The sequence below is a fragment of the Pocillopora damicornis genome, chromosome 1 (genome assembly GCF_964200805.1).
Source record: "Pocillopora damicornis chromosome 1, jaPocDami1.2, whole genome shotgun sequence".
In the NCBI taxonomy this organism is placed as follows: domain Eukaryota; kingdom Metazoa; phylum Cnidaria; class Anthozoa; order Scleractinia; family Pocilloporidae; genus Pocillopora; species Pocillopora damicornis.
Genome location: NC_142670.1, coordinates 37,588,283 through 37,726,743, shown reverse-complemented (window position 1 = coordinate 37,726,743; position 138,461 = coordinate 37,588,283). Strand labels below are relative to the sequence as shown.

Here is a 138,461-nt window from a genome sequence, read left to right as displayed (position 1 = left end):
CTGACCGACTAACTGACTGAATAACTGAATGGCTCACCCGTTGACTGCTCGGCTGACCGACTGATCAACCTACTAGCTAACTGACTGACTGACTGGCTACCTGACTGACTTGCTGACTGACTGGCTGACTGACTGACTGACCACCTACCTGGCTGACCGACTGACTGACTGACCAATTGACTGACTGACCAACTCATCAACTGACCACCCGACTGACTGCCGACTGACTTATTAATAACTGACTGACTGACTGACTGACTGACTGCCAAACTGATTGACCGACTGACCGAATGATCGACTGACTGACCATCAAACTGATTTCAAATCGATTGCAACGAAATTTGAGCTTGTAAAAATGAACAATAGGTCAATCCTTTACTTCGCTTACTTGAGATTCCTGCGGGCCCTGAACATCTATATTACTGCTCCTGATGGCTGCTATCGCGAGAATGATCTCAATGATGGAACATATGATGATCAGGAAAGAAACAGCCACCATGGATTTTTGCTTTTCAGTGAATTTTGTATCCTCGTCTTTACCCAGGAAATAGCGATTTGTATTGCTGAGAAAGTAACCTTCCGAATTCAAAGCTATCAATTTGGACCAAGCGAACATGTAGTGGTACACGGTTATCGCTGATATTGTAGCACAGGTTACGCTCACAGACTGCAAGAAATTCATCTGCAAAGAGCCAAGGAAAAGAAAAATCATATAAAATTAAAAAGGCGTCACAAAAAGTTGCTAATTCCTCCATAGGCGGCCCAAGCTCACGTCTCGAGAAAAAGCCAACGATGAATTCATGAACGCGTCACGCGTTGTGTGACTCGGTGTTAAGTTACGGGAGGAACCGTTGAAAATTTGAACACGTTATAAGGCATAGTATGGGGAACGAAATATGGTCGATTTACAACGATAAATATTTCGAAATCTGAATATTTTACATGTAAAATCAATAAAAACTTACTCATGCCCTGTGTATCCGTCGAAGTTTCTAGCGATTTCTGCTGTTTTAAGCTTGCTTTACCATATCACTGTTATCGTCTTTTGACATGGATAACAGTGATGGTAAAGCAAGCTTAAAACAGCAGAAATCGCTAGAAACTACGACGGATACACAGGGCATGAGTAAGTTTTTATTGATTTTACGTGTAAAATATCCAGATTTCGAAATATTTATCGTTGTAAATCGACCATATTTCGTTCCCCATACTATGCCTTATAACGTGTTCAAATTTTCAACGGTTCCTCCCGTAACTTAACACCGAGTCACACAACGCGTGACGCGTTCATGAATTCATCGTTGGCTTTTTCTCGAGACGTGAGCTTGGGCCGCCTGTGATTCCTCTAAAATGTATTTTGTAGCTATTTTGCAGCGCAAGTTGATCATGGTATCAAGATAAATATATCTGGTCTATCTACCGTAAATAATTTAACATTTACATTCAACGTGGTGGAGAATGAATGAATGCCTCATGAAGCACAATTACACTAGTTTACGTTTCTTACCAGAGTCAAGGAAGGTCTATACATGCTGCTTAGAACCAAGCCCATCAAACCAGCGTTAAACACCTAAAATAAAAAATAGAAAGGTATGAAAAGAAATGTCATTGGAAATGCTATATTGTTCGTGTTGGTCACAAAAAAAACATTGCAGGCGCGCGCCCTGATTGAACAAACATCTTGTAAATCGATAAGACATTTTTATTTTGTCAAACAGATAGATTTCATGCATGTTTCCGATTTCTGAACTGACATTGGCGGAGAACACGTTAATTTACTGAGAAGTAGTGCGAAGCTTGATAATTCGCGACATCCTGTTTAAAATTAAAGACAAGTTCTTGCAGGGCAGCGGCCGAACCAGTGAGCCATAACACGAAATAAACACGACAAAGAGAGACAAAGATAATTTGTCTATTATTAACAAGTAATCACATGATTTGCTCCCGTAAAATTTTGGATAAATCAGAACTCGTGAATGTTTCAAAGACTAGAACTTGCACCCGCCCGACGGGTAGTTCTTTAAGGCTTGTTGAGCCTTTGAAAAATCTCTGATCTATCCCAAATGTTACTCGAAATAATTTGATTACCTACACAACGGAGGAATTAATAAATCTCCTCGGTTGCTTGCCTAATGAAGTGAGTCGGTGTGCAAAGTTTTGTTTTGTTGATAACTGGAAAATACCGAAAAAGAAGCTTCCCTGGACTCGTAATGTATAGGATTTTCTTCCGTAATGTCGAGACAAGAAATGGTTAAATTTTCATTTAAGGCACGAGTTTGTAAACTTGATGTATACTTACAAGGGTCGCTAACCAGCATGGTGTGTAAGTCAAGCTGGAATACACGAATCGCACAGCTAATCCATCCACAAGGCCCAAAATGAGAAACACCAAAGAAAGGATGAGCTGGGTGATCGAGATCACCTTCAAGTCGCGTCTGTTCATAGCCATTTGGAGTCAGTTCAGTCGCAGTGCTTAAAACACGTGCTGTTCGACCCAGACGCTCAGGCAACACTTGTATTCAAATTAGGCATCGAATTAAGTCATGCGATCACAAACTGGTTTCAACTGGTTTCAACTAGTTTCAACTGAGGGATTGGATGAGAGAATGAACTAGTGTTGAGAGCCCTGTCTCACTTTCATGACAACACGTGATGCGAAAACCAGAATAAACGGTTTTTTTTTTTTTTTTTAATATTTTGTAAGACAAATTTAAGTAGGACCACTCATTATAGTCGTGTAGAAGAGGCATAGGAAATACGGGAGTTCGAGTAACTGTGTTCATGACCACATCCAACTCATCGTCTAAAGCCTGAAGTTCATCAAGAGAAATTCCGTGACTCGTTAAATATAAACGAGACGCAAAAGTTAGAGTTTTGGTGTTCACATTTCCATGCAGGTGACTGCATTTAGCTCATTGACGTCAAACTGAGATCTGGAGTTGATCAAGAGAAACTGCCAGACTCATTGAATGTATATCTGCCTCGTTTTGTACTCCATATCTCGGGGAAACTATAGAGTGAAACAGAACACAATTGAAAGTAGCGAAAGCATTATTGGAATCAAATCAATCAAAGCGCAGATCTAATCGGTATAATTCAAGTGCAGTTGTAAATCAAAACAACACAAGGCAAGTGCACTTGAAATAGGCATAATGAAAGTGCGGAGAAAATCAGCATAATGCAGGTGCAAAAAAATTATCCATACAATGTATAAGCTTAGTGAAATTAAATCCGGAGGGATAATGCAAGGCTAAATTAAATCGCCTTAGCAGAAGCGCAGAGATGTAAATCTGCAAAATTCAAGAGCAAATCAAACGTGCATGATGAAATTGTCAATCATCCGGTTAATAACGGGCCCTCGAACGCCTTACCATTCCCCTATCTGCTTTCCCTATTTATTTCGCAAAACCCACCCCCGTGAACTAAATCAAAAATTATTTACCGAAAGTACAGGTGAATAGTGGTGGACATTTACCGAGCTGCGAAGCTGCGAGGTAAATATCCACCATTCTCACTGATACTGAGGTGAATAACCGTTTTAGTAGTATATGCCGTATACATAAACCAAAAATATTAGTTTCTGTCGGCTACTGTGAGGTGAACGGTACCCTCCAGGGCTAATAAAGGTATTCACAATACAGTAGAACCTGCATTAAGCGGTCACCCACGGGGAGTGGCGGAGCGACCGCTTAATACAGTTTGAAAGATTGATTCAGGTTTCACCGTTTAGAGGTATTACTATAAAAACGCTACTTTATGCCATAATTGACCACTTCATATGCGGAATCTCGCTCACAAATATTACTTTTATTGTTGTAGTGAAACATAGATTAAAAAGAACTTAAAATAGCATTCTTAGTTTTATTTGAGTGGTCCCATTTAAAGTGACCGTTCAATACAAGTTAAAGACAATAAAAAACAGGCCGTTGGGACTTAGTAAACGGTGACTACGACCGCCAAATAGACGTGACCGCTTAATATAGGTGCAGTTTACAGTGATTAGGGAAAAAAACATTCGGGACTTCAACAATTGCAACTGACATCTTAATACATGGTGACGGCTTAATAAAGGTTCGACTGTAGCTACTAACTATTAGTGTACCCTGGGCAAACGCCAGATTCTGGAAAAGCCACCACTGGTTGGGCTTCAACTGAGGTGGGCTGCCCTTGCATTTGGATCGGCACCTGACCAGCTTCAAGCTGGCCATAGCAAATGCTTACCTGAAAACGATTGAGATATGGTGTGTTTCATTACCCTGGTTTATTTAGTAACTTGTAGCAGGAGCCCATTACTCAAAGCGTCCAACTCCCATACTGACCCTATGTCACAGCATTTTCACGGAATGGTTTATTTTTAGACTATCTTTCGCGAGAAATAGGCTACTCGAGCTCACTTAGGTAACACGATCCATGAAACGCGAAGAAAAAAAATGGCGGTCCTATGCGGGGACGTCTTCATATCAAAACTACGCAAATTCCGCTTATTTTTTGCTGTATTCCAGTATTCCAATCCTTCTTTTCCTTATATATCCCACTATCCTTTGCGAATTTTATCACACTTGCGAAAAATATTGGCAGGAGCGCGGATCATCGTTGTATTTTGATTTTAATTTTTTTATTAATTTATTTTCGTGTGTATCAAAGATTATCTGTCTTCTGATTCTGGCCCCGCTAAAGAAAATTTCATGAAAAGAGTTCAAATTCGAGACGATGAAGCGGCGCAATGCCAGCGATGATGGAGAGCGCGGAAACAAGAAATTGCTTGAGCAAGCTATGTGCGAGTCGTCTTCATCTCAAGAATCTTCATCCACACCGTGCGTAAAGAACATTTTGCGACGCTGGATTGAACAGAAGCTGGTGCAACAAAATGAATAGCGTTTTATTTAGATCGCAAGATAATGCTAATCTTTCGAATTGGGCTTCAATCTTGTCAAATCCTGGTTATTTTTGTGAAGTGTGATCTATAATTGCTGTACGCGACAAAATTCACGGTGCCTATTGTCGCTTTGATCATTGAATAGTCAAGAGTCGGCTTCATCTTCACTAGAACTTTCCTCGGAACTGCCACTTCCTGAGGTATTTTCAAAATATTCTCACCACAAGCGTCCCAAGCTCACGTCTCGAGAAAAAGCAAAAAATTAATTCATGAAAGCGTCACGCGTTCTGTAACTCGGTGTTAACTTACGATAGGAACCGTTGAGAATTTGAACATGTTATACGGAGTAGTACGGGGAACGAAATATGGTCGATTTACTTCAATAAATATTTCGAAATATGAATATTTGACACGTAAAATCAGTATAATTTACTAACATCTTTTGTGTCCGTTGTGGTTTCCGGCGTTCTTTGCCGTTTTACGCTTGCTTTGCCATCACTGTTATTCCTTTTATATGACGAGGTCAAGGCTGTACACTTCAATGATTTTGTTGTGTAACAGGAATAACAGTGATGGCAAAGCACGCTTAAAACGGCAGAGAATGCCCGAAACCACAACAGACACACAAGATGTGAGTAAATTCTATTGATTTTACGTGTAAAATGTTCATATTTCGAAATATTTATCGTTGTAAATTGACCGTACTTCGTTCCCCATGCTATCCTTGTAACGTGATCAAATTCCCAACGGTTCCTCTCGTAAGTTAACACCGAGTCACACAACGCGTGACGCTTTCATGAATCAATCGTTTGCTTTTTCTCGAGACGTCACAGGCGGCCCAAGCTCCAGCTGTGAGATGATCATCTTGCGCAATAACAGTCATGGCGGAATTATAAGAGTTTGTATGGGAATATTTACGACCGCTCTAAGGTATAAAATAATACGTCAAATTCTCAAAAAAAATACCTCACCTTACTTTCACAGCGTATCGCTTGTTATATGACCGCTTACTTTGATGAAAAGAACGCATATTAGCGAGTTGTCCATTTCGAGGTTTTCAACGTTCATAAGAAAAGCCCTTTTCTTATGTACGTTGAAAACCTCGAAATAAACAACTTGCTTAAATGGGCTCTTTTCATCAAAGTAAGCGGTCAGATAACAAGCGACACACTGTGGAAGTAAGGTGAGGTGTTTTTTTTTGAGAATTTGACGTATTTTTTATTCCTTAGAGCGGTCGTAAATATGCCCATACAAACTCTTATAATTCCGCCATGACTGTTATTGCGCAAGATGATCATCTCACAGCTGGAGCTTGGGCCGCCTGTGGAGACGTGAGCTTGGGACGCTTGTGGTGTGAATATTTTGAAAATACCTCGGGAAGTAGCAGTTCCGAGGAAAGTTCTACTGAAGATAAACCTAACTCTTGACAATGGCAAGAATCCTTGCATCTCTCTGCCATTTTTCTTTCGATATATTAACGAGTAAAGTTTGAAATTAACCAGGCGCTTGATTGGTAGATGTGCTCTCTTGAGGAGTCCTAATTCGCTATAAATTCAAACTTAAATAGGCTTGTCCGTTAAAACGCCGTGACAAAAATACAGGGCAGATGAGGGCTCCAAGTAATGGTTCCTGCTTCTAGTCCATTACTTTTCTTCTCTTGCGCGATTAGTCTAAAGGCGTTTCGTGATTCATTATGCATCCGTTAAAATTGAGGAATATCCGGTGTTGGTATAAACCACACAGGTGAGTAGTGCTAATCGTGCGCGCTGATTGGCTGTTTTGATTTCGCTTTTGTGATCCACTTAATGTAATCCATCAGTTACAATTGAGGAATATTAGGTGTTAGCGTATACCACACACGTGAATAGTGCTTTTTGCGCGTTGACAATTTAATCATCGACCCATTTTCAGTAAATTGACATAAATAAACTATTTTTTTTTGTTTCTGTGTGGTATATACTAAGATAATCATTCGTTGTCGCTTCGCGGCTGGGCAAATCTCTCCACTATTCACCTTCACTTGGGTCAATAATTGTAAAATATCGTTTACACACCGTGTGGTCGAGGCAATTTGGCAAACAAACGTCTCCGACTGGTTTGTTTATAGCGTGCTGGCAAACATGTTGATTAAATACATGACTAATTAGGTCAATGTCTGATTGCCCAAACGAAAAGTTTTGACGAAAATTGACTGACTGGACAGATAACTGACTGACTAATTGACTGATCATCAATTTGATTCGAGTTGATAACGCAGAAAAATCGAGTTTGTTTAGAGTTAAGAATCTGACAATCATCAACTTCTCTTACTTGCTGTTCCTGCGAGCTCTGACCAGTTATATTACTGCTCCTGATGGCTGCCACCGCAAGAATGATCTCAATGATGGAGCATATGATGATCAGGGAAGATACAGCCACCATGGATTTTTTCTTTGAGGTAAAGTTTATGTCCGAATCAAGGAAAAAGCGATCTGTACGATAGTAATCCTTGCTTAGCGCTGAGGCATGACCCAAAGCTATCAAATTGGACAAAGCGACCAGATAGTAGTACACGGTTATCACTGATATTGCAGCACAGGCTACGCTCACAGACTGCAAGGCGTTCATCTGCAAAGGGCCAAAAAAAATTATAAACAAATAGTGAAAAATAAAAAAGGTATCACAAAAAGTTGCTACTTCCTCTCTTATGGACTCAGGGTTTATGTATTGGTATATCTACTGGGAATTATTTAACGTACATTCCACCTGGCGGAAAATGAATGGATCCCTCATAATGCGTAAATACAATTGTTTATATAGCTTATATTTCGTACCAGAGTTAAGGAAGGTCTTTGCATGCCACTTAAAGTCACGCCCATGATACTAGCGGCCAACACCTGAAAGAAACAAAGGTAGTGCATAAAAAATGTCTCGTTTCAAAAATTACTCTGATATGTGCAATCTGATTGACTAAACATCCATTGAACCGAATAAGCTATAACCACTTTGTCTATCTATTGCCGATTACTGGAAAAATAAAAAATAAATGAATAAAAGCATTCACACAATACGTACATATTCATCTTGTGATTTAGAAAATTGTAGAACACTCGCACAAGTTGTAAATCCTTCGCTTTTTTAAAATGAAAAGCCTTTTCTCGTGTCCTCCCGCGTGGGTTTTTACGCCAGTAAACCGATAGAAGGTGCGGTGCATTGCTTAAATGTTTAACACGCATAAAATGTTTGGGTGCACACCAGGAAAACTAAATGGCATCTTTGGCTGAGAGTTCTTGAGTGTTTTTCCTTTGGTGGTTTATAAACAGCTATGCAAACTTTAAAATAAAAACTAAAAGACGTGTTCACTCGAGACAAGAGTTCAAATCTTACTGGACTAACTGAGTTAACCTTTTTTTTTTTCCATTTTTCTTCCCTTTTTTTATCGCTTCCTGTCAATCTGATTGGCCTAACCCACTTGGTATGTTTGTAGAACACTCGCACAGGTTGCAAGACCTTCGCTTCGTTTATTTGAAAAACGTTTTCTCGACTCGATCCCGCCTGGATTATTACGCCGGTAAACCGATAGAAGGTGCGGTCCATTGCTTAAACGTTTAACACGCATATAATGTTTGGAGGCACATCAGGAAAACTAGATGGCCTCTGGTGGTGTATAAACAGCTCTACAAATTTTAAAATAAGAACTAAAAGACGTGTTCACTTGAGACAAGAGCACAAATTTTACCGGACTCCCTTGGTAAACCCTTTTTTTTTTTTTTTTTTCTTTCGCTTTTTTATCGCTTGCCGAGCCTGCACGGTCACTGTTGTGTATAGGTACACCAACTTTTATCTGCCTTTGTGTTTGAAAGATCTATTCTCTCTTTTTTTTTTTCTTTTTTAATCATCCAGCGATAAGTGAAGCGAAGAACGGAAATGTTCTTCCGCAATTTTCCGTGGTGTGTACTAAGCCACATTTTCGAACGAAGCGCAAACTTTCTTGAAAACGATATTTGAGAAGTATTCGCAACATTAAATCCTATATCATTACCTTACTTTACACTTTGTTTTTTTCAAGAAAATTCAAACCTTTCAAGGTTTGAATTTTGACGAAAAGTTTATTCATAGTTGAAGGCATTGGTGCATAGATAATGAAAGACCTTCATTTCTCGATACAATTTCTTTCTTGAGTATGTCGACACAGAGATAAATCAAACACTATAAAGCGCAGTTATTTTCTCATGCAAGTTCAATTCCATTCCATTTTCTTGGGCATGTGAGTAAGTTCAACTTTTGTTTAGTGATGAATGGAAACTGCTTGCACTCAATATCCACAAGATTTCGCAATTTTGGCGCCGCATAAGAATTTCTTTCCGAGATATCGAGACAAGAGATTGTTAAATACCTACTCTAACTTTAACTTGAAGTAACATTTTTTCTGACTTGATACTTTTTACTTACAAGGGCCGCTAGCCAACAGGGGACGAAAGTCAAACTGGAATACACAAAGCGCACGCTGACTCCATCAACAAGCCCCAAAGTGAGAAGCATTCCGCAGATGACAACCTGGATGTTGGAGATTATCTTCAAGTCGTTTCTGTTGAAAGTCATCTCGAGTCAGTTCAGTCACGTACGGTGATAAAAACGCGTGCTGTTTGATCCACACACTCTATGCGGAAACTTTTAGTCCTCACGTATATTCAAATTAGGCATTTCATTAATTAAAGTCACGATTGGTATCATCTGAGGAACCTGCGTAGGAGAATGAACAGATATTGAGAGCGCTTAAGAGCTCATAAAGTCGTGACAACACGAAATGCGAAAACCATAGTGACCGGTTTGTTTTCTAAATTTTGTAACGCTTGCGTGGAACAGGCGGCTGACTCGCGAAAGTTCGAGTTTCAGAGTTCACGACCACATTTAACTTAATTTAATATATGAAAGCCGGAGTTGATCAAGAGAAAATTCCCCGACTCATTAAATATAAATGTCTTATTTTGTTTTTCAGTTTCTCGCAAAAGCTCGATCGAACGAGTAAAACACAAGGCAAATGATTAAACAGCGAAAGTGTTCTCACATATGAGTGAAACAATTCTGAGGTTTCAATTCAAGCGCGTAAACAAATCGGTAAAATGCAGGTACAAGCCAAATTAGCATAGTACGAGTGCAGATCGAATCTGCATAATACAAGGACAAATTAAATCTGCATTGTGCAATTTGCCGAGAAAGTCAGCCCTATACAACTGTAAAGAAAATGATCATGAAGATGTATAGGTGCAAATCAAATCGGCATTATGGAAAGCCAAATTAAATCATCCTAGTGGCTAAATTATAAAATCGGTCACTAGTGTTCAAAATCCTAAAAATCGGCCACTAGTGGCCAAAATCTAAAATCGGCCACTACCGGCCAAAATCTAAAATCGGCCACTACTGGCCAAAATCTAAAGTCGACTACTACTGGCCAAAATCCAAAATCGGCCACCAATGACCAAATTATATAATCGGCCATTAGTAGTCGAACTAAATAAAAAAATCTGTCACAAGTGGCCAAAATACAAAATCGGCCACTAGTGTCCAAAATCCAAAATTAAACATGCATGAAGAGCGAATGAAACATACATACAGAAATTATCTACACAATGCATAAGCTTAGTGCAGTCAAATCCGGCGGCATAATGCAAGGCTAAATTAAATCGCCTTAGCGGAAGCGCAGAGCAGTAAATCTGCAAAATTCAAGGGCAAATCAAACATGTATGACGAAATTGTCAATCATCCGGTTACTGATGGGCCCTCGAACGCCTTACCATTCCCCTATCTGCTTTCTCCTATTTGTTTCGCAAAACCCACTCCCGTGAACTAAATAAAAAATTATTCACTAAAAGTACAGGTGAATAGTGGTGAATATTTACCTCGCAGCTCGGTAAATATCCACCACTCTTACTGATGCTGAGTGAATAACTGTTTTAGTACTATATGCCATATGCATAAACCAAAAATATTAGGTGAGTGGTGCCCTCTAGGGCAAATAGGGGTGTTCACAATATAGTCGATCCTGCATTAAGCGGTCACCCATAGGGAGTGGTGTTGTGACCACTTAATACAGTTTGACCTCTTGATATAGGTTTCACCGATCAGGGGTATTTTTAAAAACGATAAAACGCTACTTAATATCATAAGTGACCACCTCAAGTGCAGAATCTTGTTGCAAATATTACCTACTTTTATTGTTGTAGAAAAAAAAATTAAAAAGTACTTAAAATAGTATTTTAACGGTGACTGCAACCGCTAAATAGATGTGACCGCTTAATATAGGTACATTTCACAGTGATTAAGGAATAAAAGATCCGGGACTTTAACAATTGCAACTGACAGCTTATTACATGGTGACGGCTTAAGATAGGTTCGACCGAAACTACTAATTAGTAGTGTACACCGGGCGAACGCCTGATTCTGGAAAAGTCACCACTGGTTGGGCTGCAACTGAGGTCGGTTGCCCTTGCATATGGATCGGCACCTGACCAGCTTCAAGTTGACCATTGCAAATGCCCACCTGAAAATGAATTGAGATATGATGTTTTTTATTACCCTGGTTCATTTAATAACTTGTAGTCTATTACAGTTCTTCTCTTGCACAATTGGTCTAAACGCGTTTCGTGATCCAGTATATGTATCAGTTGAAAATTGAGTAATATCTGGTGTTCAGTATAAACCATGCACACAGGTGAGTCGTGCTTATCGTGTGCGCTGAGGAAAATCTCCACCACTTTTCACCTTCACGTGGGTCAATAATTGTTAAAAACCGTTTACACACCATGTAGTCGAGGCAATTTGGCAAACAAAAGTCTTCGACTGGTTTGTTTCTAGCGTGAATGACTAACTAACTGACTGATCATCAAAGTAATTCAAGTTGATAACGCAGAAATATCGAGTTTGTTAGATTCAAGAATCTGGTAGTCATCAACTTCTCTTACTTGCTGTTCCTGCGAGCTCTGACCACCTATATCACTACTCCTAATGGCTGCCATCGCGAGAATGATCTCAATGATGGAGCATATGATGATCAGGGAAGATACAGCCACCATGGATTTTTGCTTTGCGGTAAAGCTTATGTTCGCCAGCTGGTCCGAATCAAAGAAAAAGGGATCTTTACTATAGTAACCTCTGCTTAGCGTTGAGGTATAACCCAAAGCCATCAAACTGGACAAAGCGACTAGATAGTGGTACACGGTTATCGCTGATACTGCAGCACAAGCCACGCTCACAGACTGCAAGGCGTTCATCTGCAAAGGGCCAAAAAAAAAAACCATAATAAACCAAACAAACAAAAAAATAGTATAATAAAAAAAAATTATCACAAAAGGTTGTTACTTCCTCTCTTATGGACTCAAGGCTCATGTATTGGTATATCTACTGGGAATTACTTAACGTACATTCCACATGGTGGAGAATGAATAGATCCCTCATGATGCGTAAATATAATAGCTTATATTTCGTACCAGATTTAAGGAAGGTCTTTGCGCGATGCTTAAAGTCACTCCCATGGTACCAGCGGCCAACACCTTAAAGAAACAAAGGTAGTGCATAAAAAATGTCCCGTTTCAAATATTACTCTGATATGCGCAAGCTGATTGACTTAAGATCCATTGAACCGATAAACCATAACTACTTTATCTATCTGAGAAAAAAAGTGAGAAGCATTCACACAATGCGTACATTTTCATCTTGTGATTTATAAAATTGTAGAACACACGCACAAGTTGTAAATCCTTCCCTCTTTTATGGTGAAAAACCTTTTCTTGTGTCCTTCCGCGTGGGTTGTTACGCCGGTAAACCGATAGGAGGTGCGATTCATTGCTTAAATGTTTGACACCCAGAAATGCTTGGATAAACACCAAGAAAACTAGATGGTATCCTTGGCTGAGAGTTACCAACCGTTTTTCCTCTGGTGTATAAACAGTTGTGCAAACTTTAAAATAAGAACTAAAAGACGTGTTCACTCGAGACAAGAGTACAAATCTTACCGGACTTCCTCATAAACGATTTTTTTTTAACTTTTTCTTTCTGTTTTTTTATCGCTTGGTAAACCTGCACGGTCACTGTTGTGCATAGGTACACCAATATCTCCGCCATGCAGTGAAGCCAATCATGATAAACACTCTATAATTACTGAGTTATTGCATTTGTTACGAAAACAATACTGTTACAACCAACACCATTATGTACTCCGGCATGACTCGGCATCGAATTGTTCTGAGCATGACCGTTGGTAGATTGAAGTTGCACTGTGGGCCGATTTTCTTGGGATTACATTTGGTCTAACTTCTTATCATACTGACAAATAGCATTACGACAACGTTGAGAAAAACATACTTTCCGCCTGCTCGCTGAAATATCGCATGGGCGAAGAACTGGTCGAACTTTCATTTGCCTCTGTGTTTGAAAGATCGATTCTTTTTTTATTTTTTTAAAATTCATCTAGCAATAAGTGAAGAGAAGAACGAAAATGTTTATCCGCAGTTTTCTGTGGCGTGTTCTAAGCTACATTTTCGAACGAGGCGGAAACTTTCTTGAAAACGATATTTGAGAAGTAATCACAACATCAAATCCTATGTCATTACGTTACTTTACACTTTGTAAATATTTGTTGTTGTTTTTTTGATTCAAACAGGTTTGAATTTTGAAGAAAAGTTTATTCATAGTTAAAGCATATGCACACTTTATTACAAATTATTTATTTAATTAGTAGTCAGTTTGGTTTGCAGTACGTGCCAGCATGGACTTGAATCACTGGTTCGTGACTAGTCGGTGCTTGGTTGCTTTTGCTGCAAAATCATAAACCGTAAAAGACCTTCATTTCTCGATACAATTTCTTTCTTTAGTATGTTGACACAGAGATAAATCAAACACTACAAAGCGCAGTTATTTTCTCATAAAAGTTCAATTCCATTCCATTTTCTTGGGCATGTGAGTCAGATAACAAGTTTTGTTTAGTTGATAAATAGCAACTGCCTGCACACAATATCCACATGATTTCGCAATTTCGGTGCCGCAGAAGAATTTCTCTTTGAAATATCGAGACAAGAGATTGTTAAATACGTCCTCTAACTTTAACTAGAAGTAACAATTTTCTGACTTTTTTACTTACAAGGATCGCTAGCCAACAGGGGGTGTAAGTCATACTGGAATACACAAAACGCACGCTGAGTCCATCAACAAGCCCCAAAGTGAAAAGCACTCCACAGATGATAACCTGGATGTTGGAGATCACCTTCAAGTCGTTTCTGTTGAAAGCCATTTCGAGTTAGCTGAGTTACGGAGATCAAAACGCGTGCTGTTTGATCCACACCTTCAATGCGGAAATGTCTAGTCATCACGTATATTCAAATTAGGCATTTCATTAATTAAAGTCACAATTGGTTTCATCTGATGGACTTGGGTAGGAGAATGAACAGATATTGAAAGAGTTCTAGAGCGTTCTAAAATCATACAGTCGTGACAACACGAAATACGAAAACCATAGTAACCGGTTTGTTTTCTATATTTTGTAACGCTTCCTCCAGGAGAACCTATCATTCTAGTCGAGAGGAATTCGAAGAGGCGGCTGACTCACGAAAGTTCGAGTTACAGTGTTCACGACCACACTCAACTTATTAATACCTGAAACCTGGAGTTGATCAAGAGAAATTCCCCGACTCATTAAATGTAAATCTGTCTTATCTCAGTTTTTCAGTTTCTCGCGGAAGCTCGAACTCCGGAGTAAACACAAGGCAAATCTTTAAACAGCGAAAGTGTTCTCACATACGAGTGAAACAATTCCGAGGTTTCAATTCAAGCGCGAAAACAAATCAGCAAAATGCAGGTACAAGCCAAATTAGCATGTTGCGGGTGCAAATGGAATCTGCATAATGGAAGGGCACATTAAATGTGCACTGTACAGTTTTCCAAGAAAGTCATCCCCACAAAACTATAAAGAAATAATTATGAAGATGTATAGGTGCGAATAAAATCGGCATTATGCAAAGCCAAATTAAATCATCTTGAGGAAAGCACAAAGCTGTGAATCTACAGAATGCAAGTGCAAATTAAACATGCATAAAGTAGAAATTAAAAATGCATAAAGAAATTATTTAGACAATGTGTAAACCTAGTGCAGTCAAATCCAGCGGCATAATGCAAGGCTAAATTAAATCGCCTTAGAGGAAGCGCAGAGCAGTAAATTAAATCTGCAAAATTCAAGGGCAAATCAAACATGCATAATGAAATTGTCAACCATCCGGTTACTAATGGCCCTCGAACGCCTTACCATTCCCTTATTTGCTTTCTCCTATTTATTTCGTAAAACCCACTCCCTTGAACTAAATCAAAAGTTATTCACCAAAAGTACAAGTGAATAGTGGTGGATATTTACCTCGCAGCTCGGTAAATAACCACCACTCTTACTGATACTGAGAGAATAACTGTTTTAGTAGTATATGCCATATACATAAACCAAAAATATCAGGTGAATGGTGCCCTCAAGGGCAAATGGGGGTGTTCACAATATAATCGACACCGCATTAAGCGGTCACCCATAGGGATTTTTTGGGTGACCACTTAATGCGGTTTGACCTCTTAATACAGATTTTTTTAAAAACGATAAAACGCTACTTAATGTCATAATTGACCACCTCAAGTGCAGAATCTCGTTGCAAATTTTATTTACTTTTATTGTTACAGAAAAAAAAACGATTAAAAAGTACTTAAAATAGTATTTTTAGTTTTATATGGGTAGTTCCGCTTTCAGTGACCGTTCAACACAAGTGAAAAACAGTTAAAAAATAGTCGATTTGGACTCAGTAAACGGTGACTGCGACCGCTAAATAGATGTGACCGCTTAATATAGGTACAGTTTACAGTGATTAAGGGATAAAAGATCCGGGTTTTTAACAATTGCAACTGACAGCTTATTTCATGGTGACGGCTTAAGATTAAGGTTCGATTGAAACTACTAGTTAGTAGTGTACACCGGGCGAACCAGTGGTTGGGCTGCAATTGAGGTCGGCTGCCCTTGCATATGGATCGGCACCTGACAAGCTTCAAGTGAGCCATAGCAAATGCCCACCTGAAAATGAATTGAGATATGATGTGTTTTATAACCCTGGTTCATTTAATAACTTGTAGTCTATTACAGTTCTTCTCTTGCACAATTGGTCTAAACGCGTTTCTTGGTTCCAGTATGCATCAGTGAAAAATTGAGGAATATCAGGTGTTCAGTATAAACCATGCACACAGGTGAGTCGTGCTTATCGCGTGCGCTGAGGAAAATCTCCACCACAATTCACACTCAATTGGGTCAATAATTGTTAAAAACCGTTTACACACCATGTAGTCGAGGCAATTTGGCAAAAAACGTCTTCGACTGGTTTGTTTATAGCGTGAATGACTGACTAACTGACTGATCATCAAAGTAATTCAAGTTGATAACGCAGAAATATCGAGTTTGTTAGATTCAAGAATCTGGTAATTATCAACTTCTCTTACTTGCTGTTCCTGCGAGCTCTGACCACCTATATCACTACTCCTGATGGCTGCCAGCGCAAGAATGATCTCAATGATGGAGCATATGATGATCAGGGAAGAAACAGCCACCATGGAGTTTTGCTTTGCGGTAAAGTTTATGTCCGCCAGCTGGTCCCAAGCAAAGAAAAAGGGATCAATATTATAGTAACCCCTGCTTAGTGTTGAGGTATAAACCAAGATCATCATACTGGACAAAGCGAACAGATAGTGGTACACGGTTATCGCTGATACTGCAGCACAGGCTACGCTCACAGACTGCAAGGCGTTCATCTGCAAAAGGCCAATAAAAAAAAAATAATAATAAACCAAACAAAAAAAAGTAGTATAAAATAAAAAAAGCATCACAAAAAGTTGCTACTTCCTCTCTTATGGACTCAAGGCTCATGTATTGGTATATCTACTGGGAATTACTAAGCGTACATTCCACCTGGCGGAAAATGAATGGATCCCTCATGATGCGTAAATGTAATAGCTTATATTTCGTACCAGAGTTAAGGAAGGTCTTTGCGCGATGCTTAAAGTCACTCCCATGATACCAGCGGCCAACACCTTAAAGAAACAAAGGTAGTGCATTAAAAAAATGTCTTGTTTCAAAAATTACTTTGATATGCGCAATCTGATTGACTTAAGATCCATTGAACCGATAAACCATAAGTACTTTATCTATCTGATGCCGATTGCTGAAAAAAAGTGAGAAGCATTCAGACAATGCGCACATATTCATCTTGTGACTTATAAAATTGTAGAACACACGCACAGGTTGTAAATCCTTCCCTCTTTTATGATGAAAAACCTTTTCTCGTGTCCTTCCGCGTGGGTTGTTACGCCGGTAAACCGATAGGAGGTGCGATCCATTGCTTAAATGTTTGACACCCATAAAATGTTTGGATAAACACCAAGAAAACTAGATGGCATCCTTGGCTGAGAGTTACCAACCGTTTTTCCTCTGGTGGTGTATAAACTGTTGTGCAAACTTTAAAATAAGAACTAAAAGACGTGTTCACTCGAGACAAGAATACAAATCTTACCGGACTTCCTCGGTAAACAATTTTTCTTTTAAGTTTTCTTTCCGTTTTTTTTATCGCTTGATAAACCTGCATGGTCACTGTTACGCATAGGTACACCACTACCTCCGCCATGAAGTGAAGCCAATCATGATAAACACTCTATAATTACTGAGTAATTGCATTTGTTGCGAAAACAATACCACCAACACCATTATGTACTGTGGCATGACTCGGCATCGAATTGTTCTGAGCATGACCGTTGATAGATTGAAATTGCACTGTAGGCCGGTTCTCTTGGGATTACATTTGGTCTGACCACTTATCATACTGACAAATAGCATCTCGACAACGTTGAGAAAAACATGCGTTACGCCTGCTCACTGAAATATCGTACGGGGGAAGAACTGGTCGAACTTTCATTTGCCTCTGTGTTTGAAAGATCGATTCTTTTTTATTTTTAATTAATCTAGCGATAAGTGAGGCAAAGAACTAAACTGTTTATTCGCAAATTTTCGTTTCGTGTTCTAAGTTACATTTTCGAACGAAGCGGAAACTTTCTTGAAAACGATATTTGAGAAGTAATCACAACATCAAATCGTATATCATTACGTTACTTTACACTTTGTGAAATATGTATATATTTTTTTAAATTCAAACAGGTTTGCATTTTGACGAAAAGTTTATTCATAGTGGAAGGCATTTGACACACTTTGTTACAAATTATTTTTTAAATTAGTAGTTAGTTTGGTTTGCAGTACGCGCCAGGATTGACTTGAATCACTGGCTCGTGACTAGTCGGTGCTTGGTTGCTTTTGCTGCAAAATCATAGATAATAAAAGGCCTTCATGTCTCGGTGCAATTCCTTTCTTTAGTATGTCGACACAGATGAATCAAACACTATTGAGCACAGTCATTTTCTAAGACATGTTCCATTCCATTTCATTTTCTTGGGCATTTGAGTCAGGTAACAAGTATTGTTTAGTTGATAAATAGAAACTGCCTGCACTCAACATGATTTCGCAATTTTGGCGCCGCATAAGAATTTCTTACCGAAATATCGAGACAAGAGATTGTTAAATACGTCCTCTAACTTTAACTTGAAGTAACAATTTTCTGACTTTTTTACTTACAAGGATCGCTAGCCAACAGGGGGTGAAAGTCATACTGGAATACGCAAAACGCAAGCTGAGTCAATCAACAAGCCCCAAAGTGAAAAGCACTCCACAGATGATAACCTGGATGATGGATATCACCTTCAAGTCGTTTCTGTTGAAAGCCATTTCGAGTCATTAGAGTTACGGAGATCAAAACGCGTACTGTTTGATCCACACCTTCAATGCAGAAATGTCTAGTGATCACGTATCTTCAAATTAGGCATTTCATGAATTTAAGCCGCAATTGGTTTCATCCGAGGGACTTGGGTAGGAGAATGAACAGATATTGAAAGAGTTCTAGAGCGTTCTAAAATCATACAGTCGTGACAACACGAAATACGAAAACCATAATAACTGGCTTGTTTTCTACATTTTGTAACGCTTGCTCTAGTAGAACCTCTCATTCTAGTCGAGAGGAAGAGGCGGCTGACTCACGAAAGTTCGAGTTTCAGTGTTCACGACCACACTCAACTTATTAATACCTGAAACCTGGAGTTGATCAAGAGAAATTCCCCGACTCATTAAATGTAAATCTGTCTTATCTCAGTTTTTCAGTTTCTCGCGGAAGCTTGAACTCCGGAGTAAACACAAGGCAAATCTTTAAACAGCGAAAGTGTTCTCACATACGAGAGAAACAATTCCGAGGTCTCAATTCAAGCGCGAAAACAAATCAGCAAAATGCAGGTACAAGCCAAATTAGCATGTTGCGGGTGCAAATGGAATCTGCACAATGCAAGGGCAAATTAAATCTGCACTGTACAGTTTTCCAAGAAAGTCATCCCCACAAAACTATAAAGAAATAATTATGAAGATGTATAGGTGCAAATAAAATCGGCATTATGTAAAGCCAAATTAAATCATCTTGAGGAAAGCACAAAGCTGTGAATCTACAGAATGCAAGTGCAAATTAAACATGCAAAAAGTAGAAATTAAAAATGCATAAAGAAACTATTTAGACAATGTATAAACTTAGTGCAGTCAAATCCAGCGGCATAATGCAAGGCTAAATTAAATCGCCTTAGAGGAAGCGCAGAGCAGTAAATCTGCAAAATTCAAGGGCAAATCAAACATGCATAATGAAATTGTCAACCATCCGGTTACTAATGGCCCTCGAATGCCTTACCATTCCCTTATTTGCTTTCTCCTATTTATTTCGTAAAACCCACTCCCTTGAACTAAATCAAAAGTTATTCACCAAAAGTACAAGTGAATAGTGGTGGATATTTACCTCGCAGCTCGGTAAATATCCACCACTCTTACTGATGCTTAGAGAATAACTGTTTTAGTAGTATATGCCATATACGTAAACCAAAAATATCAGGTGAATGGTGCCCTCAAGTGCAAATAGGGCTATTTACAATATAGTAGAACCTGTATTAAACGGTCACCCATAGGGAGTTTTGGGGTGACCACTTAATACAGTTTGACCTCTTAATACAGATATTTTTAAAAACGATAAAACGCTACTTAATGTCATAATTGACCACCTCAAGTGTAGAATCTCGTTGCAAATTTTATTTACTTTGATTGTTTTAGAAAAAAAAGATTAAAAAGTACTTAAAATAGTATTTTTAGTTTTATATGGGTAGTTCCGCTTTCAGTGACCGTTCAACACAAGTGAAAAACAGTTAAAAAATAGTCGATTTGGACTCAGTAAACGGTGACTGCGACCGCTAAATAGATGTGACCGCTTAATATAGGTACAGTTTACAGTGATTAAGGGATAAAAGATCCGGGTTTTTAACAATTGCAACTGACAGCTTATTACATGGTGACGGCTTAAGATAGGTTCGACTGAAACTACTAGTTAATAGTGTACACCGGGCGAACACCTGATTTTGGAGAAGCCACCAGTGGTTGGGTTGCAACTGAGGTCGGCTGCCCTTGCATATGGATCGGCACCTGACAAGCTTCAAGTGAGCCATAGCAAATGCCCACCTGAAAATGAATTGAGATATGATGTGTTTTATAACCCTGGTTCATTTAATAACTTGCAGTCTATTACAGTTCTTCTCTTGCACAATTGGTCTAAACGCGTTTCTTGGTTCCAGTATGCATCAGTGAAAAATTAAGGAATATCAGGTGTTCAGTATAAACCATGCACACAGGTGAGTCGTGCTTATCGCGTGCGCTGAGGAAAATCTCCACCACTATTTACTCTCACTTGGTCAATAATTGTTAAAAACCGTTTACACACCATGTAGTCGAGGCAATTTGGCAAAAAAACGTCTTCGATTGGTTTTTTTATAGCGTGAATGACTAACTAACTGACTGATCATCAAAGTGATTCAAGTTGATAGCGCAGAAATGTCGAGTTTGTTAGATTCAAGAATCTGGTAATTATCAAATTCTCTTACTTGCTGTTCCTGCGAGCTCTGACCATTAATATCACTACTCTTGATGGCTGCCACCGCAAGAATGATCTCAATGATGGAGCATATGATGATCAGGGAAGAAACAGCCACCATGGAGTTTTGCTTTGCGGTAAGGTTTATGTTCGCCAGCTGGTCCCAAGCAAAGAAAAGGGGATCGTTATTATTGTAACCTCTGCTTGGTGTTGAGTTATAAACCAAAAACATCAAACTGGACAAAGCGACCAGATAGTGGTACACGGTTATCGCTGATACTGCAGCACAGGCTACACTCACAGACTGCAAGGCGTTCATCTGCAAAGGGCCAATAAAAAAAAATAAACCAAACAAAAAAAAAAATAGTATAAAATAAAAAAGGCATCACATAAAGTTGCTACTTCCTCTCTTATGGACTCAAGGCTCATGTATTGGTATATCTACTGGGAATTACTTAACGTACATTCCACCTGGCGGAAAATGAAAGGATCCCTCATGATGCGTAAATGTAATAGCTTATATTTCGTACCAGAGTTAAGGAAGGTCTTTGCGCGATGCTTAAAGTCACTCCTATGGTACCAGCGGCCAACACCTTAAAGAAACAAAGGTAGTGCATTAAAAAATGTCTCGTTTCAAAAATTACTCTGATATGCGCAATCTGATTGACTTAAGATCCATTGAACCGATAAACCATAAGTACTTTATCTATCTGATGCCGATTACTGAAAAAAAGTGAGAAGCATTCACACAATGCGCACATATTCATCTTGTGATTTATAAAATTGTAGAACACACGCACAGGTTGTAAATCCTTCCCTCTTTTATGATGAAAAACCTTTTCTCGTGTCCTTCCGCGTGGGTTGTTACGCCGGTAAACCGATAGGAGGTGCGATCCATTGCTTAAATGTTTGACACCCGTAAAATGTTTGGATAAACACCAAGAAAACTAGATGGCATCCTTGGCTGAGGATTACCAACCGTTTTTCCTCTGGTGGTGTATGAACAGTTGTGCAAACTTTAAAATAAGAACTAAAAGACGTGTTCACTCCAGACAAGAGTACAAATCTTACCGAACTTCCTCGGTAAACAATTTTTTTTTAAATTTTTCTTTCCGTTTTTTTATCGCTTGATAAACCTGCATGGTAACTGTTGCGCATAGGTACACCACTACCTCCGCCATGAAGTGAAGCCAATCATGATAAACACTCTATAATTACTGAGTAATTGCATTTGTTACGAAAACAATACTGTTACCACCAACACCATTATGTACTGCGGCATGACTCGGCATCGAATTGTTCTGAGCATGACCGTTGATAGATTGAAATTGCACTGTAGGCCGGTTCTCTTGGGATTACATTTGGTCTGACCACTTATCATACTGACAAATAGCATTACGACAACGTTGAGAAAAACATGCGTTACGCCTGCTCACTGAAATATCGTACGGGGGAAGAACTGGTCGAACTTTCATTTGCCTCTGTCTTTGAAAGATCGATTTTTTTTAAATTTTTAATTAATCTAGCGATAAGTGAGGCAAAGAACTAAACTGTTTATTCGCAAATTTTCGTTTCGTGTTCTAAGTTACATTTTCGAACGAAGCGGAAACTTTCTTGAAAACGATATTTGAGAAGTAATCACAACATCAAATCCTAATTCATTACGTTACTTTACACTTTGTGAAATATGTATATATTTTTTTAAATTCAAACAGGTTTGCATTTTGACGAAAAGTTTATTCATAGTGGAAGGCATTTGACACACTTTGTTACAAATTATTTATTAAATTAGTAGTTATTTTGGTTTGCAGTACGCGTTAGGATTGACTTGAATTACTGGTTCGTGACTAGTCGGTGCTTGGTTACTTTTTACTTTTGCTGCAAAATCATAGATAATAAAAGGTCTTCATATCTCGGTGCAATTCCTTTCTTTAGTATGTCGACACAGATGAATCAAACACTATTGAGCACAGTCATTTTCTAAGACATGTTCCATTCCATTTCATTTTCTTGGGCATTTGAGTCAGGTAACAAGTATTGTTTAGTTGATAAATAGAAACTGCCTGCACTCAACATGATTTCGCAATTTTGGCGCCGCATAAGAATTTCTTACCGAAATATCGAGACAAGAGATTGTTAAATACGTCCTCTAACTTTAACTTGAAGTAACAATTTTCTGACTTTTTTACTTACAAGGATCGCTAGCCAACAGGGGATAAAAGTCATGGAGTACGCAAAACGCACGCCGAGTCCATCAACAAGCCCCAAGGTGAAAAGCACTCCACAGATAATAACCTGGATGATGGAGATCACCTTCAAGTCGTTTCTGTTGAAAGCCATTTCGAGTCAGTAGAGTTACGGAGATCAAAACGCGTGCTGTTTGATCCACACCTTCAATGCAGAAATGTCTAGTGATCACGTATATTCAAATTAGGCATTTCATGAATTAAAGTCGCAATTGGTTTCATCTGAGGGACTTGGGTAGGAGAATGAACAGATATTGAAAGAGTTCTAGAGCGTTCTAAAATCATACAGTCGTGACAACACGAAATACGAAAACCATAATAACTGGCTTGTTTTCTACATTTTGTAACGCTTGCTCTAGGAGAACCTCTCATTCTAGTCGAGTGGAAGAGGCGGCTGACTCGCGAAAGTTCGAGTTTCAGTGTTCACGACCACATTCAACTTATTAATATATGAAACCTGGAGTTGATCAAGAGAAATTCCCCGACTCATTAAATGTAAATCTGTCTTATCTCAGTTTTTTAGTTTCTCGCGGAAGCTCGAACTCCGGAGTAAACACAAGGCAAATGATTAACCAGCGAAAGTGTTCTCACATATGAGTGAAACAATTTCGAGGTTTCAATTTAAGCGCGAAAACAAATCAGCAAAATGCAGGTACAAGCCAATTAGCATGGTACGAGTGCAGATCGAATCTGCATAATGCAAGGACAAATTAAATCTGCGTTGTGCAATTTGCCAAGAAAGTCAGCCCTACACAAGTGTAAAGAAAATGATTAGGAAGATATATAGGTGCGAATCAAATCGGCATTATGCAAAGCTAGATTAAATCATCCCAGGGAAAGCGCAAGGTGAATCTGCAGAATGCAAGTAAAATTAAACATGTATAAATAAATTATCTAGACAATGTATAAACTTAGTGCAGTCAAATCCGGCGGCATAATGCAAGGCTAAATTAAATCGCCTTAGAGGAAGCGCAGAGCGGTAAATCTGCAAAATTCAAGGGCAAATCAAACATGCATGACGAAATTGTCAACCATCCGGTTACTAATGGGCCTCGAACGCCTTATTATTCCCTTATTTGCTTTCTCCTATTTATTTCGCAAAACCCACTCCCGTGAACTAAATCAAAACTTATTTACCGAAAGTACAGGTGAATAGTGGTGGATATGTACCTTGCAGCTTCGCAGCTCGGTAAATATCCACCACTCTTACTGATACTGAGGTGAATAACCGTTTTAGCAGTATATGCCATATACATTAACCAAAAAGATTAGTTTCTGTCGGCTGCTGGGAGGTGAATGGTACCCTCTAGGGCTAATAAGGGTGTTCACAATATAGTCGACCTTGTACTAAGCGGTCACCCACGGGGAGTGGTGGAATGAACGCTTAAACAGTTACCGATCAGGGGTATTACTAAAAGGGATAAAAACGCCACTTTATGCCATAATTGACCACTTCATATGCAGAATCTCGGTTGCAAATATTACTTCCTTTTATTGTTGTAGAGAAACATAGATTCAAAAGTACTTAAAATAGTATTCTTATTTTTATTTGAGTGGTTCCGCTTTAAGTGACTGTTCAATACAAGTGAAAGACAATAAAAAACAGGCCGTTGGAACTTAGTAAACGGTGACTGCGACCGCCAAATAGATGTGACCGCTGAATATAGGTACATTTTACAGTGATTAAGGGATAAAACATTCGGGACTTTAACGATTGCAACTGACAGCTTAATACATGGTGACGGCTTAATAAAGGTTCAACTGTAGCTACTAATTAGTAGTGTCTGGAAAAGCCATCAGTGGTTGGGCTGCAACTGAGGTCGGCCGCGCTTGCGTATAGATGGGCACCTGATCAGCTTCAAGCTGGCTATGGCAAATCCTTACCTGAAAATGAATTGTGATATGATGTGTTTTATAACCCTGGTTCATTTAATAACTTGTGGTCAATCAAATGTTTCCCTTGCGCGATTTGGTCTAAAGGCGTTTCATGATTTAATATGCATCAGTTAAAATTGAGGAATATCTGGTGTTAGTGTAAACCACACAGGTGAGTAGTGCTTATCGTACGCCCTGGCTGTTTTGATTTCGCGTTTTGTGACCTAATTAATGTGATCCATAGGTGAAAATTGAGGAATATTAGGTGTTAGGGTACACCACACACATGAATGTTGGCTAGTGCGAAAGTGACTAGCAAGTACGATTCACCTCCGAGTGGCCAAAGTGACAAAATTGCGCGTTGACAATTTAATTATCGGCCAATTCTCAGTAGATTAACATGAATAAACTTTTTTTAATTTTTTTTTATTGGGGGGAGGGGGGGGGGGCTTTCTGTGCGGTATATAGTAAGACAATCAATCAGTGTCGCTTCGCGGGTGGGCAGCACTATTCACCTTCACTTAGGTTAATAATTATTAAATATCGTTTATACACCGTGTCGTCGAGGCAATTTGGCAAACAAACGTCTGCGACTGGTTTGTTCATAGCGTTAGTTTAATGACTGATTGGCCAGACGAAAAGATTTGATGAAAATTGACTGACTGGCCAGTGATTCAAGTTGACAAAGTGATTCAAGTTGATGACGCAGAAATATCAAGTTTGTTAGATTCAAGAATCTGGTAATCATCAACTTCTCTTACTTGCTGTTCCTGCGAGCTCTGACCACCTATATCACTACTCCTGATGGCTGCCACCGCAAGAATGATCTCAATGATGGAGCATATGATGATCAGGGAAGAAACTGCCACCATGGATTTTTGCTTTGCGGTAAAGTTTATGTCCGAATCAAAGAAAAAGGGATGTTTATCATAGTAATCCCTGCTTAGCGCTGAGGCATAACCCAAAGCCATCAAATTGACCAGACAGTGGTACACGGTTATCGCTGATATTGCAGCACAGGCTACACTCACATCTGCAAAGGGCCAAAAAAAAAGTCATAAACAAATAGTGAAAAATAAGAAAAGGTATCACAAAAAGTTGCTACTTCCTCTCTTATGGACTCAAGGTTTATGTATTGGTATATCTACTGGGAATTATTTAACGTACATTCCACCTGGCGGAAAATGAATTGATCCCTCATGATGCGTAAATACAATAGCTTATATTTCGTACCAGAGTTAAGGAAGGTCTTTGCATGCCGCTTAAAGTCACGCCCATGATGCTAGCGGCCAACACCTGAAAGAAACAAAGGTAGTGCTTAAAAAAATGTCTCGTTTCAAAAATTACTCTGATATGTGCAATCTGATTGACTAAACATCCATTGAACCGAATAAGCTATAACCACTTTGTCTATCTGTTGCCGATTACTGGAGAAATAAAAAAAAATTAATAAAAGCATTCACACAATACGTACATATTCATCTTGTGATTTAGAAAATTGTAGAACACTGGCACAGGTTGTAAATCCTTCGCTTTTTTAAAATGAAAAACCTTTTCTCGTGTCCTCCCGCGTGGGTTTTTACGTCAGTAAACCGATAGAAGGTGCGGTCCATTGCTTAAATGCTTATCACGCATACGATGTTTGGGTGCACACCAGGAGAACTAGATGGCGTCTTTGGCTGAGAGTTCTTGAGTGTTTTCCCTTTGGTGGTTTATAAACAGCTATGCAAACTTTAAAATAAAAACTAAAAGACGTGTTCACTCGAGACAAGAGTTCAAATCTTACTGGACTATCTGAGTTAACCTTTTTTTTTTCGATTTTTCTTCCCTTTTTTTTATCGCTTCCTGTCAGTCTGATTGGCCTAACCCACTTGGTATGTTTGTAGAACACTCGCACAGGTTGCCAGTCCTTCGCTTCGTTTATTTGAAAAACCTTTTCACAATATAGTCGATCCTGCATTAAGCGGTCACCCATAGGGAGTGATGTTGTGACCACTTAATACAGTTTGACCTCTTGATACAGGTTTCACCGATCAGGGGTATTTTTAAAAACGATAAAACGCTACTTAATATCATAATTGACCACCTCAAGTGCAGAATCTTGTTGCAAATATTACCTACTTTTATTGCTGTAGCAAAAAAAAGATTAAAAAGTACTTAAAATAGTATTTTTAGTTTTATATGGATAGTTCCGCTTTCAAGGACAGTTCAACGCAAGTGAAAAACAGTTAAAAAAAAAAGTCGATTTGGACTCGGTAAACGGTGACTGCAACCGCTAAATAGATGTGACCGCTTAATATAGGTACATTTCACAGTGATTAAGGGATAAAAGATCCGGGACTTTAACAATTGCAACTGAAAGCTTATTACATGGTGACGGCTTAAGATAGGTTCAACCGAAACCACTAATTAGTAGTGTACACCGGGCGAACGCCTGATTCTGGAAAAGCCACCACTGGTTGGGCTGCAACTGAGGTCGGCACCTGACCAGCTTCGAGTTGACCATAGCAAATGCCAACCTGAAAATGAATTGATATATGATGTTTTTTATTACCCTGGTTCATTTAATAACTTGTAGTCTATTACAGTTCTTCTCTTGCACAATTGGTCTAAACGCGTTTCGTGATCCAGTATATGTATCAGTTGAAAATTGAGTAATATCCGGTGTTCAGTATAAACCATGCACACAGGTGAGTCGTGCTTATCGCGTGCGCTGAGGAAAATCTCCACCACTATTCACCTTCACTTGGTCAATAATTGTTAAAAACCGTTTACACACCATGTAGTCGAGGCAATTTGGCAAAAAACGTCTTCGACTGGTTTTTTTATAGCGTGAATGACTGACTAACTGACTGATCATCAAAGTGATTCAAGTTGATGACGCAGAAATGTAATATCGAGTTTGTTAGATTCAAGAATCTGGTAATTATCAACTTCTCTTACTTGCTGTTCCTGCGAGCTCTGACCACCAATATCACTACTCCTGATGGCTGCCATCGCGAGAATGATCTCAATGATGGAGCATATGATGATCAGGGAAGAAACAGCCACCATGGATTTTTGCTTTGCGGTAAAGTTTATGTCCGCCAGCTGGTCCGAATCAAAGAAAAAGGGATCTTTATTGTAGTAACCTCTGCTTAGCGTTGAGGTATAACCCAAAGCCATCAAACTGGACAAAGCTACCAGATAATGGTACACGGTTATCGCTGATACTGCAGCACAGGCCACGCTCACAGACTGCAAGGCGTTCATCTGCAAAGGGCCAAAAAAAAGACATAATAAACCAAACAAAAACAAAAATAGTATAAAATAAAAAAAAAGTTGCTAATTCCTCTCTTATGGACTCAAGGCTCATGTATTGGTATATCTACTGGGAATTACTTAACGTACATTCCACATGGTGGAGAATGAATAGATCCCTCGTGATGCGTAAATATAATAGCTTATATTTCGTACCAGATTTAAGGAAGGTCTTGGCGCGATGCTTAAAGTCACTCCCATGGTACCAGCGGCCAACACCTTAAAGAAACAAAGGTAATGCATAAAAAATGTCTCGTTCAAATATTACTCTGATATGCGCAAGCTAATTGACTTAAGATCCATTGAACCGATAAACCATAACTACTTTATCTATCTGAGAAAAAAAGTGAGAAGCATTCACACAATGCGTACATTTTCATCTTGTGATTTATAAAATTGTAGAACACACGCACAGGTTGTAAATCCTTTCCTTTTTTATGATGAAAAACCTTTTCTCGTGTCCTTCCGCGTGGGTTGTTACGCCGGTAAACTGATAGGAGGTGCGATCCTTTGCTTAAATGTTTGAGACGCATAAAATGTTTGGATAAACACCAAGAAAACTAGATGGCATCCTTGGCTGAGAGTTACCAACCGTTTTTCCTCTGGTGGTGTATAAACAGTTGTGCAAACTTTCAAATAAGAACTAAAAGACGTGTTCACTCCAGACAAGAGTACAAATCTTACCGGACTTTCTTGGTAAAAAGCTTTATTTTAATTTTTCTTTCTGTTTTTTTATCGCTTGGTAAACCTGCACGGTCACTGTTGTGCATAGGTACACCAATATCTCCGCTATGAAGTGAAGCCAATCATTATAAACACTCTATAATTACTGAGTAATTGCATTTGTTACGAAAACAATACTGTTACCACCAACACCATTATGTACTGCGGCATGACTCGGCATCGAATTGTTCTGAGCATGACCGTTGGTAGATTGAAATTGCACTGTGGGCCGATTTTTTTGGGATAACATTTGGTCTAACCTCTTATCGTACTGACAAATAGCATTACGACAACGTTAAGAAAAACATGCGTTCCGCCTGCTCGCTGAAATATCGCATGGGCGAAGAACTGGTCGAACTTTCATTTGCCTCTATGTTTGAAAGATCGATTCCTTTTTTATCTTTTTTTTTTAATTCATCTAGCAATAAATGAAGCGAAGAACGAAACTGTTTATCCGCAGTTTTCCGTGGCGTGTTCTAAGCCACATTTTCGAACGAGGCGGAAACTTTCTTGAAAACGATATTTGAGAAGTAATCACAACATCAAATCCTATATCATTACGTTACTTTACACTTTGTGAATATTTGTTTTTTTTTTAATTCAAACAGGTTTGAATTTTGACGAAAAGTTTATTCATAGTTAAAGCATATGGCACACTTTATTACAAATTATTAATTTAATTGGTAGTTAGTTTGGTTTGCAGTACGCACCAGCATGGACTTGAATCACTGGTTCGTGACTAGTCGGTGCTTGGTTGCTTTTGCTGCAAAATCATAGACCGTAAAAGACCTTCATTTCTCGATACATTTCCTTTCTTGAGTATGTCGACACAGAGATAAATCAAACACTATAGAGCACAGTTATTTTCTCATAAAAGTTCAATTCCATTCCATTTTCTTGGGCATGTGAGTCAGATAAAAAGTTTTGTTTAGTTGATAAATAGCAACTGCCTGCACACAATATTCACATGATTTCGCAATTTCGGTGCCGCACAAGAATTTCTCTCCGAAATATCGAGACAAGCGATTGTTAAATACGTCCTCTAACTTTAACTAGAAGTAACAATTTTCTGACTTTTTTACTTACAAGGATCGCTAGCCAACAGGGGGTGAAAGTCATACTGGAATACACAAAACGCACGCTGAGTCCATCAACAAGCCCCAAAATGAAAAGCACTCCACAGATGATAACCTGGATGTTAGAGATCACCTTCAAGTCGTTTCTGTTGAAAGCCATTTCGAGTCAGCTGAGTTACGGAGATCAAAACGCGTACTGTTTGATCCACACCTTCAATGCGGAAATGTCTAGTCATTACGTATATTCAAATTAGGCATTTCATTAATTAAAGTCACAATTGGTTTCATCTGAAGGACTTGGGTAGGAGAATGAACAGATATTGAAAGCGTTCTTTAGAGCGTTGTAAAATCAATGACAATCGTGACAACACGAAATACGAAAACCATAGTAACCAGTTTGTTTTCTATATTTTGTAACGCTTGCTCTAGGAGAACCTTTCATTCTAGTCGAGTGGAAGAGGCGGCTGACTCGCGAAAGTTCGAGTTTCAGTGTTCACGACCACATTCAACTTATTAATGCCTGAAACCTGGAGTTGATCAAGAGAAATTTCCCGACTCATTAAATGTAAATCTGTCTTATCTTAATTTTTCAGTTTCTCGCGGAAGCTCGAACTCCGGAGTAAACACAAGGCAAATGATTAAACAGCGAAAGTGTTCTCACATATAAGTGAAACAATTCCGAGGTCTCAATTCAAGCGCGAAAACAAATCAGCAAAATGCAGGTACAAGCCAAATTAGCATGTTGCGGGTGCAAATCGAATCTGCATAATGCAAGGGCAAATTAAATCTGCACTGTGCAATTTTCCAAGAAAGTCATCCCCACAAAACTATAAAGAAATGATTATGAAGATGTATAGGTGCAAATAAAATCGGCATTATGCAAAGCCAAATTAAATCATCTTAGGGAAAGCACAAAGCTGTGAATCTACAGAATGCAAGTGCAAATTAAACATGCATAAAGTAGAAATTAAAAATGCATAAAGAAATTATTTAGACAATGTATAAACTTAGTGCAGTCAAATCCGGCGGCATAATGCAAGGCTAAATTAAATCGCCTTAGAGGAAGAGCAGAGCAGTAAATCTGCAAAATTCAAGGGCAAATCAAACATGCATAATGAAATTGTCAACCATCCGGTTACTGATGGCCCTCGAATGCCTTACCATTCCCTTATTTGCTTTCTCCTATTTATTTCGTAAAACCCACTCCCGTGAACTAAATCAAAACTTATTTACCGAAAGTACAGGTGAATAGTGGTGGATATATACCTTGCGGCTTCGCAGCTCGGTAAATATCCACCACTCTTACTGATACTGAGGTGAATAACCCTATTAGTAGTATATGCCATATACATTAACCAAAAAGATTAGTTTCTGTCGGCTGCTGGGAGGTGAATGGTACCCTCTAGGGCTAATAAGGGTGTTCACAATATAGTCGACCTTGTACTAAGCGATCACCCACGGGGTGTGGTGGAATGGACTCTTAAACAGCTACCGATCAGGGGTATTACTAAAAGCGATAAAAACGCCACTTTATGCCATAATTGACCACTTCATATGCAGAATCGTGATTGCAAATATTACTTCCTTTTATTGCTGTAGAGAAACATAGATTAAAAAGTAATTAAAATAGCATTCTTATTTTTATTTGAGTGGTTCCGCTTTCAGTGACTGTTCAATACAAGTGAAAGACAATAAAAAATAGGCGGTTGGGACTTAGTAAACGGTGACTGCGACCACCAAATAGATGTGACCGCTTAATATAGGTACATTTTACAGTGATTAAGGGATAAAACATTCGGGACTTTAACGATTGCAACTGACAGCTTAATACATGGTGACGGCTTAATAAAGGTTCAACTGTAGGCGGTAAGCGGTTACCCACGGGGAGCGGTTGAGTAACCGCTTAAACAGTTTGAAAACTTAATTCAGGTTCCACTGATCAGGGGTATCATTAAAAACGATAAAAACGCCATTTTATGCCATAATTGACCACTTCATATGCAGAATCTCGGATGCAAATATTACTTACTTTTATTTTTGTAGAGAAACATAGATAAAAAGTAATTAAAATAGTATTCTTAGTTTTATTTGAGTGGTTTCGCTTTTAATGACCGTCCAATAAAAGTGAAAGACAATAAAAAAAAGGCGGTTGGGACTTAGTAAACGGTGACTGCGACCGCCAAATAGATGTGACCGCTTAATATAGGTACATTTTACAGTGATTAAGGGATAAAAACTTGGGGATTTTAATAAAGGTTCAACTGTAGCCACTAATTAGTAGTGTCTGGAAAAGCCATCAGTGGTTGGGCTGCAACTGAGGTCGGCCGCCCTTACATATAGATCGGCACCTGATCAGCTTCAAGCTGGCCATGGCAAATCCTTACCTGAAAATGAATTGAGAGATGATGTGTTTTATTACCCTGGTTCATTTAATAACTGGTAGTCAATCAAATGTTTCCCTTGTGCGATTAGTCTAAAGGCGTTTCATGATTCAATGTGCATCAGTTAAAATTGAGGAATATCCAGTGTTAGTGTAAACCACACAGGTGAGTAGTGCTTATCGTACGCCCTGGCTGTTTTGATTTCGCGTTTTGTGACCTAATTAATGTGGTCCATCGGTGAAAATTGAGGAATATTAGGTGTTAGCGTACACCACACAAGTGAATGTTGGCTGGTTCGAAAGTGACTAGCAAGTACGATTCACCTCGAGTGGCCAAAGGGACAAAATTGCGCGTTGACAATTTAATTTCGGCCAATTCTCAGTAGATTGACATAAATAAAATTTTTTAAAAATTTTTTTTATTGGGGGAGGGGGGCGGGTTTTTGTGTGGTATATACTAAGACAACCGATCGGTGTCGCTTCGCGGGTGGGCAGCACCATTCACTTTCACTTAGGTCAATAATTATTAAATATCGTTTATACACTGTCTTCGAGGCAATTTGGCAAAAAAAACGTCTGCGACTGGTTTGTTTATAGCGTGCTGGCAAACATGTTGATTAAATAAATGACTGATTAGGTTAATGACTGATTGCTCAGACGAAAAGATTTGACGAAAATTTAATGACTGGCCAGATAACTGACTGACTAACTGACTGATCATCAAAGTGATTCAAGTTGATAACGCAGAAGTATCGAGTTTGTTTAGAGGCAAGAGTCTGGTAATCATCAACTTCTCTTACTTGCTGTTCCTGCGAGCTATGACCACTTATATTACTGCTCCTGATGGCTGCCATCGCAAGAATGATCTCAGTGATGGAGCATATGATGATTAGGGAAGATACAGCCACCATGGATTTTTGCTTTGCAGTAAAGATTATGTCCGAATCAAAGAAAAAGGGATCTTTATTAGGGAATCCGCTGTTTGCAGTTAAGACATAATCCAAAACCATCAACTTGGACAAAGCGACCAGATAGTGGTACACGGTTATCGCTGATATTGCAGCACAGGCCACACTCATAGACTGCAAGGCGTTCATCTGCAAAGGGCCAAAAAAAAAATATAAACAACAACAACAACAAAAAAAACAAACAAACAAATAATGAAAAATAAAAAAGGTATCACAAAAAGTTGCTACTTCCTCTATTATGGACTCAAGGTTCATGTATTGGTATATCTGCAGGGAATCCTTTAACGTACATTCCACCTGGCGGAGAATGAATGGGTCCCTCATGATGCGTAAATAGAATTGTTTATATTTCGTACCAGAGTAAAAGAAGGTCTTTGCTTGTTGCTTAAAGTCAGGCCCATGATTCCAGCGGCCAACACCTTAAAGAAATAAAAATGGCGCATAAAAAAAAATGTCTCATTTCAAAAATTACTCTGATATGCGCAATCTGATTGACTAAACATCCATTGAGCCGGTAAGCCATAACTAATTTATCTATCAGATAGACTCAGTGTTGCCGATTACTGAAAAAAGAGTGTGAAGCATTCACACAATGCGTACATATTCATCTTGCATGATTTAGAAGAACACTTGCACAGGTTGTAAATCCCTCGCTTTTTTATAATGAAAAACCTTTTCTCGTGTCCTCCCGCGTGGGTTATTACGCCAGTAAACGGATAGAAGGTGCGATCTATTGCTTAGATGTTTAGCACGTATAAAATGTTTGAGTGCACACCAGGAAAACTAGATGACATCTTTGACTGAGAGTTCTTGAGCCTTTTTCCCTCTGATATGTGTATAAAAAGCTATATGCAAACTTTAAAATAAGAACTAAAAGACGTGTTCACTCGAGACAAGAATACAAATCTTACCGGAATCCCTTAATAAACTTTTTTTTCGATTTTTCTTCCCTTTTTTATCGCTTGGTAAACCTGCATGGTCGCTGTTAATTGTTGCGAAAACAACAATGTTACCATCGACACCTTTAAGTACTGTGGCATAACTCGGCATCGAATTTTTTTGAGCATGACCGTTGATAGATTGAAATTGTACTGTGGGCCGGTTGTCTTGGGATTACATTTGGTCTGACCACTTATCATACTGACAAATATCATTAAAACAACGTTAATAAAACTTGCGTTACACCTGCTCGCTAAAATATCGTTTGAGTGAAGAACTGGTCGAACTTTCATTTGCCTCTGTGTTTGAAAGAGCGATACCTTTTAGTTTTTTTTTTTCTATAATTTATCTAGTGATAAGTGAAGTGAAGAACGAAACAGTTTATCCGCAATTTTCCGTGGCGTGTTCTAAGCCACTTCGAACTAGGCGGAAACTTTCTTGAAAACGATATTTGAGAAGTAATCACAACATTAAATCCCATATCATTACGTTACTTTACACTTCGTGAAATATGTTTTTATATTTAAAAATTCAAACCTTGAAGGTTTGAATTTTGACGAAAAGTTTATTCATAGTTGAAGGCATATGACACACTTTATTACAAATTATTTATTCAATTAGTGGTTGGTTTAGTTTGCAGTATGCGCCAGGATGGACCTGAATCACTGGTTCGTGACTAGTCGGTCCTTGTTTGCTTTTGCTGCAAAATCATAGATCATAAAAGGCCTTCTTTTCTCGATACAATTTCTTTCTTTAGTATGTCGACACAGAGATAAAACAAACACTATAAAGCGCAGTTATTTTCTCATGCAAGTTCAATTCCATTCCATTTTCTTGGGCATGTGAGTCAGTTAACAAGTTTTGTTAAGTTGATAAATAGAAACTGCTTGCACTCAATATCCACAAGGTTTGGCAATTTTGGTGCCGCACAAGAATTTCTCTTCGAAATATCGAGACGAGAAGTTGTTAAATACCTACTATAACCTTAACTCAAAGTACCAATTTTTCTGACTAATTTTTTTACTTACAAGGATCGCTATCCAACAGGGGGTGAAAGTCAAACTTGAATACATAAAACGCACGCTGAGACCATCAATAAGCCCCAAAGTGAAAAGCACTCCACAGATGATAACCTGGATGTTGGAGATCACCTTCAAGTCGTTTCTGTTGAAAGTCGTTTCGAGTCAGTTCAGTCACGGAGATCAAAATGCGTGCTGTTTGATCCACGCAGTCAATGCGGAAATGTCCAGTCATCACGTACATTCAAATTAGGCATTGCATTAATTAAAGTCCCGATTGGTTTCATCTGAGAAGCCTGGGTAAGAGAATGAACAGATATTGAAAGCGTTCTCGAGCTCAGAAAGTCGTGACACCAAGAAATGCGAAAACCATAGTAGCTGGTTTGTTTTCTATATTTTGTAACGCTTGCTCCAGGAGAACCTCTCATTCTAGTCGAGTGGAAGAGACGGTTGATTCGCGAAAGTTCGAGTTTCGGTGACATGGACCACATTCAACTAATAATATATGAAACCCGGAGTTGATCGAGAGAAATTCCCCGACTCATTTAATATAAATCTGCCTCATCTTAATTTTTCGGTAAATCGTGGAAGCTCAAATGCTGGAGAAGACACAAGGCAAATGATTAACCAGCGAAAGTGTTCTCATATAGGACTGAAACAATTCCGAGGTTTCAATTCAAGCGCGAAAACAAATCAGCAAAATGCAGGTACAAGCCAAATTAGCACGGTACGTGTGTATATCGAATCTGCATAATGCAAGGACAAATTAAATCTGAATTGTGCAATTTGCCAGCCCTACATAAATGTAAAGAAAATGATTAGGAAGATATATAGGTGCAAATCATTTCGACATCATGCAAAGCCAGATTAAATCATCCCAGGGAAAGCGCAAAGCTGTGAATCTGCAGAATGCAAGTACAAATTAAACATGCATAAAGAAATTATCTAGACAATGTATAAGCTTAGCGCAATCAAATCCGACGGCATAATGCAAGGCTAAATTAAATCGCCTCAGTGGAAGCGCAGAGCAGTAAATCTGCAAAATTCAAGGGCAAATCAAACATGCATAATGAAATTGTCAATCATCCTGTTACTAATGGGCCCTCGAACGTCTTACCATTCCCCTATCTGCTTTCTCCTATTTATTTCGCAAAACCCACTCCCATGAACTAAATCAAAAATTATTCACCGAAAGTACAGGTGAATAGTGGTGGATATTTACCTCGCAGCTTCGCAGCTCGGTAAATATCCACCACTCTTACTGATACTGAGGTGAATAACCGTTTTAGTAGAATATGCCATATACATAAACCAGAAAGATTAGTTTCTGTCGGCTACCGGGAAGTGAATGATACCCTCTAGGGCTAATAAGGGTGTTCACAATACAGTCGAACCTACATTAACCGGTTACCCACGGGGAGTGGTTGAGTGACCGCTTAAACAGTTTGAAAACTTAATTCAGGTTCCACTGATCAGGGTATCACTAAAAACGATAAAAACGACATTTTATGCCATAATTGACCACTTCATATGCAGAATGTCGGTTGCAAATATTACTTACTTTTATTGTTGTAGAGAAACATAGATAAAAAGTAATTAAAATAGTATCTTTAGTTTTATTTGAGTGGTTTCGCTTTTAGTGACCGTCCAATAAAAGTGAAAGACAATAAAAAACAGGCCGTTGAATAAACGGTGACGGCGACTGCCAAATAGATGTGACCGCTTAATATAGGTACATTTCACAGTGATTAAGGGATAAAACATTCGGGACTTTGACAATTGCAACTGACAGTTTAATACATGGTGACGGCTTAATTAAGGTTCAACTGTAGCTACTAATTAGTAGTGTCTGGAAAAGCCACCAACGGTTGGGCTGCGACTGAGGTCGGCTGCTCTTGCATATGGATCGGCACCTCACCAGCTTCAAGCTGGCCATGGCAAATCCTTACCTGAAAATGAATTGAGATATGATGTGTTTTATTGCCCTGGTTCATTTAATAATTTGTAGTCCATCAAATGTTTCCTTTGCGCGATTGGTCTAAAGGCGTTTCGTGATTCAATATGCATTAGTTAAAATTGAGGAATATCCGGTATTAGTATAAACCACACAGGTGAGTAGTGCTTATCGTACGCCCCGATTGTTTTGTGATCCAATTAATGTGGTCCATCGGTTAAAATTGAGGAATATTAGGTGTTAGCGTATACCACACACGTGAATAATGGCTGGTTTCAAAGTGACTAGCAAATACGATTCACCTCCGAGTGGCCAAAGAGACAAAATTGCGCGTTGACAACTTAATTTTCAACCCATTTTCAGTAACTTGACATAAATAAACTATATGTAATTTTTTTTGGGGGGGGGAGGGTGGGGGTGGGGGCGGTCTCTGCGTGGTATATACTAAGACAATCAATCTGTGTCGCTTCGCGGCTGGGCTAAATATCCACCACTATTCACCTTCACTTAGGTCAATAATTATTAAATATCGTTTATACACCGTGTAGTCGAGGTAATTTGGCAAACAAACATTTCCGACTGGTTTGTTCATAGCGTGCTGCCAAACACGTTGATTAAATAAATGACTAATTAGGTTAATGACTGATAGCCCAGACGAAAAGATTTGAAGAAAATTGACTGACTGGACAAATAACTGACTGACTAACTGACTGATCATCAAAGTGATTCAAGTTGATGACGCAGAAATATCGAGTTTGTTAGAGTCAAGAATCTGGTAATCATCAACTTTTCTTACTTGCTGTTCCTGCGAGCTCTGACCAGTTATATTACTGCTCCTGATGGCTGCCACCGCAAGAATGATCTCAATGATGGAGCATAAGATGATCAGGGAAGATACAGCCACCATGGATTTCTGCTTTGTGGTAAAGTTTATGTCCAGCGGCTGGTCTGAATCAAAGAAAAGGGGATCTTTATTATAGTAATCCCTTCTTAGCGCTGAGGCATAACCCAAAGCCATTAAACTGGACAAAGCGACCAGATAGTGGTACACAGTTATCGCTGATGTTGCAGCACAGGCTACGCTCACAGACTGCAAGGCGTTCATCTGCAAAGGGCCAAAAAAACAAACAAACAAACAATGAAAAATAAAAAAGGTATCACAAAAAGTTGCTACTTCCTCTCTTATGGACTCAAGGTTCATGTATTGGTATATCTACCGGGAATCATTTAACGTACATTCCACCAGGCGGAGAATGAATGGATCCCTCATGATGCGTAAATAAAATTGTTTATATTTCGTACCAGAGTTAAGGAAGGTCTTTGCTTGCTGCTCATATTCAGGCCCATGATTCCAGCAGCCATCACCTTAAAGAAATAAAAATGGCGCATAAAAAAAAAATGTCTCGCTTCAAAAATTACTCTGATATGCGCAATCTGATTGACTAAACATCCATTGACCCGGTAAGCCATAACTAATTTATTTATTAGATAGATTCCATGTTGCCGATTACCGAAAAAAGAGTTAGAGGCATTCACACAATGCGTACGTATTAATCTTGTGATTTATAAAACTCGCATAAGTTGTAAATCCTTCGCTTTTTTATAATGAAAAACCTTTTCTCGTGTCCTCCCGCGTGGGTTATCACGCCAGTAAACGGATAGAAGGTGCGGTGCATTGCTTAAACGTTTAGCACGTATAAAATGTTTGGGTGCACACCAGGAAAACTAGATGACATATTTGGCTGAGAGTTCTTGAGCGTTTTCCCTCTGGTAAGTGTATAAAAAGCTATATGCAAACTTTAAAATAAGAACTAAAAGACGTGTTCACTCGAGACAAGTATACAAATATTACCGGATTCCCCTAGTAAATTTTTTTATTTTTGATTTTTCTTCCCTTTTTTATCGCTTGGAAAACCTGCATGGTCGCCGTTTATTGTTGCAAAAACAAAACTGTTACGACCAACACCTTTAAGGACTGTGGCATAACTCGGCATCGAATTTTTTGAGCATGACCGTTGATAGATTGAAATTGTACTGTGGGCCGGTTGTCTTGGGATTATATTTGGTCAGACCTCTTATCATACTGACAAATGTCACTAAAACAACGCTAATAAAACATGCGTTACACCTGCTCGCTGAAGTATCGTATGAGTGAAGAACTGGTCGAACTTTCATCTGCCTCTGTGTTTGAAAGATCAATACCTTTTTGTTTTTTCTTTTAAATTCATCAAGCGATAAGTGAAGCCAAGGACAGAAATGTTCTTCCGAAATTTTCCGTTGCGTGTTCTAAGCCACATTTTCGAACGAAGCGGAAAATTTATTGAAAACGATATTTGAGAAGTAATCACGAGATTAAATCATATATCATTACCTTACTTCAAACTTTGTGTAATATGGATTTTTTTTTTAAATTCAAACTTTACAAGATTTGAATTTTGACAAATAGTTTATTCATAGTTGAAGGCATATGACACACTTAATTACAAATTATTTATTTAATTAATAATTAGTCTAGTTTGCAGTATGAGCCAAAATGAAATTGAATCATTCGTACGTGACTGGTCGATCCTTGCTTGCCTTTGGTGCAAAATCATAGATAATGACGGACCTTCATGTCTCGGTACAATTCCTTTCTTTAGTATGTCGACACAGATGAATCAAAAACTATAAAACGCAGTCATTTTCTAAGGCATGTTCCATCTCATTTCATTTTCTTGGGCAGACAAGTGAGTCAGTTAACAAGTTTTGTTAAGTTGATAAATGGAAATTGCTTGCATTAAATATCCACATGATTTCGCAATTTTGGTGCCGCATACGAATGTCTTTCCGAAATATCGAGACAAGAATGTTTAATACCTACTCTAACTTAAACATGAAGTACCAATTTTTCTGAATTGATTTTTTTACTTACAAGGATCGCTATCCAACAGGGGGTGAAAGTCAAACTGGAATACACAAAACGCACACCGAATCCATCAGTAAGCCCCAAAACGAAAAGCACTACGCAGTTGACAACTTGGATGTTGGAGATCACCCTCAAGTCGTTTCTGTTGAAAGTCATTTCGAGTCAGTTCAGTCACGGAGATCAAAACGCGTGCTGTTTGATCCACACACTCAAAGCGGAAATAGAAAGTCATCACGTGTATTCAAATTAGGCATCTGATAAATTAAAATCACAACTGGTTTCGTCTGAGGGACCTGGGTAGGAGAATTAAGGTGGGACTTAACCTAAAATTTGACTACAAAATGCAATTTTTGTTTTTGGAGAAATCTGAAACTTCAGGCATAGAAGAAAGCCATGACATGAGTTTTTAAGACTAATTTGCTTTATTTTGTTGCCTACGATAAGTTTTCTGCAAGCTAGTAAAAAAATATTTTTGGTTACCATGGCAACGCAACGTAGCATCTTTCAGTCTTGCTCCAATTTGAAGCCCGAAAGTCCATCCAATTCCTAGAATTTCCTCAGTATTTTCAAGAGGAAGCTATATGACCCCTTACATGAAGTATAGCTAGTCGGAGGTGGCGTGGGATTGAAAGCTGGCGTGTTTTCAACTGTGGAGATACTGTGAGAGCGAGATTCGAGTTTTATATCAGCGAAGTTTTTGTCTAAAATGCCAGGAGGGAAGAAGAATACTGTATATAGAAGAAAGCGGAAAGGAAAGCCTTTTACTGGAGTGCAGAGATACGCAAGGAAAGCGAAGAAAATGCCGCGTGCGGATAGAGAAGTCACAAACTCAGCATCGAGTTCCTCGTGTGATGAGGCTCTGTCAGATGCCGAAAGTGCTTCCATCAGTGCTTCGAGACTCAAAATGAGACCAGAAGATTCACCAGATAGTTCATCAAAGATTTCTGATGTAAATGATTTTCAGGGAGAGGGATACAGACTTGTAGACCTCAAGAAATTATATGCCACGTTGTCTGAAGCACATGTGTGCGAGGAAGGTGAGAAAACATAAGTGAACATCTGTTTTACTTTTAACCTTTTCTTTACTGTTCATGTCTCGTAGCATATGCTAGTAACAGTGTGCAGTTTCCATTTTTTTCTCTAAGAATGTTTTTTTACTTCTCTTCAGTACTATCTTTATTGTTTTCATTTATTAAAAATTACAGTTGTAACTGTCTGTTGTGTGGTATGTGGTGAATAAATTTTGTGACTCATATACATGTATGAGAATGCACAAAATAACTTTAGTGTATACTGTTATTATGTTCTAGGGAGTTTAACTCTGAAGGAGAATTCTTCTGGGAGAAATGGGCTAATGGCAGACCTCTCTGTGGAGTGTAGCTCCTGCCTTGAAGCTACACCATTGAAAACATCAGATACAATAACAAAGAAAGGGCAATCTTTTGACGTAAATCGTCGTGCAGTCTATCATTCTCTGGAGACAGGAGGTGGCTATGAAGGGCTAGTAACCTTTTGCAGCATCATGAACATGCCATGTCTATCACTACCTGCTTATTACAGACAAGTAGACACAATACTTGAGGCTTTAGAAGCTGAAGCCAAAGATGAAATGACACAGGCAGGGATAAGAGTTCGCGAGTACATCCTGAAGGAAAGTGGAGATGAAGTCAATGATGATGTAGTCGATGCAGCCGTTTCGTTTGATGGTACATGGGCGAAAAGGGGGTTTACCTCTCTGACTGGAGTTGTTTTTGTTATATCTGTAGACACTGGAGAGGTTCTTGACTATCATGTCCTTTCAAAAGAATGCCGGAAATGTACCATGAAAAGGTCTCAGTGTCAAACTGACGGGGAGTTCGAAGCATGGCAGATTGAGCATCTTGCTTCCAATGAGTGTGACATTAATTTTAATGGAAGCTCACCTGCAATGGAAGCTGAGGGTGCCATAGTTGTTTGGAGTAGATCTGTGGAACTGCATAAAATAAGGTATAAATGGATGGTTTCTGACGGAGACAGTAAGGCATTCAATACTGTGGAGAATATATATGGCGATGACTGCAAGGTGGAAAAACTGGATTGTGTTGGGCACGTGCAAAAACGCATGGGCAAGCACCTACTTAATCTTAAAGCAAGAACCAAAGGTAAACTTGCAGATGGCAAACCCATTGGAGGACGGGGCCGACTGACTGAGAGCCGCATTAAACGCCTTCAGAAGTACTATGGTCTAGCCATTAGACAAAACACCCTAACTAAAGCAAACCTAACAGAAAGAGAGGTTGATGTTGTTGTTTACACCATGAAGAAAAATATCATTGCCATCCTCCATCACAGTGTCCAGTCACAAGATGCTGCTAAACAACATCGCTTCTGCCCTGTTGGTGAGGATTCCTGGTGTAAATGGCAACAAGATTGTGCTACTGGAACAAATACTTATGAAGCAGGTGACTGTTTGCCTGAAGTGTTCTTTGAACTGCTGAAGCCAACATTCATCACACTTAGTGAAACTAAGCTGCTCCAAAGGTGTGTGCGTGGCGCCACCCAAAATCGCAATGAATGCATCAACGGACTGGTGTGGGCACGCTGCCCAAAACACAAGCATCATGGTGCCAAGGTGATTAGATGTGCAGTTGCTTCTACTGTGTGCCATTTTCATAGTGGAGCTGCCAGCAGAGCAAGAATAATGCAGAGACTGGTAATTCCAGCAGGGGAGTACACTCAGAAGGCCTCAGAAGAAAAGGACAAGAGGCGGTTGAGAAAATCGGACCTTCAGACCTCTGCTAAAGAAAAGAAGCGCCGGCAAGGAGAGCAAATGAGGCGCACACGCAGAGAAGATGCCCTACGGGAGGCTGATGGTGATACCTATGAACCTGGAGGCTTCTAAGTGACTGAAAGAAACATTTGCTATGATATTGGATAGTTCATAGCCATGCAAATTTGTGCAGACAATCTTCGTTTTAGCTTTTTAACTTTAATCGCACTTTTCTCAAAATGTGCATTTTGCGCATTCTAGAAAACATATCTCATAGAGGATTTAACCAATTGACTTGAAATTTTCAATGTTTATTGCTTTCAAAGAGTGTCTGGGAATGAGCAAAGGGTTTTTCTGTAGCTTTACTTTGTCAAAAGTTACAAAGAAAATTGTGGTGGAAATTCACCCCAAAAATTTTGCTTTACTTTAACTGGAGGCTGGAACCAAAGTTTTTTATATTTTTTAAAACTCTATGCTCATCCCCATGATTAGCCTATATACTATATAGTTATAAAAACAAATCAGAGCTAGCTGCATTCCATATCAAGATTTCTTTTCTAGAGTACATGTGGGTTGTGCACAGTATGGGGTAACAATATTTTGCTGGTATCAGGTTACAAATAAACTGTGTGCAGAAATAATTGAAAAAACTGAAATCTGTGATTCATTAGCTTTTCAGTGATATATGGTTTTATATGGTTTAACTAAAAACTGTGGATGTGACAAGTCATTGAAAAAAGGGGTCTTTTTTAGGTTAAGTCCCACCTTAAGAGATATTGAAAGCGTTCTAGAGCTCATAAAGTCGTGACGACACGAAATGCGAAAACCATAATAGCCGGTTTGTTTTCTATATTTTGTAACGTTTGCTCTAGGAAAACTTCTCATTCTAGTCGAGTGGAAGAGACGGCTGACTCGCGAAAGTTCGAGTTTCAGTGTTCACGACCACATTCAACTTATTAATATGTGAAGCCTGGAGTTGATCAAGAGAAATTCCCCGACTCATTAAATATAAATCTGTCTTATTTTATTTTTCGGTTTCTCGAGGAAGCTCGCAGTCCGGAGTAAACACAAGGCAAATGATTAAACAGCGAAAGTGTTCTCACATATGATTAAGACAATTAATTCCAAGGTTTCAACTCAAGCGTGAAAAAAAATCAGCAAAATGCAGGTACAAGCCGAATTAGCATGGTACGAGTGCAGATCGAATGCAAGGAGAAATAGAATCTGCATTGTGCAATTTGCCAAGAAAGCCAGCCCTACATAAGTGTAAAAAAAAATAATTATAAAGATGTATAGGCGCAAATAAAATCGGCGTTATGCATAGCCAATTACAATCGTCTTAGGGAAAGCGCAAAGCAGTATATCTGCAATATGGAAGTTGTTAACGATGAAAATAGAAATATATCTAATCTAAAAACATTGTAAGGGTTTCCTAGATTTGTGTTGAGAAATGAATGAATATAATATATTAGCATAAGCCATTCAGTAAAAATTATAATAAGCCAGTTGATAATTTTTTATTCCTTTTGGCGGTCTTATCTTACAGATAAAGTTTGGTCACCTTTTCCTTATGATGATCGTGAATTTGACATGGAGGCAGATGTTTTTGCGTAAACTGCAGGTTTGAGGCTAAATTTCAGTATATTTCCATCTCTACCTTATAAAAATTGATCCTGTAAAGGAATTTCCTGGAAATAACCGTCCCTTATACTTTTACCTCTTTAATATTCTCGTTTTTTAGGCTAAATCTTTGTCCAATTCCCGATCTGGAAAATAGTTCTTAAATTTTAATTTAGCACGTTCGACACCCCTTTTTCTTAGAGATGTCTTAAGATGTTCACATGTAATACTTTTCATCTCCTGCACTGAATTTATAATCAGGTAACAGTATACGAATAGCACGTAGCTCTTTTAGGGGTGATACCTTGGGTACGCCCTTTCTTCTCCGAATTTTCTGTTTATTTTGCTGTTATGTAACGGTCTTCGAGGACTATTTTCTGTTAAGATAACTTTTCAACTATGAATTTAATTTTGTTAGTGAGTTTTTTGTCTTTTCAGTTTATATTACCAATCTCGTTTAAGTTTTGCCCAACCTTGACCGTAAGACTAAGAAATTTTGAGCAGAAAGTCATTTTGTAAAGCGTAAACATCTCTAAGGTGTCTACTTAGTATGCGAACTCCGTTTTGCGTAGCTTAACGTGATTCGCTGGTTAAGTGTAAGAGGATGACGAAGGTTAGAGATTGACAGCTCAGTACGTGTCACCTTTAAAAGCAGTGACCCACAATTACCTAGAGAGATGAGAGCTAGTCCCCGTTGTATTAACCTGTGAGTAAGAGGGAATAAAGAAAGAGACAATATCAACGAGTGTTAGAATTTTATTTCCAACAAAGTGCAAATAAAACATGCATAATGCAATAGACAATCACTTGGCTACTGACCGGCGCTCGAACGGCAAACCATTTTCTTATTTGTTGTGCGCAAACCCACTCTCGTGAAATAAATCAAACAATAAATCAACTAATATTTATCAAGGTGAAGGTGAATATAGTGGTGGATATCAACCTTGCGGCTCTCGCTGACACTGAGGTAAATAAGCGTTTTATTTGTATATACCAAAGAAAAAAAAAAGAATGGTTTTTATCGGTTTCTCGGAGGTGGATGGCACTCGCTAATCACTTCCGAACTAGCCAATCATCGTGCGCGAAAAGCACTATTCACCTGTATGGTATAGAGGAAGTCAAGATATTTTATCTCCATATGTTTTAAAAATACCATTGACCACCCAGAAAAGCTCTCCAATCGTCGATCGCTTCTGGGTGAACATGTATTTTTTTGCTAATCTCCTAACCGTCTGTGATCGATAATTCCACTCATACTTTCCTTCAGGCGTGTGTTTTAAATATGATCGCATACATACACTATTTTTTTCCTGGAAGCACATTAAATTTGCTGTTCACGTAGAAGTGGATGCTCTTTCCATTAAGAGCTGACTCAAAGCGGAAATATTGTGGTTTTATCTACTCATACTTTGGCCAGCTATGATAGCATAGCTAATACTATCTTCCTCCCATTTTAATGACCTTTAACCGTATTCGTGAGATATATTACGGGCTGATAGGCTAACCTCTAACCACCTAAAGTAAAAGCAACGTTTTTTGAAGAAGTCCAGTTTAATTTTTTTGTTTTTATACTTATTCTGTTTTGTCTCAGGTACATCCTGTCTTTGATTTGTTTTGTTTTGTTTTTGTTCCTTTTTTTTGTTGTTATGTTTTTTTAAAGGCAAAATGTTGCTCTTCCGGCTAATCAACAAAACCACCCGCAAAGCCACGGGTGGGGAATAGTCGTCCGCTTTGCAGTATATAACAAAAGTTATTGACTAACCGTGGGGTCAATACAGATGTATAGGCGCATATCAAATCGGCATTATGCAAAGCCAAATATAATCGTCTCAGGGAAAGCGCAAAGGTGCATATCTGCAAAATTCAAGTGCAAATCAAACCTGCATAATGCAATGGATGATCACTTGGCTACTGACCGGCGCTCGAACGGCAAACAAATTTCCTATCTGTTGTGCGCAAACCTACTCTCGTGATATAAATTAAACAATAAATCAACCATTATTTATCGAGGTTAGGGTGAACATAGTGATGGATATCTACCTTGTAGCATTGCAGCTCGGTAAATATCCATTACCCTCACTTACACTGAGGTGAATAAGCGTTTTATTTGTATATACCACACAGAAACAAAAAGAATGGTTTTTATCGGTTTCTCGGAGGTGGATGGCACTCGCTAATCACTTCCGAACAAGCCAATCATTGTGCGCTAAAGCACTATTCACCTGTATGGTATAGAGGAAGTCAAGATATTTTATCTTCATATGTTTTAAAAATATCATCGACCACCCAGAAACAGCTCTCCAATCGTCGATCGCTCCCGGGCGAACGTGTATTTTTTTTGTTGATCTCCTACCGTCTGTGACCGATGATTCCACGCATACTTTCCTTCAGGCGTGCGTTTTAAATATAATCCCATACATACCCTATTTTTTTCGTAGAAGTACATTAAATTTGCTGTTCACGTAGAAGTGGGTGCTCTTTCCACTAAGAGCTAACTCAAAGCAGAAAAATTGCGGTTTTATAAACGCATACTTTGGCCAGCTATGATAGCATAGCTCATACTATCTTCCTCCCATTTTAATGACCTTTAAACGTGTTCACAGGAAATATTACGGGCTGATAGGCTAACCTCTAACCACCTTAAGTAAAAGCAACGTTTTTTGTGGAGGTCGAGTTTATTTTTTTTGTTTGTCTCACGTATACATCCTCTCTTTGTTTTTGTTTTGTTTGTTTTGTTTTGTTTTTACTGCTCTTTTTTTGTTGTTGTTCTGTTTTTTTTTAATGGCAAATTGTTGCTCTTCCGGATTATAAACAAAACCACCCGCAAAGCCGCGTGTGGGGAATAGTCGTCCGGTCTGCAGTATATAACAGAAGTTATTGACTAACAGTGAGGCCAATAAGGCTAAACATTGAAACTGGGTTTCTTTTTTGGACCTTCTGTTATCTCATTCAGTTTTGTTCTTTCCAGAGAGTCCAAAGAAGTTGATAAAACAAAGCTAGAGAAAAACAGGGCTATGCTCAAGCGCTGACGTTTGAAAGAGGAAAAAGTGAGAAAAATTCAGAAAAACTGGCTTTTCCCGCCCAAGTAGCAAACCAGAACACTTAATTTCCCTTCTTGCATGCTTGTGTAATCGTCTCAAGGACATAGATATGTAACAAATTCATATATCATAATTAACTTATCAGACAACAATAATGTCAAGAAATGAGATAAAATAGACGTATTAACCTGTGTATTTTTTTTTTCATTCATCACCTCTTAGTGAACGCTTTGCCCTGCGCGGCGAGTGTCACTTGCGAAGGATGTTTTGCTTCCGTAAAGATCTCCTCTACGGGGATCGAGAGAGGTGAATGTGAAGTATCTAAGTATGCTGAAAGACAGGTCTACCTCGAACGGATATTTTGTTACGACACTAAGTGGTCGTTTTCAACGTCGAGAATTTGAATACGAAGTCCAGTTAAAATTAACAGACCCTCCGGTTATTCTTCTAGCATTTTCCTTCCACACACCTTCGTCATTCCTTGAGTTACACCCATGACGTACCCGCAAAAGATTTTCCGACAACTTCTAATAAAGCCCATCTGGAGCTTTTAACCAGAGGAACTAGAGGAATCTGGCTGTATTATGGTTTCCTCTGTTTTAACCATGTTGTCTCATGAGGATTTAGGGATTCCCTGGGTTTAAAAACTCGCTGAATTACGTCTAAGAACTTCCAGAGGCAAACTAAGACCTGAGCACTTATTTTAAAACTACATTCCCGAGCTGCCATCGCGATTTCTTGATCGAATGCAAAACTAAGACATTTCATTACTTTAAAAACCTAACGACTCGAACATAAAGGAATAAAAGCAAGAAAACAGGGAACGAAGTGGGGGAAAATATATATCCTTCCTCCTTCTCACGTTTTGCGCTAAACAGGCGTCATTCAGTGGCGTTATTTTCTTTTCCCGCCCCGCCGACAGCCCCTTGATGGAAACCGCGAATGATTTCCGGTGATCAAGTAACAGGTTGGGAAATAACGTAAAGGAAATAGCTGTCATACCCTGACAAAGTCGCACCCAAACAAAACTTAGGCCATAAGGTGATCGCTCTGAACAGAAAACGATGGAAGGACGGAGGCGACTCGAAAATCATTATTCTGAGCCAACTAACAGAAGACATTACGATGAAGTCCATTTTTACGAAAACCCGGCGTTCAACAGCTTAGATAGAGCTCCTTTTACTCCCAACAGCAGCGTGTTTAAAAATCGCCCTCCAAAGCAACCACATGTTGAGAACACGAGGAGCCGTCGGTATCAGACAAACGAAAGACTGCCTCGGTCTTCTTCAGGACGAATGCGATGTCTGGTAGCTTTGAATATTCTGTTATTGGTATTGACAGTCCTATGCCTAGGTCTTACAAGTTACGTGTGCTATAGGATGATTTTTCAGAAAGAAGCTGAAGTGGGATCAAACGGTTGCGACAGTGATTTGCGCGCTGAAGGTAAGTGACCTTTGTGAACGCGGAAACACACAAAATACTAATAATAATGAAAAGTATACTGATTTGTTAGTTAATAAATATTAAAAGACTAGTAAGTTGAAGAAGCAGATAGAAAGGATTGAGAACCCCTTCTTTATAGAACGGAAACGATATCGATACAAAAGACATAAGACGTTTTTGGTTCTAAAGATCATTGCATGTGGGATGCTGCACGAGCCTTAAAGTATACCGAAAGGAAATGGAACAACGTACATCCCATATTGACGTTCTTCCAATGTTTTCGTGGTTTGACATAGGAGTTACAGCATGTCCGTCTAAACTTTGATGTTCTGGTTTAAGTGCACAACGTTGACTATGTGCGATATGAGAAAGGCGTCAGATGTCATGTCTCTTTCCGATCCAGCTCTTTTTTGTCACGAAGCAACAACGAGAAGAAACAAATAGACAAACAGAAACAAACATCAGTGAAGGGAAAAGAATATAAAAAAGTAAACAAATCTTCCGTTTTTTTTCTTAAAAACCATAGCTGCAAGAGTAATGTTTTTTCTTGTATTTCCGCAAGGTTGCCTCATGCATGGAGCGGTAGCCTTTGAGGTTCCGACAGACAGGCTGAATAGATTTCGATGAACGCCCGGTGAAATTCCGTGAGAACAAAAATTTGTTTTTAAATTCCTGAGAGTGTTTTAAGGTTACCCAGGCAGCGATAAGAAAACTAGGTCTTCTTATATTTTAACTTGGCCAGACGAAACATACCCCACGCCGCCGTCTTAGAGTGAATAGTTTGTGGTGCATACTCACTGGGAAATGTTCAAACAACTTGGTACGTAGAAATGACTTTTTTCCGATCTTACGGAGATGAAGATATATGGAAGCTCGTTTCTGCTCATTAAGAAGTACTTATTTGACGAAAGGTTTCTTGGTTCGTCCATTACTCGTAAATTACAACCTGTTACAAGTTGTTCAAGAAACTGTATCGCACTGTTCCGCGTCGACGATTTTTGGCCATGCCAAACCTTAACTACGAAACTGAAGGATGTGATAAAAACAGTAACATTGTGATGATAGCAAAATGCCACAGAGGTGATGCTAGTAAAAAAAAATCGAGAACGGCGACGTGATAAAAAAATTAACAATGACAAGGCTTGTTTAAATTGAGAGTGTTGCGACGGCGGCTGCGGAAATCCCGAGTAAAAGCCGTTAAAATAGTAGTCGAACAAGAGTTGTGCACGTGCATTCAACATTGAGACATATGTTCGCATTGTTTTCCACAGACGTAGTATCAAGGCTGAATAATCGTGCAGAGGAAAATACTTTTCCGCATCGTTCACCGCTTCAGAAACCCTATACAGCGGTGTCATTTTTTTTAGATTAGCCCTAAAGAGGTATTATAACCTCGAGAAAGGATTTACGTCTAGGAAGTTATAAATTTACCTGTCGGAATGGCAACTAGATCCTTAGTTATGTTTCGTTTGGACTTGATTTAAACTAGCAAGGTCACTAATTATCATTTTCCCTCGTAACACTATTTCCTTAGAAACATTGATGCGATATGAGCAAGTTTTTTTTCATCGTAAGTCCCTTTTCTGAAACCTAACAAGCCAGTTTTTTGAAAAAGGAAACTTGTTAACCTTTCAATTCCCATGAGTGACCAAGACACATTTCTTCTTCAAGCAGAAAAGTGAAGAGTATGTAAAAATATCAATTAGGGGATTATTAGTTGACCCAATACCAAATTCTCTGAAATAACATCATAAGAATAGAATAGTAGACACTAAGGAGAATAAATAATAAGATCTTGGGATTGCAAGGGTCAAGGACTCTATAGCTCATCGAGTTTCATCGTGCCAGACGATAAAAATTGGATCATAAATTGCCGGATTGTCGCTGTGTTGAAGTATCGTTTGACTGAACACGAAACAACTTTTAGTTTTCAACGACCCACCTGGGATTTTTCAAGCACCTAATAATCCTCTCCTCCGTCAAAAGAAAATAAAAATATATTCTTTCTGGAAATTCAGATAAAATGCAATGTTGGTGGAAGTGATTTAAATGCATAACGTTCCAGACTATCTGTGACTCAACTAGCTTCACAGTCTTACAGATATTTTCAGGGGGGTTAAACTTATCATTTTACTGGGGTTAGTTAATTCCGTTAATCCCCAATAAGAGATTGTTATGATTGTGGTTTTTTAAACTTTCAGACCCCCATCAATGGTCAAGTTTGCATTGAGTCCAAGCAGACTTGACCATTCAGTGATAGACTGGTCCTGCGGTTGGTTGTAAATAATGTTCAATGTAAACATGATGGGCAATGTAGACTTGACGCGTGAGGTTTTGCTTTTTTGTGCCCTTCCCTTAGGCCAGCGTGCGCACTTCCTTGAAACTCATTTGAAAAAAATATATAGGAAATAGCGGGTTTCATAAATGACCAAGAGATCAAGAACTCAGATCATGACCCTTTGATTTAACCGTACCCATTTTATCAGCTATGGAACAAGCAACGTTACAATAGTCTAAGTTGTGCATGGCACACAGAGTGCCAAAACTTAATATTTGACAAACTTAACATTTAACAACCTTAACATAATATTTTTCAACTTGCCATTTTTTAAGGTCGTTCTTCTTACGCACTCATTTTTTCGCAGGTGAGAAGTTCCAGAAAATTACCTCTGAAAATATGAAAGAACTGCGGACGAATATTTCGAGCATGGAAAACTTTAAAAAAAACTTTACCTTCCTTCAGGAGGCTATCAGTGATTTAAACGCAGTAAGTAAATTCATTCTTTAACATGGTCAGGATTCAGGCTCTTAGAGCGGCACGAAGAAGAAACGCTAACGGATGAAATTGACTGCGAAGGAATCAAATTTTTTGCGCGAGATGGCGAATTCGTATCAACAAGCCGACATGCAATGTTTTTTTTAATGAAAGGATATTGATAAAATATCTAAATCAAGAATAATTTTAACATACGCATCAGGAGCAATGAACGCAAAGATCACCTTTACGTAAATTCAGCTCGTGTAAATGCTGCTTTAACTTCCGAAGTAGGAAAAAAGTAACTCCCATTCATAATAATCTTCTCTGTACATGTTAGGAAAAAAGAGAGAGAAAAAAAAAAAAAAGAAAAAAAACTGAATTAAAATTTTCTTTTGTTGGTAAAGTAAAATACCCTTTCACTGCACCCAGTGAAGATGTCATGTTGTCGAAACAGACAAAATTTTGGTCTGTCAATAATTATTAATAATTATAATTATTATTTTATATATTCCTCCTTGTGATGTCTAAAAATTGTTTTATTCATAAAAGTATAGCCTCAAACACGCCTTGTTATTTTTACGTTTATATCTTTCTAATCAATTTTTCAGGAAAGAATTCATTTGCTTGAATCTGTAAAAATGATTTCGAATACTTTGACAAAGTTGAGGGAAGAGTATGAGAAGACTCGACAACAAGTTTTACACAACGTAAGTACTGCGAAAGAAAATTCTGTCAACCGCATGCAAATTGTATTTAGATGTTATCTTGATAAATCTGTTGTCGTTGATTTGTTTTGAAAACCGAGAAACTAAAAGCTGAATGTTTTATGATTTGGCTTCGGTATTTAAAAATGAATGCGTTATGAGTTTAATGCGTTATTCGTGTATTAAATAATTGATTTATTAATTTTGTCGCAGAGACGAGCGATTACTTACCTCAACGTAAGTTCTTTAGAGCAAGAAGATTTGTCCGATTTGTGGCGCAAATTGAATTCGTCAGAAAATGAACTCCTGGATGTCAAGAAACAGGTTAGTTGTCGAATAATCTACGCCGGACCTTTCAAAAATGTCATCTTCCATAATTGATACAACAAAGAGAAATGAGCTAAGATACCTGCGACTTTGAGGGGTTTCATTTTTCGAAAACAAAACCACACCCAATAAAACAAAAAGAATGACATAAGAAAACCAACAGATGTCGTCAAATCGGGTCGATTGGATCTCAACTCTTTACTACGCACACCTACATATATAATTGTGTTCAATTGGTTGCAAAGGAGTAAAAATATCACAAAATCATTTAAAAAGTTTCCCTTTCTAAGTGTTTCCAGATCAATCACAGAACGTTGCAAAGCAGAAAGATGCATTCCTGGATTATTGAAGAAACGCAACTACTCTGGTCTTGTGGAGTTTAAAGATCATGATCCTTTTAAGGACAGGGTTTTGTGGTCTAACTGCTCCTTTTTCTAACATAGGTGATCAACATATCCAAGATAGTCCCACCCAGGGGAGTTCCAGGGTATAACGGTACTCAGGGCCCAGTTGGTGGTCCCGGACCAGTAGGACCGCGTGGATTACCAGGTCCTGGAGTCAATATAACGCTTTGTCAATACAAAAAAAATCAATCAAAAGGCTTAACTGCTTCGTCAATCACAACGCAATCGGTATTTGCAAAAGAGCAAAAAGTAAGAAAGTAATTCCCACGTTTTTATTTACCTTAAGGGCTGTTAACTGCGATGCTATTCAGTTTCCGCGCCTTGCAAGGCAATCCGCAGGTTGACTATCTGCCTGTCTGACTAAGCAGACAGAATGACATACAAACTCGCGGTCAGACAGATAGACATACTTTTTAATTTTCTCACTAACTGTCTGAAAGACAGACTGATTGCAGGACTAACTAAATGGCTGACAAACAGATTGACTGACAAGCGGACCGGCGGCCTGATTGACGTAGCTACTGAGTTCCGAACTATCTAACCTCGCTAGTTTTCTTCTATCTGTTTGATTTTCTGACTAACTGACTGTCTAACTGCACGACTGTCGGATCATTCGGATCTTATTTCTGACTGTCCTATCGCCGAACGACTGACTGACTGATTGATAACAGGAGGAACGTCCGTGCCGATAGATCGGCCGACTCACTGACTGAATAAACGAACTACCGACCGAGCAACTCAAGAACCTTCCGACTGGTTTATTGTAAAACTAAGAAATGTACGAACGGATGGACGGACGTACTAATTTTGAATAATGTATGAACGTGGCTGTGGGAGAAAAGGCCATAGGTGCACCATAAGTTTGCCATGAGAATGAGATGCTACATAGAACATGAATAAAGTCGATGTTATCAATAAATACTTTTCAACAACATACGGTCTAACAATTTGTAGCTATCAACCCTAGGGATTGAAGAGGTGGATAGTAATACGAGAAGAAACTCTTTTAAAGTTACTTAATGCCTTGTTAATGCTAGTGATTTATTTCGTTTGTTTGTCTATCTGTTGGATTGTTCGTTAGGGCACAAGAATCATCAGCGTGCATTGCGACACAAATGACGCCAAAAGTTGCCAGTTGGAATCCACCATTGAGCCAGATCAGAGAAGGAAATACGAGTGTAAGTGCGAAGGAACACTTACTACCGGAGAACCAATCATGTATTGCTACATTCATTACTGGGAATGTCCTACTTGACTCCACTCTATTATATGCCATGGCAGTTCTGCTGGGCTCTCTTTGGCCTGATGATGGCGAGTGGAAGAGACTTCTACCCCAAAATTCTTATTCTACTTTCCGTCGCCCGCCTCTCTGATTTCACACTCTCCTTAATCTAGGTTCCTCTCACATTATTCCCTCGGCCTGCAACACGGAGCTTGTCCATTTTTCTACCCATCCATCCATCCATCCATCCATCCATCAATCCACTCATCTATTTATCCCTTCACCCACCTTTTAAGATCTAAAAAAGGTCTTTCACACGGTATACCACCAGCCTCTGTTTACTAGAAATCAGAGTATACCGGAGTGCGTGGCCATACCTTAAATTGGGGAAAACTTTATACCGTAAACACTCTTATTTATTGAAAGGATTTCAGATGGTATGTGTAGACGGAGTACTCTTCTAAAAAGGCCATTCTATGGTGTGGAGTTCTCCATGTCAAGGGTCGAAACTTGGATCACTTTTATTTCTAATACAGATAAATAATCTTACCAACATTAAACAATTATTCACCGAAGTGGAGTTGAATAGTGATATCCAACACTTTCACCGACACTGATTAGAGGTGAATACTTGTTTTGTTACATACCACACAGATACTAAAGAATAAGTTCATTCCTTTTAAAATACCAAATATTGTTCGAAATTCAACTCTTGACGCGCGATTTTGTCTCATCGGCTGTCGGAGGTGAACAGTTCTTGCTATTCTCTTCCGCACCAGCCAATCAACCACGCGAAAGGCATTTTTCACTTGTGTGGTATATACTAACACTGACTATCGTACCTCAAGAATGTATGCAGATGATACTAATATGACTGTTACTGCCTGCAACATCCTAAGGATGCTGCAGGCAGTAATGACAGGCAATAATGCTGTAGGCAGTAATTAGATATTTAATCTAAAGACAGATTAAATGTGAGCAGGATAAAGGCAGAGAGTCGCGACTGATCCTACAAAACTACATTACCGCAAACAGTAATGCTGCAGGCAGTAATTAGATCCTTTATTACACCCATTTTGAAATCACTGATGGTCCCTGTGATCTGATTGGCTCTAATTGGTGCGATTTATTCACAAATTGCACCATTTTTTGCTTTAAATCGCATCTTTTCCCCACCCAGTGAGGAGGCTACACTAAAAACAAAACAACCAATCAGACTTCAAGGCTTGTTTAAAGTAACCGATCATATTGCAGGAAGATGAAAGACATGGAGTATCATATGGCAAATTTTGCAACTTTTGTTTCCAAAACTCTTATTTTTTCCTCCCAAAAAATGGATGAATTTAATTTCAAACCAGCTCAGTATTGTATTAATAAAATATTTGAACTGACCAAGTCCTGTATTTGGGCGATTTCAAAACGGATGTAATAAAGTGGTAATTGAACCTCGTGTTGTGCAATTTTGGTCTGAAATCATACTTGTGATTTCAAATCAAACTCGCGCTGCGCGCTCGTTCAATTTTGGAATCACGCGTATGATTTCAGCCCAAATTGCACTCCACTCAGTTCAATTACCATTATTAATCTAAAGACAGATTATATATGAGCAGAATCAAGGTAGAGAGTAGAGAATTCATGGGAGGTTAACCTTGTGTTTAGGCATGACCCGGTTCTTAATCCAGGCAATTTGAATGAAACATAACAGGTGACCTTCAAGTAATTTAATATTCTCTACCGAAAGGTATGCCATGCAATAGGCTAGGATATATATATATATATATATATATATATATATATATATATATATATATATATATATATTCATTGAGTAATGTAAATATGATTTATGCTACGATGGTTCCAAACATTGTCGAACTGAATACATTAACCTTTCACAAAGACAGAACAATAAGCTGTAAATTTATTAATTCCCGAAAATAAATTTTTTAAGTTTTCCTTGCAGCTAACTGTACATTCTAGTTGTAAAATACAATCATTTTATTGTTATTATTGTCTTTAATTGCACGATATTTAATTTGACAGAGATGTAACAAAAAACAAAAAATAAAAAACAATTACAAAACAACTACAAAAAACAGAGTAATAAACTGCGAACAATAACAGTAACAAAGCCTCTCTACAGAACTGGAGTAATAGATAAAATTATTCCTATTACCACAGTTTCCAAGCTTACGTCTTGTTCATATATATATTTTTTAATTGTGACTCAAATCCTTGGGCGTACAGCTAACTGACACTTCCTCATCGGGGTAAAGAAAGAAATTTAAGCACGGATGGAACCCCCTTCCCCCTCCCTATAATTTGGTTTCGATATTTCCAAATATTTCATAACAAATGGAAGAAAGGTAAGCAAGATATTCTGCAATGGGTCCGTACGTGATGTTGATGTTTTCTGAAGCCCATTTCCGCTTCATCAATTGTAATATCCCCTCTCCAAAATGAAGCAATTGAAAGATTGCCAAACAGTTTTCGATGAATTACAACAAGGCCCTTGGGAATTAACCACCGTCCGCGTTGCATTCAAGGCGACATTCCATGAGCTGGGGTGACGCAAACGTAATTAAAGTCACAGCTCATTATTTTGCCTGCATATCACATCATTCTAACTGTGCTCCAAAAGCCCTGAATGTTACACTATTTATGGTGGCGGATTGCCTTAGCTACGATCAATACTAATGAGGCGAGGTAAAGCAAGCGAATATGAGGTAATGCCATGCCCTTCAAAAAGTAGACCACCATGCAAGAAAATATTTTGAAGATGTTGACAAAAATATTACAGTCGTAAGATTCGACAGTGACATTTGTTCCGAATATAAGAGATCGGCTAAAAGGTCACCTTGCAAAAATTTGAGCAAAGCTGGGGAGTACTTGGAGTCGATGAAAGAGATACTTGAATCCTTGGAATGGAAATAAGTACTTTGCAGCATATATATATATATATATATTTTTTTTTTTTTTTTTTTTTATTATCTGCGTGCATCTAATGTTGGCTCGTGAAATTCGCAGGATGCATTGAAAAACATGAACACACTTACTCTTTTCCTTCTTGTTTGATAAAGATATGAACAAATTCCTTTTTTTTTTTTTTACAATCTTAGTCCCGAATCAAAGGGCGGACTGAACTATTTCTTCTTATTTTCCCCTTACCGAGAGAGGGTAGGTTTTATAACCTTAACTTATTTCACGTTTTTATCAAGTCCTCGTCAGCAAACGGTGAGCTCTGCGTCGTCACCTGACCTGAGATCGGCACCGTCAAAGGTCAGTGACGATATCGACTGGGACGAGGGTATTTATCCTTGGTAAAGAGTCCGTGGACATCGAAAACAAACTCAAAGAAGCTGTTCACATCAAAGACCAATGTCCAACGTCAAACAGATTTGGAGGCTTTAAATTATCCGCTATTATCGACCACTTGCCGATACACAAACATCAAATAACCATGTGGTAACGCAGAGATCACTCTGCTGAGAAAGACTGCGAGATAAGGTTGAGAGCTACTTTTTTTTTCAGTATTTCAGACATTTTGCCGTTCAGCCCAGATCTATGAGTTGAACAGTCACATATATGACATTAGTTTCCTTGAACTTGCTGTTATCCGTGTAATCATGGCAACCATCTAGTTCACCGTGGCGCATCCTTGGTCGTGCAAAAAAAAAATTTAGAAAAAAAATTGACAATTTTTTTCAAGTTCCTTTGTCTCAAGTGGTTGTGGAGTTCTATGGTTCTCTATCTTTGCTATCCGCGGATAATTCCTTAAAAACAAACGTTATTTTCTTAAAGCAGAATCTGAAGCGTGTTTTTGTCGTCGCAGTTCTTCAATAATTTGGCGAACGAGGCTACGTTTAGACTTTCGCTTATGTGTGTTGTCTTTAGCTATTGCCGCTGTTGCGCGCAGTTCGCTTCGGAAATTTAAAGCTCGCAAAAGAGTCAGCCTCGATTTCACATCCGCTATGGCAATGGAGCACGGGAACGAAATCGTTTTTTTCTTAATTAGATTATAGATTATATTAGATTATATGTGAGCAGGATCAAGGCAGAGAGTAGAGAATTCATGGGAGGTTAACCTTGTGTTTAGGCATGACCCGGTTCTTACTCGAGGGAATATGCAGGAAACATAACAGTTGATCTTCAAGTAATTAAATATTCTTTACAGAAAGCTATGCCATGTAATAGGCTAGGATATATATATATATTGGGGTGGCTTTACTGCCTTACCTCCATCCTAGCATCAGCACTGCACTGATGAGGCCCAGAAGGCCGAAACAGTACTGTCTGCAGTTAGATATAGCTCTTTGGCATATAAAGCTTTGCTTTCATGTCCAAATTGAGCACTCTACTAGGATGAGTCATTGCTGCTAGCATTATGCATGCTCACTAGTTTTTCTAGTTTGAGCACTCTGGCATGGCTTAAGTGATCCCACATGTGTGAGATCACTTGGGGTGGCTTTACTGCCTTACCTCCATCCTAGCATCAGCACTGCACTGATGAGGCCCAGAAGGCCGAAACAGCACTGTCTGCAGTTAGTTATATATATATATATATATATATATATATATATATATATATATATATATATATATTGAGTAACGTACGTATGATTTATTCTACTATGGTTCCAAATATTGTGGAACTGAATACATAGGCCTTTCACAAAGACAGAACAATAAGCTGTAAATTTATCTATTCCCGAAAATAAATCTTTAAGTTTTCCTTGTGGGTAACTGCACATTTAAGCTGTAAAATACAATCATTTTACTGTTATTATTGTCTTTAATTGCACGATATTTAATTTGACAGAGATGGAACAAAAACAAAACAAAACAAAAAAAAAACAAAAACAAAAAATAAAAAACAAAGTAATAAACTGCGAACAATGACAGCAACTAAGTCTCTCTTAGAACTAGAGTAATCGATAAAAATATTCCAGGTACCATCTTGATTGCCACAGTTTCCAAGTTTACGTCTCACTCATACTTTTTTTGTATTATGACTGAAATCCTCGGGCGTACAACTAACTGACACTTCCTCATTGTGGTAAAGAAAGAAAATTAGGCATGAATGGAACCCCCTTCCCCCTCCCTATAATTTGGTTTCGATATTTCCAAATATTTCATAAAAATGGTAGAAAGGTAAGCAAAACATTATGCAAGGGGTCCGTATGTGATGTCGATGCTTTCTGAAGCCCATTTCCGCTTAACCACTTTTCCGCTACTTTGTGCTCTGTGATAAAAAGAAGGACCTCGTCATAAACATTTAACACCCTGTTGTAATATCCCCTCTCCAAAATGAAGCAATTGAAAGATTGCCAAACAGTTTCCGATGAATTACAATAAGGCCCATGGGAATTAAATACCGTCCGTGATGCGTTCAAGGCGACATTATTCCATGAGCTGGGGTGACGCAAACGCAATGAAAAGTCACAGCTTACCATTTTGCCTCCATGTCACGTCAATCTACCTGTGTTCCTAAAGCCCTGAATGTTACACAATTTATGGTGGCAGGTTGCCTTAGCGACAATCGATACTAATGAGGCAAGGTAAAGGAAGCGATTTTGAGGTAATGCCATGCCCTTCAAAAGTAGACCACCATGCACGAAAATATTTGGAAAATGCTGACAAAAGTATTGCAGTCCTAAGATTCGGCCGTGACAGATGTTCCGAAAATGAGAGATCGGCCGAAAGGTCACCTTGCAAAAGTTTGAGCAAAGCTGGAGGGTATTTGGAGTCGATGAAAGAGATACTTGAATTCTTGGAATGGAAATAGCTAATTTGCAATATATTTTCTTGTATTTGCGTGCGTCAAATGCCGGCTCGAGAAATTTTCAGGATGAGTGAAGAACACACTTCCTCTTTCCTTCTTGTTTGATAAAGAAGTGTACAAATTCCTTTTATTTACAATTTTAACCTCGAATCAAAGGGCGGACTGAACTATTTCTGTTTGTTTTCCTCTTACTGAGAGAGGTAGGTTTTACAACTTTCATATATTTTACGTTGTTCTTAAGTCCCCATCAGAAAAGTGAGCTCTTTCTCGTCACGTGATATGATTTTAGATGCAAAACATATCTCTGCGACCTGAGAACGCCACCGTCAAAGGTGTTACCATTCTGCACGGAAATGGACTTTGCTGTATCAGCCGTGCCTCTTCTCCTCACCAATATGGCTTCGGGTCTATAAAATGACCGGTTCTTTTGATAAACGGGTCCCCGGGTCCCATTCATACGTTCCTACATAAAATTGATTTTGACCACTAGCTCAATACATTAATCTCATCTATCAACTTCGCAACCTTTCGTTTCACTGCAGTATTTTAAGTAAAGGCAAAGAAATTTTCTAAAAATTGCGAGTTTCTTGTCAAAGAGAATAACGGAATTTTTTCTAATTAACAAAGAATCCTTCTTACTATTGTCTAGCGCACGCTTTTCCTATAATTATGTATATGAAGTCGCGCCCTAATTATGTGCAAGCAAATGATAGCATAAAGATTATTAAGTAACAAATCGGTATAAGTAAATTGCTCAGTATCACTCATCGCCAGCTGTGTCATCAATTCTCTGGTCAGAATATCTTTTTGGATCGAGTATCTAGACTATTCTGTTGCCGAGGCTTTCAAAACATAAAAGTTGACCTTTGAGACATGGCATTTTGTGCATGTTTTAACAACATCTACCTCCACTACAAGTAGATCTAGAGTTCTTTTATTCTAACGTCTAAAGGTAACTGTGCGACCGCAGCCGTGACATCGAGCCGTAGCTTTCTCGTGTCTAAGTATGATTCCTTCCGCGATTTGTTTAAAATTCTGTGGCTCAATTTGATCGAACAATTCATGGCTTTTAAAATCGTCATACCGTAAAATATTTAAAATAGCCCTATCAATACTGATTTTAAGAAGTTTCTCAAAGTTATAGGTCTGTGCAAATATCAAGTCTGCCATAAAGGTATTTCCTGACGCATTTTGTATCTTGTTGACCATAAATTCCTCGCACTTCTTATAAATAACGTCCATTTGATACTCTCGAGCGAGCCTGAGAAGACAGTGGCAATTCGTGTTGTTGATTGTATTCAGAGCTTTACCAGATATAGTGGGATATATGAGTAACAAAAGTTCCTTGAACTCACTCGCCTTTTTGTCTGGAAGAGGAATCTCGCTCAAGTTCTTTTCTTTAAACTCTGACGAGAACATCGTCTCAAACACAGGCGACCATTGTGCAAGAACATACCGGTGCACGTGGAATTTCTTATCTTCGACCACAAAAACTACGTCGCTAAACAACCAGGGCTCTGAAAAATCAGGTCGATCAGCTGATTCTTCAGATTTTTCCTTAGCAGCCATCGTGGACCGATAAAATGAGCAAGAAAACAGGTAGTTGGGAAGAAACACATGGAATCAACGTAGCTCACAAGTAGCGAAATCGAAAGGTGCAAACCATAATACACGCGTGACCTCTTGCATGACATTACACTGAGAGGCGGGCTTAAAGGAACTGTCTCAATGAGGCGTATCCTCAGTCACGCACAAAACATTTTGAGTAAGGAAGTCTATGGTGCATAAGAAACTTTCCCAAAGAAATTCGTCACCAGTTTGCTATTGTTCTCACCGGTAAAGTTTGTCAGTAAAGTTTGTCAGTATAGTTTGTAAGTAAGAAAAAAAAATCCTATTTTAATTTTGCTTGCTTACAAATGCGTGACATTTTCAGAAAAACAGGAAATTGATGATGTAATGAAATAAACTGGTTAGCATCTGCGTATCTTTCATCTCTCAGGAGCTGATTTTATGCACTATGCCTCAGACACTTGCTGAGTGGTCGAAAGAATCCTGCGACTGTCACATGACCTAACAATAGCAATGCTATGATTGTCATTAGAAATTTTACTGCTTACAAATATTGGCTTTGAGCTGTCTTTCAATTTTTTTTTTTGCCAAATAAGCTTTTTTTCATAAACTTGTAGAAATCATTTTTCGAATGAGTTTTTGGCTGCAGTTCTTCCAGTCTGTGTATTAAAATCAATATATTACTTCAACCAAGCTGACTGATTGGATTGTTCTTTATCTTTAATCCAAGATTGAAATATAGTTAAAGGTTTCTGTAGTGAAGTACATATTTTTGTTTTTCAGACAATGTTGGAACTAGTTTTCTGACCTTCCCAAATCTTTTATTGTATTTCTGTCTTATTTTTTAACAATAATTTGAAAGCATATCTTCAAAAACACAGATTTTTCCGGCGGCAAGTGGGTAGTCGTTGTGACCATCGTGTAATTCTGTGGGTACTCGAGATCAACATCAAGAATTAATCCTTTTTCATTTTCTTCTGTGTATTCAGCTAAACTGACTTTATTAATAGCTATTTCACTCAATTATATTATATCATATCATGGTTTATTATGTATCTCATCAACTGATACATAGTATACTTTGAGGGTACCTTCTCACCACAGTTCTTTGACGTGTTTATTGTTTGCTTTTCCATATCGATCGGCTATATATGAGATGCCACCACGTATTCCTTTTTCAGTGAATTGAAACATACCAATGTCTGTCATCAGTTCTAATTTTACATCAGTCATTTTCAACATAGCATCCCAAAACAGTCCAGGAGACGTAAAATGATGGCATGGATCAAGTTTAAGATATTGCAGACAGGTCTGTCTAAAATTCTCAAATACGTCTCTAAGCAAAGAATATTTGATTTAAAACACAGATTATGATACTGACCTATTGTCTTGAGATTGAATGTCTGCTACACATTTTTAGCATGTTTATATTGCTCATCAGATATGTGCTCATCTTGAAGAATATTTTAAACTAATGGCAAATAACCACCGTTTGTGTTGCGTTCATGGCGACATTCGATGAGTTGGGGTGACGCAAATGTAATGAAAGTCACAGCTCATTATTTTGCCTGCATGTCACGTCAATCCAACCGTGCTCTAAAATCCCTAAATGTTACATGATTTGTGGTGGCAGATTGCCTTAGTTACGATCCATACGAATGAGGCGAGGTAAAGCAAGCGTTTTTGAGGTAATGCCATGCCCTTCAAAATGCAGACCCAATGCAAGAAAATATTTTGAAAATGTTGACAAAAATATTGCAGTCTCGACCGTGACAGATGTTCCGAATATAAGAGATCGGCTATAAGGTCACCTTGCAAAAGTTTGAGCAAAACTGGGGGTACTTAAAGTTGATGAAAGAGATACTTGAATCCTTGGAATGGAAATTGCGACTTTGCAGTACATTTTTCTTGTATTAGCATCCACCAAATGTTGGCTTGTGAAACTTCGAAGGATGCAGTGAGGAACATGAACACACTTTCTCTTTCCTTCCTGTTTGATAAAGAAGTGTACAAATTCCTTTTTTTTTCTTTTTTTTTTCATAATTTTAACCTCGAATCAAAGGGCGAACTGAACTATTTGTACTTTTTTTCCCCTTACCGAGAGAGGGTAGGTTATATAACCTTCATATGTTTCACGTTTTTCTTAAGCCCTTAATGTTACTTGTCAATTAATTCGTGGTTACTTCTTGATTGGACATTAAAACTAAATTCCAGATATTTAAAGCACTTTCCGGGCTTTTTGCGATCAGAGGGTGGTTTTACCATTCTGAACGGAAATGGATTGTCTAGTTCTTAGCTGTATCACACGTGAGCAAATAATTCTAGTGACATAAGCGAGTTAACAACTAGGTCAGTTAAAAGGTTAGTTATTGATTGAAGCCTGAAGTAATCAACCTAAACAGAAATCCCCTGTCATACTTTTTAGCAACTTTTAATAAAATATTCTCCTAAAATATTTGGGAAATGATAAATCATAGAAATACGATAAAATCTTGAACTCGTTGGAAGTTTCATATAGCTTGACCTTCAAAGGCAAATAGCTAAATCTTATTACAAACTGTCTCGCTTACACTTCTGGAAGCTTCGACGAAGAAGAGATTATTCTATGGATAGTGCGCACGAAATACTTTTATTCACGAGTTGCGATGCATCAAAAAAAAAACGAACGAGGGAGTTTTTTTATGCATTCCAACTCGTAAATAGAAGTTGTTCAAGCAATCTCCATGGTGCGATGTTTTTATTTCATACATACTAAGATTTACACCATGAAATACGGGGCGAGCGACTGTGAAATACATCTTTCGTCCAATCAGAGACACGAACAAGAGTACCGACTTCACAGTATAAATCTCAGTATGTATGAAATAAAAAGCCATTCAAAGAAAACTTTACTTATGAAAAAAGCAAAAAATCTGACGTCGCACTCAAACACAGATCAGATTCAAACTCCTCACGCTTTAGCTGCTTTGCCTTTGCCTTCTAGTCTCGCAAAAACAAAACAAAAATAAATCGAATTTCATGTGCAAAATCACTTCATGTCAAAGACTCTAACAGTTGTTTCAGTTGTCTTAGGTCACTAACCGTGTTACTTAAGCCCGAACACGTGCAACTCTGCCCAAGACGATCCCGATCTAAAGCTGCTAGAAGACCATTTGTTTCTGAACAATTCACCAATGTATAAATGCCCTTCTTAGCAGCATGGTTAACCAATAGCCTAGCAATATATTCTCAACGCATTTTAAGCCTTTATCTCTCGCACCTTTCTGGTTTAGCTTCATTCTTTCAACTTCTCTCTGCCGAGTCGTAGAGACTGACTGGGATTCCTGCAATTCTCTTTCCAATCGCTTTATAATTCCTTCCATGATTTCTTTAAGATTCTCTGGCTCGATTTGCTCGTATGTCTTGTCGCTTTTAAGCTCTCCTAAACGAAGACTGTGTGATCGCTGAACACTGGCTAATTTCAGCTTTTCTAGTTTGTACGTTTGCGCAATCACCAAGTCTGCCAGAATGTTATCATTCGGCTTTGCTTTAACCTTACTGACCATGAAATCTTCGCATCTCTCCACAATGGCTGCCATTTGATACTCGTGAGCAAGCTTTAGCAGGAAGTAGCAGTTTTCTGTCGTTATTACTCTCTCTTTTCCAAAAGGATAAATATGCAGGAGGAACTCTTTGAACTCGCTCGCTTTTTTGTCTGGGAGAGGGATTTCGTTCTTCCCCTTTTCTTCAAACTCTGATGTAAACATCTTCTCAAACACAGGCGACCAAAAGGCTAGTATGGCTCGGTGAACGTGGAAGTTTTGTTCTTCGACGACGAGAACAACATCGCTAAATTTCCAGGGCTGTGAAAAATCTGGCGATTCACCTCCAATATTCATAGCCATCGGGGACGATCGAGAGTAACGACGTAAAAACAGAAAGAAACCTTAGAGAGGTGGAAATTTGGCAATGGAGCTCAACGAAGAGTTTGATTAACAGATTAGGTTGATACGGTTGACGGGTGAAAGGAGTGGGGTGTGTGTGGGGGTGGTTGGGGAGCTCATTAGCTCGGCCTATTGCTCAGTGTTCAATCCACAAGTTTCATCTAAGCTCATTCTAATAATTGTAACGATAAAATCGATTTGAAGCATTCAGTTCAACGATAATCCGTACATTTACGTGGTCTTTCGCAGTTTAGTCTTCCCACGCACTATTTTAAATTGAAAATTCAACAATGCAGAGTTAACATATCGTATGTTTCTGAGAATGTGTTGAATCAGTGTAAGTTTTCCGAGAAACGTTGAATGGATATTTGATTAATACTAGAATAAACTTTCCAAGGGAGAGGGAGGGTAGGGGTCTTAAGCCGAGAGCAAAACGCACAACTTTTATGCAAAATGTTCGCAAAACTGAAATCGGACAAGAACATCCTTTTGGATACAGGCGACCTCAAGGCAAGCATGTTTTGATCAGCATACAATTGTTTTATCTTCCACCACATAAAACAAAACAAAACAAAACTACAACACCGGAACAACTATAACACTCGATGGAATCAGATCGATCAATTTCTCTCTAAGCAGCCAGGAGAGTGGATGTTACTGCACATCGCAAAAGACCTCAAAGCACTGATGTAAATCAGAAACTGAGATAACAGGGGATACAGACTATACGAATGTTACATGTAAATTTAGCATGCGTGACAATGTGCAGAACTGGCGCTGCTCCCTTCGACTCCTAAATCATTCAGGCGGATAATTGCCCGCAACCTATGCGGGAACATAAGACAGATGTCTATTTATGTTACCTGAAGTTTCTTTGGCAACCAAGATTTAAAAGCTTCATTTGCATATATCTTAGGAAAGGGACTGTGCCCTCAATGAGCGAGGTTTTTTTAAAATTTTTCACCATTACATATGCTTGGGTAGCACTGCAATGTCAGGTGATACTTTCTAATTTTCATTGCTTTGTCTTGTGGTATGTAGATTTGGAGCTAAGGGTAACCAAGACGAAACGCTCCGAAGAAGAGCTGACGCTCAAAAGTCCAGCTTTGAACCTTTTTTCGGTGGCCCATTATTTACATTATCAACTCGGTTGATAACACCAAAACTATCTTTTTTCTCGTAGTTAGCCTTGATTTCTGCTGTAGAGTGGGCTCACTTACTGAGCAGCGGCTGTTTAACAAGCCTGACAAGTACTCTTATCTCGAGCCAAGGGTTATTTTGGCTCCTAGTCAGCGGTATGGTCGCCAATGGCGAGATATTATCTACTCACTACATATTATGTCCTTTTCTTACTATAACGTACAGTGATGTCCATAATAATTCCCCTTACATGACGTACTTACGCAAACAATGTCGACCATACCGCTGACAAGGAGCCAAATTAACCCTGGGCTCGAGATTGGTAATACTCTTCAAAGAAAGCTTGGGCTACCGTTCTATGTCGTAATCTTTTTCACTTTAGCAGCACAAAACTCTTTTTCTTTTCTCTGTACTGTGTTCACTGTAACTTTTGTTTTGTTTTGTTCTTGTTTATTGTGATTGTTATTATTTTTGCTCAGCCATGGCGAAATGTTTGATCAACAATATTACCATCAGTGATATCATACATTCCATTACCAAATAGGGGAAAGGAAACTAAAACACTTGGCTTTCAAAACTGATTTTAAAAACACTTGCCGATATCGATGGATACGGTGATAAAATGCTTGTTGCACACGTTATACCACGAACTAATCCTCCTACAACAAAGAGCGTTTAGTTTTGTATTTCGTAAGACAATGGACTTTATGGCATGTCGAATATTTCCTACGCTGGATGAGAGATTTTCCAGACCTAATACCTTCTCGTAAAAGGCGTTCCCACTGTTGTCTTAGTGATAAATCATTTGAATCACTTGAGAACACCGCAAAAAAAACGCGTTCCGGCCTTGTGGGCGAGACTGAACGATTTCACGGGAAAATTTTGCGCTTCCTTCTGTCACCTTTCCCGAAGCATTGGATAACAAAGACTTTTTATTCGCAATCAGGAAAAAGATAAACTTATTTTTCGTGCATATGTAGCGCAGAAAAAAAAATCATTCACAAAACTAGATCATTTGTTTAAGTTCAGAGTTCTGTTTGGAGTTCGTCTTAATTTCCGAAATAAAGGCGACTTGAAATTGAGGCATACCTCTGAATCAAACCTATTAATTTGGGGATAATCAGCAATAGAACGTCAAAACTTCACCTTTGTCATCAAATTATCAGCAAAGCCCACGCTGCCGAGTTTTCTTATGACCGCATAAAATTTCAAGCCAACGATTAAAGCTGAATTTTTCTTTCAAGATCACAAATACATCAACTTCCGAGGTTTTGAGAATGTAAAACGTGATCGTTGAGCTTGCGCTTGTCTGTATACAAATTTGAAAGAGGTTCCGTCTGACTCTCTCAAAAAGATTATGAAGTCAAATGTATGGCGGATTACTTCAGCTCTATGGATATAAACGGTTAATTATAAACGATGCATACGTCAAGTATAAAATATCTAATAGCACGTTAAGATTGTCCGCAAATATTCAACAAAAAGCTCCAAATAGATTCTTTCTTTACTAAGTATCAAATTATGTAATTAGCATATATTAAAACATTTCTGATATCGTTATTTACCAAAACAATCACGAAGTCAAATGTATAGCTGCCGCATGCAGTCATTTGGCAGATTACTTCATTTCTAGTTCCACAAGCGGTTAATTATAAACGATGCATACATCAAGTATAAAATGTCTAATTAAATAGCTCGTCGCGTCAACGGTTGTCCGCAAATATTTGACAAAAGTCTATCAATAGATTCTTTCTTCATTACGTATCCAATAATGTAATCAGCATATATTCAGCATTTCTGATGTTATTTGCAAAGAGAAATATTATTTACGATGGTATCAGTATTCCAGAGATCTTATAATTCGAGAACTTTTTCACGGTTTCTTTACAAACGGAACGAAGGTATAATATTTTCCAAGCCTACACAAATACCGCAACATCTGGCACTCGACTTAAACAAAAGATGTGTTGATTTATATTAATAGATGTGTGGTATCCATGCACTTAAAAACGTCAATGCTTCTTTCACTTTCTGTAATTGAGAAATATCAAGAACCACCATAGAATACTTATTAATTAAAAGAAGCATTGAGTTAAATACAAAATCATACCCCGTTATAAAGAGGGTCTCAATGGGATGATAGCTTTTACGAGAAACGGTTAAAATTTTAGCCATTTTACGGCTAATGGTTTATATCTTTCCATTGTTCTTACCAGAGAATTTTTTACGGTTAATTTTTTTACGACTTAGTGTGGATAGGCCCTAAAAAATTTGTCAACGGCAAACGGTAGATCCCATTGAGACTCTCATCACCAGTTTCCGCGCGGCGCAGATCCTGTATTTTCTTATCATTACTATTTTTTAATTATCGTTTGTCTGCTTTATTTCATTTCCCTTCTTTATCATTACTTTTTTTATTTCATTTCCACTCCTCCAGTATAGGTCAAGTTAGGAAGGAAGATTACTCCAAGTCATACTGACCCTTTCACTTTGAAGTTCTAAGCAGAAGACTCTCCCTATTGAGTTCCATATATACCTCTTCTAGTTGCTACTCCAGAAAATTCCCCGTCTGATCAATTCAGTATTCTTTGGTTGATTATTTTTCCATTTTAATTATCTGTTTACTTAATATTTATTTGATTTCTACAGCGCCTTTGGAAATGAAAGGCGCACTAGAATCCCTTTCTTACGTGACGAAATTTAGACCATCGTTGTGAACATTACGCAGTCACGCAAACCTCCTCAGGAGGTGGAAATGGCTCAGCTTTCTGCACGGTTGCACGGCAATATGCTGAGTTGCCAATAGCTGCCATGGTGATACCTGGATTGGTCTTTATGTTAGCTAGGCATCTTGGCAAGGAAATGCAGGCGCTTGATTTAAATTTCAACAAACAAAGGTTACATATTTATTGAGTAATGTTGATTTATTTCATATATATTATAACATAAACACGGAAACATTCTAAAACAACACTAAGTCATGCGTAGAGAAATAGCGCTTGTTATCGATTAACAGAGGCAAAAGCATGTTGTTTATAGTTATTTAAGAATTGAGCTCGGCCTACTGCACAGTGTCCAACCGCAATGTTCATTCAAGCTCATTCTAATAATTATAACGATAAAAATCGATGTGAGACGTTCAGTATCGATGTGAAACGTTCAGTTTAATGATAATCTGTATAGTTACGTGATTTTTCGCAGTCTATTCCTACCACGCACATCTATTTTGAATTGAAAGTTGGACAATACAGAGTAAACATCTCGTATGTTTCTTAGAATATGTTGAATAAGTGTAAGTTTTTCCGAGAAACGTTGAATGGATATTTAATTCATACAGGAACTCAAGCAGACAGCAAAACGCAGAACCTTAGTGCAAATTGTTCGCTAAAAAATCGGGCAAGAACATCATCTTCAATACAAGTTACCTCAAGGAAAGCATGTATTGATCAACAGACAATTTTTTTTATCTTCAACGTACCACACAAAAACAAACAAAACAAAATAAAAAACTATCACACCGGAACAACAATAACACTCAGAGAAATCGGATCGATCAATTTCTTTCTAAGCAGCCAAGAGAGCGGATCTTACTGTACATCGCAAAAGAACTCAAAGTACGGATTTAAATCAGAAACTGAGATAACAAGAGATACAAATGATTATACAGGTGTTACATGTAAGTTAAGAATGCGTTACAAAGTGTAGAACTGGCGTTGCTCCCTCTGACTCATAAATCATTCAAGCGGATAATTGTCCGCAACTTATGCGGGAACATAAGATAGATGTCTATTTATGTTACCTGACGTTTCTTTAGCAACCAAGATTTAAAAGCTTCTTTTGCATATTTTTCAGGAAAAATGACGACCATACCGCTGACAAGGAGCCAAATTGACCCTGGGCTCGAGATTGGTGGGCTACAGTTCTAAGTCGTGATCTTTTTCACTTTAGCAGCACAAAACCTTTTTTCTTTTCTCTGCACTGAGTTTATTGTAATTTTTAGTTTGTTTTGTTTTGTTTTTTTATTATTGTGATTGTATTCATTTTTGTTCAGCCACGGCGAAATGTTTGATGAACAATTAATATCAGTGATATTATACATTCAATGACCAAATAGGAGAAAGAAAACTAAAACACTTGGCTTCAAAACTGATTTTAAAAACACTTGCCGATATCGATGGATACGGTGATAAAATGCTTGTAGCACACGTTAATACCATGAACTAATCCTCCTACAACAAATAGTGGTTAGTTTTGTATTTCGTAAGACGGTGGACTTTACGGCATGCGGAATATTTCCTACGCTGGATGAGAGATTTTCCAGACCTAGTACTTTCTCGTAAAAGGCGTTCCCACTGTTGTCTTAGTGATGACTTAGTGATTTCAACCACTTGAGAATACCGCCAAAAAAAAAAAGCGTTCCAGCCTTGTGGGCGAGACTGAACGATTTCACGGGAAAATATTGCGCTTCCTTCAGTCACCTTCCCCGAAGCATTGGATAACAAAGACTTTTTATTCGCAATCAGGAAAAAGACTAGCATATTTTTCGTGCATATGTAGCGCAGAAAAAAAAATCATTCACAAAACTAGATCATTTGTTTAAGTTCAGAGTTCCGTTTAGAGTTCGGCTTAATTTCCGAACTAAAGGCAACTTGAAATCGAGGCATACCTCTGAATCAAACCTATGAATTTGGGGGTAATCAGCAATCGAACGTCAATACTTCACCTTTGGCATCAAATTCTCAGAAAAGCCCACACTGTCGAGTTTTCCTATGACCGCATAAAATTTCAAGCCAACGGTTAAAGCCGAATTTTTCTTTCAAGATCAGAAATACATCAACTTCCGAGGTTTTGAGAATGTAAAACGTGATCGTTGAGCTTGTGCTTGTCTGTATACAAATTTGGAAGAGGCTTCATCTGACTCTCTTAAAAAGATTATGAAGTCAAATGTATGGCGGATTACTTCAGCTCTATGGATATAAACGGTTAATTTTAAACGATGCATACGTCAAGTATAAAATATCTCATAGCACGTCATAGGTTGTCCGCAAATATTTAACAAAAAGCTCTAAATAGATATTTTTTATTATGTATCAAATCATGTAATCAGCATATATTAAAACATTTCTGATATCGTTATTTACAAAAGAAATACTATTTACAATAATATCATTAATACAGATATCGCTATTATTCGAGCAGGTTTCTTTACAAACGGAACGTAGGTACAATATTTTCCAAGCCGACACAAATACTGCAACTTCCGGCACTTAACTTGTGGTTTCTATCCGTACACTTAAAAACGTCAATGTTTCTTTCCTTGCGGATTAAAAAAATCATCCAAAATGTATGTACAAAATATGACCTGTATTTCAGTTGATAATTTAATTCACTGATGCAATCTCGTTTAAATAAAAAAAATGTAATGTTCTCTCGCCGATCAAATCACGTCAAAGCTTATGTAGCTGTTTCTCCATTTGAAATCCCAATGGGAGAATGCTTTTTGCTTTCTTTTCGGAAGCGGAGTTGACTTCGCATCTCGCAACACTATTCGATCTAGATCAGTAGCGCTGGTACTCAGGGTTGAAGCTTTCGGAGGATTAAGCTTTGCGCCAGTGATTGCATCGAAAGACTTGGAGCGCGATAGACTTTTACCTCTTGTCATGTAACTGATCTCGTCGGTTTTCGCCCCTTCGTAATGGTTGATAACATACGATGTAACAGCTGTTAATATGGCTGTCATCCACGAGTTTCTTTCGTCCTCGGAAAAGCAACAAAGAGAAAAGTTCTTCCCATCTGCGTTAATCTTTAGGCAGAACTTTCTCCTTCGATCGCCAACCTCGTCAACTTGCATTGAAATGTCTTTCAATGATATCACCCCAAGCGCCAGACCGGTGCAGTAACTCTTCTTCTTGTAATAGAACAAACCAGTCGTTTTAAGGATGAAAAATCGTGCTTTCCATAATTTCCAAACAGTTCTACTCTGTTTGAAAAGGTACCCTTCTTTTAGCGTCGCTTCTCGGGTCGTTAAAATGGCCATGGATCGCTGAACAATGATTGTTTTGAACTAAGATCAATGGAATATTTCAAAGCTGAATGTTTCTACGACGATCCGTACAAGTTCACAGATTAATGTGCGAAAATCCTTGAGTATCTCACTGCTTTTATATGGTCAGGATGGATAATCAACAAAGTTTCACCTTTGATTTCGACGGAAACTCCTGACTGTGTAATTGTCCAAGGGATATAGAAGTCTGTTGAAGTAAATCCAACTATAAATGGAGATTCCATTTACGTCAGAGGATTAAACATAAGCAAATGTCACTTCCGGTTTCCGCTTGATTGATTCGTTTCACAAGAGCTTTCGTTCTATTTTACTCGCAGGGCAGATCCTGTAAACCGATAAAGTACCAAAAAAAAAAATGTTGGAAGGGACTTAAAACGATATTTTTCTCCAAGATAAGTATACTTTTCCTTCCTCGATAAGTGGACAAATTTAGACTGCTGGTATAATCGTCACTTTTATTTTTATATTCCTCGGTCCAAAAGTCAGATGATTTCTCATTCAAGAAAAGTGAAACATGATACACGCTGTGACCCAGATTGTCCTATTGTATTGTGAAACTACTTCTCTATTCTGTTCACGGCTACAGCGCGTTTGTTCGAGCATGACCGCACGTACCTAATCGCGGACGTGACTCAAGGCTGAAAAAACGCGTCTGATGGAGGAGATCACAATGAAAATTTATTCCGTGCTAGTAACGCAACACAATCGGAAGTCACACACTGAAGAGTTTCATCTTCTCCTTGACCGTCACGGTGACCGGCGAGCCGCTAATCGTTTTATGACATCGAGGACGAAAAAAATTAGTTTTGACTTTTTTTTCCTGATTTCTTTGACGTAGGGAATGATTAGTTATCGAAGATGGATAGGGCGGTGCGAAAACACGAAATAAAAGAGAAAATTTAAAAATTTAAAAAACACGAAAGAAAAGAAACTCGCCAGCCAACGTTCTTACAGAAAATCAGGGGTCAATCTTTGAAGAATGCATTTTCAATCAAAAGTTTTCTAGCTACATTCATGAAAAAAATCTTTCTTGAAAAACTTTTTTGAATGCCACGCACATTAATCTGTGAACTTGTACGGATCGTCGTAGAAACATTCAGCTTTGAAATATTCCATTGATCTGAGTTCAAAACAATCATTGTTCAGCGATCCATGGCCATTTTAACGACCCGAGAAGCGACGCTAAAAGAAGGGTACCTTTTCAATTTGGGGTATAGTTTACAATGACGATTAAGTTCCTCCCTTCTATAACCCTTTTTTAATAATAATATGTTATATGTTATTATTTAAATAAAGTTGTTATATATAAATACCACGTTATAATTAATTTCGAATTCATGGACACTGAAACACTAAATAAAGCTATGCAAAGTCCTGTCAAAACAAGAACGCATATTGGATCATTAACCAGATCATAACAGTCTCTTGTTGAGTTCTATAACTTCTGTAACCAAACTAGGTCACTTCCGTTGGTTCTCTTATTTTAAACAGCGGTGGTTTTATTTGTTCTCAGACCATGTTTAAGATCATTTCCTTTCTGGGAAATGTCGGTAGCCTCAGGTGATGATGTGACAAAGAGAACGCATCTCAGCAAGATAAATGACCTCTTGGAGGGCTGGCTGTGAAGTTGAAGGAGCTCGCTCGTTTATTTCATATGCTCTGGATGGGTGAGTGCTGCCAAACAGGGAGTAGTTTTCTTAACAATTCATTGACTTCACTATTAAGTGTCGTGAACACGTCGTCTTTCTGCACTGGATACCTTGAACAAGGCGCGAGAACTGGCGATGTGCGGTTGACACTCCTTATCTCCTATCCACCCCCTCCGGTCTCGACCTGAACCTCCGCGATCGCAAAGGTGCACGAAGACGGCTCCTCTGACGTGAAGTGAGGACAATAGGTTACTTAAAAATAACCATTAGAACTGGGACGGCCATAGAGAATAATTTTGATACACCCAAAGAAGTGTTAGTAGTGTTAGCTTCTGAATGCTTGAACCGTTAGTTTCGATTCGAATCTATTCTTTACTCGGCCGTAAACTCTTCAAAGGAAACGCTACATTTCTAAGCGGAACTAACTAGTTTCTTATTTTGTTTGCCCAATGAAAATTGTTATTTATTTTCCACCAATCTAATAAGCGCGGGTTTTCACCCAGCGCACGGAATAAATGTTGAAAAGGTGCCTGGCGACTTTTCTGGGTAAATGATGAAATCGGGTCACTCGTTCATGAAATATTTCCCTGGGAGATTATAACCGCAAATGCACCTAATCTACGAGGATTTAACTATTTTCTATTCAGTTTCAAAAGACAAGAATATGTTGGCCTGTCAGCGAATAAAATGGAGGGCGGCAAAACGGCGAAGCGAAAAAAGTTGAGGGAGTTCTGGGTCGGGCCGTAAAAACTAATCCGAGCCTCTCGCATGTTTTCGCTCCGCCGTTTGCCATCGTTCCTCCCATACTGTATGGCGTAACATACCGTTCAAAATTCAGTCAGGGTATTTTCCCTATCGAAAAATTAATTTTTACTGTCTGAACCTTTAATTCTGAAATGTAAATTTCAAGGAAGCTAATGAATGAAAGGTGTACACAGGCTCGGCATTGACAGCAGACTTCCGGCACGAAATTGAGCTGACGAGCGCTTAAACACGATCTCGACAGTAGCGAATACGGAACTTTTGAACAAATGTTGTGTCAGCTAGAGACGTAAATGCAGGATCCTAGGTAAAGGTGCCTAGAAACATTGCATCACCGCTCGAAAACTTGATGAAACATCGACGCCGACACCGGTTTGTACTCGTGCACGATTTTTTGACACTAATTAGTCCCACATAAACGTATCCCTAAGCCATACAACGCACTTTCATACAATAGGTGAATAAAGTCGATTTACATACTAATCGGCATTTTTCTCGCTGACCTAAATTTAGTTCTGACGTGGAGATTGATGGGGTCAACAATTACATGTGCACTACAGAGGAGTTGACTAGACAAAAAACCTCAACAACGCAAATAATTTTAGGCGTCTCGTCGCAAACCACAACACCTAGGATTTGAGATGACCGCAACACCGCCACGATGGATTTTATTTATAGTACTAACGCAACACCACAAACACCAATACCCCCCTCCTCACGTAGCTGGCCACCAGAGAAAACTTTGGCTGTCGTGTCACTCCCAAGATGTACCCCTCAATTCTCTAAAGGTTGCCTTAAATTTATCTCTCGCCTAAAAATACCCCGAACAGAGAATGGAGCCTTTAACCCTGCCTCTGATGTGTGTTACCTCTCCTTACATTCACAATACACTGTCGGACAGACGATTTACGGAAACTAAGAGACTTTTCGCCTGGGCAATGCGCTTTAAATACACCTCCAAATTATCGGGCGAAGTGCAAGGCATAGCAAAGAATGGACTTTCCGAGATTTGGAATAAGGCAGTAACTTGACCGTTTTAATTCGCTTATGGCAGAAATAAAGGCTGATAAACAGAAGTTTGTGGAAGGAAGAGAGGTGATCTCTATAACTGTGATGTTAAGACAGCGTTGTTTTGTTTTTGAGGAAAGAAATACAGGACATGAGGAATCACAAGATAGCGAATTTGAGAATCTTTATCTTTTGTGCTGATTTAACCCTTTAACTCCCAAGATCTGATTGTTAATTCTCCCCTCTAGCTGCTGCAAATTTTCCTTGTAAATTAGTTACAAGAAGTTGGTGCTAGATCAAGATAGCAACTTCTACCTGATACATCACATATTCTCACCACCTGTCTGCTGGATAATATATGGTTATTGTAGGGAGAAGTAACATGTTAATCATTTCATCATAACTCACTTTGAATATACTCCTACGGAAATTTATTACTGCACACATTACATAAGTAACAAGAAAACATTATATGATTTTCCTAAGTAAATTACCACCTAATTCATTTTGAAATCCGAAAGAAGATTCGCCCTTAAAAAAATTTCTTTGCCCGAGCTCTAGCTTTTTCAAATTCATTCAGAACACTATTAAAAACAACATCCGGGGTTTCAGCAGCATCGATTCTGGAATGGAGTCCGCGCTTCTTGTAATAATCAACCAGCGGTGATGTCTGCTTGTGATAAGCTTCCAAACGCTTTGTTAGAGTGGCCTCGTTATCATCTGACCGACGAACCAGAGGTTCACCAGTGATCTGGAAACGACAATGTGCTCGTGTTAATTTTAACAAAGACGCTGATCGGAATCAAAGCTAATGGAGTAGTATGGACAGGAAACCTGGAAGGCTTTCTTTTCTGAAGACTCCTGTTTGGTTTAAATGGATCTGAAGGTCTACAGGATTAAATATAAATCCTATAATTTTGCATAGACTGACCAATAAATCAATCAGTAAATTAAAATTTAAAAACAACCAACAAACAAACAAAATATAAAGAAAACCAAAAAAGGAGCAACTGATGCCACTGAATCTCATTAAATAGAAATGAAAATATCATGTCAGATTCATTTTGGATGAAAACCCATGAGCTGATATTGAGAAATGCATTATACGTAATACAGGACCCTACCATACAGCTTTGTTGGCAAGACAATTCACTCTCACAGTCCCTTTCTTTATCCAGGGGTACAAATAGGTCCCAAAAAATTATACAAGAGAAATTTAACATATAGAGAGTGGGCCATGAGAAAACACAACAGAATGCACTGTAGTATTCCATCCACAAACCACAAAGGGCAAAACATGTAGAGATGTAGCAAACTATCCTACTAACAACCTCCCACTGGGATACAATTTATGTAAGTGTGCAAAATGGATCATGTGCTAGAATGTTATTTTTTTCCCTTTTTTTGTTTGTTTGTTTGTTTTTTTTTCAATTTCTTTTAGTGAATAATAACATACATCATCAGTCATTGGTTTCTTGGGTGGGTTAAATTCATTGTGGTAAGTTCTGCCACTGGGTTTATGAAGTAATCTGAAAGGTAAAGAAACACAAGAAGTAATGCTACAATCCATTGCCCTTTATCTTTTTACAGATGTTACGCATGAGAGCTGAGTACATGAACATGAACAAAACACACAAACACAATCCAATGACAATACTCAGCAAAAATTAAGCTTTACAGGAAATTATAACCGAAAGAAAACAGATATATATCAATACTGAGCAAGATACAAATGATGTAATGATTTTTAAACTCCTTTTACTTCCAGCAGTGACCAAGATACATTTTCTCCTTACTATATCAATACAATACCAAGTATGCAAGTGATAAGAATATAGAAAAAATATCAATTAGGGGATTAACATTATTTTGATCCAATACTAAATTCCCAGAACTAAATATATAAGCTATGTTGGGAGAGAAAGGGTTAATGCTAAGGGTTTGTATCAGTATGGGTCAGGAATAACCTTCATAGGGATTTTACAGGTTAGAGGCACATTACTGTACATGGGTCGTGTTCTTCTTCGTGATGCCATGGAAGCCATGCAACATAGGAGAGGTAATGAGCAGTATGAGTCAGGAATAACCTTCATAGGGATTTTACAGGTTAGTGACACATTACTGTACAAGGGTCGTGTTCTTCTACATGATGCCAAGGAAGCCATGCAACATAGGAGAGGTAATGAGCAGTCATAGAGACTGACTAAAAATAACATTTCCAATGAAAGAAGCCATGATTAAACTTCAGTTGAAAACTGAAAGAGGCAGAAAACATCTGAACATCATGAAATGTCATGGATTATCAATCACAATGTATTAGAATACAATCTGCATAATGTCCCTTAACCTGTAAAATACTAAATTTTCCAGTGAAACCAAATGATCCAATGAATGAGCTGCCCTACCTTCCAGTTATACGTCGCACCAACAAAGAATCATCAATTCCAAATTCTACTACTGCATCCAGTCCTGTCTTCCTCTGCTCAAGAAGTTCATCGAGCTGGAGGAAACACAAAATTAAATCAGACATTCATTTCACATGAAGGTACATGTACAAAAATATAAAAATATTGAGATAAAAAAATATAGAGGAATAACTTCAAAATGAGGTGAAATAATTACTTCAAGTTTGGCACAGGTACTTTTATCATGAAGCTTTTTCGAAAAACAAATGTGCTTGTACATGCACACTAAAACCAACACCTAACATAATTGCTAAGGGAGGGTAGATATTGTATCAGTAGAGTAGGGCCTGAAGAGGGGGGCCCTCCATATCCCACAGAGGCCACAGTACCAGATTTCCATTGGGCTATTATATGCCACTGTGTTCTCTTAATCCTTCCACTCCTTGATGTGGCCAAGACATACCTTCTCCTCACAGTATCAATACAGTATTAAGCAGACAAGTGGTGAAAATTTAAAAAAATATCAAGCAGAAGATTATCATTTGATCCAATACTAAATTCTCAGAACTAAAACCATAAGCTATGTATGGCAAACTGTAATTTTTTTTTAACATGTAATACACAAAACTTTATTGGAAACAAAACAAAATAACATGAAAACATTAATTTACAACAGTCAATAAAAAATAACAAAGCAACAAAATGTATTTTATAACCATGGCAAACAGTAAGGAAAATTAGTAAAGAGATTTTGGGAATGAAAGGATTCATGAGTTTTCACAAACATGAAGATGTACATATACAGTAACTCACTGACAAATGTTCATTTTCAGGATGAACTAAACTCAAATTGCAGAAGCACGAGTCACTCTGATGGACCACTCTCTCCTGGATGAGCACACTACACATTTGAATACTAATCCCCACTTAAGCAACTTACTAAATTAAAAATAAATACACAGCAACTATAGGGGAGAATTACAAGAGATATCTTAAAAGGAACAAGGTGGCTACCTTTTCAGCTTGAACCACTGTTCTTGGAAATCCATCAAGGAGAAATCCATTTGCACATTCAGGTTTACCAAGGTTGTCATCTATCAGTTCAACCACAAGAGCATCACTAACAAGCTGAAAATGTGGGGTGGAAAGAATCATAAATAAAAAAACATGTAAGGTACAGTATTTCATCAAACACTTAAGCAGAATGTAACTAGGTACTGATGGGTCATGTGCCACATTGCTAGTGCTTTGTACACAAACCACCATGCAGCCATGATCATAATAAAATCATAAAGTGGTCTGGGTAACAAAAAAGAGAAGAAGTGGCCTTAATGTCAGTCTGTGGCACAGAGGACACAGGAAAAAAGGACCAATATCAGTGAGGACAATGATTACTTTGTTCTTTGGGCCTGATGGTCACTCTGTTGTACAGAGGACACAAGAGAAGTACAATCCAAATCAGTGAGGACAAGGGAACACAACTCACATAATCTGACCCAGTACCAGCAAATTGTCATGGAGACCTGGTGAAATGGAAGGGTTCCAGAAAAAGTATCAAGCCTTCCTCGGCTTTTTCCTTTAATTTGTTGGTAGTTTCTTAAACAACTTATGACCCCATAGTAATCAATCAATGTATATCAATCTTCAAATTCCTCCTCCAACTTATACTAAAACATACATGAAAGTCAGAGAGTACAAATTAAAAGACTAAGTTTGAACTTAGCATCTGCAAACACCATGAAGGGATAATCATCACCCCTCTGCCCTCAATCACTTAATATTTTGTGGGCTTTATAACTACATATTGTAATCTGTTCTTTCTGTTCTACGACTTTTGCTTTCTTTTGTGGGCTTCATAACTACATATTATAATCTGTTCTTTCTGTTCTATGACTTGTGCCCCTGGCTTCCCTAAAGACTCTTCCATTGTAAAAGCTACACATACATGCCTCAAAAAAAGTGTTTCAGTATCAATACAGTTATTTCAATGGCTAATTCACATTGAGAAGAGACATTTTGAACATGATCTGAGGTCTTCCTTACTTGTCCAGAGTCCATAACCTGTTTGACCTTTTTACCCAAAGTGGAACCAGATGCCACAACAGCTCTCAGCATATCACCTAAAAATTGGAAGCAGAATACTGTTTAGTTAGGCTGACAGCTGTGTGTTTCACTTCACTTTCCAGGGCAACTTTTAGCACTTTGACTGAAAGAATGATCAAGACAGAATTTCTCCTTACAAAATTTATTCAATATCAAGCAGACACCTGATGGGAACAAAGAAATTATAACTTAGGGGATTTTAGTTGATTCGAATCCAAATTCTTGTAACTAACATTACAAGAATTGTATTGCAGACAGTAAGGAAGATTACTAATGATACTTTGGGAGTGAAAGGGTGTAATATACCTCTCCCTTTCAAAAGTCAAGGCTCCATCACAAGTTTTCAAGGCTAAAATCATTTGAAAAGTAAGGCACATAACGAGGACAATTGATATTCAGATCCTGTGGTGGCAGGGTTAAATTCCGGTTTATTGTTATCGTAAGAGGAAATGAATCAGAGTGAATTTGCCAATTGATCGTGATTCAAAAATTAACGTTGAGACCTATTTGTTAAACGAAAATCATACCTGTTGCTAAGTGGCAAACACAATATTTCTCAGCCAGTTTAGGTGCCTGAGGTTAGAAACCAACAACGCGTTAATGCAATATTGTTTATGATCAGTAAGACGAATCATCGAAGCCTTACGAAAGATCGTACGGTAATGTTGCAAAAAAAAAAAAAAAGAAACTACAAGAAACAAAACAAGCAAAATATAAACAAGCCAATGAGTAAAGGTAGAGTAGACTCATCTCTTAAGGTCCACGGAAAATGTCGAAAGACCGAATACGGAATCTTCAAACCTGTGTTCCTTTACCAGCTCCAGGCGGGCCAAGTAAAATCCCATTCACTCCTTTCTTGACAGTTTGAGTCGCTTTTGAAACCATTTCTTGAAGTTCTTTCGGACTAGTTTGTCCTCTTCCACCCTCGGCCTTAAAAAATGTTTGCGAATCTCCCGGTGGGGCCATAATATTACGGTAAATGAGGGATTATTTGTAGCCAAAGATACTACACCGTACGAAACGGCCCACGGTACGGACTACAGAAGATCAAAGGGCGATCTACCGAACTGTGGCCTCCACGTTACGACATGCGCATTGAATGACGCTGGAAAAATAGAAAAGCAGAACCTGGAATCGGACTGAGGAGTCGAAGGATTCTCCAATTAAAAGCAAACTGATACAAAGTAATAGAAAACAATACCACTTTCATGCAAGATTCGCAGCAAAATTTTGCACAAATAGTTCACTAAATCGTAAATTTAAACTGAAATCTAGCTGAATGCATTTGTCTTTAGTGCAGCAAAAAAAACCTTCACCACTTCAGCAAGCGGGATCGTAAATGTAACGTGTAAAAATACAAAAAAAAAAAAAATTACCAGAAACTGTCTTATAAAACAAAATTAATTTTTTCAAACGGCAATAGTGAAAATTGATTTCGGCAGGATCATGGGACAGCAACACCTCGAAAGAATCATAGAAAGTTAATGTCGGAAATAACGGGAGGGAATTTAGTCGATTAATACTTTAAATACAGAAACACCGATACTCCGAGTTTTTTGGCTCTGACGAAGGACTGACGCTCGGAAAGTCAGCTTTAGAAACCTTTTTATTATGGCCACTTACATTATATACTCATTGTAATAAAATATGTTCTTATTGTTCATCGTGGTGTAAGATAGGAGATGAAGTTTGTTCAATTGGTCTCACGATAGAGTCACTTTTGATGTAGATCGCGACGTTTCGACTGCAATACTGCTATTCTTGGCTCGCCTGGATACCCACGATCAAACAACGCAAGAGCCGATTTATGAGGACCTAAGAGGGAACATCATCTACTGACCGGAATAATAATGAGGATCGAAATGCTCTAATAGCAGCGAACCAACGTGCTAGAAAGAGCGGCACGTAAACAATCGACCTCATCGCCTGATGAAGACTAGCAGTATTTCAGTCAAAACTTCGCGATCTACAGCACACTGTATAATAAGCTCAGTTTTGCACGCATTCTGATAATCTGATTGGTTCTCACTTATGATCTATTGGAGGACAGACGTATAGATGACGTCATCATCAAAACTTTTTTTAATTCTTTATCATATAAAACAAATAGATTCTAAGTTGCCGTGTGTCTGTTCAGTGATAGATCACAGAGGACGTCAAAATGTGGTAAGAACATCAGTGACACACTCGGCTGCCCCTCGTTTGCCACTTTTTTGTTCTTACCACATTTTGACGTCATCTGTGATCTATTACTGAACAGACGCACGGCAACTTCGTATCGATCACTTTCTTCTCATTGTGAGCGAGAGAAAATTTTCTGCTTAGTCCCTACTATAAGCTCACACAGGTTCAGTGGTCGAGAGGCAATCGATACAAAACCTAGAAAATTAGCAATTTTCCGTTTCCATTTCGCAATACTGCTACTACGCCATTTTGTAAATACAAAGCGTCTAAACATGTTACTAGTTTAACCCTTGGTAAGTATCTGAATAACCAGCCGCAAGCAGAAGAAGGTGAAGTCTACTCCGAAACGTAAGCGTCATTTTGAAAATGCACTCGCAATTTTTCAATTTGTCGAGACCTACCCCCCCCCTTTTTCCTACAATGGGATTCGATCAACCGCAGCCTGTGTACTTTCCTTAGGAAAGAAGAGAAAGGACCTGAGGGCGAGGTTGGTTACGTTCTCGTTGCCTTCGCAAACAAGGTGACGTCATGAGCCGTCACGTGACAAGCAAGTAGAAGGAAACTCCTTGAAAGAGGCTCAAGCTTTTCAGTTTCGTTCAACAACACGCACAAAACAGAACAAGAGTAAAAATGTTGTAATGAGTGAAGGAAGAACTTTGTCTTAAATTGTGTTGTATTTCTGAATTCACAACTTATCGTTTACATCTTGTTTTCTATATGCTGAGTCAAGGATACAGCAAATAAACCAAAATTTTCAAAAAAATAAAAATTAATAAATAAGTAAAAAAAAGACATCCCTATACTTCAGAGACCATATAATTTTCATCTCAATCACAAAAAAGTATAGATGAAATCATAATATCGACAGTCTTTTGGGATTCCAAAAAAAAGATAAACTAACCTTTAGAAAACCGTTGAAGAATGCACAAAATATTCGATTCAAGACTGCGCCTTTTGAAGGTAACTACGCAGCAGTGCCCAATATCTTAGAATTCAACTCAAATAGCAAGAAATAAAACGTGTGGTTTATAAATAATCATTAATTTGGTTTCACGGGCTTCTTTTTTTTCCACTTAGTTCACCTTTTGGTTTAAATCGATACGATTTGAGTGAAGCCATGATGCGTGCTGAGAGACGTCGTTACCTAGTAAAACTGCGGTATCTGTGGTCCAAATTTAAACGAACTTGAAGACAAAACAGTTTTCGAAAAGTTACGTTACTCTTTGGAACGTAAAAACGTGATTAATGTAAAAGTTTCGTTCCTTAATTTTAATGGCATAGATGACAATCATTTGGACTCTGAAGCCTATTTTTCCATTGATTACTAAGATATGTTTTTATGTAGAAAGTATCTTCATCAGCCATGGGTTTATAGATGACAATGAGGTTTGCACTTCAAAACTTATTTGAAAATTAAAACAATAGCGTTTTTTCAAATACTAGATTTATTTGCTACAATCAATAGGAGACATTGGTGTTATTATCTTGAAATCCATTGAGGGACTCCCCTGGTTCTTACGCATGCTCTTCCGGATCTTCCGCTGGTATAGACGGAGATGTTTCCCTTGTGAATCGCTGTCTGTACATCGTGAAGGTACGTTTGTTCACCATAAACGAAAAGCAAATGAATACACCTGTTAGAGAGGAAAAATAAACATGACGAATAATTATATAAATTAAAACCAAGGTTATTGCACTGTTCAATTTATCTAAAGGTATGACCTGTCTAGGGTGGAGGGGTAATATCAGGTCCCACGGATCCTACGTGTACGGGGGTGGGGTTATATCAGGTCCCATGGATCTCCTGTGCACTTTAGTGGGGTTATATCAGTTACTATGGATCTCATGTGTACGGTGGTGGGGTTATACCGGGTCCCATAGTTCTCCTGTGCACGGTGGTGGGGCTATGCCAGGTAATATGGAGCCTATGCGTAGGGGGGTGGAGTTATAGAAGATACCTTGTGTTAGGGGGGAAGGAGAGGGGGATATATAGGAGAGAGAACATGGGCTCAAAGTCTGAAAATGGTCCCTGGCATGTTTAATACTCTTGACAGTTTCCCTTAGTGTCACATGGAGCCAATAGCACCGCAAAGGAAACAACTTACTGCACAGGAATGCGCGAACCACCGAGGCAAGATAGTTGAAGATTCGCATCTAGCTTGGTTGAGAGACAATTCCGGACTAGTCATGACACTCAGAGGGGGAAACCGAAACTTTAACGTGCATCTCACAAAAGTGGCGCAGGCAAAATCAAACCGGTGTGGAGTGGGTTTGTTTCATGTTGTTCAGGTTTTATTTTTGTTTTATTTCTTTCCTCTATTGAAGAAACCGTATTAATTGTGATGAAGGACAATTCACATATTGAGAGTAAATTCTGTAAATAGTAGAGAAACTAAATAATATAATGTCACGTCTGTCGATAATCTTACCTTGAAAGCTGTTGACTATGACGAATGGATATTCGATGTAAGGTGTTGGATGGAATGCCATAACAAATCCTAGAATCCAGGAGATGCCCATAACAGCTGTCAATTTCAGCACGATCAGGGGAAGGTTTCTTTGGCGAGAGGCCGCTACGTTGCCCTAACACAAAGAAATTAAACATATACGGTCAAAACGTGGAATGCTTCTACAGCCACGCGTTACAACAGAGAATATTTCATCCACTATTGATAACGAACTTCAGAAATTCTTAATTTTCTGGTTAGTTCTCTATTTCGATTTTGTGTCGTGTTTGAGGTTGTTGTTGTTGTTGTGTTTTGTTTGTTTTGCTGTTTTCATTTAAACTAATAAATAAGTACCTGCCCTAGTTGCTTGATGAAGACAGCTGTACGGATCAAAGACACGATGTTGAGAAAAATCATTCCTGAGACAGGAAATGCAACAGCGTAGGTGCGGGCAGGAAGTGAAAGCTGACATCCTTCTTCAGTAGCTGCAAGGAAAAAAATATAGGACAAAACTGATGCCACAAGTTTATTTTTCACGCCCCATAGAGCAATTGCATTCATTCTCCAGAACCACCATGCTAAACAAGGATTCAGAAAAATTGCATGACAGTGAGATAGATTTTCACGTCATTAGGCCAGTTTCTACCAAATAATCTGAAAACGTGACTTGCGCGCTAGTAAATAGCCGAAAAGAAACCCCGTTTACGAGGTTGCGTTTTTCTAGTATTGTGCGAAAGCTTTCCATGCGATGAGTTGCAGGAGTGGTAGCTACCTCTGAGGGATAAACTTACCATAACGGATATTTCCAGTGTTGGTCAACTGTAGAGCTACACAAATTCCCACGATAGCCAAAGGAACTCCCCAACAGATTATGCAGTATCGAATGTGGGTTTTCCTGTGTCTGGCAATGGCTCCAGGGTTTGAAAGGCTCACATCTGCGACAATCAACCAATACTGTTTACTCTGCTTCTAATAATGTGGTAGAAAATATTATGGCACTTCTGGGCTGATTAAAATCATCTCACTTGTAACCATTTGACTTAGTCCCTTTCTACACAGACTATCTCAATAGCAAAATGGATTCATGGCGCTCTAACTCATTTTTCACAAGGCATACGGAAGGTCTGTCTGTTACAAAAGACCAAATTATCAGAATGTTTACCTCGTTGTATTCTGGATGGAAAGGTCACGGGGGTTCGAGCCCTAGTCTGGACAAAATAGTGTTAAAATTGATTCCCTCACTGTTCCTTTTTACCAAGTAATGTAAATGAGTACCAGTGAATTGGAAAATTGTTACGAGGGGTTGGGGACGAAGGTTACCTGTCATTTTTAGGCATGATATCAATGTTAGTAAGGGTACTTCTTTCCCTTTCAAGCTGGAGAACATAGATTTTTTTGCACTTAATTTGTGGTCAAGACACGCACTTATGTCACCTACAGCTTATCACTGGTAGGAGCAGCACAATGTCACCTACTTGGGTTGGAAAAAGTTCGTTGCGTACTATAGGCGATTGTGCTCATCCACAAGAAAAAAGTCAGGATCAAGTAATGCAACAAGGCTCCCATCGCGACACAGACTGCTGACGAAACAACATCCGGATCTGTAACAAAGTACACTGACTGCATGGCTATCATTGCAGACGACAAATGCATCACTCTTTGACCAGGATAGGTTCTCAGCTCAGCAAACAGAAAATACGTCATCATCAGGAAAAGGAGAGTAATAATTGACAAGGAGAAACCAACATAAGTAAGAACAAGCAGTGTTAGAGATCGCAATTCTGGCTTTCCCTCATTTCCGCAAGGCTTTCCAGTACTTCGGGTGTAATTAATAAGCGAAGTGTTAACGCACAAAATGACTGTTTGGTTAATTAAGATGTAACTACCAATTGGATAAATCTTTTGGAGAAGGTGAAGTGACACAGAACCGTTTCTTAGGATCTGAAACTCGCTTTGTAAGAAGTTGGGACCCTGACAATTCGCATTCGAGTGTGTGTGATTTCTCCTGGGTGTTTGAGGGACAGTCGGAAGTGGCATGCATTTTTCTCTGAAAGGATCGTAATACTCAGAAAGCGAACAATTGACATCAGTTTGCAGCGCCTGAACCGACATTGATTTTGTTCTACTTTGCTTAGAATGCAAAGAGAATGTAAAGAGAACTTCGCTCAACTTCAATGGAAATCGATTGCTTCCAAATTTTTCTCCGCAACTGACTTCAAAGGATGACAAATTGTAGCCCGCCATAAGAGCGCAGTGAGGATTTTTGAACAAAGACTTAACACGACCAATCTTGAAAAAAATAGCGTTTGCATAAGACGGACAAAGATCTTTAAGCTTTGTGTTGGGTTCGGTGTGACTCTTAATAGGCGTCACGACACATTTGCGAGGAGACTGCGCCCCAAACGGAATGACTTTCCAAAATGTACCAAGTGGGGGAGACCGAATGTCATCAAGACGAGGATGACGGTTCCGTAACAGGGAAAATTTAATACTCCATAGATGAAGATCTTTTGATTTGCCATGACAGATTGCGCAGTACGTGTTAGCAAAGGTGATGTTTTGGGCTATGTCCTGTACAGGTACGGCAGTCAGAGGGTCAGCAGTGTAGTTGATGGAGCTACAGGAGTGCGCAGTCTCTGTACCCTTCCAAAGTGGCGGACATTTAGCGATCATCAGGTACCCTATTTCTAATTGTCTGTCATCTGACGGAGCTCTTCTGCAGGTTTCATAGGTCAGCTTCTTGGACTGACTTCTCACATCAGATGTATGCCTGAGGAAAAACAAATGCCTGATGACATGCGACACGAAATACTTGTTACATCGGCTCGATACGCCATTACTCCGAAACTTACATGTATCAAGTTAAAAAGCTATTCCATCTAGAATCAAAGTGCTCTGTGAGCAAACTCGTGAATTGACACATGATTTTTGAGATTATGTTTAATGTTATCTGGTTTAGGGAATTTTGTGGTTGATTGTCATCTAGAGTACGAACAGTAGTTCAGTGTTCGCTAATGTAGCAAAGAAACAAAGTAACGTTGGGACAAGAAGGCATTACAATTGAAATGATCATGCTATTACATTTAACAAGGTGGATGATGTCATGTGTTTTAAACGTCTATCATTTCTGTTTCTGGTTCAAAAGAAAAGGTTGGAAGTAAATGTGGGTGAAAAGTGAAATTTACTGTCTTTCGTTGTAAATATTAGAAAATCAAGGCCATTCTGTCTTAATGAAAACATTAACGATTCCCTCTTTATCAAATGAGACAAACGGGAACGAGTTTTGAGTGATATAACTAAGCCAAGCCTGCCACCGTCATTTTAGATCTCCGCCTGGGTAGATTTAAGTCACGTGCTAGGCAACGTATAATCAATAACAAGATAGAATTTCATTTCTGGCCTATTTATCAATTTTGTGGTGTGTAACTTTCGCATTTTAGTACGTTGTATGTATGTTGAATCTTCAAATTGTCTTGAACTTACAAGAAAATTGTTCTTTAAAAATTCACTGAAAATCGGTAGCTAAAATTGTTTGTCTAAGTGTTATTTTATTTTCGTGTTAACTTGTTATTTAGTCAGTCGCCGGCATCTTTTGTTGCTTCACACAGGAAAAACACACGCGACGAAACGTAATGATCAATTTTGTCCTCAATCTCACGCTATAACAGAAAAAGCTTTTGAACATCTGTAAACTCCGAGCGCTTCGCAGTAAGTGATATTTTCAATGAATCTTCGGATTGTTTTCAAGTTCAAGGATTGTAAATTACAATTTTATGAAAAACGAAGGTTGTTGTTATTTCAGTGTGAATCCTTGAATGCTTGCCAGTCGCTGGCGCCGCTTGTTGAAACTAAAACGAAAAAAAAAAACTCTTTTAAGATTATCATTGGCTTCTTTTTCACCCCACCACTATTCTTAGCAACAAAGGTCGCCATTTCGTCTGTTTATTGCTCGCCAAAAACTATCAAATGTACTCAAAAGCCTAAAATCTAAAAAAAGTTTACAGGAATCGACCAATCGAGCGAGCGAGCGAGCGAGCGAGCGAATGCTATTCGCCACATCGTATCTATAACTCGCTCTTGCGCATGCGCGCAATTCACGAGTTAAAAAGGACCTCTTTATATACATATCCTACCACATGTCATAGTCAACGCAGCAATCTCCAATCTCTTCAAATAGTTCATCGCAATAACACTCTCCCCATCTGTAAGGGCTCTTGCGTCTAACAGGGGGACCTCTTTGATGAATATTCGTATTACAGGATGCTCCTACTTTGCAATATTTATTATCGCCATGTTCTTGCGTGAGGGTTTGGAGTTCTTTACAAAGTTCCCCCTGATCTGCCTGTAATGGTTGACAAGGGCTTAAGTCTGTATCATTGAAGAGAAAAAAGTTCCTTTCAGTAAATTAAACTTCAAGTTGACAGAAATATCTGTCCATTTTTTGCTTCCCTTTTCCGTAATTCCACACCCACAGGAAAGGAATACAAACTGAGCAAGTAAAACTCGATGTTACAATTTTGCTGGGTTTTTGTGTTTCGGCTTTTAAACTCTAACTAAATATTTACCGATTGTATAGAAAGCTTAAAACAAAAAATATTGCCATATTTCTGATAAAAATATCACTTGATTGTTTAAGTTTGGTTGCCCAACGAAGAAATGTAATTCTACAACAGGAAAAGAAAAACCAAAACAAGCCAAGCTTTCGTGCATTGATTTACCTGCTTCAATTAGAGGAGGACTTGTGTTTCCTTGTCCAAAATATGGGCCACAAACAGCAAGAATAAAAATAAAACAAAGAGACAGTACTCCCATTGTTAATTTAAAGGCGGATGTTTCTTTGCAAACTAAATGAAAAAGAGAACATATTTATCATATAAACTGCGGTGTTTTACAAGGATTTCTAGCCTTGAGAAAAGCTGTAACAGCACAAATGTGTTTAATATCGCCAATTAGCTGACGAAACGTCACTCGCCTTTCGCGCCACTGTGTCAGGTTGAGGACAGAATGGCAAAGCGTTCGCCATTCTTAATCCAAGGTTGTTTGTCGAAATTTTCTCGGTTTATGGCGTCTTACAACACCGAAAAGTTCATTTCAGCCACAAACAATGGGGTTCAAGATTTTCTAAAAGCGGAAGAAACCAAAACACCAAAAGAAAAACCAAAAGTTGCTTGGCTTGGCAATGGCATTAATTTCGACAACCGGCCAATTTGAACGAGTAACTGAGCTGATTTCTTATGGTCGATATCGTACATATTGAGAACTTTTAATTGCTAGTTACGCCCACTGTTTGTTTTTGTAAATGATTCAACGCATTTTTTGAGCCTAATCGTCCATGCACTTCACGACTTTTCTTCGGAGATTGTGGATCCCTTTTATTTTCATTCATAAAGTTGTCTATCTTGATAAGAAAATAACTAAAAGATTATGTAACATGATTACTGTGTGTAACAAAATCAAATAAAAATTTCATGTTATCAATCCAGGGCTTGACATTAACAGGAAATAATTAGAAACTATTCCTTTTTTAGGACTTTCAAGATATATGGTTTGCTTATCTCTGTTTTCAAGCTCACATATTGCATATGAAACCTGCAGTGGACTACCACTCTGTCGTTTCAGGGCAGAGGAGTCGCTGGGCTAGAAAGTTGACTTAGTCTTTCCATTGTGGATTTCATTTTCTCTGCTCTATATGCCAATGCCTTTAACTTTTTTTTCTAGGTAAAGCGAAATAATCGTCATTTGAAACAAAGATTATCTCTCAGTTTAAAGGCTTACATGTTCTTGTTTCTTCTAAGTTCTCCTTTGAATGTCCTTGGCCATTTCAGATGCTAATTCAGATTCGGTAACAGTTGGGTGAAGATGGTTCAAACCGGCTTGCACAGTTGGACAGGTAGATGTCAACTGATTGAGTGAAGCAATCTGAATCTCGTTTATACAGATAAACACCTACACGTACCTTCCGGGGCTGTTGCATCCGCACTGTACCGTTCTAACAAACCGTATTGTTTAAAAGTTCGTTAAAGTCGGATGTGAACAACAAATACGTGTGTACGGTAAAAGCGGTTCGAAATAAGCCTCGTGGGAAGGTGATTTTTTTTTTATTGCAAAAATTATAAGCAAACACGAAATGTTTCCTGCTTTAATTTGGGCGTCTCATGTGGTTTTTTTTAGCTAAGGGTATATTTCCTCAAGAGCCCGGAAAAATCCCAAATAAACAGATCATATACTAAATATACTAGATGATAAATCAATGCAGATTTTATTGTGTCCTGAGCGACAGAAAAATTAATCGTTATTTACCTATTTATGAATATTTTTGAGTTTTTTTTTTGTTTGTTTACTTCTCTGGGTTCGCATGTGCTGCCAGAGAGTAGGCAGCAATGTTTTTTTCTCTCGTCCAGAATAAAAGATTTAAAGCTAATGGTTTGTTGTTCTCATTAAGCAACTGAATAATTGTTTAAACAACAGCCGTTGCATAGAACCATACTAGCGGTTTTCTGTCTTTTTTTTTTTTTCTAGTGATTAATAATATAAAGATTTAGCCAAGCCTAAAAGCGGAGCTCGCATTTTTTTTTCCCGCACGTCTCTAGGTACATGTACAGTTGACCACGCATGTTAAAAGTAGCACCTTGTACGGTCGGTCGTACGGTCGCGCGTCCAAATTTTTTCGGCTTGATGGGTTACTACTATTTTGTATAATCATGAGGCAAAGCTCTGCGAGCTCCGCTATCATTGTAAATGATTATACACGTCATAAAACGATGTTCGCAATGAGCTCAACCGTTAGCCGTTAAATGGCAAAAAAATTAGCCGTTAGGTATAAAAATTGACATGAACTATTAGTCGTGAAAAAACAGTCAACTGTAAAATGGTTTCTTTTAATTTAAACGGAAGAAATTGACCGTTGGCCGTAAAATGGCCGTAAAAGCCACGACCCCATTAAGACCCTCCAAAAGATTATTTTGCAGTCGATATTTTTGAACATGATTGTAAATCTTCCTCGAATTCACTGCCTGATCTAATTTTGTTTGACACAATTAATTTAAATTTATATTGGAGAAACGCCTGGCTCGACATGGAGAATTCCCAGGAGATTTTTCCCAGGAGAATATATTTGGACCTGAAAACCGTTTACATAACGTTAGTTTCTTAGCCTGTAGGTTACCGTTTCCCTTCTAGGGAGAAATTAGCTTTCAATATTAGCTAGAGAGAAATTAGCTTTCATAAAAAAAAAAAAAAAAAAAGGAAAAAAAGAAAAGAAAAAATCCTTTTACTGCAATTATTTCTAAGATTTCTGGCAGATAAGAAAAGCCATCATTTTCTATGAATATAACTTGGTTCTAACTATTTCAATTTCATATTGTCTCCTATTTATTGTTTGAAGCTGGGAGTTCCGATTGCATTTACCCAAAAATTTCATCCATTGACCCTAAAATCAAAATCAATTGTTGGTCTGGTATCCGGTAACCTTAATTAAAAGAAATGAAAATCATACCCTACCAATGCTCACATTTACGCGATCATTTTTCCTCGAAAAAGTGCTAACAAAACAGGATACAGCCTCCACCGACTGCTTTTCACTCAAAATTGAGGAAGACGACCCAGGTTTTTGCATTGGAATAGGTCCGGCGAATTCCGTTTGAAATTAATCCATGCATACAAAAATAATGAGTTTCAATTCTTTCGCAAAAGTAAATGAAGGCTATTGATTGCTTGGGTGTTGCTAAACCGTAGATCAGCTGACCTCGGATCCGGAACCTCCGGAACCTGCGGAACCTGCAGAACCATTACTTTTGTTGAAAAAAAGTAATTAAATAAATAACATTGAAAAAACCTTAACACTGTTCGAAATTTCATTTTCGGGTATAAATAAGACTGCATTGATGGAGATGTGTTTAAATAATTGACTTAATTGTGGTGACATTTACCCTACAAGGGTATGTACTATCGTAATTGTAAGATCTTAGCGTGCGGAATGCTGTCAATTGTTAATTAGGGTGTCTCCAGAGTGTTGTTGCTGTTTCGTGTCGTCTAAATTAGTGTTTTTTCCACCGGCTAGTCAGCTTCTTTTGTTTTCCATATCGCATGCTTTCGTTCATTATTGTTTCATTCGTAATTATTGGCGTCAGTTTCACTTTCGTTTCGCATGCGTTGATTTTCAGTTTTTTCTGCGTATGTCAGTAAACTGACCTTGCGAGTCAAATTGTATTATGACGCAATATAAGGAAGCTATTACCTTCTAAGACGACCAGGAAGAGATTTTAACGATTAGAGGACCCAAAGCAATGATTCATGGCCTCAAAAAATTAATAGGTCGTAACCATGCTTCGTGAGTGTCTGCATGCATGCAAACGGTTAATATCCTATCAGTTAACCCTTTAACTCCTGTGAGTGACAGAGATAGAATCTCTTCCTACTATATCTTTACAATATCATGCAGACAAGTGATGAGAATAAAGACAAATATCAATTATGGGATTAGTAATTGCTCCGATACCAAATTTTTCAGACTAACATAATGAGAATCATTTGACTGACAGTAATGAGAATTACTAATGAGATCTTGGGAGTTCAAGGGTTAACAAACCAATTCATATGCACGGGCCGGTCATTTTGGCAATCATTAACAAATATATCTCAGCATAATCAAACGTATAGGAAAGACCAGCATAAAAATTAAAGGAGACCAACGATCTAAGGGGTTTCCTAAAATCGAAGAGCACAAATATTACCAGTGAAGATGTCCTTCATGTCTCTGTGTTCTACAACTCAACACATGTACATACGTGTCTTTTTTTTTTTTTTTAATATATGTCACGAGTGTCGATGTAGAGCAGGGTTGTTCCTAGACAAAACTCAGGATCGTCGGTATCAGCAACAAACTTTTTATTTCCACGTAGTTGACTTCTTGTTTTTATAGCACTAAGCTTCTTCACAATTCTCTCTCTGTGTTTGAGGAAACTGTCACTCTTATATACATCAAGTATATGGATCTAGAAACTTCTCTAAAGAACTAAATTTAGTAGATTAACATGGTTTCTAAATTTGAATAATTACGTAAGAAATAGAACGTTCCAGAATGTTCTTTTTACCAGAAGGTCACGTCTAGATGACTTCGGGTTCTAGAATGTTCTATTAGAATGCTCTGGGACTTTACTTAGACAATTTTTCGTAACAATATATCATGGCGGCGGATCTTAATTGGCGTGACTGATATGTTTCGTTGCCTCTCTCATGCTTGATTTACCGTTGCTCTATTATTTCAATAAAGAGTTAAGATAAAAAACTGTTTAAAAACGCAATTATTTATCATACATCAGAGAACTCAAACGTCTATTTGGAGTTGAGGATGAAAGATAAGAATTTGCAAGACATTGCATATACATAATCTCTTGGAGTCTTTCAAAACCAATTAATTATTATTATTTTAATATTCTGCATCAAAAAGTGTGTATGAATCTATGATATTGAACCCGTTTTGAGATTTGTCAGAGTAATATAATCCCCTCAAATCATTATAAGTTTTACCTAAAATTCGACTATAAACGCCGCCATTTTGGATCTTCTTTACTAACCACGCCTCTTAACCATGACATAACAAAATCTCTCTCCTTTTTTGTAACATCACTTGGCGATCTATCCAAGCAACTGCTAGGAGTAGAGCAACATGAAAGGATATTTTTCTCGCATTGTAGCTTTGTTTTGGCTCTTATTTTCTTTTGAATAATGGGGGCCTGGGTGTCGACTTCTTTAACATTTATGAGGATAATTTCGAATAGTTAAATCTCCTTAATGTTTGATTGAGCAGTGTTGCCTACAGATAAATTAGATCCCAGTCACTCCTAAGGATTTAAGAGTTTAAAAAAATGATTTTGGAAAATGTACAGACGGATTTAGTGAACGCTTGGAGAAGGTAGCCCGATGATAAATGCTATCTGCTCTTTTGATGTTGTGTTATGATTCAGCTCCTTTTTAGTTTCTTCAGGGTCTATTTGCCGCTTCCGCTTGCCACCGTACTGCACATACACCTCTACCTGACTACGACCGGAAGAGCTGCTGTGAAATATGTTGAATCTCCATTTCAGCACTTTGTGATGGAAAGCTGCACGAACTTCACTATTTCTCAGCACGTGCAAGAGAAATATGAGCATACCCTACAAAAGTAAAAGGAAATCTTGTGTTTGACAAGGTTCCTTTATTGAACTATAATTCCTCGTATAAACTCAATTTTATCAAAATCCGATAAAATAAACAGACTATTTTCTTAACCGAAGGCCTCGTGATCCAAATCGATAAATGAAGTGTGGGATTAAAATGGTTTTCCCAGAGCCCTTTTATACTCAGACCCAGACCCATTTGACCAAAGCGGCCAACTTACAGACATGCGTATAAGTAATTGGTACAGACCTGTGAAGAGTTAAGAATGGTAAAAACATACTGGAACACCAATCCTGCGTCTGTTACAGCCAAGAGACCAAATACCCAGGTTAAACCCAGCAGAGGACTTAAAATAAGAAATGACTTCAGAGTTTTTCTAAAAGGGAATAAAACGCAAAACTGCGTTCACGTTACAATTTTCTTCTGGAGATATACCACGCTATATACATTTCGCATAGATAATTATTTAACTGGAATAAAGGGAAATCGTTCGAACTATCTATTTAATCATGAGTGAATAATGGAAAAGATTCTCTTTTGCGAATAATCCATGAAGGTCTAAGGAAAAAAGGCAAAACGTTTTCATGTAAAACTACTTCATCTAAAACTTCATGAAAAAAAAAAAAACAACAACAACAACAAACAGATCCCCTGGCTGATTAACCTTTGATTTAGATAAATTTAAGAGCTGTACGAGCACAAGTTAATAATTCTGCTAGAAAGTTAGTATTTCATTTATGTTGGTATAAGAGAAGGCATATTTTGAGGAAAGATGATCATTCGGTGGCATTTTGCCTCTGAAACTCTAAAGAATTTAAGAAGTTTTTATTGTCGTCTACCTTAGTTACCATGCCACCGCAGACGGGTCTTCCTAACAAAAACATACCTGAAGGTCTTCATTTTTGAAGGATTAGGCTCATGGAGATTTCTGATTTCTCGTAACACCGCCATCAGTATTACAAAGTTGATCTTAACAAATGAGAAAAGTAAAATAAAGGCTTTAACCACTTGTCTAGATGTCATTCATAATAGATGTGTCACCAAGTCAGTCAGCAAGCCAGTTAGTCAGTCAGTCAGAATATGATTAACGCATTTATTAATTTTTTCATTTATTGATTCTTCTTTCATTTATTCATTTACTGTTCATTCTTCGTTTTTGTCATTTCTGGCTATCAGGTAAGATAACAGTGAAAGCAAAGACGGTGGACTTACAATTGTCACAAATAACACAGGGACAATAAAGGCCCAGCTCAAACGCTTCTGGAAGGACAACCAGCAGCTGAAAGTTAATTCAGACGACAGAACTGTCTAAAAACGCAGCTTATGTGACAGTATCTAATGGAAATAAAAAGTTATAATGAAGAATAAAACGCCGCTTACTTACTAGTTTTCATTTGTGTAACTCTCAAGTCCTTTTCCACTGCCTGAGCCAATTATTAGAGAAATAACTATTGGTAAGATAGGGAAACCTATAGGATAAGAAATGGAAGCAGCTCAATAACTCAAGAACACATAGGCCTACAAGAGTTTAAAGTGAAAAAAATCAGTTCAACAGGATGAGGGAGTACTACAAAAACAATAAGAAATCAATAACAACAAAAAAATAACAACAACAAAAATAATTACAACAACAAAAATAACAAAAACAACAAAAGAAAAAACAACAACAATAGACAAGATAAGGTCAACCAGAATATAAGAAGGTCCGTTCCTATCATGCGTTGCAGTGGTTGTACTGGCCTCAGTATTCTCTTTCACATGAAACATGCATCGCTATACCAAGGAATATTCCTCTTTTCACTTCTGGCTAATAGCAACTCGTGCGATATTTTGTGGTATACAAGTAGATATCACCGTCATTATTTTCATCACCGTAGCAATGACATTGTTACATTTCTTACCCCAGCCAAAGAAATAGAGGTATCGCATTTCCACTGTGTTGAATACTTCAACAATCATTACGTACAGGAAAACTCCCTCCAGAAGCATCCACCCAAACGCTGCCAGATAGAAGTAGTGGAGTAAAACAGCCACTAAGATGCACACGGACTGAAATGTGAGACCCAGAAGTAGGCTGATAATTAGAAGCTCCGAGGAAATATCGAGCCAAGAGATTTAGTAATTCATATAGATCTTAGACCAAAATTGGTTCCGGACAAGGAAACTCGTCTTCTAGAAATACGCAATAGTGTAGACTGAAGTAGCGAGAGCCAAATATCCAGCGAAAACATGTCTTGAAATTTCTAGTAGAAATTCTCTCTCAGTGTTGTACATATAACGCCTTACGGGATGCTCAGTTCATCCTGGAGAGATTCGAGAGGATTGGTTTTCGAAACGGGAATAACGTGATGCTATCTCAGAAGAGATCACCTTAGGCAGTAGATGTTCGTCGCTTACGAAGAACGAAGAAATATGTGATTTCAAACGTTTGTTAGCTCACCTTATTACTCGTGGCCTCGATTCCGGACAAAAATACCAGTTGAGCAAGAAACAGAGCAGTGCAAAGATTCAGCCTGACTTGGATTCCTTCTGCTTTGATCTTCCTGTTCAAATGTATTTAATGAACGAAATGGGCATGACATTTTTCCTCGCATCCACCTAGTAGTCTGGAGCAAACGCTACTGGGGAGGAATGGAAGAAAGGTGCCTATATAGTTTGTAATATATTATTGGGTCGTTCTCTGCTTGTATTCCATTACTATGAAAGATGTTTAAAAGTTTCTATTAATAGGTAATTCTGTGTCAAAATACCTCAACTTCAGTCGAAAAAAACGAGATATTTTGGTGCAATGGTTCCTTAATTACTAATATCGTCTTAAAACAATTTTTTTTAGGAACAAAACAAAACCAGGCAACTAGCGCGTTCTGCAAAATAATATTTCTCGCACTTTGATAGTAATTTACGAATCTAGAGATTTACCTTGCTCTTATGTATAGGTAAGACATTTTTTCTTCTCTTTTTTTGCTTTTGTTTTTTGTTTTTTAGTAGCACTCACATAAATGTCACGTAGACGAAGATAACCATTACTTCCCCAACGAGGGACAAGGAGCAACCAATATAGGTGATGATGAGCAATGCCCTTCTGTGCTCGGATGGAATGTTATCCTCCTGAGAATCACGGAAATTAGTTAAAAATTGGAAACTGCTTTGGAAATTATGACTAACAAGTTTTGAGTTCGTTAAAAATGAAACTTTCTCCATGATTAGTCCGTCCATAAACGAATAAAGGGGGAGAATGCAATAAGCTTAGAAAATGCCAAAAAAAAAAATTCGAGACGCAATCACGAGAACGACAAATAACTTTAGGAGGATGTGCATAAGCGACACACGTGGTTTTTTTTTTCTTAGTTCCCGACAAAGCTAATTAAGACAATTGAAAAGAACGTTTATAACATCACACCTCGATGTCCTTGTATTGCATTAGAACTGCAAAATTCGTGAGGTGGTTACAACTGCAAACGGTCGACAGCATCGAAGAATCATTCAGTACCGTGCAACCAGCAGTTGACCATGAACCGTTCGACGAGCTAAAAATCAGTTGATCATAAATTGAATAAGAAAGAGAGAAAGAGGCAAAGAAAAAAGTAACGAACTTTCACGAGCACCAAATGTAAACAAGTATATAAATATATTTATACCAACAGATTGATGGAATAATTAAAATGACCTACCTGAAATCGTCCGTCCAGAAGACACATTTCCTTTCAACAGCTTTTGGATCAATGCTCGGCTACCGGCGAAAGAAGCGTAATGACGTTATGATATGAAATGGTCCACGTGATGAATTATACTACTTTTTCCATCTAAGCCCAATTACAATCCTAATTGTCTAGCCGATAATCATCAAAAAAAAAAAAAACAAAAAACAAAAAAAAAACAATATAGTTTATTTTACCTCGTTGTGACTAAAATAAATGGTGATTTTATTTTGAATAGTTTCATTCTGGGGAGGGTCAAGAACAACTCCCACGACATCAGAGATCAGTCTGTAGCTACAAAGACAACATAACAAAATTGTGTGATTATTAGAGAAGTTGAGTGTCAAATATCCAATCCGGGATTGTATATTTTTGCTTCACTCTACACCGTGATTTTTCCGGAAACCTTGCACCACCCTCTCAACCAATCGCATGCAAAACTAATAACAATAATTATTTTGTCCTCTGCGTTTTCCCTTAAGTTGAATTGGGCAGTTTTCTTGGTTTTAGTTTGAGTTCTCATTGGTTACTAAAGGGTATTTTTGGTTTTAGTTTGAGTTCTTATTGGTTACTACAGGGTATTTTTGGTTTTAGTTTGAGTTCTTATTGGTTACTAAAGGGTATTTTTGTTTTTTGTTTTACGACACTCAATCAAAAAATGCTCGATCTCATTAGTAGCTAATCTTACATGAATATAGATCCTGACATTGCCTGACCATTCCCTGCCATTTTCCCCTCAAGAATCTGACAACGTTAATTTGCAAACTGAAAACCTAAAGTTCAAAGGAGCTTTCTAAATATATAGTGCTGTTTACCGGTACCGGTAAAGTTTTAGCATATGAAAATCTCCTCCTATTTACGCCCTCCCTTGAGTCGCTATTGAAGAACAAACAATTACAACAGTAATTTTCCACTCATCCAGAAAGGGCTCTCTTAACACACACTTAATGGGTTCATGTGAACTAACGAATTCGTACCTGCTTCTGTTATAAGTCCAAAAGCTGTCTTCATTACTTGCCTTCTGGTGCAACAATACTGCGATAACCCTTCCTGGAAGAATGGCCAAAAAAAAAAAAAAAAAATACTACGTGAGTAGAAACTTGCCTACAGAACACAAATGATAAATTCGCTATTTTTAAACACCAGATGATCATAAATGTGTGCGCTCAGAAGAAACTTCAATATTTACCTGCGTCTTTAAACACTTTGTGGGTGATAATAATTCTGACCAATCGGCTTTCATTACTGTTGTTATTTGTATCAAAACTTATTTCAATATCAGTGGAAATTCCTTTCGGCACTTTTCTCAACTTAGTATCTATGATATTTCAGAGAAAAAAAAAATCAGAAAATTAATACATAGAGAACGACAAACTTTACCAAATAAGCCTTTTATCGTGGGCTATGACGCGACAGAATTCGTGACGTGATCCAAGATGGCGGCCATCATGACAGCCACATTTGGAACCCATTTCAAGACAAAAAGTAGGCTTTATTTTGGCAGCAATCGTCTCGGAATTTGATCTTAAGCGACCGAATGATTCAGAGGATTTTCCTAAATATTTCATTGAGTTGACGTAAAATCTGACGGGCTTATTGAAGAGGACTCCTATTTCTTTTGTCGTATGTCGTAAGTTTTTACCATACCATATCATTTTTATCAATGATACAGAAATTAAGACCCATGTTGACACAATACGTACTTACCCAAACCTGATCCCATATCTATGAAATAAATATCATTCCCTTCTCTACAATAGTTTTGACAGCAGTTCAGGAGTGTGTCCTCGATTTGGCAGCTACCGACCAATGTACTATTATGCTCTTCACAAGACCAGGAATATTGTAACGCCTTTGATATAACAGAAGAAGCATGAACAGTTAAAGGGTTAATTTTGCTAAAATACAACCAGCTGAATTGGAATAGTTTGCTTAAATTGAAATCACAGATGATGCTCTATTTGGTTGGGAGTAAGAATATTTTTTTTTTAAAAGTGTATGAATGTATTTTACCTGCAATTTTGAACGAGTTCCTTTACTTCGTGAGCACTTTGAAAGCTGCATGAAAAAGAAAACGTTTGATTGGAGTCAACTTGTGAATTCAACGCATAATATTGGTAAATCTTAATTTGTTCGCGAATACTCAAAGCCACTGAATAAACCATGATCTTTATTTACCAGATATTGGCGGCAATCATCTGTATAATTAGGCATAATACCATTCGGATCGGAATCATCTATAATTGTTAAAGAAAAATGAATGATTAGCAATGGGGTCAGTTTTGTTTGCTACACGTCGGTGTAACCCTTGAGCTCCCAGAAGTGAATAACACGTAGGGTTTTTTCACAGTTTTCAATACGTTAGTTGATAAAAGAGTGGTGAAAACGAACGCAAAGTTGTCTTCGTAATTCATTTACAGATTAATAAAGACGTGTAGATCAGCTACTTTTTATGGTAATTTAGCGAGTCCAAATCGACAATAATGTTATGTCAAGGTTTCTTTTGGGGTTTTGGAATGAGCTGACTGTAATTCTTAACATTAATGATTAACTGGTACAGAAGAAAATCTTCGTAAGAAAGCTGCATTTAAAAGAAATTACATTACGGAAGTATGACATAATTGCTGAGCTACGAAGCTACACGTTGATATTTAGGCAGATGTTATCGAAGCCATGTAAATATTGATAAAGATTGGTAGACCTCACCGATATAGGAGACTACAACAGGAAGTCTAACGCTGCAATCCATCGACTTCAGCTTCATCGCAGAGTTACCTATGGCATAACAGCGGTCCAATGATGTTGTGTTATCCAGGAGTTCTAAGGGTACCTGAGCTGATATATAAGGTACACGCCCCCATTGAAACGAACCATTGCTATTGAGTTTAAGAGCAGTCCAGTAAGCAGAATAGAGGGATAAGTCGGGTTGCGCGTCACAAAGCTGTTCTATACTGGAAATTCTTGCCAGGGTAGAGTCAATAACTGCTGCATTCCAAGTAACTTTAGGTATATCAACTGATTCGTAGACCACATAAGAGGAGTGAGTTTCTGAAAAGTGATGAAAATTTTTTTCTTTTTTTTAAGCTTTGCCTTTACAAATGGTAATGTATATTGAAGTCAGGGTTTTTATAATTGGGAAAATTTACAATTGATTCAATATATTTCACGATTTCACAATTTCACCATCTCAGATGTCAAAAGTAAAAAAAAAAAAAAAAACAACAACACACAAACAGATTGACAAGATACCACAAATTGTATCAAAATATCTGACTGCATTTATTACTCTGTCGTTGAAGAGCTACAAAATCAGTTCAATCCCCCGACAATCAAATGAAAGATCGTTATTTCGCAGAAGCCTAAAAAACCTCTTAATTTTGCGTTAAACTGTGTAAAACAACCTTTACATTGTAGAATACATCTATTAACTACACTTTACCCTGCTGGCATCCTCCTCTTAGAGTAAAATCAATGCAATTCATGTACGCACTCGTGCATCAAAAGGCCGATTTCCTGTACAATTTATTAATCATCATCTATTTTAGATACCGTGCCTTTATGAATGCAGAAATCCGCTGCAAAACCAAATCCAAAATTATGCTTGGTTCATTTTAAATGAAATCAAATAACAAGACCAGTTCCACTCTTTCCGTCTACTCACTAAATAGAATATTTTTCTCCTAATGCAACAGAAAAATAGTGTTAATCATTTATTCATTGCTATCAAATGCGAGATTTATCGTAACAAAAGAGCCCGCAAATTTAAGATTTATTTCACATAATACATCTTCCCCGATTTAACGCCGCCTATGACATAATTATAGGAAGCATAATTGACGTGATGTCTTATTGTGTAGACGTAGGCATGGCGCGTATCTTCTGCAAACACTGTATGCACTCCTAGATAGATAAATAGCTTTTTTATCGAGCGTTTATTTCCTTTTTTTTTGCGTTTTTTAGGAACCTATACTAAAACTACATGACAACAACTGTTTCTCACTTAGAATTTTACGCTAAAGGAACTGGCATATTATGGATAAATAACATTAACTCTTGATCACAGACAGTCAATTTTAAGTTCCTTATGCAATAACGAGAAACATTGAATTGATATGCTTATTGTGATATTTACTGTTCAAAACAGACGAATCCAAGATAAACTGCGATTAGGTTTGGAGTAAAGATTATAAAGTGAAGCGGGTCCTTAACTAATGGGATTTCGCTGAAGTTAAATAGCATATGATAAGATAACGAAAGTAGATTTGATTCAGAGCGGTGAAATAGCTTGAAAATGATAGTGATGCCGTAAACCTTCTGGAGTTTCGAGGAGAGCTTTGTTACTACGATCATTTCCAACGTCTATAATTTAAGATTTTTCTACGGATCAAGTTTTGAAGGCACTTGATATTTCCTGAATAACAAATACTAACGCTAAAGGACTATCCATGTCAAAACAAACAGTTCACTAGAGGGTTATATTTAACAATCAAAAAATATTAACCAGAGACTTGCTTTAAATAGCAGGAAAAGAAAAAGAAAATAAATGAAATTGGTCTAAAAATACGAAGTTTTTATATAAAAAATGTTCTTTTGCTGAATTTACACGTTGTCTAAAATTTCGTGTTCGTTGCAAGAAAAGTATGTCGCTTGATTACCTTTCAGTGTTGAATTAATAATAACCGCATATCCTCTTCGTCTTTAATTAAAATAGAAAAGCATGGCACAATATCACTGAAAAGTAGCTCTTACCTTGAAAGAAGTGAACTAGCAAAGTCAGTAACATTTGAAAACGCAACCGAGTTGAATCCTGTCCCGCTTGATTCATCTTCCATCCGTCGGTTGAACTAACGAGGAAACTGGTCTTATTTAGACGCATACATAAATTAAACCATCTGTCAAAAATCCATTAACGTAACTGAGCTTCTAGACTTCGCGGTATATTTCAACTACGATCAATTCTGCTGAAATCCGCGGATCGATTTTCAGGAAGTTTAATATCTGTAACAGACTGTCGAGATGTGATGCATTACTTGTGATAATTGTTCTCACGAAAGAAATATTCTAAACCTAAGTTTAAAATATATTCACAGTTTTAATATTATCCTTACTTCTGTTGCTTTCCGGCTGGCAATTATAGGTTCTAATGTGCACTTTGAAATAAATGTATAGTCATACAAATGGAGTGCAATTACTCCATCGAATTGATATTCTTTATGTCGAATTGAGTGAGCTTGTAAAACGGTGATTCAAGTTTTTTAAAGGATTCAGCAATTCTTCCAGGTGTAAGCCAAATTCGTATATTTGTATTTGTATATATTTTCCTCGCCGTGCAATCGAAATTAAATTTTCGAATCCGTGACTGAACATGGCTATTTCAACGTCAGTCAGGTTTCATAATGACTGTGTTTTGCATGCTCTTGCTAATTTACTATCATGATTAAAATGCGTTCCGTCATTTTATTTAAAAGGATAAAAAATTGTCGGAAGAATACAATATTTTAAGGACTCAAATTTCGAAAGCATTTCGAATTTTTCCGTTATCGACACAATTTTAAAATATACCTAAAAATACTACTGTAATGACGATATCTTACTCATAATCATAACTACTGCCGCATGTTAAACAGTTGACTTGATTAAATTTTTGAAAGGAAAAGCGACGGCAAATTGGCCAAAGTTTTGAACGGTCACGCTACTAGAAACATCTCCTTGAAATCCAATTGACTTATTTCGATCCAAACCCTGGTTTTCTTACACAATATTTATAGATGGGGTATTCTTTTTAAAAGAGTTTTATGAATGTGACTCATGGCAATTTGGCATGTTGGCAACATCGTGAACTGTACGATGGCGATACTAAAGAGAAGAAAAAACTTAAAGCTTTCCCAAATTGTCAGCATTTCTCCCCGAAGGTCCTTAACTATTAATTAAGTCTTAGAGAATCGTATCGCACAGATAACAGGGTTCTTACGAAAATCTGCTTTACAGCTATTTGCAAAGCTGAATTAGACGAAACTTCATTTGCATTATGGTACACATGTATGACTCTACAGTAGACCTGCTTGCGTTTCCAGTTAGAGTTGTTATATAACTTCAAAAGCTTTATTTACCACAGCAAGTTGTGCACAATGGCTCCTACATCAGATATTTTTGGCTGCATTATCATGCTAATAAACATATCCTGTACCTGAACCTTCTGGGCAGACTTGTTGTTTATATTTCGACAAGTAATATTTATATTTTTGCATGTTTGGTATATAACACACGCTCAGAAAGCACTAACGCAGTGCACAGTGTTCTAAACCCTGAACGAAGTCATTTTAAGCTTCTCAACAGATTGCATGTTGAAAAATAATAAATTTGAAAACAATTGATAATAGAGAATAAGAAAGACAAAATAAAAAACGTTTGTGAACCAAGAGAATAGTTGGCCCATTATCATATTTATGATCGCATCCCGACGACTCAGTTATTAAAGTACAACGTCATTTCACAATCTAGCCAGTGTACATGTGATTCTTACTCCATGATGTAAACTGAAAAAAAAATAGCACACTCATTCATATGCTGGTTTCGTGACAACATTGTGGAGTCATGTTCAGAGCAACAGAAATCGGTTTAACTTGAGTATTACAACGCAGAACGATACCATTTTTTATTTAAATACGTATCCTTCTGGAGCTATGACTCGTTCAAAATACGAATACGTGAAACGACATAAATAATTAAATCCATTACACATATAATACAAAACAAAACTGTTTGAGTACAGTGGTTTCCTTAACACTTTCACGCAGAAAGAAATTATTAATGGTGGTGAAAAATGATATAATGATTATATTGTGAAGAAAAGCTTTCGTAAGAAGAACTTTCAAAAGAGTCATGCACGTAATAAACACTCGCAATTTCTGGAAACTTACAAACGCCGAGTTCCGCGTTTCATTCTCGTTCAGTTCTGATCATTAATTTAATCAAAAAGGGTTTTGTTCTTTCGGTGGATTCAAGAGATAAAGATTATTCTACTTTACTAAGTAAAATTCAACTGAACGACACCACATCTTGTTGGAAGGGAAATCCAGGCTCTAGTGGACTTTTACCCTAAATGCAAGTTTAAAACGTGCTGTTTTAATCGATCGTTGACATCATCATTGATATTTTGTAGCATTTCCTGTGGGAGGCAAGGTGGTTGATAAAGATAGTTTGATAATGTAACCCGAGCACTTGTTGACGCAGTTCGATGACTCTGCTTTTATGCTCATACGGCATAGAATTTCATGTTTTGCAGATACTGACAACGAGGAAAAAAATATGGTTTAACGCATGTCTTGGCAGTTATTGCGTCACGTTTACAAATTTTTTTCTCCCCTAAAACACACTGCCGCAACAGAAGAAAGTTTGATTTTTCTTTACATAACGATTTAAGTCTCTGACCTATTTCAGTTTGAAGGTAAATTTTTATTACCTAATACAATCAGGTTATATCAGAAGAATTGGAGACGTAAACGTATTTCCCTATGGACATCATTTAATGCAAAATATATCAATATGCCGACCCCTAAGGAAATGGGTTTTGAGTAACAAAGATGACTTATTATGATAAAAAACCGTGCACTACGGTATCAAATTAAAATCGACAATTTCAAGGAAGAGACTGACTAGTTTCCTCACAACAAACTATTTTAACCTCCGATTTAAGAACAATATAAACTGTCTGGTGACTTTCCCTCTGATAAAAAAGTTTTCTTGTCAAAAACCGACAGAGGTTAAAAAAATAATCTTGAATGAGGATAAGGCTAACGCATGTGTACACGTACGCTAAGTTCTCAGGGGCATGCGTGTCCCTCGTTGCAGTCAAAGTACTGATCGTCTGCATATCGCTAATATATTAAAAACAATGTATTAGAAAAATTTAGTGAATGCTTTTTCAGCGAACTGTCCAAATATCATGTTTTAGTTCTATTTCTCAACATAAACACTGCGCTCGTGATCGCGAGAGAAAACAGCGGAACAAACAACAAACAACGTCAGTTCCATATTTACATTTTTACAATTTGTTTTATCTTCATTTCATGATATGACTTGCTTTAAAATGAACCATGCCGAGCGTCAATCCTACATTTACATTTTTGCGATAACTCACTTTCAATTATCAAACTGTTTTAAACCTGATCACTCCACGCAATGAAAAGTTTAACGAATGTTAAAAAGTCATTTCTTGATTGCCTTGATTTGGCGGTTTTGTTTGCTATCAGCCCTGATGATTGAGGTTCTCGGAGAGTTTAAGTTTAAAGATACTTTCTTTACAAATTGAAAACACATTGAACACTATCCCAGGATTTATCAAAAAGAATTCTCCCGACAGTATGAATACATTTTCAAACAGATATATGACGAGTAATAAGATAAATACCAGTTGGGAGATATTGTTTGATCAACAACAAAATTCTCAGGGCTAAAAGTTATAACAAATTATTGCAAACATTGCGGGGAAATTGTATATCGATGTTGCGCGTGAAAGTGTAAAGGAAACCACTGTACTTAATTCTTTATATTTCTTTTAAAGTATTCAAGATAATATAATATTAAAAATAAGGAGCTCGAGGTAAAATCAGAAAGGAACGAGGATGGCTAAGCAGACTGGTGTGTGAACTGCAAGAAATCAGTTTAAAAATTATGGGTAAAGTTCGGTAAGATCTAGATTTACAAACCTGTTAAGGACAAACAACTCTTTCCTTTTTTGATCATACAAAACAAATATATTTTATGTTGGGGTGGGTCTGTAAAGTAACAGATTGTAAAAAGACTGTTGTACGAACACCAGTTACACACCCGGCTGCGCCTCGTGTGCCAATTTTTTTGTTCTTACCTCTTTTAAACTTCATCTGTGATTTATAACTGAACAAGCACACGGCATCGTAGGATATATTTGTTAAGTCGGCAAGTCCAACACCGAAAGGTAACAAAGTAAATTTCAAAAAAACAAGCTACATCTTATGAAACAAGTGCCTTAAAACGATTTTATTGTTTATTGATATCAAACAATAGATACCACTGAAACCATACGATAAAAAGCTAAAAGTGAAAATGTAAATGTATACTTCGGCCAACACACACAAACAGACTGAAAACTTGAAAGAGTACACGATGATACCACACAAAACTCTGCTAGAGCGAGTGGTACCTGCATGAATGAGTCTCTGAGACTCCAGATACGTCCTTTAGCCTCGTGATCTCCACCATGATCCGTATTAGGAGGACTAAGTTTATCTTAAAAAAAACATTTCAAAGAGAGGCAATGTCAGTTTTCCTTATATTACTGATTTCGATTTTTTTGTTTCACTGGTTTCGAGTGTAAGGGCTAACGGTCAAACGTCAGCTTTAGATTCAGTTGACGGTGGCCATACACTTTATAAACTAAGTTGATGAAGTAAAATTCTTGCAACAACCCCCACGTCACTGACGCAGCACCATGTCAGTTTCTTTAGAAACTTACCTCTTTTACTCTATTGTAGTGGGTACATAGGCTTAGAGAGAAAAAAAAAAAGGTGCGGATCGAAGCTACATAGCACGCACTGGGTTCCTCTTTTGACTCAGCGGGTTTGTAATCTGGTAAAACCCTAGTTTGTGGTCATTCAAACAAATCAATCATGAAGTTCATCATTTGAATGCGACGATCAGAAGAATGAATGAAAGAATGTCTATTTTGAGTTATTCTCGTTTTCAATCAAACGCGCGGCAAGACGAGGGTGTGATATTTTTACTCACAAGTCTCACAATGGAGAAGTTGCGAATTTTTTTTTGTTTTGTTTTATATTCTCTTCCGGAGAAAAAAACAGGTCTTAACCAACATAGTTTTACGACGGATTCTAACAGTCTTTGTTAAAATTACAAAGCTATCAACAGTTTTCCCAAATATCCCCTTGCAGAATGCGGACGTTCTGACTTCATGTTTGTTTTCAATATAGCGCGAGAGCAAATTATGGGAGGTGATTGCGCCGCGCTTTATGCACACTAGGAAAATAGGATAACTTTCGTACCGCGGAATTTGATTGCCCAATAATTTGATGGAAGAATCTGACGGCGTCAGTGACGTGATTGAATACACGTAACCTGTTGAGCAAAAAAAAAATAAACAAACAAACTAGTAGAACGTGACTACGCGAAAAAAATCTCACCTCCTGTTCTCACACAAAAAGGATGAATAGATGTCGGCTTATGTAAACGCAAAAAAAATTGTGGGAGGGGGTTATTCAATTTTTCTTGCTTACGAAGTGCGAAATCTAGATATACTCGGATTGAACAGTCATGTCAAATGGGAGAAATTGACGAGCGTATGCGACTGTTTCCACTCGCCATTGTTTTTTTAACTCCTTTCGTTGAATTGAAATACGGAAAGAGAATGATACCCATGAAACTAAATGAATTAACGACGCGCGAGGCTTCCGACGTTATTACCAGGTTTAAATCACACGCTAGAGGAAGGAGAATATGAGCCTATCTGCGCACCTCAGGAACAAAATCTTATTTACGCGGCGCGAAATTTAAATACACGCACATTAAGCAACAAGCAAATGACGATAGTTTTCCACATGATTCAACGGCGCGGTAGGCTTTGGACGTTAATACCAGGTTACACATGCTCTCATTACCTTTATTTGCATCGCACAGCAAGCCTCTAATTTAATATATCTTTCGCCAGTGTTAAGCAATATATAGGAAAAAACAGCCACTCTACGGATACGAAAGCTACAGTCGCCCCACCATCCGCCCCACCGTGACTATTTGCAACCTAAAAATTTACCAGAATCACCCCCACGGGGAGGTTTGTCTTATCGTCAGTTTTGCCGATGGTTTAAATCTGCTGCTCGCTCGTATGATACTAGGGAATTTTGAAAAATCCCGCGTGTATTTTGAAGCTCTTTCCGCCATTGTTCCAAAGTAGCCGTATACGGTCATTTTCAATCGTTTAACAAAGCCTGCTGTAATCTAAGCTGATCCGCTTTTCTTGGTACGTTTTAACAAACATAGTGCGTATTTTACTCACCATGCATGCAAGAAGTACCGATCCAACATCTACACGTACCTCTCGAGGCTGTTGTATCCGCACTGTACCGTTCTAACAAAGCATATTGTTTAAAAGTTCGTTAAAGTCGGATGTGGGAAACAAATACGTGTGTATGGTAAAAACGGTTCGAATCAGCCTCGTGAGAAAATGACTTTTTTTATTGCATAAAATTACAGGAAAATTTAAGATGTTTTCTGCCACGATTTGGGTGTCTCGTGTGGTTTTTTCTTCTAAAGGTACATTCCCTCAAGAGCCCGGAAAAACCCCAAATAAACAGACCATATACTAGGTATACTTAATGATAAATCAATGCAGACTTTACTAAGTCCTGAGCAACAGAGAATTTAATCATAATTTACCTCTTTATGAATATTTTTTAGTGTTTTTGTTTGTTTACTCCTATGGGTTCGCATATGCTGCGGGAGAGTAGGTAGCAATGTTGTTTTTCTCTTCCATGGTAAAAGATTTAGGGCTAGTGGTTTGTTGTTCTCTTCAGGCAGCCAAACGTCGGCGACTGAATAATTGTTTAAACGACAGCCGTTTATTTTATTATTTTTTTTTATTTAGTGATTAATATCATTGTAATATTCTTATACACGTCATAAAACGATGTTCGCAATGAGGTCAACCGTTAGCCGTTAAATGGTATAAAAAATATAATATAGGTATAAAAATTGACATGAGCTGTTAGTCGTGAAAAAACAGTCAACTGTAAAATGGTTTCTTTTAACTTAAACGGAAAGAAATTAGCCTTTAGCCGTAAAATGGCCGTAAAAGCCATGATCCATTAAGTCTCTCCAAAACGTTAGTTTGCAGTCGAGATTTTTGAACATGATTTTAAATCTTCTACGAATTCACTGTTTAATGTAATTTTGTTTGACACTATTAAATTAAATTAATATTGGAGAAATGCCTTGCTCGACATGGAGAATTTCCAGGAGATAAAATATATTTGGACCTGAAAACCGTTTTGCAACGTTTACATAACATCACTTTCTTAGCTTGTAGGTTACCGTTTCCCTTCTAGAGGGAAATTAGCCTTCAAAATTAGCTAGAGAGAAATTAGCTTTCATAAGAAAAAAATCAAAAAAGAGAAGAAAAAAAGAAAAGAAAAAAATCCGTGTACTGCAATTATTACTAAGATTTCTGGCAGAAAAGAAAAGCCATCGTTTTCCATGAATATAACTTGGTTCTAACTATTTCAATTTCATGTTGTCTCCTATTTATTGTTTGAAGTTGGGAGTTCCGATTGCAGTTACCCTAAACTTTGATCTATTGACCCTAAAATCAAAATTAATTGTTGGTCTGGTATCCGGTAACCTTGAATTAATAGAAATGAAATTCATACTCCACCAATGCTCACATTTACGCGATCATTTTTCCTCGAAAATGTGCTAACAAGACAGGATACAGCTTCCACTGACTGCTTTTCACTCAAAATTGAGAAAGATGACTCGGGCTTTTGCATTGGAATAGGACTAGCGAATTCGGTTTGAAATTGATCCATGCATAAAGAAAAAATGAGTTTTATTTCTTTCGCAAAAGTAAATGAAGGCTATTGATTGCTTGGGTGTTGCTAAACTGTGGATTAGGTGGCCTCGGATCCGGAGTTTACAGGTGTTCAAAAGCTTTTTCTGTTATGGCGTGAGATTGGGGACAAAATCGACCATTACATTTCGTATCGTGAATTTTTCCTGTGTGAAGCAACATAAGGTGTCGGCGACTAACGAAATTACAGGTTAACCCGAAAATCAAATGACACCTAAACAAATAATTTTGGCTACCGATTTTCAGTGAATTTTTAAAGAACAATTTTCTTTTAAGTTTCAAGACAATTTTGAAGATTCAAAATAAATATTACGTACTAAAGTGCGAAAGTTATACACCAAAAAATTGATATATTGGCCTGAAATGAAATTCTATCTTGTTCTTGATTAAACGTTGCCTAGCACGCGACCAAAATCTACCCAGGCGGAAATCCAAAATGACGGTGGCAGTTTGGGTTTAGTTATATCACTCAAAGCTCGTTCCCGTTTGTCTCATTTATAAAGAGGGAATCATTAATGTTTTCATTAAGATAGTATTGCCTTGATTTTCCAATATTTACAATGATAGACAGTAAATTTCACTTTTCACCCACATTTACTTCCAACCTTTTCTTTTGAACCAGAAACAAAAATGATATATGTTTAAAACACATGGCATCATCCACCCTTGTCAAATGTAATAGCATGATCATTTCAATTGTAATGCCTTCTTATCCCAACGTTACTTTGTTTCTTTGCTACATTAGCGAACACTGAACTACTGCTCGTACTCAAAATATGACAATCAACCACAAAATTCCCTAAACCAGATAACATTAAACATAATCCAAAAAATCATGTAAGTAATCTGTCAATTCACGAGTTTGCTCACAGAGCACTTTGATTTGTAATATTTTGTAACACCACTTGGCGATCTATCTAAGCAGCTGCTAGGAGTAGAGCAACATGAAAGGACATTTTTTCTCCTATTGTGGCTTTGTTCGGGCTCTTATTTTCTTTTGAATAATGGCGGCATGGGTGGCCAACTTCTTTAACATTTATGGGGAGAATTTCGAATGGTTAAATCTCTTTAATATTTGATTGAGCAGTGTTGCCTACAGACAAAAAAGATCCCAGTCACTCCTAAGGATTTGTGAGTTAAAAAAATGATGTTGGAAAATGTACAGACGGATTTAGTGAACGCTCGGAGAAGGTAGACTTATGATAAATGCTATCTGCTCTTTTGATGTTGTGTTATGACTCAGCTCCTTTTTAGTTTCTTCAGGGTCTATTTGCCGCTTCCGCCGGCCACCGTACTGTGCATACACCTCTGCCTGACTACGTCCGGAAGACCTCTTGTGAAATGTGTTGAATCTCCATTTCAGCACTTTGTGACGGAAAGCTGCACGAACTTCACTGTTTCTCAGCACGAGCAAGAGAAATATGAGCATACCCTACAAAAGGAAAAAGAAATCTTGTGTTTGACAAAGTTCCGTCATTGAACTACAATTCCTTGTATAAATTTAATTTTATCAAAATCCGATGAAATAAACAGACTGTTTTCTTAACAGAAAGCTTCGTGATCCAAATCGATAAATAAAGTGTGGGAAAATGGTTTTCCCAGAGCCCTCCTATACTCAGACCCAGACCCATTTGACCAAAGAGACATGCGTATACGTAATTGGTACAGACCTGCGTAGAGTTAAGAATGGTAAAAACATACTGGAACACCAATCCTGCGTCTGTTACAGCCAAGAGACCAAATACCCAGGTTAAACCCAGCAGAGGACTTAAAATAAGAAATGACTTCAGAGTTTTTCTAAATGGGAATAAAACGCAAAACTGCTTTCACGCTACAATTTTCTTCTGGAGATATACCATGCCATATACATTTCGCATGGAAAATTATTTAGTTGGAATCAAGAGAAATCGTTCGAACTATCTATTTAATCATGAGTGAATAATGGAAAAGATTCTCTTTTGCGAATAATCCATGAAGGTCCAAGGAAAAAAGACAAAACGATTTCATGTCAAACTACTTCATCTAAGACTTCATGAAAAAACAACAACAACAACAACAAACAGATCTCCTAGCTGATTCACCTTTGATTTAGGTAAATTTAAGAGCTGTACGAGCACAAGTTCATAATTCTGCTAGAAAGTTAGTATTTCATTTCTGTAAGTAAAAGAGAAGGCACATTTTGAAGAAAGATGATTATTGGGTGGCATTTTGCCTCTGGAACTCCAAGGAAAGATCTTCCTAACAAAAACATACCTGAAGGTCTTCATTTTAGAAGGATTAGGCTCATGAAGATTTCTAAATTCTCGCAACACCGCCATGAGTATTACAAAGTTGATCTTAACAAACGATAATAGCAAAATAAAGACTTTTACCAATTGTCTAGAGGGCAATCATAATAGATGTGTCACGAAGTCGGTCAGCCAGCCAGCTAGTCAGTCAGTCAGAAAATAATGTACGCATTCATTAATTCTGTCATTTATTGATTTCCTCTTTCATTTATTCATTTATCCATTCTTCGTGTTTGTCATTTCCGGCTATCAGCTAAGATAACAGTGAAAGCAAAGAGACGGTAGACTTACAATTGTCACAAATAACACAGGGACAATAAAGGCCCAGCTCAAACGCTTCTGGAAGGACAACCAGCAGCTGAAAGTTAATTCAGAGGACAGGACTGTCTGAAAACGCAGCTTATGAGACAGTATCTGATGAAAATAAAAAGTTACAATGACGAATAAAACGCTGTGTACTTACAAGTTTTCATTTGTGTAACTCTCAAGTCCTTTTTCACCGCTTGAGCCAATTATTAGAGAAATAACTATTGGTATGATAGGGAAACCTATAGGATAAGAATGGAAGCAGCTCAATAACTCAGTAACACATAGGCCTACAAGAGTCTAAAATATAAAAATCAGCTCAAAAGGTTCAGGGAGCACTACAGAAACAATAACAACGAAAAAATAACAACAACAACAATAACAACAACAAAAGTAAAACAACAACAACAGACAAGATACGGTCAACCAGAAAACAAGAAGGCCCTTTCCTATCATGCGTTGCAGCGGTTGTACTGGCCTCAGTATTCTCTTCCACGTGAAATATGCATCGCTTTCTAGAGCTATACAAAGGAATATCCCTCTTTTCACTTGTAGCTAATAACGACTGGTGCGATATTTTGTGGTATACAAGTAGATATTATCGTCAATATTTTCATCACGGTAGCAATGATATTGTTACATTTCTTACCCCAGCCAAAGAAATAGAAGTATCGCATGTCCACTGTGTTGAATACCTCAACAATCGTGACGTACAGGAAAACTCCCTCCAGAAGCATCCACCCAAACGCTGCCAGATAGAAGTAATGGAGTAAAACAGCCACTAAGATGCACACGGACTGAAATGTGAGACCCAGAAGTAGGCTGATAATTAGAAGCTCCGAGCAAATATCAGGCCAAGAGACTTTGTACTTCATAGAGATCTTAGACCAAAATTGGTTCCGGACAAGGGAACTCGATCGTCTTCTAGAAACACGCAATAGTGTAGACTGAAGTAACGAGGGCCAACTATCTAGCGACAACATGTCTTGAAATTTCTAGTAGAAATTCTCTCTCTGAATGTTGTACATACACCGCCGTATGGGATGCTCAATTTATCCTGGAGAGATTCGAGAGGATTGCTTTTCGAAACGGGAATAACGTGATGCTATCTCAGTAGTGATCACCTTGGGCAGACGGCCATTTAGGGAACACCGTTGTTCCTTGCTTACGAAGAACGAAGAAACATTGTTCTCTGTTTGTATTCCATTACTAGGTATTTTTGTGTCAAAATACCTCAACTTCAGTCGAAAAAAAACGAGAGATTTTGGTGCAATCGTTCCTCAATTACTAATCTCGTCTTAAAACAATTTTTTTAGAAACAAAACAAAACGAAACAAAACTAGCGCGTTCTGCTAAATAATATTTCTCGCACTTTGATAGTCATTTACGAATCTAGAGATTTACCTTGCTCTCATGTATAGGTAAAACATTTTTTTCTTTTTTTTTTGCTTTTGTTTTTTGTTTTTTGGTAGTACTCACATAAATTTCACGTAGACGAAGATAACCATTACTTCCCCAACGAGGGACAAGGAGCAACCAATATAGGTGATGATGAGCAATGCCCTTCTGTGCTTTGGTGGAATGTTATCCTCCTGAGAATCACGGAAATGAGATAAAAATTGGAAACTGCTTTGGAAATTATGACTAACAAGTTTTGACTTCGTTAAATATGGAACTTTCTACATGATTAGTCCGTCCATAAACGAATAAAGGGGGAGAATGCAATAAGCTTAGAAAATGCCAAAAAAAATTCAAGACGCAATCACGGAAACGACAAATAACCTTAGGAGGTTGTGCATAACCGACACACATATTTTTTTTTCTTAGTTCCCGACAAAGCTAATTGAGACAATTGAAAAGAACGTTTATAACATCACACCTTAATGTCCTTGTATTGCATTAGAACTGCGAAATTCGTGAGGTGGTTACAACTGCAGACGGTCGATAGCATCGAAGAATCATTCAGTACCGTGCAACTATCAGTTGACCATGAACCGTTCGACGAGCTAAAAATCAGTTGATCATAAAATTTGAATAAGAAAGACAGAAAGAAAGAGGCAAAGAAAAAAATAACGAACTTTCACGAGCACCTAATGTAAACAAGTGTTTAGAGATATATATACAAACAGATTGATGGAATAATCCAAATGACCTACCTGAAATCCTCCGTCCAGAAGACACATTTCCTTTCAACAGCTTTTGGATCAATGCTCGGCTACCGGCGAAAGAAGCGTAATGACGTTATGATGTTAAATGGTCCACGTGATAAATTATACAACTTTTTCCATCTAAGCCCAGTTACAATCCTAATTCTTTAGCTGATAATTGCATCAAAAAACAATATAGTTTATTTTACCTCGTTGTGACTAAAATGAATGATGATTTTATTTTGAATAGTTTCATTCTGGGGAGGGTCAAGAACAACTCCCACGACATCAGAGATCAGTCTGTAGCTACAAAGACAACATAACAAAATTGTGTGATTATTAGAGAAATTGAGGGTCAAATATCCAATCCGGGATTGTATATTTTTGCTTCGCTCTGCATTGTGATCTTTCTGGAAAACTTGCACCACTCTCTCAAACAATCGCATACAAAACTAATAACAACAATTATTTTGTCCTCTGCGTTTTCCCTTAAGTTGAATTGGGCAGCTTTCTTGGTTTTTGTTTGAGTTCTTATTGGTTACTAAAGGGTATTTTTGGTTTTAGTTTTACGACACTCGATCAAAAAAACGCTCGATCACATCACTAGCTAATCTTATACGAGTATATATCCAGACACTGCCTGACCATTTCCTGCCATTTTCCCCCCAAGAATCTGAAAACGTTAATTTGCAACATGAAAACCTAAAGTTTAAAGGAACTTTCTAAATATAAAGTGCTGTTTACTGGTATCGGTAAAGTTTTAGCATATGAAAATCTCCTCCCATTTATGCCCTCCCTTGAGTCGCTATTGAAGAACAAACAATTCAAACAGTAATTTTCCACTCATCCAGAAAGGGCTCTCTTAACATACATTTAACGGGTTCATCTGAACTAACAAATTCGTACCTGCTTCTGTTATAAGTCCAAAGGCTGTCTTCATTAGTTGCCTTCTGGTGCAACAATACTGCGATGACCCTTCCTGGAAGAATGGCAAAACAAAAAAAACACTACGTGAGTAGAAGCTTGCCTACTGAACACAAACGATAACTTCGATATTTTTTAAACACCAGCTGATCATGAATGTTAGCGCTCAGAAGAAACTCCAATATTTACCTGCGTCTTTAAACACTTTGTGGGTGATAATAATTCTGACCAATCGGCTCTCACTGCTGTTGTTATTTATATCAAAACTTATTTCAACATCAGAGGAAATTCCTTTGGGTACTTTTCTCAACTTAGTATCTATGGTATTTCAGAGGAAAAAAAAAATTAAAAAATCAGTACATAGAGAACGACGAACTCTACCGAATAAGCTTTTTATCGTGGGCTATGACGCTAGAGAATTCGTGACGTCACCCAAGATGGCGGCCATCTTGATAGCCACGATTTTGGAACCCATTTTAAGACAAAAAATATTTTTTTACTTTTATTTTGGTAGCAATTGTCTCGGAATTTGATCTTAAGCGACCGAATGATTCAGAGGATTTTCAGAAATTGAATTGGCTTAAAATCTGACGGGCTTATTGAAGAGGACATCTTATTTCTTTTCATGTCGCACCTTTTTATCATACCATTATCATTTTTATCAATGATACAGAAATTAAGGCCCGTGTTGACACAATAGGTACTTACCCAAATCTGATCCCGTATCTATGTAATAAATATCATTCCCTTGTCTACAATAGCTTTGACAGCAGTTCAGGAGTGTATTCTCGATTTGGCAGCTACCGACCAATGTACCATTATGCTCTTCACAAGACCAGGAATATTGTAACGCCTTTGATGCAACGGGAGAACCATAGAGAGTTAAAGGGTTAATTTAGCCAAATACAACCAGCTGAACTGAGGGAAAGGATCCTTTTTTGTTGAGAAGTGTATGAATGTATTTTACCTGCAATTTTATATGAGTTCCTTTACTTCGTGAGCACTTTGAAAGCTGCATGAGAAAAAGAAAAAGAAAATGTTTCATCGGAGTCAACTTATGAATTAAACGCATTTCATTGATAAATCTTTGTTCTCAAATATGCAAAGCCACTGAATATACCATGATTTTTATTTACCAGATATTGGAGGCAATGATCTGAAAATTCACCATAATCAGGCTGACCTGTATCATCTATAATGATATTGTAAAAGAAAAATGAATGATCAGCAATGGCCTGTGTTTTGTCTGCTACACCTCGGTGTAACCCTTTAGCTCCCAGAAGTACATAAGATGCAGCGTTTTTTTACAGTTTTCGATACCCTAGCTGATCAAAGAATGGTGAAACGAATGCAAAGTTGTCCTTACAATTCATTTTACAGATCGACAGGGACGTGTATAGCATCAACTTTTTATGGTAATTTAACGAGTCCAAAATTGACAGAAATGTCATGTCAAGGTTCCTTTTTGAGTTTTGGAATGAGCTGACTGGAATTATTAACAGAAATGATCTATAGGCACAGAAAAAAATCTTCGTAGGAAAGGTGCAATTAAGAGAAATTATCTAAATATTGATAAAGATCGGTAGACCTCACCTTCCAGGTAAGAAGTTAAAACAGGAAGTGCACTGCTGCAGTTCATAGACTTCAGCTTCATCGCAGATTTACTTATGGCATAACAACGATCCGCGGGCCCTGTTCTGTCCACAAGCTCTGGGGATACGTTGAATGAGTTGGTAGGTAGAAGACCCCATTGCCACAAACCCAGGTTATTGCGTTTTAGAGCAGTCCAGTAATCTAAGTCAGACGACAACTTTGTCTGAGCGTCGCAGAGTTGTTCTATGCTTTCAATTCTTGCCACGGAAACGTCGTCTGGATATGAATATTCGCTTAAGGCCGAAGTCCAGTTAGAATTAAACAAATCAACTTTTTCGTAACTAATATTTGACGAGTGAGTTTCTGAAAAGCGATAGAATGTTTTCCATAAGCTAGGCCTTAAGAAAATAATATATTTTTAAATAGGTGCTAAGTAAAGGCTGATTTTCATATTTGGGAAAACCCTAACTCATCCTAGAAATTTCATTATTTCACGATGTTTTGAACATCCTAGATCTAACCTAAGATAACAAAAAAATTGACGCAAGGCGACAGATTGTAGCAAATTATCAACCGCACTAATTCCTCTTACACTGCGAAATCGTTACAATCCGATGGACAATCAAATGGCAGATCGTCAGTTGGAAGAAGTGTAGAAGTCGTGTTAAAACATTTTTCTTAAAACTCTGCAAGATAATCCATTTATTGTAGAATGCATTTAGATATCTGATATACCACCTTAATATCCTCTCTACTTCGTTTAGAATCATTCCATTGAACTGATCCATTAGAAAGCAGATCACCTGTACGATGCATCAGTCAGCGCTCATTTTAGATACCTTTGTAAATGTTAAAGTCGGGCGCAAAATCATATCCAAAATTATCCTTGGTTCATTTGAAAGTAAAATCAAATAAATGCAAATTTCGGTTTAAATTCAAGACTAATGGGACCCAGCTACGCCAATCTTTTTGTTGGTTTTATCGAACATCAATTTTTTAGCCAATACCACGGCCCAAAACCTCAACTCTACGGCCGCTACATTGACGATTGCATCGGCGCTACCTCCTCTACCAAAGAGGAGCTCACTCAATTTATAACCGCCGTCAATTACTTTCATCCGGCTCTTAAATATACTTGGGAAATTTCCGACAATTCTTTGGCTTTTCTAGACATCAAAATTTCAATTGAAGGCAACGGCTTATGTACTAGTGTTTACTACAAACCTACAGATTCACATAGTTACTTGTTGTATTCATCCTCACATCCATCACACGTCAAGAACTCCATACCTTTTTCACAGTTTCTCAGACTTCGTCGTTTATGTAGTGACGACTCTGATTTTTCCGAAAAATCAGAGGCAATGTGCCAGTTTTTCGATAAACGCGGCTATCCTGTTTCTGTCGTTCAAGCGGGCTACCACCGTGCCCAACAAATCGATCGACAGGCAGCACTACAAACGGCCGAGAAGGAGAACACGGATCGCATTCCATTTACTCTTACATTTCACCCTCACAACCACGCAGTTAAATCTATCATTCTTAAAAATTTTAAATTACTCCAAAACGATTCAGAGACTGGCACTATCTTTTCGAAACCCCCACTTATTTCATTCAAACGTGACAAAAACATAGGCAACTTTTTAGTCAGGAGTTCATTTCATACCAATGACCAATCTGGAACTTTTAAATGCGCTCGCTCACGATGCAAAACTTGTCCTTTCATTCATAACGTAGAGAAAATATCGGGACCCAAAAGATCCATTAAGATCATTGATCACTTTACGTGTACCTCCGCCAATGTTATTTACTGCATAACTTGCACTTATTGCAATAAGTTATACATCGGCGAGACAGGAAGACGACTGGGTGACCGATTCCGAGAACACCTTCGCGATGTGGAAATAAATGACAAGGACGCATCCAAGCCAGTCGCTAGACACTTTAATCTTCCTTATCATTCTAAACAGCATATGGAAGTTTGCGGCCTTTCCTTACATCTAGGCAGTTCGGAAAGCCGTAAAACACTAGAACAAAAATTTATATTTCAAATCGGCACCCTTAATCCCCACGGAATCAACGAGCGCTTTTCATTCAACTAATCTATTCCTGTTTTCTCGTCACAATATTCCCACCAATGGCGTAGCTCCACCTTCTACATATAAATCCACACACAACCCACAATTCCTCTAATCGCTCTGACGAAGGGCTAACGCTCGAAACGTCAGCTTTTTTACTCTTTACGGTGGCTAATTTACGTTTTCAACCCAGTTGTTAACACTAAATTACCTAATTTCCCTCTCCTCGTCTACTCATTAAATGGAATATTTATCTTCCGATGAGACGTAAAAGAAATATTTATCATTTATTTATTGCTATCAAATAAAAGATTTTTCTTAACAGAAGAGCCTTCAAATTTAAGATTCACTTCACATCATATATTTTACTCGATTTAATACAGCCCAAAACATAATTCTAGGAAACATAATTGGCGTGATGTCATACTGTGTAGACATTGGCATGGCGGTTATCTTTGGCAGACACTGTATGCACTCCTAAATAGCATTTTTGTCGAGCTTTTATTTCCTTTTTTTTTTTTACGTTTTTTAGGACCCTATACTAAAACTACATGACAACAACGGTTCCTTCCTTAGAATTGTAAGCTGAAGAAACTGAATATTATGGAAAAATAACTTTACCTCTTGACCACAGACAGTCCATTTAAAGTTCCATATGTAGTAACGAGGAACCGAAGTGATATGCTTATTGTGATTTTTACTGTTCAAAAAAGTGGAATCCAAGAGAAACTACGATTGGGTTTGGATTAAAGATTATAAAGTGAAGCGGGTCCTTAACTAATGGGATTTCGCTGAAGTTAAATAGCATATGATAAGATAACGAAAGTAGATTTGATTCAGAGCGGTGAAACAGCTTGAAGATGTTAGTGATGCCGTAAAACTTCTGAAGTTTCGAGGAGAACTTTGTCACTACGATCATTTCCAACGTCTATGATTTAAGATTATTCTACGGATCAAGTTTTGAAAGCACTTGATTTTTCCTGAATAACAAATACTAACGCTAAATAACCATCCATGTCAAAACAAACAGTTCACTAGAGGGTTATATTTAACAATAAAAAAATATTAACCAGTGACAGAGACTTGCTTTAAATAGCAGGAGAAGCAAAAGAAAATAAATGAAAATAATCTTAAAATACGAAATTTTTATTATAAAAATGTTCTTTTGTTGTATTTACACGTTGTCTAAAATTTCGTGTTCGTTGCAAGAAAAGCATGTCGCTTGATTGCCTTTCAGTGTTGAATTAATAATAACCGTATATCCTCTTCGTCTTCAATTAAAATAGAAAAGCATAGCACAATATCACTGAAAAGTAGCTCTTACCTTGAGAGAAGTGAACTAGCAAAGTCAGTAACATTTGAAAACGCAACCGAGTTGAATCCTGTCCCGCTTGATTCATCTTCCATCCGTCGGTTGAACAAACGAGGAAACTGGTCTTATTTAGACGCATACATAAATTAAACCATCTGTCAAAAATCCATTAACGTCACTGAGCTTCTAGACGTCGTGGTAACAGACTGTCGAGATGTCATGCATTACTGATGATAACTGTTCTCACGAAAGAAATATTCTAAACCTAAGTTTAAAATATATTCACAGTTTTAATATTATCCTTACTTCTGTTGCTTTCCGGCTGGCAATTATAGGTTCTAATGTGCACTTTGAAATAAATCTATAGTCATACAAATGAAATGCAATTACTCCATCGAATCGATATTCTTTATGTCGAATTGAGTGAGCCTGTAAAACGGTGATTCAAGTTTTTTTAAGGATTCAGCAATTCTTCCAGGTGTAAGCCAAATTCGTATATTTGTATTTGTATATATTTTCCTCGCCGTGCAATCGAAATTGAATTTTCGAATCCGTGACTGAACATGGCTATTTCAACGACAGTCAGGTTTCATAATGACTGTGTTTTGCATGCTCTTGCTAATTCACTATGATGATTAAAATGCATTCTGTCATTTTATTTAAGAGGATAAAAAATTGTTGGAAGAATACAATATTGTTAGGACTCAAATTTCGAAAGCATTTAGAATTTTTCCGTTATCGACACAATTTTAGAATATACCTAAAAATGCTACTGTAATGACTATATCTTACTCATAATCATAACTACTGTCGCATGTTAACCAGTTGACTTGATTAAATTTTTGAAAGGAAAAGCGACGGCATATTGGCCAAAGTTTTGAACGGTCGCGATAGTAGAAACATTTCCTTGAAATTCAATTGACTTATTTCAAACCAAACCCTGGTTTTCTTACACAATATTTATAGATGCGGTATTCTTTTTTAAAAGAGTTTTATGAATGTGACTCATGGCAATTTGGCATGTTGGCAACATCGTGAACTGTACGATGGCGATACTAAAGAGAAGGAAAAACTTAAAGCTTTCCCAAATTGTCAGCATTTCTCCCCGAAGGTTCTTAACTATTAATTAAGTCTTAGAGAATCGTATCGCGCAGATAACAGGGTTCTTACGAAAATCTGCTCTACAGCTATTTTCAAAGCTGAGGTAGACGAAACTTCATTTGCATTATGGTACACATGTATGACTCTGCAGTACACCTGCTTGCTTTTCCAGTTATAGTTGTTGTATAATTTCAAAAGCTTTATTTACGGCAGTAAGTTGTGCATCAATAGCTCTTTCATCAGCTATTTTTGGCTGCATTATCATGCTAATAAACATATTCTGTACCTGAACCTTCTGGGCAGACTTGTTGTTTATATTTCGACACGCAAGAACAAGGAAGCAGCAATCCGAGTTATATTTTTGCATGTTTGGTATATAACACACGCTCAGAAAGCGCTAACGCAGTGCACAGTGTTCTAAACCCTGAACGAAGTCATTTTAAGCTTCTCAACAGATTGCACGTTGAAAAATGATAAGTATGAAAACAATGCATAATAGAGAATAAAAAAGACAAAATAAAAAAAACGTTTGTGAACCAAGAGAATACTTAGCTCATTATCATATTTATGATCGCATCCCGACGACTCAGTTATTAAAGTACAACGTCATTTCACAATCTAGCCAGTGTACATGTGATTCTTACTCCATGGTTTAAACTGAAAAAAATAGCGCACTCATTCATATGCTGGTTTCGAGACAACATTGTGAAGTCATGCTCAGAGCAACAGAAATCGGTTTAACTTGAGTATTACGATGCAGAACGATACAATTTTTTTATTTGAAAACGTATCCTTCTGGAGCTATGACTCGTTCAAAATACGAATACGTGAAACGACATAAATAATTAAATACAAAACAAAACTGTTTGAGTACAGTGGTTTCCTTAACACTTTCACGCAGAAAAAAATTATTAATGGTGGTGAAAAATGATATGAGTTAATGATTGTGAGGAAAAGCTTTCGTAAGAAGAGCTTTCAAAAGAGTCATGCATGTAATAAACACTCGCAATTTCTGGAAACTTACAAACGCTGAGTTCCGCGTTTCATTCTCGTTCAGTTCTGATCATGAATTAAAAAGGGTTTTGTTCTTTCGGTGGATTCAAGAGATAGAGATTATTCTACTTTACTAAGTAAAATTCAACTGAACGACAGCACATCTTGTTGGAAGGGAAATCCAGGCTCTGGTTGACTTTTGCCCTAAATACAAGTTGAAAACGTGCTGTTTTAATCGATCGTTGACATCATCATTGATATTTTGTAGTATTTCCTGTGGGAGGCAAGGTGGTTGATAAAGATAGTTTGATAATGTAACCCGAGCACTTGTTGACGCAGTTCGATGACTCTGCTTTTATGCTCATACGGCATAGAATTTCATGTTTTGCAGACACTGACAACGAGGAAAAATTTATGGTCTAACGTATGTCTTGGCAGCTATTGCGTCACGTTTATAAATTTTTTCTCCTTTAAAACATACTGCCGCAACAGAAGGAAGTTTGATTTTTCTTTACATAACGATTTAAGTCTCTCACCTACATCAGTTTGAAGGTAAATTTTTATTACCTAATACAATCAGGTTATATCAGAAGAATTGGAGACGTAAACGTATATCCCTATGGACATCATTCAATGCAAAATAGATCGATATGCCGACCCCTAAGGAAATAGGTTTTGAATAACAAAGATGACTTCTTCTGATAAAAAACCGTGCACTACGGTATCAAATTAAAATCGACAATTTCAAGGAGGAGAATGACTAGTTTCCTAACAACAAACTATTTTAACCTCCGATTTAAGAACAATATAAACTGTCTGGTGACTTTCCCTCTGGTAAAAAGTTTTCTCGTCAAAAACCGACAGAGGTTAAAAAAATAATGTTGAAAGAGGATAAGGCTAACGCATGTCGTACACGTAACCTAAGTTCTCAGGGGCATGCGTGTCCCTCGTTGCAATCAAAGTACTGATCGTCTGCATTTCGCTAATATATTAAAAACAACGTATTAGAATTGATTTTCTACATGATTCAACGGCGCAGTAAGCTTTGGACGTTAATATCAGGCTAAACATGCTCTCATTACCTTTGCATCGCACAGTGAGCCTCTAAGTGAATATATCTTTCGCCAGTTTTAAGCAATATGTAGGAAAAAACAGTGACTCTTCAGATACGAAAGCTACAGTCGCCCCACCATCCACCCCACCGTGACTATTTGTATCCTAAAAAATTTACCAGAATCACCCCCACGGGGAAGATTTGTCTATCGTCAGTTTTGCCGATGGTTTAAATCTGCCGCTTGTATGATACTAGGAAATTTTGAAAAATCCCACATGTATTTTGAAGCTCTTTCCGCCATTGTTCCAAAGTAGCCGTATACGGTCATTGTTAATCGTTTAACAAAGCCTGCTGTAATCTAAGTTGATCCGCTTTTATTGGTACGTTTTGACAGACACAGTGCATATTTTACTCACCATACATGCAAGAAGTACTGATCCAACACCTACAAGTACCTCTCGAGGCTGTTTACCTAAGATTTGCCTATAAACGCCGCCATTTTGGATCTTTTTTAGTAACCGCACCTCCCACCCCTAACATGACAAAGTCTTGCTCCTTTTAAACTCGTGAATTGCGTGCATGCGCGAGAGCGAGTTGTAGATATGATGTGGAGAATGGCACTCGCTCGCTGGCTCGATTGGTCCATTCCTGTAAAACTTTTTTTCGATTTTAGGCTTTTGAGTGCATTTGGAAGTTTTTGCCGTGTAATAAACAAACGAAATGGTGACCTTTGTTGCCAAGAATAGTGGTGGGGTGAAAACGAAGCTAATAATAATATTAAAAGAGTCTTTTTTTCGTTTTAGTTTGAACAAGCGGCGCCAGTGATAATCAGGCGTGCGAGAATTCACACTGATATAATAGATCAACCTTCGTTTTTCATAAAATTGTAATTTACAATCCTTGAACTTGAAAACAATCCGAAGATTCATTAAAAGTATCACTTACTCCGAAGCGCTCGGAGTTTACAGGTGTTCAAAAGCTTTTTCTGTTATGGCGTAAGACTGGGGACAAAATCGATCATTACATTTCGTATTGTGTGTTTTTTCTGTGTCAAGCAACAAAAGGTGCCGGCGACTAACGAAATTACAGGTTAACCCGAAAATCAAATAACACCTACCTATTTTCAGTGAATTTTTAAAGAACAATTTTCTTTTAAGTTTCAAGACAATTTGAAGATTCAAAATAAATATTACGTACTAAAATGCAAAAGTTATACACCACAAAATTGATATATAGGCCTGAAATGAAATTCTATCTTGTTCTTGATTAAACGTTGCCTAGCACGCGACCAAAATCTACCCAGGCGGAAATCCAAAATGACGGTGGCAGTTTGGGCTTAGTTATATCACTCAAAACTCGTTCCCGTTTGTCTCATTTGGCAAAGAGGGAATCACTAATGTTTTCATTAAGACAGTATTGCCTTGATTTTTTCAATATGTGCAATGATAGACAGTAAATTTCACTTTTCACCCACATTTATTTCCAACCTTTTCTTTTGAACCAGAAACAAAAATGATATATGTTTAAAACACATGGCATCATCCACCCTTGTCAAATGTAATAGCATGATCATTTCAATTGTAATGCCTTCTTATCCCAACGTTACTTTGTTTCTTTGCTACATTAGCGAACACTGAACTACTGCTGGTACTCAAAATATGACAATCAACCACAAAATTCCCTAAACCAGATAACATTAAACATAATTAACAACGAGTTTGCTCACAGAGGACTTTGATTTGTAACATTTGTAACATCACTTGGCGATCTATCTAAGCAACTGCTAGGAGTAGAGCAACATGAAAGGACATTTTTCTCCTATTGTGGCTTTGTTTTGGCTCTTATTTTCATTTGAATAATGGCGGCATGGGTGTGGACTTCTTTAACATTTATGGGGAGAATTTCGAATGGTTAAATCTCTTTAATGTTTGATTGAGCAGTGTTGCCTACAAAGAAATTAGATCCCAATCACTCCTAAGGATTAAAGAGTTAAAAAAAATGATGTTGGAAAATGTACAGACGGATTTAGTGAACGCTCGGAGGAGGTAGCCCTGTGATAAATGCTATCTGCTCTCCTGATGTTGTGTTATGACTCAGCTCCTTTTTAGTTTCTTCAGGGTCTATTTGCCGTTTCCGCTGGCCACCGTACTGTGCATACACCTCTGCCTGACTACGACCGGAAGAGCTCCTGTTAAATGTGTTGAATCTCCATTTCAGCATTTTGTGACGGAAAGCTGCACGAACTTCACTGTTTGTCAGCACGTGCAAGAGAAATATGAGCATACCCTACAAAAGTAAACGGAAATCTTGCGTTTGACAAAGTTCCGTCATTGAACTATAATTCCTTGTATAAATTTAATTTTTAATCCGATGAAATAAACATACTTTTTTCTTAACAGAAGGCTTCGTGATCCAAATCGATAAATAAAGTGTGGGATTAAAATGGTTTTCCCCGGACAGAGCCCTCTTATACTCAGACCCAGACCCATTTGACCAAAGCGACATGCGTATACGTAATTGGTACAGACCTGCGTAGAGTTAAGAATGGTAAAAACATACTGGAACACCAATCCTGCGTCTGTTACAGCCAAGAGACCAAATACCCAGGTTAAACCCAGCAGAGGACTTAAAATAAGAAATGACTTCAGAGTTTTTCTAAAAGGGAATAAAACGAAAAACTGCTTTCACGTTACAATTTTCTTCTAAAGATATACCATGCCGTATACATTTGGCATGGGAAATTATTTAGTTGGAATCAAGAGAAATCGTTCGAACTATCTATTTAATCTTGAGTGAATAATGGAAAAGATTCTCTTTTGCGAATAATCCATGAAGGTCCAAGGAAAAAGACAAAACGATTTCATGTCAAACTACTTCATCTAAGACTTCATAAAAAAAAACAACAACAACAACAACAACAACAAACAGATCTCCTAGCTGATTAACCTTTGATTTAGGTAAATTTAAGAGCTGTACGAGCATAAGTTCATAATTCTGCTAGAAAGTTAGTATTTCATTTCTGTAAGTAAAAGAGAAGGCATATTTTGAGGAAAGATGATCATTGGGTGGCATTTTGCCTCTGGAACTCCAAGGAGAGATCTTCCTAACAAAAACATACCTGAAGGTCTTCATTTTAGAAGGATTAGGCTCATGAAGATTTCTGATTTCTCGCAACTCCGCCATGAGTATTACAAAGTTGATCTTAACAAATGAGAATAGCAAAATAAAGACTTTTACCAATTGTCTAGAGGGCAATCATAATAGATGTGTCACGAAGTCGGTCAGCCAGCCAGTTAGTCAGTCAGTCAGAAAATGATGTACGCATACATTAATTCTGTCATTTATTGATTTCCTCTTTCATTTATTCATTTATCCATTCTTCGTGTTTGTCATTTCCGGCTATCAGCTAAGATAACAGTGAAAGCAAAGAGACGGTGGACTTACAATTGTCACAAATAACACCGGGACAATAAAGGCCCAGCTCAAACGCTTCTGGAAGGACAACCAGCAGCTGAAAGTTAATTCAGACGACAGAGCTGTCTAAAAACGCAGCTTATGAGTCATTATCTAATGAAAATAAAAAGTTATAATGAAGAATAAAACGCTGTGTACTTACAAGTTTTCATTTGTGTAACTCTCGAGTCCTTTTTCACCGCTTGAGCCAATTATTAGAGAAATAACTATTGGTATGATAGGGAAACCTATAGGATAAGAATGAAAGCAGCTCAATAACTCAGTAACACATAGGCCTACAAGAGTCTAAAATATAAAAATCAGCTCAACAGGTTCAGGGAGCACTACAAAAACAATAACAACGAAAAAATAACAACAACAATAACAACAACAACAACAACAAAAGTAAAACAACAACAGACAAAATACGGTCAACCAGAATACAAGAAGGCCCGTTCCTATCATGCGTTGCACTGGTTGTACTGGCCTCAGTATTCTCTTCCACTTGAAACATGCATCGCTTTCTAGAGCTATACCAAGTAATATCCCTCTTTTCAACTGTAGCTAATAATGACTGGTGCGATATTTTGTGGTATACAAGTAGATATCATCGTCAATATTTTCATCACCGTAGCAATGATATTGTTACATTTCTTACCCCAGCCAAAGAAATAGAAGTATCGCATGTCCACTGTGTTGAATACCTCAACAATCATGACGTACAGGAAAACTTCCTCCAGAAGCATCCACCCAAACGCTGCCAGATAGAAGTAATGGAGTAAAACAGCCACTAAGATGCACACGGACTGAAATGTGAGACCCAGAAGTAGGCTGATAATTAGAGGCTCCGAGCAAATATCAGGCCAAGAGACTTTGTACTTCATAGAAATCTTAGACCAAAATTGGTTCCGGACAAGGGAACTCGATCGTCTTCTAGAAATACGCAATAGTGTAGACTGAAGTAACGAGAGCCAACTATCTAGCGACAACATGTCTTGAAATTTCTAGTAGAAACTCTCTCTCAATGTTGTACATACACCGCCGTATGGGATGCTCAATTTATCCTGGAGAGATTCGAGAGGATTAGTTTTCGAAACGGGAATTACGTGATGCTATCTCAGTAGTGATCACCTTGGGCAGACGGCCATTTAGGGAACACCGTTGTTCCTCGCTTACGAAGAACGAAGAAACATGTGATTTCAAACGTTTGTTAGCTCACCTTATTACCCGTGGCATCGATTCCGGACAAAAATACTAGTTGAGCGAGAAACAGAGCTGTGCAAAGATTTAGCCTGACTTGGATTCCTTCGTCTTTGATCTTCCTGTTTAAATGCATTCAATAAACGAAATGGGCATGACATTTTTCCTCGCAATCACCTAGTAGTCTAGAGCAAACGCTACTGGGGGGGGAATGGAAGAAAGGTGCCTATATAGTTTGTAATATATTATTGGGTCGTTCTCTGCATGTATTCCATTACTATGAAAGATGTTTAAAAGTTGATTTTAGGAGGTATTTTTGTGTCAAAATACCTCAACTTCAGCCGAAAAAAAAGAGAGATTTTGGTGCAATGGTTCCTCAATTACTAATCTCGTCTTAAAACAAATTTTTTTTAGAAACAAAACAAAACCAGACAACTAGCGCGTTCTGCAAAATAATATTTCTCGCACTTTGATAGTAATTTACGAATCTTGACCTTTACCTTGCTCTCATGTATAGGTAAGACATTTTTTCCTCTTTTTTTGCTTTTGTTTTTTGTTTTTTAGTAGTACTCACATAAATGTCACGTAGACCAAGATAACCATTACTTCCCCACCGAGGGACAAGGAGCAACCAATATAAGTGATGATAAGCAATTCCCTTCTGTGCTCTGGTGGAATGTTATCCTCCTGAGAATCACGAAAATGAAATAAAAATTGGAAACTGGTTTGGAAATTATGATTAACAAGTTATGACTTCGTTAAACATGGAACTTTCTATATGATTAGTCCGTCCATAAACGAATAAAGGGGGAGAATGCAATAAGCTTAGAAAATGCCAAAAAAAAATTCGAGACGCAATCACGGGAACGACAAATAACCTTAGGAGGATGTGCATAAGAGACGCACATACTTTTTTTCTAAGTTCCCGAGAAAGCTAATTAAGACAATTGAAAAGAAAGTTTATAACATCACACCTTAATGTCCTTGTATTGCATTAGAACTGCGAAATTCGTAAGGTGGTTACAACTGCAAACGGTCGATAGCATAGAAGAATCATTCAGTACCGTGCAACCATCAGTTGACCATGAACCGTTCGACGAGCTAAAATCAGTTGATCATAAAATTTGAATAAGAAAGAAAGAAAGAAAGAGGCAAAGAAAAAAATAAAGAACTTTCACGAGCACCTAATGTAAACAAGTATATAGATATATATACAAACAGATTATGACCTACCTGAAATCCTCTATCCAGAAGACACATTTCCTTTCAACAGCTTTTGGATCAATGCTCGGCTACCGGCGAAAGAAGCGTAATGACGTTATGATGTGAAATGGTCCACGTGATGAATTATACAACTTTTTCCATCTAAGCCCAGTCACAATCATAATTCCTTAGCTGATAATTGCATCAAAAAACAATATAGTTTATTTTACCTCGTTGTGACTAAAATGAATGATGATTTTATTTTGAATAGTTTCATTCTGGGGAGGGTCAAGAACAACTCCCACGACATCAGAGATCAGTCTGTAGCTATAAAGACAACATAACAAAATTGTGTGATTATTAGAGAAGTTGAGTGTCAAATATCCAATCCGGGATTGTATATTTTTGCTTCGCTCTGCATTGTGATTTTCTGGAAAACTTGCATCACTCTCTCAAACAATCGCACAGAAAACTAATAACAACACTTATTTTGTCCTCTGCGTTTTCCCTTAATTTGAATTGGGCAGCTTTCTTGGTTTTTGTTTGAGTTCTTATTGGTTACTAAAGGGTATTTTTGGTTTTAGTTTTACGACACTCGATCAAAAAAACGCTCGATCACATCACTAGCTAATCTTATATGAGTATATATCCAGACATTGCCTGACCATTTCCTGACATTTCCCCCCAAGAATCTGAAAACGTTAATTTGCAAACTGAAAACCTAAAGTTTAAAGGAGCTTTCTAAATATAAAGTGCTGTTTACCGGTATCGGTAAGGTTTCAGCATATGAAAATCTCCTCCCATTTATGCCCTCCCTTGAGTCGCTATTGAAGAACAAACAATTCAAACAGTAATTTTCCACTCATCCAGAAAGGATTCTCTTAACATACACTTAATGGGTTCATCTGAACTAACAAATTCGTACCTGCTTCTGTTATAAGTCCAAAGGCTGTCTTCATTACTTGCATTCTGGTGCAACAATACTGCGATGACCCTTCCTGGAAGAATGGCAAAACAAAAAAAAATACTACGTGAGTAGAGGCAAGCCTCTACTCACGTAGTATTTTTTTTTACTACTGAACACAAACGATAACTTCGCTATTTTTTAAACACCAGCTGATCATGAATATTAGCGCTCAGAAGAAACTCCAATATTTACCTGCGTCTTTAAACACTTTGTGGGTGATAATAATTCTGACCAATCGGCTCTCACTGCTGTTGTTATTTATATCAAAACTTATTTCAACATCAGAGGAAATTCCTTTGGGTACTTTTCTCAACTTAGTATCTATGATATTTCAGAGAAAGAAAAAAAATTAAAAAATCAGTACATAGAGAACGACGAACTCTACCGAATAAGCTTTTTATCGTGGGCTATGACGCTAGAGAATTCGTGACGTCATCCAAGATGGCGGCCATCTTGACAGCTACCATTTTGGAACCCATTTCAAGACAAAAAATAGGTTTTATTTTGGTAGCAATCGTCTCGGAATTTGATCTTAAGCGACCGAATGATTCAGAGGATTTTCAGAAATATTTCATTGAATTGGCTTAAAATCTGACGGGTTTATTGAAGAGGACATCTTATTTCTTTTCATGTCGTACGTTTTTATCATACCATTATCATTTTTATCAATGATGGCCCATGTTGACACAATTGGTACTTACCCAAATCTGATCTCGTATCTATGTAATAAATATCATTCCCTTCTCTACAATAGCTTTGACAGCAGTTCAGGAGTGTGTCCTCGATTTGGCAGCTTCCGACCAATGTACCATTATGCTCTTCACAAGACCAGGAATATTGTAACGCCTTTGATGCAACGGGAGAACCATAGAGAGTTAAAGGGTTAATTTAGCCAAATACAACCAGCTGAACTGAGGGCAAGGATCCTTTTTTGCTGAGAAGTGTATGAATGTATTTTACCTGCAATTTTATATGAGTTTCTTTACTTCGTGAGCACTTTGAAAGCTGCATGAGAAAAAGAAAAAGAAAATGTTTCATCGGAGTCAACTTATAAATTAAACGCATTACATTGATAAATCTTTGTTCTCAAATACGCAAAGCCACCTAATATACCATGATTTTTATTTACCAGATATTGGAGGCAATGATCTGAAAAATCACTATAATCAGGCTGACCTGGATCATCTATAATGATATTGTAAAAGAAAATGAATGATCAGCAATTGCCTGTGTTTTGTCTGCTACACCTCGGTGTAACCATTTAGCTCCCAGAAGTACGTAAGATGCAGCGTTTTTTTACAGTTTTCGATACCTTAGCTGATCAAAGAATAGTAAAACTAACGCAAAGTTGTCTTTACAATTCATTTTATAGATCAACAGGGGCGTGTATAGCATCAACTTTTTTTGGTAATTTAACGAGTCCAAAATTGACAGAAATGTCATGTCAAGGTTCCTTTTGGGGTTCCTTAGCTGATCAAAGAATGGTGAAACGAACGAAAAGTTGCTTTAACGGTTACCGTTAACGAGCGGTTAATGCCGGAAAATGAATTGTTTACCTGCATTTACCGCGAAGGAAAACTACCGAATAATGGAACGAATACTGGGATTCACCGATGCGAAAACGCGCAGAAAACGTCGGATTTTCCGTAGGCAAAACACGGGTAAACGATTGTAAATTGCCACGTTTTCCGTAAATTCAACCTTCGTTTTCCGTACGGTGAACGCTTGTTTTTTTGCCGTGTTGTCTTTACAATTCATTTTACAGATCGACAGGGACGTGTATAGCATCAACTTTTTATGGTAATTTAACGAGTCCAAAATTGACAGAAATGTCATGTCAAGGTTAACGTTCCTTTTGGAGTTTTGGAATGAGCCGACTGGAATTATTAACAGAAATGATCTATAGGCACAGAAAAAAATCTTCGTAGGAAAGGTGCAATTAAGAGAAATTATCTAAATATTGATAAAGATCGGTAGACCTCACCTCTCAGGAAAGAAGTTAAAACAGGAAGTGCACTGCTGCAGTTCATAGACTTCAGCTTCATCGCAGATTTACTTATGGCATAACAACGATCCGCGAGCCCTGTTCTGTCCAGAAGCTCTGGGGATACGTCGACTGAGTTGGTAGGTAGAAGACCCCATTGCAACAAACCCAGGTTATTGCGTTTTAGAGCAGTCCAGTAATCTAAGTCAGACGACAACTTTGTCTGAGCGTCGCAGAGTTGTTCTATGCTTTCAATTCTTGCCACGGGAGCCTCGGATGTTAATGGATATTCGCTTAAGGCCGAAGTCCAGTTAGAACTGAAGAAATCAACTTTTTCGTAACTAATATTTGACGAGTGAGTTTCTGAAAAGCGATAGAATGTTTTCCATAAGCTAGGCCTTAAGAAAAGAATATATTTTTAAATAGGTGATAAGTAAAGGCTGATTTTCATATTTGGGAAAACCCTAACTCATCCTAGAAATTTCATTATTTCACGATGTTTTAACCATCCTAGATCTAACCTAAGATAACAAAAAATTGACGCAAGGCGAAAGATTGTAGCAAATTATCAACCGCACTAGTTCCTCTTACACTGCGAAATCGTTACCATCCGATGGACAATCAAATGGTAGATCGTCAGTTGGAAGATGTGTAGAAGTCGTGTTAAAATTTTTTTCTTAAAAACTCTACAAGATAATCCATTTATTGTAGAATGCATTTAGATATCTGATATGCTACCTTAATATCCTCTCTACTTCGTTTAGAATCATTCCATTGCAATGATCCATTAGAAAGCAGACCACCTGTACGATGCATCAGTCAGCGCTCATTTTAGATACCTTTGTAAATGTTAAAGTCGGGCACAAAATCATATCCAAAATTATCTTTGGTTCATTTGAAAGTAAAATCAAATAAATGCAAATTTCAGTTTAAATTCAAGACTAATTTCCCTCTCCTCGTCTACTCATTAAATGGAATATTTTTCTCCCGATGAGACGTAAAAGAAATATTTATCATTTATTTATTGCTATCAAATAAAAGATTTTTCTTAACAGAAGAGCCTTCAAATTTAAGATTCACTTCACATCATATATTTTACTCGATCTAATACAGCCCAAAACATAATTCTAGGAAACATAATTGGCGTGATGTCATATTGCGTAGACATTGGCATGGCGGTTATCTTTGGCAGACACTGTATACACTCCTAAATAGCATTTTTGTCGAGCTTTTATTTCCCTTTTTTTTTTTTACGTTTTTTAGGACCCTATACTAAAACTACATGACAACAACGGTTCCTTCCTTAGAATTGTAGTCTGAAGAAACTGGAATATTATGGAAAAATAACTTTAACTCATGACCACAGACAGTCCATTTAAAGTTCCATATGTAGTAACGAGGAACCGAAGTGATATGCTTATTGTGATTTTTACTGTTCACAAAAGTGGAATCCAAGAGAAACTACGATTGGGTTCGGATTAAAGATTATAAAGTGAAGCGGGTCCTTAACTAATGGAATTTCGCTGTAGTTAAATAGCATATGATAAGATAACGAAAGTAGATCTGATTCAGAGCGGTGAAATAGCTTGAAGATGTTAGTGATGCCGTAAAACGTCTGGAGTTTCGAGGAGAACTTTGTCATTACGATCATTTCCAACGTCTATAATTTAAGATTTTTCTACGGATCAAGTTTTGAAGGCACTTGATATTTCCTGAATAACAAATACAAACGCTGAATAACCATCCATGTCAAAACAAACAGTTCACTTTAGGGTTATATTTAGTAATCAAAAAGTATTAACCAGTGACAGAGACTTGCTTTAAATAGCAGGAGAAGCAAAAGAAAATAAATGAAAATAATCTAAAAATACAAAATTTTTATTATGAAAATGTTCTTTTGCTGTATTTACACGTTGTCTAAAATTTCGTGTTCGTTGCAAGATAAGCATGTCGCTTGATTGCCTTTCAGTGTTGAATTAATAATAACCGTATATCCTCTTCGTCTTCAATTAAAAGAGAAAAGCATAGCGCAATATCACCGAAAAGTAGCTCTTACCTTGAAAGAAGTGAGCTAGCAAAGTCAGTAACATTTGAAAACGCAACCGAGTTGAATCCTGTCCCGCTTGATTCATCTTCCATCCGTCGGTTGAACTAAAGAGGAAACTGGTCTTATTTAAACGCATACATAAATTAAACTATCTGTCAAAAATCCATTAACGTAACTGAGCTTCTAGACGTCGCGGTATATTTCAACTACGATCAATTCTGCTTGTAAGGACTCAAATTTCGAAAGCATTTAGAATTTTTCCGTTATCGACACAATTTTAGAATATACCTAAAAATACTACTGTAATGACTATATCTTACTCATAATCATAGCTACTGTCGCATGTTAAACAGTTGACTTGATTAAATTTTTCAAGGAAAAGCGACGGCATATTGGCCAAAGTTTTGAACGGACACGATAGTAGAAACATCTCCTTGAAATCCAATTGACTTCTTTCCAACCAAACCCTGGTTTTCTTACACAATATTTATAGATGCGGTATTCTTTTTAAAAGAGTTTTATGAATGTGACTCATGGCAATTTGGCATGTTGGCAACATCGTGAACTGTACGATGGCGATACTAAAGAGAAGAAAAAACTTAAAGCTTTCCCAAATTGTCAGCATTTCTCCCCGAAGGTCCTTAACTGTTAATTAAGTCTTAGAGAATCGTATCGCACAGATAACAGGGTTCTTACGAAAATCTGCTCTACAGCTATTTGCAAAGCTGAAATAGACGAAACTTCATTTGCATTATGGTACACATGTATGACTCTGCAGTACACCTGCTTGCGTTTCCAGTTAGAGTTGTTATATAACTTCAAAAGCTTTATTTACGACAGCAAGTTGTGCATCAATGGCTCCGACATCAGCTATTTTTGGCTGCATTATCATGCTAATAAACATATTCTGTACCTGAACCTTCTGGGCAGACTTTTTATTTATATTTCGATGAGTAAGAACAAGGAAGCAGCATTCCGAGTTATACTTTTGCATGTTTGGTATATAGCACACGCTCAGAAAGCACTAACGCAGTGCACAGTGTTCTAAACCCTGAACGAAGTCATTTTAAGCTTCTCAACAGATTGCATGTTGAAAAATAATAAATTTGAAAACAATGCATAATAGAGAATAAGAAAGACAAAATAAAAAACGTTTGTGAACCAAGAGAATAGTTGGCCCATTATCATATTTATGATCGCATCCCGACGACTCAGTTATTAAAGTACAGCGTCATTTCACAATCTAGCCAGTGTACATGTGATTCTTACTCCATGATGTAAACTGAAAAAAAAATAGCGCACTCATTCATATGCTGGTTTCGCGACAACATTGTGGAGTCACGCTCAGAGAAACAGAAATCGGTTTAACTTGAGTATTACAATGCAGAACGATACCATTTTTTATTTGAAAACGTATCCTTCTGGAGCTATGACTCATTCAAAATACGAGTGCGTGTAAACGACATAAATAATTAAATCCATCACACAAATAATACAAAACAAAACTGTTTGAGTATAGTGGTTTCTTTAACACTTTCACGCAGAAAGAAATTATTAATGCTGGTGAAAAATGATATGAGTTAATGATTGTGAGGAAAAGCTTTCGTAAGAAGAGCTTTCAAAAGAGTCATGCACGTAATAAACACTCGCAATTTCTGGAAACTTACAAACGCTGAGTTCCGCGTTTCATTCTCGTTCAGTTCTGATCATGAATTAAAAAGGGTTTTGTTCTTTCGGTGGATT

At 37.7% G+C, this 138,461-nt stretch overlaps 19 protein-coding genes and 1 long non-coding RNA gene across 23 annotated transcripts in view; 3 read left to right on the top strand and 17 right to left on the bottom strand.

Moving 5' to 3' along the window:
* The window catches only part of LOC113669166 (uncharacterized), a 3,502-nt gene extending 492 nt beyond the window's left edge, over positions 1-3,010 (bottom strand). The window contains exons 1-3 of one of the 2 annotated variants that reach the window (XM_027185168.2): positions 2,300-3,010; positions 1,508-1,570; positions 380-682 (exon numbers count right to left, since the gene is read on the bottom strand). In XM_027185168.2, the coding sequence (XP_027040969.2) occupies positions 380-682; positions 1,508-1,570; positions 2,300-2,449 (516 nt within the window). In that variant the 5' untranslated portion in view covers positions 2,450-3,010. The remainder of the gene's footprint in view (positions 1-379; positions 683-1,507; positions 1,571-2,299) is intronic. The other variant, XM_089210300.1, reaches the window with a different exon arrangement.
* Positions 3,011-3,786: 776 nt separating this feature from the next.
* On the bottom strand, positions 3,787-10,955 carry LOC113676853 (uncharacterized). Its single transcript, XM_089210290.1, has 4 exons — positions 9,308-10,955; positions 7,690-7,752; positions 7,187-7,483; positions 3,787-4,221 (listed from the first exon to the last, which is right to left on the bottom strand). Exons 1-4 carry the CDS (start codon positions 9,455-9,457, stop codon positions 4,087-4,089), a joined length of 645 nt encoding a protein of 214 aa, XP_089066416.1. The 5' UTR covers positions 9,458-10,955; the 3' UTR covers positions 3,787-4,086.
* A 90-nt stretch (positions 10,956-11,045) lies between these two features.
* On the bottom strand, positions 11,046-14,237 carry LOC149053673 (uncharacterized). Its single transcript, XM_089210268.1, has 4 exons — positions 13,992-14,237; positions 12,343-12,405; positions 11,818-12,126; positions 11,046-11,396 (listed from the first exon to the last, which is right to left on the bottom strand). The coding sequence occupies exons 1-4, from the start codon at positions 14,139-14,141 to the stop codon at positions 11,262-11,264; spliced, it is 657 nt and encodes a 218-aa protein (XP_089066394.1). The 5' UTR covers positions 14,142-14,237; the 3' UTR covers positions 11,046-11,261.
* LOC149053672 (uncharacterized) lies at positions 11,177-18,821 on the bottom strand. Its single transcript, XM_089210415.1, has 5 exons — positions 18,543-18,821; positions 16,892-16,954; positions 16,367-16,675; positions 15,819-15,947; positions 11,177-11,246 (listed from the first exon to the last, which is right to left on the bottom strand). Exons 1-4 carry the CDS (start codon positions 18,573-18,575, stop codon positions 15,834-15,836), a joined length of 519 nt encoding a protein of 172 aa, XP_089066541.1. The 5' UTR covers positions 18,576-18,821; the 3' UTR covers positions 11,177-11,246; positions 15,819-15,833.
* A 1,245-nt stretch (positions 18,822-20,066) lies between these two features.
* Positions 20,067-23,404, bottom strand: LOC149053671 (uncharacterized). The gene is made up of 4 exons (XM_089210282.1): positions 23,107-23,404; positions 21,444-21,506; positions 20,924-21,232; positions 20,067-20,504 (listed from the first exon to the last, which is right to left on the bottom strand). The coding sequence occupies exons 1-4, from the start codon at positions 23,251-23,253 to the stop codon at positions 20,370-20,372; spliced, it is 654 nt and encodes a 217-aa protein (XP_089066408.1). The 5' UTR covers positions 23,254-23,404; the 3' UTR covers positions 20,067-20,369.
* Positions 23,405-24,625: 1,221 nt separating this feature from the next.
* LOC149053670 (uncharacterized) lies at positions 24,626-26,397 on the bottom strand. Its single transcript, XM_089210457.1, has 3 exons — positions 26,268-26,397; positions 25,796-26,067; positions 24,626-25,043 (listed from the first exon to the last, which is right to left on the bottom strand). The coding sequence occupies exons 2-3, from the start codon at positions 26,003-26,005 to the stop codon at positions 24,930-24,932; spliced, it is 324 nt and encodes a 107-aa protein (XP_089066583.1). The 5' UTR covers positions 26,006-26,067; positions 26,268-26,397; the 3' UTR covers positions 24,626-24,929.
* A 736-nt stretch (positions 26,398-27,133) lies between these two features.
* LOC149053669 (uncharacterized) lies at positions 27,134-30,423 on the bottom strand. The gene is made up of 4 exons (XM_089210331.1): positions 30,144-30,423; positions 28,491-28,553; positions 27,978-28,286; positions 27,134-27,553 (listed from the first exon to the last, which is right to left on the bottom strand). The coding sequence occupies exons 1-4, from the start codon at positions 30,291-30,293 to the stop codon at positions 27,440-27,442; spliced, it is 636 nt and encodes a 211-aa protein (XP_089066457.1). The 5' UTR covers positions 30,294-30,423; the 3' UTR covers positions 27,134-27,439.
* A 1,278-nt stretch (positions 30,424-31,701) lies between these two features.
* Positions 31,702-35,665, bottom strand: LOC149053668 (uncharacterized). 2 transcript variants are annotated; one of them, XM_089210426.1, is made up of 4 exons: positions 35,449-35,665; positions 33,838-33,900; positions 33,314-33,610; positions 31,702-32,517 (listed from the first exon to the last, which is right to left on the bottom strand). In XM_089210426.1, the coding sequence occupies exons 1-4, from the start codon at positions 35,491-35,493 to the stop codon at positions 32,464-32,466; spliced, it is 459 nt and encodes a 152-aa protein (XP_089066552.1). In that variant the 5' UTR covers positions 35,494-35,665; the 3' UTR covers positions 31,702-32,463. The 2 variants fall into 2 exon arrangements, with proteins under 2 accessions (XP_089066552.1, XP_089066559.1); XM_089210433.1 differs by lacking the exon at positions 33,838-33,900 and having other exon boundaries at positions 35,449-35,643.
* Positions 35,666-36,979: 1,314 nt separating this feature from the next.
* Positions 36,980-40,536, bottom strand: LOC149053667 (uncharacterized). Its single transcript, XM_089210323.1, has 4 exons — positions 40,305-40,536; positions 38,696-38,758; positions 38,190-38,498; positions 36,980-37,388 (listed from the first exon to the last, which is right to left on the bottom strand). The coding sequence occupies exons 1-4, from the start codon at positions 40,452-40,454 to the stop codon at positions 37,275-37,277; spliced, it is 636 nt and encodes a 211-aa protein (XP_089066449.1). The 5' UTR covers positions 40,455-40,536; the 3' UTR covers positions 36,980-37,274.
* A 65-nt stretch (positions 40,537-40,601) lies between these two features.
* Positions 40,602-43,697, top strand: LOC149053666 (uncharacterized). Its single transcript, XM_089210143.1, has 2 exons — positions 40,602-41,335; positions 41,609-43,697. The coding sequence occupies exons 1-2, from the start codon at positions 41,005-41,007 to the stop codon at positions 43,177-43,179; spliced, it is 1,902 nt and encodes a 633-aa protein (XP_089066269.1). The 5' UTR covers positions 40,602-41,004; the 3' UTR covers positions 43,180-43,697.
* Positions 43,698-48,701: 5,004 nt separating this feature from the next.
* LOC113676842 (uncharacterized) lies at positions 48,702-55,663 on the top strand. The gene is made up of 6 exons (XM_027193570.2): positions 48,702-49,151; positions 51,797-51,918; positions 52,518-52,616; positions 52,827-52,937; positions 53,384-53,593; positions 54,426-55,663. Exons 1-6 carry the CDS (start codon positions 48,773-48,775, stop codon positions 54,597-54,599), a joined length of 1,095 nt encoding a protein of 364 aa, XP_027049371.2. The 5' UTR covers positions 48,702-48,772; the 3' UTR covers positions 54,600-55,663.
* A 4,774-nt stretch (positions 55,664-60,437) lies between these two features.
* Positions 60,438-62,125, bottom strand: LOC149053665 (BTB and MATH domain-containing protein 36-like). Its single transcript, XM_089190868.1, has one exon. The coding sequence runs from the start codon at positions 61,915-61,917 to the stop codon at positions 61,288-61,290; it is 630 nt and encodes a 209-aa protein (XP_089046994.1). The 5' UTR covers positions 61,918-62,125; the 3' UTR covers positions 60,438-61,287.
* Positions 62,126-62,951: 826 nt separating this feature from the next.
* Positions 62,952-65,863, bottom strand: LOC149053664 (BTB and MATH domain-containing protein 36-like). The gene is made up of 2 exons (XM_089210123.1): positions 65,177-65,863; positions 62,952-65,144 (listed from the first exon to the last, which is right to left on the bottom strand). Exons 1-2 carry the CDS (start codon positions 65,799-65,801, stop codon positions 64,951-64,953), a joined length of 819 nt encoding a protein of 272 aa, XP_089066249.1. The 5' UTR covers positions 65,802-65,863; the 3' UTR covers positions 62,952-64,950.
* Positions 65,864-72,325: 6,462 nt separating this feature from the next.
* Positions 72,326-73,164, bottom strand: LOC113679525 (rho GTPase-activating protein gacFF). Its single transcript, XM_027196497.2, has one exon. The coding sequence runs from the start codon at positions 73,015-73,017 to the stop codon at positions 72,418-72,420; it is 600 nt and encodes a 199-aa protein (XP_027052298.1). The 5' UTR covers positions 73,018-73,164; the 3' UTR covers positions 72,326-72,417.
* Positions 73,165-74,430: 1,266 nt separating this feature from the next.
* On the top strand, positions 74,431-76,637 carry LOC149053663 (uncharacterized). The gene is made up of 2 exons (XR_016187850.1): positions 74,431-74,711; positions 75,969-76,637. It is a non-coding gene; the product is annotated as an uncharacterized LOC149053663 (long non-coding RNA).
* Positions 76,638-76,880: 243 nt separating this feature from the next.
* Positions 76,881-82,056, bottom strand: LOC113679522 (adenylate kinase 2, mitochondrial). Its single transcript, XM_027196494.2, has 7 exons — positions 81,773-82,056; positions 81,499-81,544; positions 80,912-80,988; positions 79,883-79,996; positions 78,869-78,963; positions 77,920-77,992; positions 76,881-77,214 (listed from the first exon to the last, which is right to left on the bottom strand). Exons 1-7 carry the CDS (start codon positions 81,935-81,937, stop codon positions 76,996-76,998), a joined length of 789 nt encoding a protein of 262 aa, XP_027052295.1. The 5' UTR covers positions 81,938-82,056; the 3' UTR covers positions 76,881-76,995.
* A 2,472-nt stretch (positions 82,057-84,528) lies between these two features.
* LOC113679523 (uncharacterized) lies at positions 84,529-91,485 on the bottom strand. The gene is made up of 8 exons (XM_027196495.2): positions 91,378-91,485; positions 90,321-90,446; positions 89,736-89,970; positions 87,078-88,372; positions 86,394-86,537; positions 85,957-86,087; positions 85,585-85,738; positions 84,529-84,789 (listed from the first exon to the last, which is right to left on the bottom strand). Exons 2-8 carry the CDS (start codon positions 90,412-90,414, stop codon positions 84,671-84,673), a joined length of 2,172 nt encoding a protein of 723 aa, XP_027052296.2. The 5' UTR covers positions 90,415-90,446; positions 91,378-91,485; the 3' UTR covers positions 84,529-84,670.
* A 2,986-nt stretch (positions 91,486-94,471) lies between these two features.
* LOC113679526 (adhesion G protein-coupled receptor L4-like) lies at positions 94,472-104,518 on the bottom strand. Its single transcript, XM_089210111.1, has 18 exons — positions 104,208-104,518; positions 102,165-102,506; positions 101,637-101,695; positions 101,472-101,516; positions 101,166-101,310; positions 100,648-100,776; positions 100,436-100,508; positions 99,656-99,752; positions 99,432-99,490; positions 99,161-99,287; positions 98,756-98,868; positions 98,201-98,303; positions 97,662-97,809; positions 97,145-97,229; positions 96,973-97,039; positions 96,647-96,729; positions 96,010-96,136; positions 94,472-95,756 (listed from the first exon to the last, which is right to left on the bottom strand). The coding sequence occupies exons 1-18, from the start codon at positions 104,332-104,334 to the stop codon at positions 95,496-95,498; spliced, it is 2,190 nt and encodes a 729-aa protein (XP_089066237.1). The 5' UTR covers positions 104,335-104,518; the 3' UTR covers positions 94,472-95,495.
* An 8,094-nt stretch (positions 104,519-112,612) lies between these two features.
* Positions 112,613-123,323, bottom strand: LOC149053662 (adhesion G protein-coupled receptor L2-like). Its single transcript, XM_089183502.1, has 18 exons — positions 122,729-123,323; positions 119,330-119,692; positions 118,873-118,928; positions 118,704-118,748; positions 118,445-118,589; positions 117,926-118,054; positions 117,719-117,791; positions 117,022-117,118; positions 116,822-116,880; positions 116,545-116,671; positions 116,145-116,257; positions 115,790-115,874; positions 115,315-115,660; positions 114,823-114,907; positions 114,651-114,717; positions 114,325-114,407; positions 113,742-113,868; positions 112,613-113,503 (listed from the first exon to the last, which is right to left on the bottom strand). Exons 1-18 carry the CDS (start codon positions 122,853-122,855, stop codon positions 113,243-113,245), a joined length of 2,388 nt encoding a protein of 795 aa, XP_089039628.1. The 5' UTR covers positions 122,856-123,323; the 3' UTR covers positions 112,613-113,242.
* Positions 123,324-127,321: 3,998 nt separating this feature from the next.
* On the bottom strand, positions 127,322-137,430 carry LOC149053661 (adhesion G protein-coupled receptor L2-like). 2 transcript variants are annotated; one of them, XM_089210085.1, is made up of 19 exons: positions 137,415-137,430; positions 136,728-136,822; positions 134,672-135,034; positions 133,817-133,872; positions 133,648-133,692; positions 133,389-133,533; positions 132,880-133,008; positions 132,646-132,718; positions 131,951-132,047; positions 131,751-131,809; positions 131,492-131,618; positions 131,092-131,204; positions 130,537-130,639; positions 129,976-130,123; positions 129,481-129,565; positions 129,309-129,375; positions 128,983-129,065; positions 128,393-128,519; positions 127,322-128,150 (listed from the first exon to the last, which is right to left on the bottom strand). In XM_089210085.1, exons 2-19 carry the CDS (start codon positions 136,801-136,803, stop codon positions 127,890-127,892), a joined length of 2,157 nt encoding a protein of 718 aa, XP_089066211.1. In that variant the 5' UTR covers positions 136,804-136,822; positions 137,415-137,430; the 3' UTR covers positions 127,322-127,889. The 2 variants fall into 2 exon arrangements, with proteins under 2 accessions (XP_089066211.1, XP_089066205.1); XM_089210079.1 differs by lacking the exon at positions 137,415-137,430 and adding an exon at positions 137,039-137,284.
* Between the last annotated feature and the right edge of the window lie 1,031 nt (positions 137,431-138,461).

What these genes read in the sequence shown, in the direction of transcription:
- LOC113676853 (XM_089210290.1), bottom strand. Translation starts at nt 9,457, where the DNA reads ATGACTTTCAACAGAAACGACTTGAAGATAATCTCCAACATCCAGGTT. An exon ending in CCTGTTGGCTAGCGGCCCTT is followed by an intron (nt 7,753 to 9,307) that starts GTAAGTAAAAAG and finishes TGTTTCTTTCAG; the next exon opens with GTGTTGGCCGCTAGTATCAT. An exon ending in AGAGCTCGCAGGAACAGCAA is followed by an intron (nt 4,222 to 7,186) that starts GTAAGAGAAGTT and finishes AATCGTTTTCAG; the next exon opens with GTAAGCATTTGCTATGGCCA.
- LOC149053673 (XM_089210268.1), bottom strand. Translation starts at nt 14,141, where the DNA reads ATGGCTTTCAACAGAAACGACTTGAAGGTGATCTCCAACATCCAGGTT. An exon ending in AAAGACCTTCCTTAAATCTG is followed by an intron (nt 12,127 to 12,342) that starts GTACGAAATATA and finishes GGCCCTTTGCAG; the next exon opens with ATGAACGCCTTGCAGTCTGT. An exon ending in AGAGCTCGCAGGAACAGCAA is followed by an intron (nt 11,397 to 11,817) that starts GTAAGAGAAGTT and finishes ATTCATTTTCAG; the next exon opens with GTGGGCATTTGCAATGGTCA.
- LOC149053672 (XM_089210415.1), bottom strand. Translation starts at nt 18,575, where the DNA reads ATGACTTTCACCCCCTGTTGGCTAGCGATCCTT. An exon ending in AAAGACCTTCCTTAACTCTG is followed by an intron (nt 16,676 to 16,891) that starts GTACGAAATATA and finishes GGCCTTTTGCAG; the next exon opens with ATGAACGCCTTGCAGTCTGT. An exon ending in AGAGCTCGCAGGAACAGCAA is followed by an intron (nt 15,948 to 16,366) that starts GTAAGAGAAGTT and finishes ATTCATTTTCAG; the next exon opens with GTGGGCATTTGCTATGGCTC.
- LOC149053671 (XM_089210282.1), bottom strand. Translation starts at nt 23,253, where the DNA reads ATGGCTTTCAACAGAAACGACTTGAAGGTGATCTCCATCATCCAGGTT. An exon ending in CCTGTTGGCTAGCGATCCTT is followed by an intron (nt 21,507 to 23,106) that starts GTAAGTAAAAAA and finishes TGTTTCTTTAAG; the next exon opens with GTGTTGGCCGCTGGTACCAT. An exon ending in AAAGACCTTCCTTAACTCTG is followed by an intron (nt 21,233 to 21,443) that starts GTACGAAATATA and finishes GGCCCTTTGCAG; the next exon opens with ATGAACGCCTTGCAGTCTGT.
- LOC149053670 (XM_089210457.1), bottom strand. Translation starts at nt 26,005, where the DNA reads ATGGCTTTGGGTTATGCCTCAGCGCTAAGCAGGGATTACTATGATAAA. An exon ending in AGAGCTCGCAGGAACAGCAA is followed by an intron (nt 25,044 to 25,795) that starts GTAAGAGAAGTT and finishes ATTCATTTTCAG; the next exon opens with GTAAGGATTTGCCATAGCCA.
- LOC149053669 (XM_089210331.1), bottom strand. Translation starts at nt 30,293, where the DNA reads ATGGCTTTCAACAGAAACGACTTGAAGGTGATCTCTAACATCCAGGTT. An exon ending in CCTGTTGGCTAGCGATCCTT is followed by an intron (nt 28,554 to 30,143) that starts GTAAGTAAAAAA and finishes TGTTTCTTTAAG; the next exon opens with GTGTTGGCCGCTGGTACCAT. An exon ending in AGAGCTCGCAGGAACAGCAA is followed by an intron (nt 27,554 to 27,977) that starts GTAAGAGAAGTT and finishes ATTCATTTTCAG; the next exon opens with GTTGGCATTTGCTATGGTCA.
- LOC149053668 (XM_089210426.1), bottom strand. Translation starts at nt 35,493, where the DNA reads ATGTATTCAAGTTTGACTTTCACCCCCTGTTGGATAGCGATCCTT. An exon ending in CCTGTTGGATAGCGATCCTT is followed by an intron (nt 33,901 to 35,448) that starts GTAAGTAAAAAA and finishes TATTTCTTTAAG; the next exon opens with GTGTTGGCCGCTGGAATCAT. An exon ending in ATAGCTCGCAGGAACAGCAA is followed by an intron (nt 32,518 to 33,313) that starts GTAAGAGAAGTT and finishes ATTCATTTTCAG; the next exon opens with GTAAGGATTTGCCATGGCCA.
- LOC149053667 (XM_089210323.1), bottom strand. Translation starts at nt 40,454, where the DNA reads ATGACTTTCAACAGAAACGACTTGAGGGTGATCTCCAACATCCAAGTT. An exon ending in CCTGTTGGATAGCGATCCTT is followed by an intron (nt 38,759 to 40,304) that starts GTAAGTAAAAAA and finishes TATTTCTTTAAG; the next exon opens with GTGATGGCTGCTGGAATCAT. An exon ending in AAAGACCTTCCTTAACTCTG is followed by an intron (nt 38,499 to 38,695) that starts GTACGAAATATA and finishes GGCCCTTTGCAG; the next exon opens with ATGAACGCCTTGCAGTCTGT.
- LOC149053666 (XM_089210143.1), top strand. Translation starts at nt 41,005, where the DNA reads ATGCCAGGAGGGAAGAAGAATACTGTATATAGAAGAAAGCGGAAAGGA. An exon ending in AGCACATGTGTGCGAGGAAG is followed by an intron (nt 41,336 to 41,608) that starts GTGAGAAAACAT and finishes ATTATGTTCTAG; the next exon opens with GGAGTTTAACTCTGAAGGAG.
- LOC113676842 (XM_027193570.2), top strand. Translation starts at nt 48,773, where the DNA reads ATGGAAGGACGGAGGCGACTCGAAAATCATTATTCTGAGCCAACTAAC. An exon ending in CTATCAGTGATTTAAACGCA is followed by an intron (nt 51,919 to 52,517) that starts GTAAGTAAATTC and finishes TCAATTTTTCAG; the next exon opens with GAAAGAATTCATTTGCTTGA. An exon ending in TCCTGGATGTCAAGAAACAG is followed by an intron (nt 52,938 to 53,383) that starts GTTAGTTGTCGA and finishes TTTCTAACATAG; the next exon opens with GTGATCAACATATCCAAGAT.
- LOC149053665 (XM_089190868.1), bottom strand. Translation starts at nt 61,917, where the DNA reads ATGGCTGCTAAGGAAAAATCTGAAGAATCAGCTGATCGACCTGATTTT.
- LOC149053664 (XM_089210123.1), bottom strand. Translation starts at nt 65,801, where the DNA reads ATGGCTATGAATATTGGAGGTGAATCGCCAGATTTTTCACAGCCCTGG. An exon ending in AATGAAGCTAAACCAGAAAG is followed by an intron (nt 65,145 to 65,176) that starts GTGCGAGAGATA and finishes AAATGCGTTGAG; the next exon opens with AATATATTGCTAGGCTATTG.
- LOC113679525 (XM_027196497.2), bottom strand. Translation starts at nt 73,017, where the DNA reads ATGGCCATTTTAACGACCCGAGAAGCGACGCTAAAAGAAGGGTACCTT.
- LOC113679522 (XM_027196494.2), bottom strand. Translation starts at nt 81,937, where the DNA reads ATGGCCCCACCGGGAGATTCGCAAACATTTTTTAAGGCCGAGGGTGGA. An exon ending in CAGTGGTTCAAGCTGAAAAG is followed by an intron (nt 78,964 to 79,882) that starts GTAGCCACCTTG and finishes TGTTTCCTCCAG; the next exon opens with CTCGATGAACTTCTTGAGCA. An exon ending in AGAAACCAATGACTGATGAT is followed by an intron (nt 77,215 to 77,919) that starts GTATGTTATTAT and finishes TGTCGTTTCCAG; the next exon opens with ATCACTGGTGAACCTCTGGT.
- LOC113679523 (XM_027196495.2), bottom strand. Translation starts at nt 90,414, where the DNA reads ATGGGAGTACTGTCTCTTTGTTTTATTTTTATTCTTGCTGTTTGTGGC. An exon ending in ACGAACTTTTTCCAACCCAA is followed by an intron (nt 86,538 to 87,077) that starts GTAGGTGACATT and finishes TGATTGTCGCAG; the next exon opens with ATGTGAGCCTTTCAAACCCT. An exon ending in TCATCAAGCAACTAGGGCAG is followed by an intron (nt 85,739 to 85,956) that starts GTACTTATTTAT and finishes TCTTTGTGTTAG; the next exon opens with GGCAACGTAGCGGCCTCTCG.
- LOC113679526 (XM_089210111.1), bottom strand. Translation starts at nt 104,334, where the DNA reads ATGCGTCTAAATAAGACCAGTTTCCTCGTTAGTTCAACCGACGGATGG. An exon ending in TGCAATACAAGGACATCGAG is followed by an intron (nt 98,869 to 99,160) that starts GTGTGATGTTAT and finishes CGTGATTCTCAG; the next exon opens with GAGGATAACATTCCATCCGA. An exon ending in AGTTACACAAATGAAAACTA is followed by an intron (nt 97,040 to 97,144) that starts GTAAGTAAGCGG and finishes ATTAACTTTCAG; the next exon opens with CTGCTGGTTGTCCTTCCAGA.
- LOC149053662 (XM_089183502.1), bottom strand. Translation starts at nt 122,855, where the DNA reads ATGCGTCTAAATAAGACCAGTTTCCTCGTTTGTTCAACCGACGGATGG. An exon ending in GCTAGTTCACTTCTCTCAAG is followed by an intron (nt 119,693 to 122,728) that starts GTAAGAGCTACT and finishes ATCGCTTTTCAG; the next exon opens with AAACTCACTCGTCAAATATT. An exon ending in CTTCTATTTCTTTGGCTGGG is followed by an intron (nt 114,908 to 115,314) that starts GTAAGAAATGTA and finishes CTTATCCTATAG; the next exon opens with GTTTCCCTATCATACCAATA.
- LOC149053661 (XM_089210079.1), bottom strand. Translation starts at nt 137,148, where the DNA reads ATGTTTCTACTATCGTGTCCGTTCAAAACTTTGGCCAATATGCCGTCG. An exon ending in GCTAGCTCACTTCTTTCAAG is followed by an intron (nt 135,035 to 136,727) that starts GTAAGAGCTACT and finishes ATCGCTTTTCAG; the next exon opens with AAACTCACTCGTCAAATATT. An exon ending in CAAAGTGTTTAAAGACGCAG is followed by an intron (nt 132,719 to 132,879) that starts GTAAATATTGGA and finishes CCATTCTTCCAG; the next exon opens with GAAGGGTCATCGCAGTATTG.